Raw genomic sequence first — 114,639 nt, 5'->3', positions numbered from 1 at the left:
AATTACTTTATTATGAAATAGTAAGTAAACAGAAAAATGAAAAATTATAAAATACTTTATTCAGTGCTCGGGCGGGAAGGAAGTCGGAAGATGATGTCCTACTGTGATAGGTCCAGGCTGGAGTCTGGACCAATCACAGCCCAGGCATCATAAAAGGGGAGGGTGTTCCCCTGAGGAGCGCCAATCAGCGCCCCTGCTGGCCGAGGGTGGGGTCAACCTGCCCCCATACCCAGGACACAGTCCAATTTGACATTAAAAAAAAAAATCTATCGAATTTTTCTATTTTCCCCACGGCACACCAGGCAACATCTCGTGGCACACGAGTGTGCCGTGGAACAGTGGTTGAAAAATACTGGTGTAGTGGTTAAGAGTGGTGGACTTGTAATCTGGTGAACCGGGTTCGCGTCTCCGCTCCTCCACCTGCAGCTGCTGGGTGACCTTGGGCCAGTCACACTTCTTTGAAGTCTCTCAGCCTCACTCACCTCACAGAGTGTTTGTTGTGGGAGAGGAAGGGAAAAGGAGAATGTTAGCCGCTTTGAGACTCCTTAGGGTAGTGATAAGGTGGGATATCAAATCCAAACTCTTCTTCCCGTCTACAAGTGCTTTGTTGAATGGAGGCTAGAGGCTATTAACTTTCCATTTGCTAAGTTTTTCCATCTCTTAACTCCTCCTCTGTATCGCTCATTTACAGCGAGAACAAAACACAGAGGAAACAACTTATAAAATGACTTTCCCGTTGTCCTGTCACCCACTGTTAATTTGGTCTTGCATGAACTTAGTAAATCGATATTGCCTGCCCCTGTGACCCTGTGCAATCAGGTTCTGCACTCACCAAAGGTTTAAAGAAATGCCAAAGCATTTGCAAGAAGCAGGAGGAAGAAATGAAGTCGCGTTCACAGGTGAGAAAAACTTTTTGAGAACTGGGGGAAGGGGGCAGATATTGGCATAGCATAGGAAGAAGAGCTTCAGGGAACTGGGTATAGTCTTCCTCTCTCAGCCTGAGCAGTTGTTGCTGAGAAAATCAGGAAAATTGGGTGCCATAGCCCCTTACACCTGCTCCTGTATTTACTGCAAAATGGCTCAGTGAGATTAAGCAATGAAAGCTTCGATTGAGACTGGGCAGAGGGGTGGAGAGCATTGATTGTAATAGCCTTCTAATAGACTTCTGAATTATCGTTGCATGATCATCTCTTTACCTGCACTCAGCTACATTAATCAGCCAAATCTCTCTTATGTTAAGTGATAAAAGCAAACTAACTGAGGACGCAAGTATGTTTTGGAGGTGTTGGCTATTACAGAAATGGGATTAAAAAGCAGCTACAGTGGTACCTCGGGTTAAGAACTTAATTCGTTCTGGAGGTCCGTTCTTAACCTGAATCTGTTCTTAACCTGAAGCACCACTTTAGCTAATGGGGCCTCCTGCTGCCGCCGCGCCGCCGGAGCACGATTTCTGTTCTCATCCTGAAGCAAAGTTCTTAACCCGAGGTACTACGTCCTGGTTAGCGGAGTCTGTAACTTGAAGCGTCTGTAACCTGAAGCGTCTGTAACCAGAGGTACCACTGTACTAACATTTCCTTATTATAATGAGCACTGCCACTGTTTACTAAATTCGGAATCCCCTTAACTTTTTCTTCCACACAAGATGCTACGCTGAGACTTTAGAGGTGTGAACATAGGAGCCAACTACTAGGGGCTGAGGGGTCCTTGGCCTCCCCAGTAAAATATTTGGGCATTCCCATTCAAATGGTGTGTGCGCACTGCGCCATGTGGTTGATTATGCAGGGCGGGGCTTATCTGCCCTGCCCCCCACATTTTATTTAAGTTGCCAGCCCTTATGCAATGTTAAGAGAGCTGATTCATCCACTATGCTCTGCAGCGTTGCTGGGGAACCTCCCAGATGTGGCCTCCCAGATGTCGTTGGACTTGCCCTCCCATCTTCCCTAGCCTGTGGCCACGGTGGCTGAATTTGATGGGAGTTGGAGTCTAGCAAGGCCATAGATTTTAAGTGACTTCCTCCACGGAAATCAGTTGTCGAGACTGGCTTTAATTTTCTTGCTGCTGAGCAAAATTGCTGTATTTTTCCGTTTCGTCTTAATAGTATTCCTGCTTAATTATTTTCAAGTAACAAAATTAGTGCAGCGGGTAATTTAACATTTGAAGCAAAAGGATCTAATTTTGTACGTCTTGGTTTTATTTATTTATTTTTTTTAAAAAAATATATTTTCCCCACGTTACACAATGCATTTGCCAACCAGAACAGTTTCAAGTTCATCCAACCTGCAATTAGTGTGTTTAATCATGACATAGTGAATTTGTGTGCAATTACATTATTTGTACAATTACAATGTTTCAGCATGTAGTAATAACATTTTTGCATAGGATAGTGGCCAACCTGCAGGTGTAAATAAATAGAGTGGATACTTTCCAGGCACTTGATAACTTGCCTGGATTTGCTGACAAAATTAAGGAATAAGATTATTTCAGATCCACAGCGATAAGTAAGAAGGGAAAAGAATTTGGCCAGCTGGAGCAGTTGCAACGACACATTGTGTGCTAATTCAGAAATAAAAATTGAATGGAGCATAAGCTTATTATCCTAGTTGCCAATGAGAGACCAAAGCAGTTTGGTTTCTCAGTCATTCTAATGTTTTTTTTAACTCCTGCTCATGACAGAATCCTCTACAGGTGGCGTTGTGGTCTAAACCACTGAGCCTCTTGGGCTTGCTGCTCAGAAGGTTGGTGGTTCAAATCCCCGTGGCGGGGTGAGCTCCCAATCCTCGGTCCCAGCTCCTGCCAACCTAGCAGTTCGAAAGCACGCCAGTGCAAGTAGATAAATAGGTACCACTGCAGTGGGAAGGTAAATGGTGTTTCTGTGTGCTCTGGTTTCCGTCACGGTGTTCCGTTTTGCCCGAAGTGGTTTAGTCATGCTAGCCACATGACCCGGAAAGCTGTCTGTGAACAAACGCCGGCTCCCTCGGCCTGAAAGCGAGATGAGCATAGCAACCCCATTGTCACCTTTGACTGGAAGTAACCGTCCAGTGGTCCTTTACCTTTTAAGCTACACATCATTTCCTTGCTCATAGGACTACATGTTGGTGGGTTAAAGTCTGGCAACAGAAAGGGCAGCAAAAGCAGGCATAGCAATTCCTTGGAAGCACGCAAGATCTGAACTGTGGGTATAGAGCATCCATGCTTTTCCGTAAGGACTGTTCCAGACATTTAAATGGAGGTACAACCAAGGGGTGAAGAATGCACTCTCTCCCCTGCAGTGAATGACGGAAAGCCAGCTGACAAAGGGACTGAGCAGAATTTGTTGATATATTTCCATCCCACCTTTCCTGTGAGGAGCTCAAGGTGGAAAACATGGTCTTCCAGCTCCCCGTTTTATCATCACAACAACTCATTGAGCTTCCTGTCTGAGTGGGGACTACAAAACAAGACAACAAAATAGCTTCTGAGTAGGTAAGTGAGAACAGCAGGCTCACCACCAGCACCCCAGGGCAGTATATATAAATTGATTTAATAATTAAATGGTAAGAAGGGGTCCATCAGAAGGAAACTTCCCCCGGGGCTTACTCAGGCCTAAAACTATTTCTGGGAAGCTGAGAGATACGTGAGGTCCCTCTTTAACAAGTATTCAAACTCCATTTTTATTTTTTTTAAAAAGAAGAAATAGTCTGGATTGGTTTTTAAGAGTTATCAATGCCTTTTTATTCAAAGATTCAACTAAGAAACACACATATTTTGCACATAATGTGCTGCTACAAAAAGCACTTCTAGGCAATTTGTTACGCACTATACGTATCATCACATAGATCTCACAGAAGAAGGTAAAATACAGATCTCTAATAAATTAATCATTACACCATGCCTGCAAATATAGCAAAACTTCTACATACAGCAGTGGAAGAACAAGACCATGAATTACAAAGCAATTGGTTAAAACACACTGTAATAAACAAATTAAATAGAATGGATTAAACCTAGTATGGGTCTTTTCAGCTTCACAAAAAGTATTTTACTGTAAAACTATGTCTCTAAATATTATGGACAAATTTCAACTTATTACACACCTATATTATTTTTTTAGTGTAATCCCTCCATTTATACTCTGCTCAAGTGAAATTTGATAGTTTTTACATCTTTAGAAACACACCAGTGGATGAATCAATACAGTAATTCTTACCTTAAACAGCCACACAGCATAAAAAAATACAACTCTAGGAGATATATACACACACGTACACATGTGGAATTTATTTAACTTCAATGGGCCTCTAAAATGCTTAAGAAATACCTTGCTGATGTTTTAGCAGTAGAAATTTAATACAAACTGTCTTAGAAACTGTGTACAATCCCTCTGACCCAAGATAAAAAGAGAAAAGAATGACGTGTAAATTACAATAGGATGGATTCAGACTAAATCACACTTGATGAACTTAGATCCCATTGAAATCACCACCCACTTTCCCCTCCATTTTAATTGGTACCTAAGTAAAATTAACTTAGTCTTGCCCCAACCCAGTAATTTGTATGTAACATTTTGGATGCTTCCAGGAAAAAATGGTGGATGGTAATTAGTGCACAACACTTAATTTCCTAGTTCATAAGAAGAAGAAAAAAACTCTTGCATAAGTAGAGCCCACCAACCCTGAACATCTAATCTTCACAATGCATATAAAGGTACTTTTTTACTTAATACCCACTGATCTAAACCTGGCCCTACTACAGCGATGGCTTAACTCCATTCACTTTAACTAATTTATAACAATATATGTTAGCAGTTAATGGGGGCCCGTTTTTAGCCTTCAGTTATCAGCCAATGACATATCAATGTTAGACACAAAATGTCTAGCTTTGAAAAGCACCGGCTCTTTGTTACAAGCAAGGCTACAAAGAATTGACCACCACTTCTCCAGGCGTTCCTGGCAGTGGCTTCAGCCAGCTGGGCATTTATCTATGGATTACATGGTCTAATACCATTCATGTCGCAAACATTCTTACAGTACAAACCTAGACATGTCTACTCAAAGGTCAGTCCCCTAGAGTTCAAGGAGGCTTACTCCCAGAAAACTGGGTAGGGGGGGTGGCTAACCTTTGGCCTTCCAGATATTGTCGGACCCCATCTCTCACCAGCCCCGGTCAGCGTGGCCGATTGTCATGGGTTATGGGAGTTGTAGTCCAGCAACATTTTGGAAGGCCACAGGTTGGGCGACAATGCCGTAAACTCTGCACAACTAAGGAAAGCCTAGCGCTGTGAAACATCAACTACAAGTCTTTGCCTAGTGAGTCAATCTCGTCGAGCAAGAAGTCCATGTCCTCTCGGCTCACCTGGGGGCTGATAATGACCTGTCGGAAGAAGTTGACTTTGCCACGATGCGGCTGGTAGCCCAACATCATGCTGCCTTTCTTCATCAATCTCTCTTTAATGATGGGTGCAACCTGGAGGAAGGAAGGAAGGGAGTCATATATTAAGAAGAAGAGAAGAGTTTGGATTTGATATCCCACTTTATCACTACCAGAAGGAGTCTCAAAGCGGCTAACATTCTCCTTTCCCTTCCTCCTCCACAACAGTTACAGATAGGTAGCCGTGTTGGTCTGCCATAGTCAAAACAAAAAAAATTCCTTCCAGTAGCACCTTAAAGACCAACTAAGTTATTTCTTGGTATGAGCTTTCGTGTGCATGCACACTTCTTCAGATACCAAGAGAAGAAGTGTGCATGCACACGAAAGCTCATACCAAGAACTAACTTAGTTGGTCTCTAAGGTGCTACTGGAAGGATTTTTTTTTGTTTTTTCCCCCACAACAAACACTCTGTGAGGTGAGTGGGGCTGAGAGATTTCAGAGAAGTGTGACTGGCCCAAGGTCACCCAGCAGCTGCATGTGGAGGAGCGGGGAAGCGAACCCGGTTTCCCAGATTACGAATCCACCGCTCTTAACCACTACACCACACTGGCTCTCCTGCAAAGTAGTACAAAGCAACAGTCTGTAAAGGGGCTCAAGTAGGCAAGAAAGGGTCGAAATCCTTTAAAAGAAATGAAATAAGAAGGGGGAGAATTAATAATAATAATAATAATAATAATAGTAATAGTAATAGTAATAATAGAATTGATATACTGCCCTATACCCAGAGGTCTCAGGGTGGTTCACAGGGAAGAATCCACATGTATGTATCAAACCTTACATATGCTTGGTTTGATAAGAACCTGCAAGTTTGTACTGGCCTCCTTAAAATCTTAGGCTCTGCTTGTTTGCTCAACCAAATCTCCCCCTTCCACATTGCTTCTACATATGGAATTCTGTCCCACAAACACATCCTGGCTGGCTGGTGAACCCAGAAACGGACCTCCCTCCCACACACAGGGAGATGTGTGCACAACATCACATTGGCAGGATCATGCCTCATATCAGTTAGCAGAATTAAAAACTATGGTTTAGATAAAGGGAGAGGGGGGAAAATGCAACAAAGCAGCTAAAATTAACATTATATAACAAGCGCAATAAAATATACATGGTGCCCCTTTATGGGTGGTAGCATATATGTTCAAAAGCAAGAGGCGCTCACTGTTTAATACCCGAGCCATTACGTTACAAAACTCAAAATAGTTCACTGTGGATCTGCATTGTCACTGGCAGAAAATGACAATTTTGCAACGAGCAGCTAGAACCTTATTGGCACAAAGGTGGAGAACAAGTACAGTGCCCACCAAGGAAGGATGGCGGTGTAAAATGTTCCAATATACTGAACTGGCTGGTCTGATGAACAGGATAAGAGAAAACGAAGATAAGGAATATAAGGTGGAATGGATAAGGAGGAATGGATAATGTTTATTGAATATTTTAAGAACCAGTATAGACAAATACATGGCTTAGCAGGTCTCGAGTAAATCCACCAGAGTTGAAATAGATGGAGTATTTAAAAGATAACAAACTGGGTGATTTAAAAGATGTGGATTATGCGGAGTAGCAGAAAAGCAAAGGAATCGGGGAAAGTGTGGAAGGGAAGACATATGGTATATGTATACATGCTGTATTTGGTATGAAGTTGTAAGTGGGATAGGGGTAGGGTAGGGGGGTTAAATATGCTCTGTTCCCATTTTTGAAAATGCAAATAAAATTAGAATAAAAAAATTTCTGGCGCACCTCTTATTTTGTTATTACCTTTGTTTTTTTCAGTAAAAAGAATACACACAAGTTACTCAATTAATTAATGTATCGAGAAAGAAATGTTGGATTAAAAGGTATCACTTGAAAATGAGAACTACAAGGGTTAGATTCTGCTCCCAGATACAATCTCACTTCAAAACAAGCAATGCTGCTTTAGATTTATGTGCGCGTGTGTCAATGAAAAAGAACAAGTGGCCTTACAAGAAGTGTAGTTTTGGGAGTGGGGTGTCGTATCCAATGGAATGGGACATTCCATAGTGGAGTCACCAATTTGGGCGAGTCCCGTCTCTGCAATACGCTGACTATAATGCCTGCTGGAGCACTGTGCAGCCAAAGGCTGCCTTAGCTGAGGACAGCTGGTCCAATTTGTAACGTCTGGTAAAGGTGGAAGATGACGACCAGGTGGCTGCCCTACAAATGTCCAACATGCGCCAGAACGTGAGATGGACGGGGTAATTTAAGGGAATTGTAAAGCCATGAAAATATAGGCCTTAATCCACCTCACTAAGGTTGCTTTGGAAACTTTAACCCCTAAGGTAGACGGGTGAAAGGATACAAATAAATTGTCCGTTTTCCTCCATGGCGGCCATTAAAACGGCAAAGAGGCACGCACATAAACACACAGGCTCTGATTTTCACCAAATAAACACTCAACTCCTTTTGTCACACCGTGGACCGGGAGGAGGATTATAGAAATTCAGACCCAAAAGTCTCCATTTGCCACTCCGTGGACCAGGAGAATAAGGGGGCAAAAGCCTCGTGCCAAACCACTCAACTCCATTTGCCACACCGTGGACCAAGAGTGGGGGAAAAACAGAAGCTAGACACACACTCCCCGTCACAGCTACCGACCAGGAGGATAAGGACAAGGGCAGGCAGTCCATCACCGCCAAAGCGAACCGGGAGGCACTTAGGGCTCAATTTCAAAGGCAAATAGAAGCAGGCAGGTAGGGACGTAATAGGAGGAGGAGTTTGGACTTGATATCCCACTTTATCACCACCTGAAGGAGTCTCAAAGCGGCTTCCATTCTCCTTTCTCTTCCTTCCCCACAATAAATACTCTGTGAGGTGAGTGAGGCTGATAGACCTCAGAGAAGTGTGACTGGCCCAAGGTCACCCAGCAGCTGCATGTGGAGGAGCGGAGATGCGAACCCGGTTCCCCAGATTACGGGACTACCGCTCTTAACCACTACACCACCCTGGCTCCCAGTGGGTAACGCTCACTCCGTTGCCCGTGTTAAAACAGCAAACCGGGAGGAGGTGGCTGTTAAATCAGAGCAAGAGAATGCAAACGCCACACCAGCAGTCACACAAGTAGCACACACACCAAAAGGAAAGAAAGACAGTTGTGACCCCAGAAAAATGGGGGCAGCTGCTGAGGGAAAGAAAAAGAGCGCGCCAACAGAGGGCGCTCCTGAAGGCGGGAACGGCCGTTGGTGCTGTGGCAAGGGCACCGGTTCTGGAGAATTTATCAATGGAAGTAAACAACTAAGGAATAAAAGAAGGGTGGCAAATAAGCAGAACGACCAAACGTAGAGAGCAAATGAAGGGATTTGTTTGTTTGTGGGGGGAAACACAAAGAACTGTAAAACTAAAACGGGAAATCTAAAGAAAAAAAGGAGGGTTCAGAAACTAGTAAAAAACTTAGGTGAGTCGGGAGAGCTGGGAGGAATGGACTGTCTGCATCTAGATAGGAGGAAAAACTGAGGGTTTAGCCTATTTCCCACAAGTCTTTGTTCCTGTCTAGTGTCTTGCGAGATGGTGAACACCCATTCCACTGGATGCGACGCCCCACAAACTAAAACTAGTATATAACTCAATCTCTCCCTTGTTCTTCACCAGGTTTACACACACAACCCAATTCACTTTACGAAGGCAGCAAGCTGGTGGTAAATTCTTCTGATACACTCAAACCTTTCTCTCTTCGTGGCACAACTTTCAGATACAGTATAAATATTTCTGATAAGGAGGAAGGATTTCATGAGAGGACACAGCCTCTTCCATTTTGCAAATTAAGTCCAAAATGACACGTAGCGCCATCTTACACATGTTCAGGTTTACTCGGAGGATACTGAGTTTGTTGGGAACACTTCCAAGTGAGTGTGCTTTTAGGATTGCAGCTTCAGCATGTGATCTCAGGCATGTTGTGGATAACATAGGTGTTCTACGAATAATCATAGCACAGAATTTCACCCAAGAGTAGCCACATCTAGGTCTTCCCAGACTATGCTGGAAATCGTGGCCTGACAAGTACTTATTTAGAAAATAAATACATGCCATATAACCCTAAAAAATACAGCCTCCATTCAACCTGCTCTGGGCTCCTTCCTATGAGCAAATATACTGTGTTCTGATTTTGAAACTCATTTGCTCAACCTCAAAAAGGCAGTGTCAGAATCTGCCGATCGATCGATACGATAAATATGATGATGCCTACCTTTACTTAATAGCATTATTTCTCCTGCAACAAAGAAACACTTCACTTGATAAAGCCCAGGTAATTAATTTTAATATAAATGTCAGAAAATTACTCAATATATTTCCCAACCTATCATATTGTACACACATCCCTCGCTATTTTAATATCTAATGTGCAAGTGAATGTTGGCTTGAAATCAATGTTAGATTCAAAAGATGGCATGTTTTCACCTGAACCTGCCTCTGCTCATTTCGATTTGCTTTTGCGGTAAGTCCTGCTTTTTTATTATAGGCCAACCCACTCTCTGGATATTAATTACACATCACAACATGACACAAGCACAAATCAATGAACACAAAATACAGAATGTGATACACGGCCCGAATATTCATTTCAATTTCAAAAGTAAGGAAAAATACGAGAGAGAGAGAGAAAGCAGATATTGTTAATAAGACGTGTGTTGCAAAAGAACTAGGGATAAATTTGGAAAATATATGGACAAGTGAAAATGATAATTAGAATTGTTGATACCTAATGGAATTCCTTTTGCCCCCTTAACCAGCCTTGTAGAAAAATTCACTAGACTGGAAAAAGAATTTTCCTACCATTTTTCTGTGCAGCCAGATGTGTCACTGGGCTGTTTGAACTGGTAAGCTACATCTCTAAAAGGAATAAGAATAGCTATAACATTCTCTCTTCAGATGATGAATGTAACCTAAACCTTGTTTTTGTGTTTTATCCCAGACAAGTTCATAATGTTGCTGCTCAGTTCATAATCTCATCAATAGCTTGCTTTCTTCGTAAAAGATGTTCCTATACAGAAGAATGGGGATTTGCATAAAGCAGTGTTGTTGCACAACCTAAATATTGCAGTACTTTAAATAAAACCCATGTAAAAATTGAAGTGGCTTAGCTAAGTTTCTTTCCCGTGTCCTTGTTTTGAAATTTATAGGAACTTGGCATAGTGACCTACTTGACCTAGGTCCAGGAACAGTAATTTATTCTTGACCTATTTTGGAGCAGAAGCTTATATTAATTTGAATTTGGGGACATTTCGCTGGCCTACATGCCAATATTCAGTCTAGTGCTTGAGGACAACCCTGTGGCTTAGTGAGATTCTCAGGAGATAAATGCTCATCTTGTAGGATGTGCTCGGGAACTTTGCAAAGTGAAAAGATGGAAATGTTTGGGAGATTGCCAGTATTTATTTATGTTTTTCACATAAGAGCAATGAAAAAGTATTACTTGGCTTTCCTCAGTCTTATGCTTTGTCCCTCCCCAATGTCATTTGTATATCACAAAAATAGCAAAATAAATGTGGAAAAATATCTACAACATATGTTTCATTATTAGTGGACAGTGTATGAGTTCTTGGTTTATGAATTGGTTGAAACAATTAGGAAGAAGGAAAAGGGGGGGAAAGGGAGAGGGGGAGTTGCGGGGGGTCAGGTGGTTATGCTTCTACTATTCTACTTAGTGTGTGTCAGTGTTACGTGTATGGGTACTCTTACTATTCACTTGTATGCACTGGGTTTTCTCTCTCAATATATATATCACTAATGTGATTCAAAAATTGTTCACTCTGTAACATGATTTTTAAACATTGTGTTTGAGAGCTTACAAGTTCTGGAGGCTGTCACTTCAATACCCAAGTCTCTGACCCAGGCTTCCTCCACCTCGGCCCTCCAGATGTTTTTGGCCTACAACTCCCATGATCCCTAGCTAGCAGGACCAGGAGTCAGGGATGATGGGCATTGTAGTCTCAAAAACATCTGGAGGGCAAAGGTTGAGGAAGCCTGCTCTTACCTCACATGGAGGAAAGAGCAAGCTTGTTTTCTCCTGCTCTGGAAGGCAGGACTTGAACCAATGGCTTCAAGCTCCAAGAAAGGAGATACTGACTAAACATCAGGTAAAACGTTCTGACGGTAAGAGCTGTTTGACAGTGGAACGGTCTCCCTCAGGAGGTGGTGGACTCTCCTTCCTTGGAGGTTTTTAAGCAGAGGTTGGATGGCCATCTGTCATGGATGCTTTAGCTGAGATTCCTGCCTTGCAAGGTGTCAGATAATCCTTGGGGTCTCTTCCAACTCTACAATTCTATGATTCTATGATCTCATAGCAGACCTTGCAGTTGTGAAACAGACTGTGGATAGATGCCAATCATAAGGACATTCCCAAGTCCAAGACAAAAACACCGAAACAAATCCTGTAGTAAATGGGTCAATGAAATCCGCAAATGATTTCTTGCATTTACTGAGCTTTCATTGACCTCTGAGGGTCTGTAAAAAAAGAGAAAAGGGCATCCTCTTTAGATTTCTGGGCTTTGCCTTGCTCAGGATGTCTTCATGAAAGTGATATTACACATATATTACACAGCACAATTCAAAGTGTTGGTGGTGACCTTTAAAGCCCTAAACGGCCTTGGTCCTGTATACCTGAAGGAGCGTCTCCACCCTCATTGTTCAGCCCAAACACTGAGATCCAGCACCAAGGACCTTCTGGCGGTTCCCTCACTGTGAGAAATGAGGTTACAGAGAACCAGACAGAGGGCCTTCTCAGTAGTGGCACTTACCCTGTGGAATGCCCTCCCAACAGATGTCAAGGAAATAAGCAGCTATCCTATTTTTAAAAGACATCTGAAGGCAGCCCTGTTTAGGGAAGTTTTTAATATTTAATGCTGTATTGTTTTTAACACTCGACTGGGAGCTGCCCTCAGTGGCTGGGGAAACTCAGCCAGATAAACAACAACAACAACAACATATTTGTGCTTTGCTTGCATTGTGTCTTTCAGTGTGTGAGGATGTAATTTAAATGTGGCGATTGACACTGCTAAACCATGGCAACCTCATGCCCTCTAGCTGGCAGGAGGCATGATGGGAGTTGTAGTTCAAAACATCTGCACATTGGGATTGGGGAAGGTGCATGACTGTGCAGACAATGGCTTTCTAGAAGTAATGACTTTTTCCATGATTAGCATTGCCATTCTGTGGACAATTCTGACTTTGTACAGTATGCTTTGTGGATAGTGTGGCTGGGCTCTGGTCACCCTCAGCCAGCATGGCCAAGTGCCAAGGACGATGGGACCTGGGGGTCTAGCCACATCTGGAGGGCCACAGGTTCCCCAGCCCTGCTGCACGTTCTGCAAATCGATCATATGTGGGAATTCCTGCCATAGGCTTTTCTATGCTGAAATGCAACCCATAATACCACTACCATCATGTGTCAGCAAAATTCAGCTACCCACTCCCTTTCACGAGTCATCATTCTCACATGGCTGAAAGGAAAGCAGATTCCGTTAATAACTTCTGAATACTTTTTTTTAAAGAGAGATAAATTTAACTGAAATAAAGGGCAGCAAGGTTTCAGAAAGAGCTGCAGCCCCCAGAGCACATTAGAGAATCAGGTGCAAAATACCAAATATTGGGTCTTGATTTCAGTCCTAGGAACTCATCACAAACCCAAAACAGGCCATTGTTTCACGGTGCTAAAACTGCACCCTTCATTTACTGGCGTTAAAAAAAATAAAAATCAGTGAAATGCCACAAATACTTTGCTTGTTTATTGCTTTGTATTGTGAAATTGGTTGCAGATGAATGCAAAGGCTTCCCCCCCCCCCATCTCCAGCGGTAATTAAAACCAAACCCAGGTCATTTGTCAGCTGTCACCCCGACTGGGATAAACGAAATACCAAATGTTGGCACTCCCAATTGCAGCTTTGGTCCTTTTGCCAAAGCAGTCTGTAAAAACCCAAACATGTTTTTCTTTTGTCTAGAATTTGTTCTGGGCCCACATCCCTAAACCACTAATAAATTATTGCTGCGCATGAGTGCACCAGAGTTTCCCTTGCGCTGCATCGTACAACAAAATGGAGAGATAAAGGCATTTGTCAAAATAATTGTAGCCGCTTCCACATTCCTCAGAGCTACTGGATATTATGAAGAGGAAGAAACAGATGCCTCCGTATTTGCCCTACCCGTTTCATTTAGGGGGGGGGGGCGTTTCTGGCTTAGACATGTTTAGTCATAATTCCAAAGATGGCAGGTTCACCTCATTGACTTCACCACCAGGCACATAAGCCAGATGACCAGTCAAGTGTCATTGGTCTCTGTCAGCTACGATATGGGGAATTGCGGCCATGAAACACTGCGACCCGAAAGCAGACTTGAGAAATACTGCAATTAGATAAACAAAAACTATGTAGGAAATCCAGGTTGTGAAACGCTAGGGCTGAATAGGAGCGCCCATCCTGCTGTATTCTCCTGTGGGGCCCAAAAGCAGCTGCCAAAAGTCAGGAGTAGGGCTTGGGAAAGGAAAGGAAATTAGCAAAGCCCCATTCAGTGCACCGATGAGTTTCAATGTGTTCTGTATATATGGAATAAGATCAAGCAGCCCAGTGCTTTCTGGGAGCAGAAGACCTCCTTAGCTTGACTATTACAGATAAAGGTAAGGGTAAAGGGACCCCTGACCATTAGGTCCAGTCTACTCATGTAAAAACAAGCTGATTCCCGGACGTTCTGCAGGCCGGATTTAGAAGGCGATTGGGCCAGATCCAGCCCCCGGGCCTTAGTTTGCTTACCCATGGTGTAGATATTAGCTACTGGCCAACATCTCCTTCTGCGTGAATGAGGATCTTGAATACAAGCTCTAACCTCTATCTACTTCTTCCACACACTGGTTTTCATGCCACAATCACTCTTCCTATAATACGAGTAGCATTTAGCAGTTATCAGGATTTATATACCACTTAGTCACTCATAACGTCTAAGCGGTTTACATAAAAATAAACATTAAAAACACTGATAAAAATCTCATGTCAAAAGCAAGTTAACACTGATCAAAAGCCAAGTAAAACCAGGTTTTTCTTTTTAAATGTACCGAATAAAATAAAATTGCTTGTTAAAAATGTATTAGCCTAATGGGGCAAAATTAAACAAGAAGAAAATTGCCTGCCTAATATCAATCCTTGCAAATACAAAGTATGAAGGTCACCAAGAGCACGGAAAATTAAAACTAAAGGTGGTCTATTAATTAGCAGAAGTTATCCTTATCATTGTAGTGAGTCCTGGTTGGTCATATCAAAAGTACAAGAGCTACGGTGCTAACATCTATATCAATATCTATCTATAGTTATTTGTTTACACACAACCAGGTCATTTACTTAATACTCATCTATAAAGCATGTCATTAAAATTTTGTTCAGAGAACAGCCTCCAACCTCCTGCAAAGTGATTCCCCCGCCCCCCAGAGTAAAGAAATTGCAGCAAGTCATCTCAAAAGAATATTTTGAAGATCTTTTCATAGTTTGTGTGCACTGGGGTGAGTTTTGTTTTTTGTTGCTCTCTTCCTCTAGGGGAACAAAAAAAAATCACAGTACAAATGTACGTTCAGCGGGAAAGGTTGCATTATTTGATGACTAGCTATTAAAAGGAGAGAGAGAGAGAGAGTTGTACAGTACTGTAGAAAAATAAATGTCTCATGAGAGATTTGGAACGGCTTCCTATTATTCACACTGAATATTACCGTCATCTGAGCTAGCATGTGTAGCAACCTCCAGATTTGCATTGCAGTAGGGATTAAAGAGTTATAATGATAGTTGTGCCTCTGTTTTAGGTAGATCAAAAGGGAAGCATTAACATTTAAGAAAGCCCAAACTCTTGTATATGGTTTAGCACAAAATCATTGCAAATGACCTTCAGATCAACTCCAAGGAAAGTAAAAGAATCAGCAAAATATACAGTGATGCCTGGCCATACAACCTCATTAAAAAGAATTAGGGGAAACCTCTATTTCAAAAATCTATTATCCATGTTCTTTATTTCTATTCCTTTCTCGGGGTTGTTTAAAATCGGTCTTTCCCATCTCTGCATATTGAGCCAAGCAGATATTATTGCAAGTAACTTGCGTGTAGCAGTCATGTATGGACCAAGGCTGTGCTGAAAATTTCTCTTGCATATATTTCCCCCCCTTACCATTCTCTATCAATTTATGAGAAAGGAACATCTGAAATATCATGAAAGACAGGATAACATTTTGCAGAAAGTTCATGGGCAAGGTATATTGCTTATTTCACTTTCAAGGTGGCAGGGGATGTTTCGGAATGTCCTTCCTTTCATTCTCCAAAGCATCTTTCCAAAGGTCTACATTATGCAGCCTCCCTAGGTGCCCACATTTCTGGAAAACCTCATTGCATCCTCACTTGGGCTTTCCTGTAAGCATGAGAAGGTGGGGAGGCTGCCTAATGTTTTCTAAACAGTGGTAAACTGTGAGTGTTTTCTTTAATGACTTTTTTATTTAAAAAAATATTATTTATTATATTTGTAAACTGCTAGCACATTTGCAAAGCAAAGCTGGGTCTGGTATGGTTTCGAATTGGATGGGGCACCACATGTTGAGATTTATGCACTGAAGGGGGTTAGACTATGATCACAGCATAAAAATACAAAATGAGAACACAAAGTACATAATAAAAACAAGAACAAACCAGTAACTCCCACTTCCACAGACACATTTAACATGACACAGAATGTTAATCAGCTCAAGGCCTGGTTAAAGAGAAATGTCTTTGCCTGATGCCTAAAGATATGTAATGAAGGCACCAGGCTAGCCTCCCCAGGAAGAGCATTCCACAAATGGGTAGCCACCACAAAAGAGACCCCGTTTTTGTGTTGCCCCATACCTCTCATGGAGGATGCACACAATGATGATCACAGGGTCTGGGTCGGTTCATATGGGGAGAGGTTGGGCGGTGGCAGTCCATGAGGCATTGTGTTCCTGAGCCATTTAAGGCTTTATAGGTCAGAAACAGCACTTTGGGTTGGGCCTGGAAACCAACGGGCAGCCAGCATAGTTGGACCAGGATCAGTGCAACATGCTCAAACTGTCTTGCCCCGGCAGTGGCGTAGCGTGGGTTGTCAGCACCCGGAGCAAGGCAAGTAATTTGTGCCCCCTAACCCGTGGATTTGCGCCCCCTAACCCTAACCCCCAGATATTGCGCCCGATGCGGCCGCCCCCCCGCCCCCCCACGCTACGCCACTGTGCCCCGGTAAGCAATCTGACACGCTGTAAATCAGGTTTTCTAAACCTAGTTTTTCCACCAAAAAAACTAGGCTACAAGTGCATTTATATTTTTTTTTAGGCATTTATAAAATCTTTTGAGTGCTGGTGTATCCCCCCCCCTTTGAAATCCTCATCATTTTATTGAGCTCTGTGTAAACTTTCAAAGAGATCTGATCATTGGTTATGGAGGGAAAAAATTAAAATGTGCACAAGCATATATTGTGCCGAGGGTCTCAAGAGGGACAGACAACGCAGATTTAACGAAACTTTGAAGTGCTATAAAAGTAAAACCGTGTGAGATAGAGGGGGGAAATTTAAGGGGGTTTCTTTCAACCATAAGGGAAGGGTGTACACCAAATTTCATCAATATCCGAGACAGAGGGTGACATGACCTCTTTGAAGTGACGTGGAATGACCCGCTTTTAAACAGAGATTGGTTAGCCATCTCTCAGGGTTTATTTAGCTGTGATTTCTACATTGCAGGGGAGACGGTGACTAGATGACACTTTCAACTAGATGATTCCTTTCCAACTCTGCAATTCTACGATTCTATGGTTTGTTGGCAGCTTAAGATCCAAAATAGTTCTTAACACAGGCATTTCTCACAATATGCCTTTTTTAAGTGATCCCAGGAGCATTCACATTTTTTAAAATGAGAGGTTATCTATGCATATTTTCCTGGGATAGCCTCATGTCAGTTTCATAATTCTAGCTGCCATGTGTTTTTAGGATTAGCCCTGCAAAAGCTGTGTAGGTCATCGCAGTGTAATTTCCCCCACTTTTCCCCAATAAAATCTTCCTGGGAATATCAAACATTACATTAGAATAAGTTCTAAATTAAGAGAAAATAACCATATCCGATGTCCACAGAATATTTCTGCTATTTCTTTCTTTCTTTCTTTCTTTCTTTCTTTCTTTCTTTCTTTCTTTCTTTCTTTCTTTCTTTCTTTGCTAAAAGGAAAAAGCTGTTCACCAGTTGGAATTCTAATTCTCTTTATAGCTATATTGCCAATAAACAATTTTATTAAATGCCGTTATATGGTTCTCATTAAATATTTTACAACTGCTCCAATAAAAACTTTAAAATTAATGCTTGCCCTAAAACGTAAAAGAGTAGTAACCTTTGTTATGTGAGAACATCCCAATCCAAATATTATAATTAAAAATTAATAGCAATAAGCCTTCACCATTGACTACTGATTAATATTTTAAGCAGAGTTAAGAGTTCACCTTACAGCACATTAATTCAGAAATTTTAAATCTAGAGTCTCTTCACTTTTTCCAGAAAGCCCAAGGGAATTAACAGTGGAAACAGTTTGCAGGGGCTTTTGGTATCTGCTAATGTAAAAGGACATCTTTATTATTATTATTGCATTTTACAAATGACTTTCAAAACAAATGAGGGGGAGGACACACAGTGATGACAATATGGATCCTGAATTTTTTGTTTGGAATACGGTTATTAGGGACTCCGGTGGTGCTGTGGTCTAAACCACAGAGTCCAGGGCTTGCCGATCAGAAGGTCAGCGGTTCGAATCCCCACGACGGGGTGAGCTCCCGTTGCTCAGTCCCAGCTCCTGCCCACCTAGCAGTTCGAAAGCATGTCAAAGTGCAAGCAGATAAATAGGTACCGCTCTGGCGGGAAGGTAAATGGCATTTCCGTGTGCTGCTCTGGTTCGCCAGAAGTGGCTTAGTCATGCTGGCCACATGACCTGGAAGCTGTACGCCGGCTCCCTCGGCCAATAAAGTGAGATGAGCGCCACAACCCTAGAATCAGTCATGACTGGACCTGACGGTCAGGTGTCCCTTTACCTTTACCTATGGTTATTATTTATGGTCCATAATTATTATTTTTTAAGTTTTAACCACTGCGTACCCTTCTTCAGACAGGAATGTTTTGTTGGCGTAGTCACAATCAGAAACAAATTATGCTGTAATAATTGGTGGTGGTGGATGCACCATGAAGAATTTTTGGCCTTTCAGCCTTATCGTAACCACAACCAATGCTTAAAAAAGCACAGGGGCACAATCTGCCACATTACGTCCTCCCTCTGTATAGATGCTGCTCTTTATAGCAAAATTAATAAAATGCTGTGAGCTTTATTCAGAGCCAATTTTCAAACAGTGTTTTCCAGCTGTGTGTTTAGTGGTTTCCACATGTCATACTTTAATACGCTGCTTAATACAAAAGTCTCAAAACCGGTGGAGAGCCAGCTTAGAGGGTAGGAGGAGTCGAGAAACTCAGAAAAATTACAACTGAGCTGAAGTGTCTCGCAAACTATTTCCACTATGACAGTGGAAGGTCCCCCAAAACATGGTGATTTAGGGGCATGCAGAGCACAGCTAGTCCAGAAACCCATGCCAGTCTGTTTGCTGGAGAGGAGTGCAAGCTGTCTACAGTGAATTAAAGAACAAATTAGTAACCATAATAATATCGGGTGCTGGTATCACATGAAATCAAGGTTTAGAATCATAGTCATGAGCCTCAGGCTCCCCTTGCACGCAGAGAACATAAGTTCTGGTCCAGGGTTAAGTCTTCTTGATGGGAAACATTGGTGAAATATACTCGGAGTCGAGCGTGGATTTCATGCTCTTTATTCAGCTCATAGTAGTGAGGAATAGAAGTTCCCCCAAAATGTCTGCCTTATATAAATTATTTACACAATGGCCCCCATGTGATTGGCTAATTCTGGAATTCTCCTGTAGGCCAATCAGACTGTGGATTCACTTCCACCTGGAGTTGGATTGGATGGCTCCTGCGGACCAATCAGATTGCTGCATTTTGGATCCTATTCAACTCAGTACATAACAATCGGTTTGCAGGCAAATTATTGCACACATAAGTTTGGATGAAACAGCAAACTATGGTTTGCTCCTCAACTAGGATTGGGAACTCTTTAATCACCACATATGAGGTGGTGGAAGGAAGGGAAATGGAGATGAAGACCATGGCTTAGTGTCACATCTGAGTAGGGTCATTTTTAATAACGTTTCTTTATGCTGATTCCCCCCTGTCAATTTAGTAATCTCGCTTGAAAAATCTGATTTTTGAAGGAAAGGGCTAGGGTGCTTCTGTTTTGTAATCAGTAAGGAGACTCCTAATCTTCTCACTGATTTTTCAAACAGGGAGAAGTAAAGGAGGTGGGGAGCTGAACTTCACAAACACTTACAGAGTCCTCTATATGGATTCAGGGGCCAGTTTAAGAGAAGGTCAGACATAAGATTTATTGACCTCATATTCTAGAGGCCAATATTTATTCAAAGAGCTATAAATCTCGCTGTTTTGGCTCTCTAACAGATGTTAATCCTCCTATTATTCAATCCGTTCTATTAGTGTTAATTAAATTCAGTACACTTGTGAGTCATGTGTCAATATTCATTACCACAACGCAAGTTGCAATTACCGTAGTCCTGATTATTAAATCTAATAATATTCAATATATCAAAATGTTAAATAGTTGTTGCTGTTTTTTTTAAATGCCATCACTTGTATTTCTGAAACTAACTGTATTTATACTTTGTGGGTTTAGTTTTTCCTTATATCCGCCCCGGCCTGAGAAGAATATAGCATTAACAAGACAGATGTGGAAAGTTAAGAACGCAGGCATCTACAAGCACACGTTGAGAATTAGAATGGTGTTAAAAATAAAATCATGAGAAATCACTTCAGTCTCTGGACCTGAAACCAAATGATTCCTTTCTTTGAGATACTGTGGTTACAATACGGTCTCCTGCTGCCATGACTCCAGGATACATACCAAACAGTTGTCACAAGCACAATTTCTTACATCTTATTATACTGTATACACATTCAGTTTTACATTGCTGCATTATTACTTTTATGGAAATACCTGGGAATCAGAACCGTTATTCTTCTACACCATCAGATGCATACCAAACTGAATTAGGAAGATGGCATATTAATCTTCTCTACTGCTTAGTAGTCTGGGTGCATTCCCTGACGGCAGCAAATATCGCTAATGTACAAGTAGCAGCTAGCTTCGCCCTAAATTATTTTAGTTTACTTTCACACCTAGAATGAACGTTAGGCTCATTCTCTCCCCCCCCCCCCGCTTTTTTTAAGCTAGCTGTTCATAACGTTCTGACAGTTTTGTGTAATTCTGATGCAGAAAGCCATGCCTTAATATAGCAGCTATACTATCACTAGGGTTTTGATAGGGGTGAAATGAATGACATGGCAGAGAGAGGTAACAGCAAAGAAAGGTGTTTAATTCTGCTTGTTCTTCCATGTTTCAGAAACTCAGAAACCTAAAAGGTATTGGGCTTAATGGCTTACAAAAGCCTTTCCACGGCCATTACGTTGGACACCTTTCACCATCTATAATAATGCAGCTCAAGACTCTGCCAAGTAAATGGGAATTTGATATGTAGAATAAGTTTGTCAAAGCTTCAGATGAGGAATTGAAATTCCTTGCCTGGCTCTGGGGTTTGGAGTTGCCCTGGCCATTCATTATGGCTTCCATTTCAGTGGCCTCTCATGCCACAATGTGCCACAGTCTTCTTGTGACTTTCTCGTGCGTCTTTTAGCAAACCGGTGGTTGTATTTAGCATGCCCGGTTCCATTACGGGTGCCACAGCTGTACATACATACAGGTGCAGAATCGTGTCCTCAGTGGCCCACAGTATTTCGAGACAAAAGTACTGTGACCTCCCTTGCTATTTTGGACAATACAAGTGGTTCAGTGGTAGAGTGAAATTGCTTTGGCGTTCCTGGACACCGATGATAGGGGAGAACAGTATGAGCCAAGTTCTCTTATGACAAGGGATAGCTGCTCTTTGCTCAAAGGCGAACAGTGCTGGAGTGACGTATTCTCCTTCTGAAGACAATATGGGAGTAAAATACTGCCCGGACACTGAGGTCCAGCTCCAAGGGCTTTCTGGCGGTTCCCTCACTGCGAGATGTGAGGTTACAGGGAACCAGGCAGAGGGCCTTCTTGGTAGTGGCGCCCACCCTGTGGAACGCCCTCCCATCAGATGTCAAGGAAATAAACAACTATCTGACTTTTAGAAGACATCTGAAGGCAGCCCTGTTTAGGGAAGCTTTTAATATTTGATGTTTTAATGTATTTTTAATATTTTGCTGGAAACCCAGCCAGATGGGTGGGTATAAATAAATTATTATTATTATTATTATTATTATTATTATTATTATTATTATTATTATTATTATTATTAAAATACTGCTGTTTGCAAAGGCGGGTGTGAACGCATCCGGAATCAAGGGGCGAAATGCTCCTCCAATAGCACAGTGATGCTCTGCTGCACAGAATGCATCAGTCAATGATGTTTTGAGATCTCCATTGTCAAGATTATTGCATAAAATTATTCCATTACTCCTGTTGCGGTTGTGCCCTGCCACAGTATTAATTATCGGTTAAAAGTTGGTTGCATTATCGACAACTATATGAAACACATAAAGGAAAGGATTCAGTTACACACGATCTAGCTTTTAAATGGAAGTGATCGAAGGGAAAGTGAAATTACTGAAGGCCGCATACAGCATATTATTAGAATGGGAGACAAAAGATGACGAGGTAAAATCAGTTATGATTAAATGGGCACAAGATGTAGGTCACAACATTATGATGGAAGATTATGGAAAACTGATTTAAAATTTACAGATTGTTCCCTACTGAAGGAGAATTACATGAAGATGATGTACATATGGTACACAACACCAGTGCAGTTAGGGAAAATGTACAAAACTAGTTCAAATATATGTTGGAAGTGCAAGGAAAAGGAAGGGACATTTTATCATATGTGGTGGGATTGTAATGTAATTAAAAAAAAGGGGGAAATGATATACAATGAATTGAAGAAAATGTTCCATTTAACATTTGTTTAAAAACCTGAAGCATTTTTGTTAGGGATTGTAGGGAAAGACCTGCCAAAAAAGCTGAAAAACATCTTCATGTATGCGACAATGGCCGCGAGAGTTCTAATAGCGCAAGGATGGAAGACTGAAGAAACCCCAACTAAAGAATCATGGCAAGAAAAATTGATGGACTATGCAGAACTGGCAAAATTGACATATAAGCTACGGGACAAGGATAACTGTGACTTTAAAGATTAATGGGAACCCTTTGCAAAGTATTTGAAGATGCAACAAAGCAAACCGGACTCCTTGGCTGGCTTTGAATAAACATTCACAAACTTTTTTTATTGATGATAATCAGCTAAATAGTTTGAGGATCTATACAACTGTGTAACATGCAGAAAACAGCATTCTTAGAGAAATCAAAGAGTGGAACTGAGGGAAGCTGGGGTGGGGGTGGGTGGGATTTGTGTGGAGGGTGGGGGGAGGGAGGAAAAAATGGGGGTGGGAATAAGGATGATATATTTCTGGGTAATATGTTTTGTTTTAATTTTGAATTAAAAAAAAAGTTTTAAAAAAAAATGTTGCCCTGCCCTACTCAGCTCCATGTTACATGTGCTGTGAAGACATGCTAGGCTGGTGTTTCCAAGTATATAAAAACTTGTTGTTTTTTTATGACCTACAGTCAATACGAAATAAATAGCTACATTGTAAAACTGCTCCATTTCATTTTCTCATCTTTTCCAGCAGGAAATATATATATATATATATATATATATATATATATATATATATATATATATGCTTTCGTAGATTTTCACGGGTACAGGAATGCAGGTTTTGGTGTCCTCGGGTGTCTTCCCGTGTAAAAGTTGGGGTGTCTAGGCGACGTTTCGACGAGGTCTCACTCGTCATCTTCAGGCTGGTGCTTTCGGCTTCTTGTTACTGGAATAGAGCAGGATCTCAGTGTTTGAGTTCCTATAAATACTGTTGAGGGGGTGTGGTGTATAGCCTCCAATGTTCTGGGCAGAGAGGAAGTTCCCAGGCTAGTGTGCCTTTTCTTCTTTTGTTCCTTAATTACTTGAGGGATATCTTGAGTGATTTCTTGAGTGATATCCTGAGTACCACTTAGGTGGGTCATTAGGTGTGGATTAGTTGCTAAAGTCTTTGTGTCTTGACCTCTTGAACTTTGTGAAGAGTTTTTCTGAGAAGATGGCTGTACTGCACTTAGTTGTGCTCTGGCTTGGCTTCGTGTATAGGGGCGAAGCCAAGCCAGAGCACAACTAAAACCACAGCTCGCCCCTATACACGAAGCCAAGCCAGAGCACAACTAAGTGCAGTACAGCCATCTTCTCAGAAAAACTCTTCACAAAGTTCAAGAGGTCAAGACACAAAGACTTTAGCAACTAATCCACACCTAATGACCCACCTAAGTGGTACTCAGGATATCACTCAAGAAATCACTCAAGATATCCCTCAAGTAATTAAGGAACAAAAGAAGAAAAGGCACACTAGCCTGGGAACTTCCTCTCTGCCCAGAACATTGGAGGCTATACACCACACCCCCTCAACAGTATTTATAGGAACTCAAACACTGAGATCCTGCTCTATTCCAGTAACAAGAAGCCGAAAGCACCAGCCTGAAGATGACGAGTGAGACCTCGTCGAAACGTCGCCTAGACACCCCAACTTTTACACGGGAAGACACCCGAGGACACCAAAACCTGCATATATATATATATATATATAATTTTCTGTAACAGTTCCAGTGACTGATACTACTACTACTACTACTACTACTACTTAAACATTTGTTTAGCTCTGACAGCTTTCAAAGTGCTGGAACCAACACTCTGGAACTGTGAAGAGTTCCTGTGAAATATTACCATATAAAGTTTATGAGTCAGCCAGACAGATTTTTATTGTTTGTGCGCAATGGCCAGTACAATGTGACTCACAAAAAAAAAACCCCACAACAACAAACAAGATAACCCAAATGTATTAAGTTAAAATGCAATGCAAAGTTCCCAGAATCGTTTTGATTCAAAAATGCATCTTGGCAAATCAGCACTGTTTGTGGCCAAAAAGGGTAGCCCATAATTGTTTTACTGCTAATGTATATTATTACCCAATTGGTAACAAGTACAAACCCCAGCCAACGACCATCTAATTTTGAAGTCACATGACTGATGAAATGAGCAGAGAAATCTATTGCTAGGTGAGTTGCATAAAGGACCACTTTTGGTTATCCGTTTTAACACAGACTGAGGGAAGGCCATAGCTCAGTAGTGGACATCTGCTTTGCATGCAGAAGGTGTTCGGTTCAACCCTTGAACCCAGGGAAGGATGCCTGCCAAAAAGCAGGGGTTGGACTAGATGACCCTAGTGGTTCCTTCCAACTCCACAATTATATGAAAAAGCAGCTCTTCCTATGTTTTCTACAACAGTTCCTTCCCAGCAAGCCTGCAACTAAGCAAGGAAGGTTAGCCAAAGATAGGGCAAATCCCTTTTCACATATGTAGTTATAATTCAGGAATTCTGAAAGCTAAGGAGGCATTTACATAATAAATATCTTCATGTATAAGGGACGCGGGTGGCGCTGTGGGTTAAACCACAGAGCCTAGGACTTGTCGATCAGAAGGTTGGCAGTTCAAATCCCCACAACGGGGTGAGCTCCCATTGCTCGGTCCCTGCTCCTGCCAACCTAGCAGTTCGAAAGCACATCAAAGTGCAAGTAGATAAATAGGTACCACTCTGGCGGGAAGGTAAACAGCGTTTCCTTGCGCTGCTCTGGTTCACCAGAAGCGGCTTAGTCATGCTGGCCACATGACCCAGAAGCTGTACGCCAGCTCCCTTGGCCAATAAAGCAAGATGAGCACCGCAACCCCAGAGTCGGTCACGACTGGACCTAACGGTCAGGGGTCCCTTTACCTTTATCTTCATGTATCTGAGAATCATGCTACCCCAAGACTGTCCATCTCCCCATAGCCCAGGCTGCTACTGCAACAACTATAAAACTTTTCTGCCCCGGTTTTGCTGCTTCCATATCCTTGGTTCCAGGTTCTGACAAGAGAAAGAGAGAGAACCTTGTAAATGGAGATAAGCCAACCAAGAGTCACTCTCTTAACTGCCTTGGGAACGACACATAGCTTCCAAAATACAGTTTGGCCTTGCTGCTATAGATTAATTCCTCTGTTACAAGAATAACAATCTAATTTTATCCCGCAGTTATAGGTCGCTTTATTATGGTCAGCTGATAACGATAGGGAGAGAAATGGCTTCCTTTGTGCTGTAAAATAAACAGCACGATAATTGCTGTAACAATAGCATGTAACGATTTAACAGTTCACCATCCCTCCAAACCTTCCCTTCCTAGCTTAATCGCCAAAAGGATTGTGGGGGGGAAAGATTAATCTTTCTGGAAGTGGAAAGAAAAAGTTTAAATGCTTGGCAAAGGATGTAGTCGATACGTTTTCATTTTCTGCTGGGTGACTGAGGGAAAGAAGGAGGGGGATATCATTTATGTTGCTTTTGATCTCCATCTAGCGAGCGAATTAAGGAACTGCGCACATGGCGGAGATAATTTCACAATGGACTGTCATCTCTACAACAGGATTGGGATCATTTTTCAGCACGTCCAGTGGGCTCCCTTGAAAGGCTGGATGTTTTAAATGGGAAAGCCAGTATCTTCAAGTATCAGATGTCCAAGATATTTTGGGTAACAGAAGACAAAATCACAGGGACACAATTTAGCAAAAGTAAAAGCAATTATTGATAGAGACATATATAAGGCAGCAGAAGAATACAATGGACTTCAAACAATACAAGCCAAGGCCATTAAATGAACACAAGCCATTATGTAAATAACATTATAGTTCTTCAGATATACAGGACTTGCACCTCTTTCCCTACTTTTTCAAATACCAGTTGTAGACTATTCATGGGTGACAGCTATTAACCCCTTAGTCAATCAATTATATATTCTCACTCTTTCTTCCTTTCAGGAAAATATCACTCCTGTAAATCTTGCTAAGATTTTGTGGCATGTTCCTGGACATTTCAGTGCAACCAAAGGGCTTGCTGCTCCAAACACTGTGGTCCAAAAATGAGTGAGCTTTCATTCATAGAAGAGAGGTGAAAATATATATTTTTTAAAAAAGCTGAGTATGTCATCTCTTGTGTGTTATAACATTCTTTTTCATGCAAAAACGAAAAAACCCTGCTGCAAAATTTTGCAGTTGAGGGGGTAGCTGGTCAGGTGAGATGGCGAGATCAATAGGCAAACTATGTGGCAGTATGGGGGAGGAGAAGGCAACTAGCTCTCTAGGGCAGGAGTCAGCAAACCTTCAGCAGGGGGCCGGTCCACTGTCCCTCAGATCTTGTGGGGGGCAGGACTATATATTTTTTTTGGGGGGGGAATGAATGAATTCCTATGCCCCACAAATAACCCAGAGATGCATTTTAAATAAAAGGACACATTCGACTCATGTAAAAACACACTGATTCCCGAACCGTCCGCAGGCCGGATTGAGAAGGCGATTGGGCCAGATGCAGCTCCCGGGCCTTAGGCTGCCTACCCATGCTCTAGGGCTTAACTTGCCCCCCCCCCCCGACTCAGGCAGTAAAAAGGCTATGCTGGCTAATGTTATTTCCACCATTTGAAAAATGATGGATTTGTAAAGAAATGCCTAGTTAGAAATGGGTAAGCTGCATCCCAGTACATCCTCAAAGTCTGCCTATATTATCCTTTTAATGGGAAAACTTAGGTTCTTCAGGATCTCTCTTCAGGATCTGCCCTTGCTTAAGTACATGAAGTCATCCTACCAGGAGCAGGGATCGAGCAATGGGAGCGCACCCCATCACGGGGATTCGAACCGCTGACCTTCTGATCGGCAAGTCCTAGGCTCTGTGGTTTAACCCACAGCGCCACCCGCGTCCCTCAAAAATACTATACTTTCCAACAAATAGTACTTGTACTCAGATATAGTCAGATCAAATTTACTAATGTCCTGGGCAATCTTTCCTACAAAAGGAGAAGTTTATGATACACTTACTGAATTTATACCTGCTAACAACCAATATTTGTAGGCGGTTTTCTCAGCTTCAATAAATAGACCTTTCTTATTTTACCAAAGATATCCATAAAAAAACTATTCTTACATAGGGATTTGTGTCCCATCACTTGACTCCTAAGCACCCTTACTATGAAGCAAATTCAACTGAACACAGTCTCTCTCTCTCTCTTTTTTAAAAAAGATATGAATTAAAGACTCAGAATGCTCCAAAAAATATAACCCAGTACCTAAAGCCTCATATAAGAAAGAAGAAGAGATTTTTTGCCTGATGGAATGCGGAAGACAATACTAACAAGCTGTGAGTTATTCCCTGGTAGTAGCTTAGCTCCCCAGAAAAACATATCATCCTATAAAGGCATCAGAGGGGAAATATGCTGATGTTTAAAAATATATATTAAAAACTGGAGCAGACTTTTCTTTTAGATTAAGATTTGCATGATTGCACCAAGAAGAGATTAGCAACATGCACACTAATTAGATGTTTAAATACATTTCTGTTGCACTGGTGCCCCCTGATGGCCTATTCTTTCACTACTGGTCAAGACTGGTTTGATAAATGAAGTGGTTTTTTGTGTGTGTGTGTTTGTCTTTTTTTGTTAAAAGATGGGGTAATTTGAATAAAAATAAAATTAATTTTTTTTGCATATTTCCTGTAACAGTTCACCCTCATTTAAAGCTGATGGAATTAAGATGATAATTATGTGATGAGGAAAGTAGAAGGAAGAAGGGGGGGACGGACAGAGACAGGCTTTCTTCCTTCAAAGACATGCTGGGATATATACAGTGGTACCTTGGTTCTCAAACTGAATCCGTTCCAGAATTCCGTTCAAGAACCAAAGCATTTCAAAACCAAGGCGCACTTTCCCATAGAAAGTAATACAAAATGGATTAATCCGTTCTGGATTAATCCATTCTAACAACCCCTAAAACAACAATTTAACATGCATTTTACTATATAACGAGACCACTGATCCATAAAATGTAAGCAATTAACAACGTACTGCAGTCACACAATCAATGAATGAATGAATGAATGAATGCATCAATCAATCAATCAATCAATCAGTAGCTGAACTGGGTTCCACACCGTCACAAAAACAAAACAGAAAAAGCTACAAAAACGCAAAATAAATAGCAAAAACAGGCAGACCTCAGCGTAACACTCAAAATGGAGCATGTTCAGCTTCTACAAAAAGTTCACAAACCGTAACACTTACTTCCGGGTTTGCAGTGTTTGGGTTCCAAGTTGTTTGAGTACCGAGATGTTTGAGAACCCAGGTACCACTGTATTGCTTTTTTGCCAGCAATGGGTACTATGTGCCTTGCAATTTCTTTTTTAATTTTTGTAAAACCTGAGCTGCAACTGATTTAGGCTCTGGTGAAGTGGAACAATTCTGAAACACATGGACTGGATTACAGTGATTGCTATCTGTTGGTGCGAAAGCCACTTGCCTTTGGTTTTATTTTCCCTGGCATTTTGGTAAAACAGCAGCAGTGGTTCCATGCTTCATATATATGGCTAACTGGCAATGAAGGTTTGTTGTAGCCAACGCTAGTCCTACTCACTGCAGACCCATTGAAATGGATGGACCTAAATTAAATTCAGAGGGTCAACTTTGAGTAGGACTAGCATTGGATGCAAGGTGACCTACAAGAGTCTGGCACCATTTTGGCTTAGAATAAATGTTATGATTAAGGAATGAAGAATTCCCTCCATGATATTGCTACAGCAGAGAATGAGAAGTTTCTTGCAAAAGGTTGAAGCAAAATCCTTCGCATGAAAGGTTTAAGGAGGGTGAAAATACTGTCCTCATATTTTTGTGGAACAGTTTGTTGCAAAGAATGAACTCTGTTAACAAATCACTGGAGTTGAAAGATGGTCATGTACTGATGGTTGCAGAATTGTGGATTGCTCTTAACGCTTTCATCGCTGAAGTAAGAAATCCGTCCCTTGAAAAGGAACCATTTTCTCTAACAGAATATATAGTCAATCCCAATGAAGACTCAAGTGAGAAATGTTTAAGGAAAAGGAAAACGTTCTGATGATGCTGAGGAGAACGAAACAGATTTAGAAGGTAAACAAAAGTTTGTGATGATTTTGTTGTAGAACTGGGCGGGGGGGGGGGACATCCTACAAAATCAGCTTTGGATTTGTTCCAGGTGCTTTTGGTAAAGAACATTGACAAGGCAAAGAAAAACGACAGCATCCAAAAACTACTGAATATGTACTCAGAGGACATTGATTCTGTAGTTTTTAAAGATGAATTGCGACACTTCCTGCATTTTGTCAACAGTATAGACTTTATATCTTCCCATGGCTCTTTACAAGCTCGTTATTGGTGGTTTGAGTGCCAAATTTCCATATGTAGAGACAATTTATATTTTTTTTAACATTACCTAGAACAAATGCAACTGGTGAAAGGTTAAAAAAATTACTTACTTTCTACTGTATCTCAAGAGCATTTAACAAGTTAAACAAATTTAACAATCAGAAGTTTTGTACTGCATGATTTAAATTATGACAAGCTAATCACTGGTTTTGTGCAAATGTCAATGATAACATGTAAACGTTTTAGGGATACATAGGAATATTTGACCCAAATCTTTAATTTTCATTCGTTTTGGTCCTTTATATAAATTTTCAGATGAAGTGTTTTCTTTTTACCTCTCTATAGGAGTGGGTCATTAATTAGAAACCCCCAAAAAGCTATTTAATATATTATACTAGTGAAAAAAAGGCAACCCATGTTACTAACTAATTCTTAGCTCGGTCAAAGGTTTGGACATAGTCATGTCTATTTAGATGAGCACAGGGTCCTTAGGACTGTATATCTGCCACTGCAGTTGGTGGTGTAAAAATATTTTCCTTAGGCTTAAAGAAGAAATATCATTGATAACTAAGAGTCCTCATTTCTATGTCAGTATATAGTGCTTATGGTTTGGAAATGGCTGGAATTCATTACAGTGGTACCTTGGTTCTCAAATGCCTTGGTTCTCAAACGCTTTGGTTCTCCAAATCCGAAAACCTGGAAGTAAGTGTTCCGGTTTTCAAATGTTTTTCAGAAGCCGAACATCCGATGCGGCTGTCGGCTATTGTTTCCAGTGCACCTGCACCAATCAGAAGATGTCTTGGTTTTTGAATGCTTTGGTTTTGGAATGGAAAGGATTAAGTTTGAGATCCAAGGTACCACTGTATCAAGCATTAAGGTCAGAATGCAAGATGCTCCGTTTTCATTAAGTAACATTAATGAACTGGTTTCTAACAGTGAACACTTAATTTTACATGTTAATGGCAATGCTGCTATGATAGACTGAGCAAATAATAGCAGCCCCCCCCCAAATACACAACTTTCCCCTTCCCTTCTAACTTTGTCTTCTCCAGCCTGGTCCCCCCCCCCCAATATTCTGGACTATAACTTGTGTATTTGCTGACAATTGGCCATGGTGGCTGGGGCTGATGGGGGCTCTGTCTAGGGAGACATTTTTGACGAGTGACAGCCACCTTTCCTATGCCTGATGTCAAATACATATACCAGGTACAAGAAAGTTCAAGCTGCAACTGCTGCAAAGGAAGAAACAGGAGTGTACATTTGTAGGCAAAATACGGTGCTTTTAAATTTTGTGCCTGTCAACCGGCAGGAAATGGTGAATTTTGCCCACAAAGCATTTGGGGGCATGCGGTTCCTGCAAAGGAATAATCAGGAATATACTTTGAGTGTGCTCCTAGGTCTTCCTTACTAGCCATGACTTGATTTCAATAATAATTATATTACCGTATTTTTTGCACCATAGGGCGCACCGGACCATAGGGCGCACCCATTTTTGGGGGGGGAAATAAAGGGGAAAAAATTATTTTTCCCCCCCAGGCGCGGGGCTGGGGCGGGGGAAGCTCGAGCTTCCCCCGACCCCAGCCCGCAAACAGGCAGCTCTCTGCAAGCCGTGGGAGCACTCCCGCTGCTTGTGGAGAGGTCCGCGAAGCCTGGGCGCGCTGAGCTCAGCGCGCGCAGGCTTCGGCATGCTGGCAACTCTCCGCAAGGAGCCGGAGCGCTCCGGCTCCTTGCGGAGAGGTCCGCGAAGCCTGGAGAGCGTGAGGGGTCTGTGCGCACCGACCCCTCTCACTCTCCAGGCTTCAGCGAAAGCCTGCATTCGCACCATAGGACGCACACACATTTCCCCTTCATTTTTGGAGGGGAAAAAGTGCGTCCTATGGTGCGAAAAATACGGTATATACCCCAGCCACCGGTTGTGTCTGCAGTCAGCATACAAGGGACTCTTTGTGTTGGTGGATGATGGAAGCCAAATTTACCATCCTCACAAAAGTGTCCCAACATAAAGCACTTTATTTTCTAGAACATCAGTGAATGTTTTGCTTTCCTTTCTGATGGGGCAAAGTAGAGAAGTCTCCTTAGGGACGTTATTGGGGAGGAGACAAAAACCGCCCCCTACTCACTGATAATCAAGCTGGTCTCTGTCAGCAGAATCCCAACCTGTTCCTTGGCAAAAGTACGACAGAACACTTGAAAACATCTTGTATCATATACAGATAGAGCAATATAGGAATGAACTCTCACAGCATGTGTGGTCTTTCTGAGGAACCTAGATCTGTACAGTGGTACCTCCGGTTACGAACTTAATTCGTTCTGGAGGTCCATTTGTAACCTGAAGCTGAGGTTAAAATGAGGCGCGCTTTTGCTAATGGCGCCTCCCGCTGCTGCCGCGCCACCGGCGCACAACTTCTGCTCACATCCCGGGGCAAAGTTTGCAACCACGAGCATCTACTTCCGGGTTAGTGGAGCTCGTAACCCGAAGCATTCGTAAGGAGGGCAGCATGTAACACAAAGTTCCACTGTACTGAAATAACTCAACACAGAGTATATTTCACAAAACACTGGTCTTCAGGCCAAAGACAGGAACGGGTCACACACTCTAATCGCAATTTATAAGGGGCTGAGTCACTTCTACAATCCATCTCCACTGTGCAGGATTTGTCTTCGTAAAGTGTATGAAAGCACGTATTTCAAATTGATAGCATTTCACAGATGGAAGAAAGTAACGTTTGAATTTCAGCCCCAGACCCACAAATGCATGACACGGAGCAAAACACCATCTTTATAGCTCTCTATAGGTCACAAACGTCCCTTCCTGTTGTGTTTAATTGTATAATTCTTGTAAGTGAGAAGAAGCAGAAATTCCACCAGGGGGCATTTACAGTACTAGCAAAAGCAGCTCAAGGTTTATCCCACTATCTACAAAGCTACAGAAGTTTCAATTCAACAGTAGTTTTCATCATAAGGTTAGCAAAAATTACGTACTGTCCTGTCTATAAACTCCTAGCTGTTTGTAACATTGGGTTTCCATTTGCCAGGTTATATTTTTGCACAGACAGAAATGCTTTCCTTGTTTCTTACACCTGTATAATCACGCTTATTCAATGAGCCCTGTTTAGCAAAGGGATTCACGATCACAGTCATCTAATTGCTCACAGCTAATTACAAGTGACATAAGCTCTTAAGGGCAAATACTGATTACATCTAGGCTTTATCATAGTCACCATATTTATTTCATAAGGTAAACCAACATATATAATAGACGCGCTGAGCTCAAGTGTATGAATCAGTGCTTTAAGCACTTAACATCTTTTAAGGGAACCGAACCATCTACTGGGATTAGACATTCATAAAATTATTGGTTCCTTTTGAATCAACCTGAGACAGCCAGTTTAAGTTAAATGTGAAGCTGCAAATTGTACAGATTTGCTCTGTATCATATCAAGAGGGAGACAGGGAATAGGCTCATCCATCTTGGCCTCAGGGTAGCCAAAAAACAGGCAGTCAAATCCAGTTGGTTCTCCCCACTTTGACAAAGAAGCTAGGACTTTAATTGAGGAGTGCAGATAAAATCCACAAGCAGCAACAGAGATCACTTCTTCCCATGTGAAAAGAACAATGATAAGCAATGCATTCCATCATTTTAAGAAAACTTTATAACAGGTAGTAGATTAAGTCTGAAGTCCTAGTCCCATTTACCTAGGTGAATGTCTCACTGAATTCAATAGGATTTGCTTCTGAGTAGACATGGCTAGGATTGGAGTATTAGTGTATAAAGGTTGCCTTTAAACAACACTTCAGAAACAAGAACAGCAGAGAAGCACCCATACACATCAATATGTAAATACAGTGGTGCCCCGCAAGACGAATGCCTCGCAAGACGAAAAGCCCGCAAGACGAAAGGGTTTTTCGGTTTTTGCGACGCTTCGCTAGACGATTTTCCCTATGGGCTTGCATCGCAAGACGAAAGCCCATAGGGAAATCTCGGGGACCTTTTTTTAAATGCTGGCGGTGGGGAGCAAAGCCTTTCCCCCCCCTCCAGGAAGGCCGGCGGGGGCGAAAGGCTTTGCTCCCCACCGCCAGCATTTTAAAAGCGGTCCGGGATAGCAGGGAAGCGCTTCCCGCTATCCCGGACGGCTTTTGAAGGCAGGCAGGGGGGGCAAAGACTTTTGCCCCCCCTGCCTGCCTAACCGGGGGCTTTTAAATCGCCCCGGGACTGTCCGGGGCGATTTAAAAGCCCCCGGACGGCTTTTGAAGCCTCCCCCCGCCGCCCGGCTTCGGGGCATCATCCCGATGCCGGGCGGCGGGGCAGGAACGCCTCCCCCAGCCGCCCGGCTTCGGGGCATCGTTCCGATGCCGGGCGGCAGGGCAGGAACGCCTCCCCCCCCCCGCCCGGCATCGGAACGATGTCCCGAAGCCCGGCGGCGGGGCAGGAAAGCCTCCCCCCGCCGCCCGGCATCGGAACGATGTCCCGAAGCCGGGCGGCCGGGCGGGAAAGCCTCCCCCCGCCGCCCGGCTTCGGGGCAGGAACGCCTCCCCCAGCCGCCCGGCTTCGGGGCATCGTCCCGATGCCGGGCGGTGGGGCAGGAACGCCTCCCCCAGCCGCCCGGCTTCGGGGCAGGAACGCCTCCCCCCGCCGCCCGGCATCGGAACGATGTCCCGAAGCCGGGCGGCCGGACGGGAAAGCCTCCCCCCGCCGCCCGGCTTCGGGGCATCGTCCCGATGCCGGGCGGTGGGGCAGGAACGCCTCCCCCAGCCGCCCGGCTTCGGGGCATCGTCCCGATGCCGGGCGGTGGGGCAGGAACGCCTCCCCCAGCCGCCCGGCTTCGGGGCATCGTCCCGATGCCGGGCGGTGGGGCAGGAACGCCTCCCCCAGCCGCCCGGCTTCGGGGCATTGTCCCGATGCCGGGCGGTGGGGCAGGAACGCCTCCCCCAGCCGCCCGGCTTCGGGGCATCGTCCCGATGCCGGGCGGTGGGGCAGGAACGCCTCCCCCAGCCGCCCGGCTTCGGGGCATCGTCCCGATGCCGGGCGGTGGGGCAGGAACGCCTCCCCCCGCCGCCCGGCATCGGAACGATGTCCCGAAGCCGGGCGGCCGGGCGGGAAAGCCTCCCCCCGCCGCCCGGCTTCGGGGCATCGTCCCGATGCCGGGCGGTGGGGCAGGAACGCCTCCCCCAGCCGCCCGGCTTCGGGGCATCGTCCCGATGCCGGGCGGTGGGGCAGGAACGCCTCCCCCAGCCGCCCGGCTTCGGGGCATCGTCCCGATGCCGGGCGGTGGGGCAGGAACGCCTCCCCCAGCCGCCCGGCTTCGGGGCATCGTCCCGATGCCGGGCGGTGGGGCAGGAACGCCTCCCCCAGCCGCCCGGCTTCGGGGCATCGTCCCGATGCCGGGCGGTGGGGCAGGAACGCCTCCCCCAGCCGCCCGGCTTCGGGGCATCGTCCCGATGCCGGGCGGTGGGGCAGGAACGCCTCCCCCCGCCGCCCGGCATCGGAACGATGTCCCGAAGCCGGGCGGCCGGGCGGGAAAGCCTCCCCCCGCCGCCCGGCTTCAGAACGATGTCCCGAAGCCCGGCGGCGGGGCGGGAAAGCCTTTGTCCCCCCTACCTGCCTTCCCAGGGGCTTTTAAATCGCCCCGGACAGCGGAGAAGTCCTCCGCTGTCCCGGGCGATTTTAAAATGCCGCCCGCCAGAAGAGGTCGGGGGAAGGCGGTTTCCATAGGAACGCATTAATTGATTTTCAATGCATTCCTATGGAAAACCGTGCATCGCAAGACGAAAAACTCGCAAGACGAAGAGACTTGCGGAACGAATTAATTTCGTCTTGCGAGGCACCACTGTAATGCATATTGCAAAGCCATTTATGTATCAATTTACACATAATGCATTCATGATAAAAAGTAACCTTAATTGTACAGACCTACATTCAAAAGCTTTCCATGCTGCAACAGGGGGTGAACGGGCAGCCTGAAGGAAATTCACTTGCTAATCCATTCTCAATGGATTCCTTTTGCATCTCTAGTCCTTCAAGATGTTGTTGTGATATCCACTCCCACCTGTCCTAGCCAGCATGACCAACGGTCAGGGATAATGAGAGATTAATCCAGCCGCAGCAGAATCTAATATCCAGTAATATAGGACCAGAATTAACTACACATGTGCTCTGCTGTTGAATTTCAGCTGCGTTGTTCTTCTTCCACTCCTATATTCCAAGTGTTTATACAGCAAATATTAAAGATGGCAGGAAGATGGGGGTGGCTGGAACAAGGCAGTACAAACTATTCCGTATCCTGCTTATTGCAGATGTTTTTCTTCAATTAACTTGACGTTCAACACCTTTTATAAAAAAAAAACCAGTTATTAAATGTCCCCTCCCCTTTTCCCTCAAGCTCAGGCATTTTCCATCATTTATAAAGGTTACCCAAAAAACCCCTTTGCTATGAATTCTACCCCGTTCTGATTTCTAATTCCATTTACAGGCTGTACCACTTAACCATGCTTACTAATAAGTCCTATTGGCGCTTACTCACAGGTAAGTGGGGTTGGGATTTCAGACTTAAGATTCCCCCGCCACTCCCTCATATTATCGTATTGATAATGCAGAGCAAGTTCCAAGGACAATGTTAAATGTCTAAAACAGGTAATGAATGCTCTTGTCTAGACAATGGATGCAGGCACAGTTGTTCATCTTCGCTCAGGTCTGCCATCTGTTAGCAGCTTTGATAGCAAGCGGAAGGCTTGTATAATGTCTGCATCTATTATATTAAGGGGGAAACTTAATTAGCCTTGTCTAAACTGAGATCGCGGCAAACTTTAGAATCCTGCAGATACCTATCTAGGTTCAAAATAACGCTCTGAAGGTGAACCAGGCTTGTGAGCACGTGGCAAAAGCAGGTTTCACTTTTATTCCAATGTGTATCAGGAGCAACCAGTGTACAGAACTGTGATTGCCAACCTCTTCCCTCCTGATAGGGCTCCTATGCCTTTAAGAGCTAGAGGACAAGCAGAAATCCAACAGATAAAGTTATTATCCACACACCGCATACTGGGAAAAGCACCACCTGCTGAGTGGTTAAGAGCGAGAGACTCGTAATCTGGTGAACCGGGTTCGCTTCCCCGCTCCTCCACATCACATGCAGCTGCTGGGTGACCTTGGGCCAGTCACACTTCTCTGAAGTCTCTCAGCCCCACTCACCTCACAGAGTGTTTGTTGTGGGGGAGGAAGGGAAAGGAGAATGTTAGCCGCTTTGAGACTCCTTGGGGTAGTGATAAAGCAGGATATCAAATCCAAACTCTTCTTTCAGCTGGAACTCGCCGGAATTCAGTTCCGGCACCTCTCAGGTGGGCGCCATTGCCATTATAAGAGAATAAGGGAGGTGTTCATGGAGAGTTCCAGTATCTCTTTCTCTAGAAAACTAGTGCTGCACGCAACTGTTTAAAGCACAATATTCAAGTCAGAAATCCCATGAACAAAATACGGTACTCACGTGATTGAGCTTCTCCCAGAACTCCTGCCCCCTTTCCATGTTTCTCAGACTAGGTGGAATATACCAGAAGCAAATATTTGCATACTCCGGCTAAAGGAGAGAAACAGTTTAAAGTTTTCAAGTTGCATACGAAGAAAGTTGGCAAATCCACTCATTTTGTACATATAGGAGAGTCAATATAGGAAGAGGGCAAATTCCACCTCACTCATGATCTTAATAATCAGCCTGGCCTGCCAATCTCATTAAATGTCATTAATTGCCAACCTCATTTAATATTTCTTTATAGCAACACAAAGGTTGACCTTTTACTTATTCCAGGTCTTTCATTCACCTGTAATTGCAGCGTGGGATTCCATTCTTTCAAGTAATGTGTGTGTATACGTCCATGTACTAAAAAACCCCAAACCCACCCACCCACACAAGAATTAAAGAATGAAATTCCCCTCTCTGGCTGGATCTAGACACATCAAAGAAGCGTTTCAGTTTAAAGCGTTGTAAATTTAAACGGGGAAAACAAGTAGAGAAAAACGGGACTTTGCATCGCCACCTGCTGGCACAACGTTATATCGCACACACAATGCATATAAACAGCTTTTTCTTCACCAGTCTAGCTGAGTCCTCTATCAACATTTTGGCTGGAAATATTTTGTAAAGGAACAATGGCAGCTGCAGCACATTTCCTCCCACACATAGTCAGTTCTTTCTGAACACTTCCGATTAATAAAAGTTGGCGGGGGCGGGGAGGGGGAGAGAGACCATAATGGGCGAGGGAGGGCAGTATCTACAGCGCATTGTCATTTCCCCCCAGTGTGAACACTACCTCAATTACAGTTCTAATCTTCCTCCCAAGTGGGTAGAAACTACCAGCTGTGCTAAATTCTTTCATGAAAGGGCACTGGTTCTTTTCATAATATCATTTTCTGCCTTCCTTCAAAGAATGTATTAAATACGGTTTAATCATCAAGGAGAATACAGTTGTCAGCAGGAAGAGATCAGCAAGCTTGCCACCTGCTGCTATGAAATGAGATGAAGTTAAGCTTTTCCTCTAGCACGAACTGGGCCCAGGTATGCTATGCATAGACTTGCGCTTGCTGAATACTGAATTTAGTTTTCAGGGAGAAGAAGGGAGAGCCCTATCGCCTGACTATTTTGCTAGCCACAGATAAGCCACTGGGTCATTTAGACTCAGACTTCCCGCCATACTAAGTAAAGCTTGTTCCTTATGGAACAAGAAACCTGGGCCTATTCATTCAAGAAGAATTCACACTGTCAGTTTATGCTGTTAAAGTTTTATTTATTTTTTTTAGTTCTCGGGCAGCAGCTCAGTTAGCTGTATAATTTACATTCTAAAGGTCTGCTCTCTTGGAAGCAATCAGGATGATGATATGAAATATGAATTCAATAAATAACAAAAACAACAACAATAATAATAATAATAATAAATACTGCCTGCATCAACTACCTTTGCACCACCAGTTTCAAAATGATTGGACATACACAATATTTGTATAGCACTTGGCACAAACCTCCAACAGCAGCTGGAATCCTTCTCTCTTCTTGATTTCATCCACTAGGTATCTGCAATTAAACATAAAGATATACATGAATACACTAACTTTTGAGTTTTAAGATCCTGTCAACTGCCTACATTTCTGAATATGAGATGCATTGTTAAACACGTGGTTGGCATAAATTACTAAGCCTGATCCTTAGCTACAAAATTTACCATGCCTTGCTCAATGTATACACTCATATCTAAAGAATATACACTTGCTTTGGACTGAAAGACACGGAACTAATTCTCCAATTCTACTCACCATACCAACACAAAACTGGTCCAAGATGTAGAGAGAATTTATTTGCCTAAAATGACTACTGTATGCTTGGTGGGGTTTGCAAATGGAATATCGGTGGGCCCTTCTTATTGATCCTTCGCGATGGAACTCAAAATGATGCAATGGTGACTGAACCTTTCTGCAGAATAACTTAATATTAATTCCCAAGGTACCCAAAATCTACAGTCATGAGAAGGTGTATTTTATTTAAGGAGAAAGAAGAGAAAGGGTGCAGGGAGTATTCTATCATATTCTTCTGGCATTCAGTGTTGCAACAATTGACTGCAAAGGCGCTCCAGTGATGAGCAAGCACCTGGAGATTTCCCTTTTAGTATTAACAAGATGTTTATTGGGTTAACATGTAATAAATGAAAACAATCAATTTATTCACAAGACCTATATTTCATTTTCTGCTGCTTTGTGTCTCACCCCACCCCAAAATTGCTCATCCCAAACTGCTAACTTTTACCTGCACATACCCCAACTGATCTCAACCTGGGGAGAAGAGCTAAAAGAATATATATGTGTGTGAGTGTGTTTTATAATTATTTTATCATAATTTATTGTTTTGGGTAACCCAAGAAGCAAAGTATGTTAAAAATGGACGGCCCCGTTATGTGGTCTGTTCTTCACATCATGGCAGAAACTGTATTTTTTGTTTTAAATCAAAATACAGCCCCACATTAGCCAAAGAACAAGAGTCACAAAGCAAAAACTGAAATTCCTATGATGGCTACATTCAGAGCATTTCCAGGGAGATGCATTTCCACCAAAGGTGGAGAAAGAACCATCTCTTCTAACAAGAATTAATCGTATCAGCCAACTGTTCCTGAACGGTTGTGTTTGTATTCTAGCTAAGGCTTAATAGCAGGAATATTGCTTGGTAACAAGTCTAACAGAGTAACTCTTAACACCTAAGTAGATTTACTGTCTATAGGACCAAGAATAGCCTGGCTGGGTATTCCATCCCACTCTGACCAGTTCTGTATCTCCCTCCTGCGCTAGGCGATATCGCCTTGATTCCTCTCTCCAAACTTACACTACCCTTCTTTTCACCTTCCCCAATTCCCACACCGCTTAACCACCTTTTGCTGTGCCAGCAGCAACCCACAATGAGGCCTAAGTTTGCCACGGAAAGACGGGTGGCTTACGAAATATAATTTTTAAACAATCATAATTGGCCACGATAAATTTGATGAATAATCGGAGGGGAAGCAAGCAGTGAGGCACAGTCAATATTAAGCCCATGCAAAACTCTATAACCACTGGTATTTTTTTAATAGGGAGAGGACTGGCACCATTTCTGTTCCATTGTACTTTTGCAGTATGATTTTTATATATATATAAAAATTCATTATAGTATTCCTGTTCTCTGACTAGTGTTAAACTAAGATTGTGCAGAAACATAGTATGGAAAAGGAGCCACTGCAGTTTCCCCTGGAGGACTTCTTCCTGCCATCAGAATGAATGGTAGAAATACTTAGCGGTGATTCAGTTGCTGATTCAGTCATTTGTCTTGCCCTTTCCCCATGCTGCAAGCAAGGAGTCTGGTTTGTGTGTGTGTTTTAAACTACTGCATGCACATTATTTGACTAAATGTGCATTTTGAACTACCGTATTTTCTGCTCTATAAGACACACTTCTCCCCTCCTAAAAAATAAGGGGAAATGTGTGTGCGTCTTACGGAGCGAATGCAGGTGGGAGGCTCTGCTCAGCGCTCCCTTTAAAGAGCCGCGTGGAGCGTGTGTGCGGCCCTTGGAGGCTTTTCCCCGAGGAGGGAGAAGGGCTGCCGTTCTCCCACCTCGGGGAAAAGCCCCCAAGAGCCGCACACATGCTCCGCGTGCTCTTTAAAGGGAGCGTGGCTCTTGGGGGAGCCTTCATCCCGCTGCCCTGAAGAGGCTTCGCGCAGCTATCCCAGAAGCCAGAACAGCAAAAGGTTATCCCAGAAGCCAGATCCCGCTTGCTGTTCTGGCTTCTGGGAGTCAGAGTATTTTTTTTCTTGTTTTCCTCCTCCAAAAACTAGGTGCGTCTTATGGCCTGGTGCGTCTTATGGAGCAAAAAATATGGCACTTTCAATTTGTGGAAGGCAGAAGAAATAATCAGTGGAATAATGTACATGTTGTTGCTTTTGTGATGTTCCACAGTGTACAACCCTGTGTGGTACGCATGGAGGTCCTGGGTTGCCCAGTTGACAAGACCCTCCCTCTCAGCCTCGCTGATGTGGTCCAAAGGAAAGCAGAGCAATATGTTTGTATGTGTAGCGCTTCAAATATTTAAAGAAACAAGTAGCCTGCCTTTCCTGCAGGGAGGTGGGTTTATAACATCACACGTCCCAGCCTATCAGCACTGAGCACAGCCGTTTTCCGCAGTAAACATACAGAAACCATTTCCCCCGAGCTTGATCAAAGGCTGCACAGAACCAGGTGAGCCGACTTCCACAATAGCCTTTCCTTTTACTGTCCTTTGGTGGCCTGGCTTTCACAGCAAACCCTCAAGCACAAGGAGCAAAGGATGAGGTCTGAGGCGAATAAGTAAAATGAAATACAACCTAGTTTTAAATGGTTCTGCACTTTCAGAACAATCCATGCATACAGCAGCAAAGAGATTTTTATCAAGACTGCCCAGGGAGTCAATGAAAGGAACACTCTACAGAGTGTTTATGTCGGAGCATGGGGAGTTGACAAGATGTTTATTGTTAACAAGACTTGCGCATGTGACTTCTTTCTCTTCAACGCATATCCATGCAACCAAGATTGCCATGGTGAACTGTTGCCACTAGCACCAACACTGTATAAATGAATGCACTGCAACAAAAACGATAATTTCAACTCACGCTTATCATTTCATTAGTATCATTATAACCTTCAATTGCCTGGAATGTTCTTTTTCATTCCTTCTCAAAACACGCTGCACAGAAGGTTGCTATTATTCACATTGTGTAGACCAAAAAAAGAAGACAACCAAGGAGTGCGCAGCGGCGATGCTGTGCCACAAGCAGCAAGGCAAACATATCTTTGGAACATATTGCTCTGAGCTCAAATTAACAAGAAGGTTTCTGCAGCACTGCTACAAAGCTCACAAAATGTCTCTTTAGGGATCGGCTGAGCCCTCTGTCGCACTTATCTCAAATGCTAAGGTCTTGTAAGGAAAATGGCTCAACACAAGTCTCAGATCTTCTGTCTAATAAGAAGCTATGGAGCCCAATACTGCCCAGAAAGCAGGGGGAAATGTTAATAAAAGGTGAAGGTGCACCAATGGTGCAAGACACAAACCACACTGCAGCACGGGTTTAAAAAAACAACAACAAAAACCTTTCCAGTTCAGTCTGGCAATGGAAAAAATTCTTGACCTCAAAATATAAGGTCAGTAGGCTAGCTCCAGAATGAAGACAAGTCTATATTCAGGGACCTTGAAATATTATCTCTGCAGCATCAGAGTGAAGCTTACTGTAACATATCCGGAAACATGCAGTACAGTTGGTCATGTAGCTAACCAACCTGGCTTATTGCCCAGAGAAACTGATGTTTCAGCTGTAAAGTCTTGGTGCCTAATGCTCCAGAGCTAGCTCCCTTGCTGAATATCACTGCTGGTCATTATCAGATGAAGGCAATTTTCTTCTTTGGAAAACAATGCCACTTTTGCTTAGATACACCACTGGCTAAATGCTAACCATCAAAGGGAAGTATTGATCTCAACAGGATCATTAATCTGTATATTCTTAGCAAAGTGAACTTGGGGAGAGTGACCCTGATGAGCAATTCTTTTGCTGGTAGGGGGAATCAACCAACAGACTCTGAATATACACAGGATAATAGGATGTGCCTCAAATGGTTTGTTCAGCAGGCTTCAAGGACATCTATCCAGCAAAACCACAACGGCTTTGTTTTTCAGAGTATTTGCCTCTACAGAACTTCATTTCTGGCTGAGTTCATGGTAACATTCTATGTAGTGGAGTCATTTCTGCAGCTGTAATCCTAGAGGGGGAAAACCAGGGTATTCCCAGATGAAATCAGAAACCACAGGATTGCTTCTGTAATTCTGTGAATGTTCCGGGGAAATACATTTTGGGGCCTTGAGGCAAACCACAAATTGACACACACACACCCCAGGACCAGTTTAGTGCGATGGAGGGGATAGTACAAATCCGGACTTCTAAACTCAACTCTGATACTCACCACCCTGTAACCCCACACACAGTGAAGCACTAAAAAAAATCTAGGCATAGTGTAATGTTTATAAGGGGTTGCTCGTGCGTAAGTTGCCGCCACTCCTGGCTAGGTTGCCTGATTACACCTTTTCCTGGCTGGACAGTCCTTCACTTCGTGGCTGTTTCAGTCGCTAGCAGAATCCGTCAGTGGGCGTTTCTTGAACTTCTTCCAGCAAAGAAGTTCTTTGACGCCAAGTCTACGCCTGCTTTCCCTGCGCGGAAGTCTTCTGCGCAGGGTGGGTGTGGGTAGCGGAAGACCTGTGCTCTCCCCGCTGGTCTCCGGCGAGGAGTCCTGGAGCCCCCTCGCCGATTCCCCCATCTGCCCCCCTTTATCCCTGGTGTTACGCTGATTTCCTTCCCCAGCCGATGAGCTCCCTCTCTCCCTGCTGGGCCCTTCTCCAGCATCACTTGGGAGCCTTGCCTCCACTTCTGGCTCCGATGTCAGTTCCCTGACAGCAGGCTTGCCATATGTCAAAAAGGAAAACACCAAAATTGTTGACGCCGAAAAATCCACAACTGACCCCTGCAAGAAGGCAGAGGAGGTGAGGCAGCACCCACTGCCCACCCCACCATCACAGTTAACCCTTTCCATGTAATAATGCAGCTGCCGTAACTGGTCCCCTCGTTTCCCCAAAGCCCAATACCTACCCTGGACCCTCTGCCTTCCTGCTTTCCTTGGCAGCCAACTCTGGCCATTGCCGCCCTGCTCTCTCTGCAGCTCCCCTTCAAATACGCTCTCATTTCCCACGATGCCTGCAAGGACCTACCCAGCCTCCTGCAACCATAGAGTTGCCTCAGGCTGAGAGGGGAGGGTGGGGGAGAGCCTATTCCGCTAAGGCTAGAGGCCACCCAACCTCCCTGGATCACAGAGCTGACCAATGCTCTCGCTTCCAGTTTCTGGAATAACACACACACAGACTCACACACACTTGCACACGCTGCCTCCCATTTACCTGCAGGAGACGGTGGGAACTGTCGGGCAGGAGCGCTCGCACCTTGTTGGCTGGGTGGGCAGGCTCAGAGATGTAAACGGTGGGTTCAGGGCCCAGGGAAAGGCCTGCCAGGTGATGGCGCTGTAAGAGGCCTCTGCGCTCAGGACACAGTGCTGCTGCCTCATGCTAAAGTGGTTCCCCGACAGGGCAGCCGTGCACGTCCAAGCGAGGGAGGCAGCAGCCAGCGCCAACAGCAGTGGCGCCATGGGTGGATGGAGCCCTCACAGTGCACTCCATGAAAAGCCCCCGGAAAAATATTCCCCGCGGATGCCATTTTAGGCGTCCAATTTCCATACATGTCCAGAATTTTCCGGCAAGCCTACGTTAGGGCACTTAGTAAAAATACATGTTAAGCTTAATAGATGGATCTTATCGCAACAACTCATCATTCCTTAACATGACATAGTTTTATACAGATGGTGTCAAAACCTTCAGAATTGAAAGGCTAACGCCTGGACGCGGGTGGCGCTGTGGGTTATACCACACAGCCTAGGACTTGCCGGTCAGAAGGTCGGCGGTTTGAATCCCCGCAACGGGTGAGCTCCCGTTGCTCGGTCCCTGCTCCTGCCAACTTAGCAGTTCGAAAGCACACCAGTGCAAGTAGATAAATAGGTGCTGCTCTGGCAGGAAGGTAAACAGCGTTTCTGTGCACTGCTCTGGTTCGCCAGAAGCGGCTTAGTCATGCTGGCCACATGACCTGGAAGCTGTACGCTGACAAACGCTGGCTCCCTCGGCCAATAAAGCGAGATGAGCGCCGCAACCCCAGAGTCGGCCACAAGTGGACCTAATGGTCAGGGGTCCCTTTACCTTTACCTGGCTAATGCAAGAGCTCTGTTTACTCTCTCCTCCAGGCCAGTTGTGCCCAGGGCCTTCCAGGTCATCCAGAACTTGAAGGCATCTGCTCTTCTGCTACACTGGATCGATTTGTCACCTGTGTCGTAGCTGACGTCATAGAACTTGTCTTGCTGGAACAGGTAGGACGCGTTGGCAGAGTAGCATCGCTTAAGCAAGTCCTGTTATAGGAGGCAACATGAGATGAAACAGCATGAGTCTTACCTTTACAGTATTCACGACAGGTAATTAAAAATGCTGGAATGCAATAATGCAGCTGATGCTGCCTTTTTTTGTGTGCAGCACGGACCCTTTAAGTTCTGGCTTTGCTGTGGGAGCTACAGTTTCAAAATAGGAGCAATGTTTACCAAGATACCAGCAAAATGATGAGCTCAGCAATTCCAAACTTCTTTGGAAAAAGGAGGAAGATTGAAGGGGAATGAATTCGGGTAGCTGGTGGCTAACTTATCTCCATCTGTATTAGGAACTGAATTTCATTCCATAAATTAGTAGGGCATTGGTTTTATTCACAAAACAGATTTGCCATAATTTAAATTTAATGCAAGGCGATGGGTGTAATTACTCGGCACATTCAGTCCCTACAAACCTTGTGCTTGAACTGCACTATTCAATTCTGCATCTGTCCTATAGCTGGGAATAACTGCTGTAAACTCTTTCCAGAAACTGACTCAACAATAGCCAAGGAGCTCCAGGAATTTGTATTTAAAACACAGACACACAACATCTCCAAGTTACAGGGAACCAGGCAAAGGGCCTTCTCGGCAGTGGCACCCACCCTGTAGAACGCCCCCCCCCCATCGAATGTCAAAGAGAAAAACAACTACCAGACTTTTAGAAGACATCTGAAGGCAGCCCTGTTTAGGGAAGCTTTTAATGTTTAAATAATAATAATTAATAATAATAATAATAATAATAATAATAATAATAATAATAATACAGTGGTGCATCGCTAGACGAAATTAATTCATTCCGCAAGTCTTTTCGTCTTGCGAGTTTTTCGTCTTGCGAAGCACGGTTTCCCATAGGAATGCATTAAAAATCAATTAATGCGTTCCTATGGAAACCGAACCGCCTTCAGACCAGGTCTGCGGACAGTCTGTCCCCCGACCTCTTTTGAAGGCTGGCGGGGGCGAAAGTCTTTGCTTCCCCCCCCCCGCCTGCCTTCCCGGGACAGCGGAGACTCGGCGCCTCAGTGTCCGGGCAGAACGATGGAGACTACAATAGACTATTGTATTTTAATATTCTGTTGGAAGCCGCCCAGAGTGGCTGGGGAAACCCAGCCAGATGGGCAGGGTATAAATAATAAATTATTATTATTACTTCTACTATCTCTGGCCAGGATCTTTTTATGTTTGTCCCCCCCCCTCCCTCGTAATCCTATCCTCACTTACTTGAGAGCAGGCCCCATTGAACTCAGTAGGCCTTATTTCTGAGTAGACATGTATAGGATTGCACTGTTAGGTAAAACGCTGCTGAATCTTGTTCAAGGCTACATTATGTTTCTTTCACAATCCTCAGTGGTTTATGGGCTTCAGAGACAAATGACAGCCACATGCTCGAAGGTTTTCCACATTAGCACCTGCACCGCTGGGCAGTGAAATGTTTCATTATTACCATGCGCAGCCTCTAAATGTTATCATATAACTCTCTCACTCCGCACCATAAAGATACACTCAAGAAGAGCATCAACTCTGATCTCTCTCTAAAATTCTATAGTGCTTCACATTTAAAACCAGGCAGCAGGGAGACCATTTTATTACATGATGATTCCAGCTTTAAAATGAAATTATTTCACTCAGTGATTCATTGGCTTTTTACTCTCCAAATTAATTCCATAGAAAATGCCATTGCAAAACATCTAGAGCACTGGAATCTTAAACTGCAATGAATGTGCCTTGAAAATGAATTTCAGGAACAACACCTGCAAACAGAATGCAGAAGGAATGGGAAACACAGGACTAAAAGTAAGAAATTGAAATGTAAATGTGAGGTGTCTCAATAAACAGTCAATATAAAGCCTGTGGATAGCAGATACTTGCCATGCAATTTTTATTGGTTTCAGAAGGCCTGTGTGGTGGGGAGGGAAAGGAAAGGTAAGAGGTGGACAAAATATTAAGTATCCTGAGGCACTTTCAGGCGAATAGCGATTCCAGAGACTCGCACACAGGGTTTTGTGGCCTTGTGGTGCACGATATGAACCACTTTTGAGGGGAACCTGGGTCCCTCACTCCAGGTTGTGCAGCTTGGAAAGGCCATGGATGGGGAACATCTGCCTTTAAGGGAAAGAGTCGGGTTTAAGACCAGCTAGACACTATGTGGGGTGGGCTAGCCCATGGCCAGTAGGCTTAGGAGCTTAAGAAGCTTTCGGCATTTTCCTACACATGGTCTACCGTATTTTTCGCTCTGTAAGACGCACTTTTTCCCTCCTAAAAAGGATAAATGTGTGTGCGACTTATGGAGCGAATGCAGGCTGTGCAGCTATCCCAGAAGCCAGAACAGCAAGAGGGATCGCTGCACAGTGAAAGCAGCGATCCCTCTTGCTGTTCTGGCTTCTGGGATTCAGAATATTTTTTTTTCTTGTTTTCTTCCTCCAAAAACTAGGTCGTCTTATGGTCTGGTGCGTCTTATAGAGCGAAAGATACGGTGATTCCCCGGATGCAGTTCAGAAAGTTTAATAAGTTCTTAAGTACTAAAGTTATAAAAGGGCTGTCACATGGAAGATGGAGCAAGCTTGTTTTCTCCTGCTCCAGAGGCTAGGCCCCAAACCAATGGATTCAAGTTACAAGAAAGAAGATTCTGACTAAACATCAGAAAGGACTTTCTGACAGTAAGATCTGTTTGACCAGGCTTCCTCAAACTCGGTCCTCCAGATGTTTTGAGACTACAATTCCCATCATCCCTGACCACTGATCCTGCTAGCTTGGGATCATGGGAGTTGTAGGCCAAAAACATCTGGAGGGCCGAGGTTGAGGAAGCCTGTGTTTGACAGTAGTATGGACTCCCTTGGGAGGTGGTGGACTCTCCTTCCTTGAAGGTTTCTAAGAAGAAGTTGGGATGAGCATCTGTCAGGGATGCTTTAGTTGAGATTCCTGCATCGCCAGGGTCTCTTGCAACTCTACAATTGTGTGAAAGTGGCTCTAGTTTATCCCACAACCTGTGTCTTTGCCTCTTTATTTCTCACCTCCTAACGCAAAACATCTGAGTAGAGATGAGCACTGGAATAGTAAACCACAAGGAATGTGTCTTGAAAATGAATTTCAAGGACAGCAAAATCAACCAATATAGGTATGTAAAGAGCAAGCTGAAGGAATGAGAAACACAGGGCTAAAAATAAGCCGCTCAGATTAAAAGGTGAGATGTCTCAATTGCTATGCAATTTTTATTGGTTTCAGAAGCTTTCTTAGGATTCTGACAGTCTAACCTTTGGTATTTTCTCGCATGGTTGTACAGAAGACTGTTGGAAAAAGAAAAAGAAAGGCCCCCCCCCCCATCCCCAGCCTCAAACTATAACATTTTATTAACCTAGGATTTCTAAGACTACGTCTTGAACTTAACAATTAGGTTTAGGGATCCACAGATAACATTCTAATAAATGTTGTGGGCTGGTACAGAAACCTTTTCAGCAGAGAACCTCAACTGAGATGTCAGCAGAGGAATATTTAATGCTACTATCATTTTTGTGCACAGAAAATGTACCCCCCCCAAAAAAAAATCAAATTGGTGAGACCTCTGGGTATAGGGCGGTATATAAATTCAATAAATAATAATAATTACAGGTAGCTTCTGACAGATGTGAACTATGGGCCAGATTCAAATCTCACATCTTAGCCACCAAACTACACCAGCTCTGAATATCTGATCCCTAGCATAGAATCTGCCTTTTTCACAGCAGTCCGACACGTGAGTTTACATCTTCACCGAACTATCCTTGAAAAAATAAATTAAAAAAAAATGTTTATTGATACTTATTGAAAGATATACAAAAATACATGCCCATTACAAAGTATCTTTTTTATAACACACTAAGATAAAACAGCTACTTCGTCTAAAAGAGAACAAAGCCAGAAGGGAGAAAAAGACAAAGAAAGGAGAAACCAAAAGAAAGAGAAAGCGAGATACTGTAAAAGGAAAATAAAGAAAAAACCGATGTGGAAGGACATGTGAATCCAGAATTGGCCTCCACAGTCACTTACGGACTCATTGTTAAAACAGTGTTTATGGAAGACAATTTTACTTGGCTACGAGTGATTGCCAAAGAAGAAGATCACTCAGGGAGCTACTGGTAGACACCCCATGTTCCCCAAGATGCTATGTTCTGACCACTGAGTCACAAAATTGTGAAAAATTGTGAAAAATGATACAGAGAAGGGCTTGAAAGAGTAATAGGATGAGGAGAAGCAAAGTCTTTGCATCAATCAGGTACCAATTCTGCACCAAGGAACACCAAATGTTTTGACTACGAAATCCTGCACACATATGGAAGTATGGAAATATTTGGAAATGCATTAGAGGCACACAGGTCAGAATGGAAAGTTGTGGGAGAAGGATACAGATTGATAACTGGGCAAGAGGCGCTGAGCAAAAAAAGTCACTGGAATCATGTAGTCAGAAGGCGCTGGGGAGAAACAGAAGATCTAGAAAAGAGAATTAAAGCCAGTAATGGGGCGATTTCAATTCTGATTCAGCTCTGTCCAATAAGTTGCTTTTGGAAATATAATTGGCCTGCAAGCCAGTGTTCAGGTTAAAGATATCCTGCCCAATTTCCCAGCAGAGCGTGAAGGCTATAGAACCGCACACCGATTCATAATGATATTGCCGAATATCATCTCACAACGGAGCACACAATCCACTTTAAAATTGAATATAGAAGATGTCCACTGTGAACAGACAGAAAATAAGTTTAGTATTTGACGGCACTTCTCTGCAGCTCTTCTTGCCTGTCTGCTGCAGGAAAGGGTTTACAAGGTCTCTGACATTATGCCTAATGAAAGTGTCTGTATTTCTGTAACTGAATGTACAGCCTTTAATCTGCATTACAATATAGCACAGATAGCTCTGTCAAGCTTATAATAAAACAGAGGGGGAATATGTCAAGGCAAAACCTAAAACATATGCATACCAGACACAAGCTATTCAGCATCATGTACAAAACACAAGTCCTGGATTGAAAAGGAGCCAATTTTCTCATCTATGGGCACTGACAGGTTGGAACAGGCTTCCTCTCTGTGTATCTATCTTTTCAATATTCATCTACTAAAACATTTATACCCCGCATTTCCTCAACAAGGAAGCAGAGTGAATTAAAACAATAACTTAAGCATTTCTAAAACCATTCACAATAATAATAATAATTACCTAAAGCAGCTATAAAGCACTAAAACAGCACACAATAGTAAAAGTACAAACAGCTTAAAAAAATTTTTTAGCCAGACACCTTCTGACAATTAAAGCTACTTAAGGAAGAGAGGGGGATGTGGGTAGCGCTGTGGTCTAAACCACAGACCCTAGGACTTGCCTATCAGAAGGTCGGCGGTTCGAATCCCCGCAATGGGGTGAGCTCCAGTTGCTAGGTCCCTGCTCCTGCCAACCTAGCAGTTCGAAAGCACGTCAAAATGCAAGTAGGTAAATAGGTACCGCTCCGGCAGGAAGGTAGATGGTGTTTCCGTGCATTGCTCTGGTTCGCCAGAAGTGGCTTAGTCATGCTGGCCACATGACCTGGAAGCTGTACGCCGGCTCCCTCGGCCAATAAAACGAGATGAGTGCCGCAACCCGAGTCGGCCACGACTGAACCTAATGGTCAGGGGTCCCTTTACCTTTACTTTAAGGAAGAGAGGAGCCATTTATAGTCCTAAAAGGGAAAGTTTTAACAATCCTTTAGGGAGGCCATTGGAGAGAGAAGACTGGATGTCAATCGGTCTTCTTCTAAATTTAGCATCACTAAGGGAAAAGGTTTAAAAGATGCAAAACACCCCTACGCAATGTAACAAAAGAGCCTGCCCACCCCCTATTCTAAATCAGCATCCCGATTCTACTGTGGCCGACCAGTTGCCTTTGTTGACCCAAACGCAGCACATGATAGCAATATCCCTCTCTGACAGTTCCGCAGAAAGCGGCGTTCAGAGGCATCCTTCCCATCCTGGAGGCAGAATGTAGCCATTGTGACCAGCAGCCATGGATAACCTTAACTTCCACGGGTTTGTCTTCTTAAAATCCATCTATCCACCTATCACTACATCACATGGAAGCAAATTCCACCAGTTTAACTATGTGCTTGAATGTCAGGGACTGGACTGAAGGGGACGAGATGGAGCAGGAATGGTGGAGATTGCGGCCCCACTTCTCCTGAAGCTTCCAGAGGAAGGCAGTGTTGAATTACAGCAGTGGTTGGAGGAAGGTCACAGCTCAGAGACAGATGGACAGAAGAGTTGGAAGAAAGGAGGGGAAAGACAGAGCCAGGGGAGGCAGAGCAGCCAGCCGACACGTTCTCACTGGAGAGTATTTCTGAACCCCTTTTTCCCAGAACTCGGCGTTCGTTGAGAGTGCAAGAGCAAAAGACTCAGAGAAAATTAGCCCCTGGCAGCCACTGTAAGGGGAAGTGCTGTTGCTAGGAAGGGAGGGGGAGGAACTCAGTTGGAGAGACGCCATTAATGGGAGACGGACTGCCTTCCTTCGTCTCTCGCTGTGATGATTGAATAAACTCATTAAGTAAGAACTCTTCTTTGTTTTTCTATGCTTTTCGCTGTGATTGGGGGAGGGATAGAATTCCCCGAAGCCTGACATTGAACAATAGAGATAGATCAATGGAAGTCTCTAGGAGAATATTTATATATCTATTGATTTAAAAATAATATTTATATACCACTGTACAGTGGTACCTCAGGTTAAGTACTTAATTCATTCTGGAGGTCTGTTCTTAACCTGAAATTGTTCTTAACCTCAAGCACCACTTTAGCTAATGGGGCCTCCTGCTGCCACTGCGCTGCCGCTGCACAATTTCTATTCTCATCCTGAAGCAAAGTTCTTAACCCGAGGTAATATTTCTGGGTTAGTAGAGTCTGTAACCTGAAGCGTATGCAACCTGAAACATATGTAACCTGAGGTACCACTGTATCGGGGGGGGGGAATCACAGCCGTTTACAGCAGTATGAAAACATAAAAACCGGACGATAAAATCATAAAAAGTTAACAGCAGAAAGAAATTAAAAAGAAACACCAACTGACCATTGTGAGGGTGTACTCTTAATTGCCTAGCAGAACAGGAAAGTTTTCAGCAGACACTTAATATCCATGTGCAGTTTGACATCTCACAAATGGGTGGCTTGCGGAGACTCCACCGGCACCACAATTCTAAGCAATTTGTGACAACCTCCCTGATCCTGTGATTTTAACCAGGGTTGTCATAAGATGGAAGAAATCTCTGCTGATTAAGCAAGGATTTTAGACCTTGATGCATATAAGTTTGTGTTACAGTGGTATCTCAGGTTACATACACTTCAGGTTACATACGCTTCAGGTTACAGACTACGCTAACCCAGAAATACTGCTTCAGGTTAAGAACTTTGCTTCAGGATGAGAACAGAAATCGGGCTCCAGTGGTGCGGCAACAGCAGGAGGCCCCATTAGCTAAAGTGGTGCTTCAGGTTAAGAACAGTTTCAGGTGAAGTACGGACCTCCGGAACGAATTAAGTACTTAACCTGAGGTACCGCTGTATTTGAAAAATAGTTCTAAAGAAAAAACAAGACACATTCTCTGTTTTCAGATGATGTATCACAGCAGGTAGCATCTTGGAAGAAGAACTTCTCTCTTCTCTCTCACCCGGGAAGCAATGCCTCTCTTTATCTACACTTTTTAGAGCTGACAGGTGGTCCTTTTCATCTACAGGGTTTTTTTTAATAGTATTATTATAGTAGTATTACGAGATTTGCTGCCGGGTTAACTGAGGACTTTTTTTTTTCAGTCAATCAAATTGTTTTCAAACAATTCACCTAACCAATTAACTGACTAAACATTGCAGCCCATCCCATCAAACTGACAAATAATTATGCATGGAAATTAAGAATGAGCAACACTTTGCCAGCAAGAAGCGACTAATCTTCCTCATGAAGACGGATGGCTACAGTAGAGTGATTAACAATGCAATCCTAGACATGTCACCTGGAAGTTAAGGCTTCATGTATTCAATGTGTCTGGCTCCCTATTATGTTTGTGGGATGCAGTATCGGGAAATGAGCTTGGAGCCACCAAGTCCTCTGGCTGAAATCTCACTTCAGCAGTGAGCTCATGGCGGCCTGAGGCAAGTCCCAACCCCTTAGCCTTAACCCAAGAGGAAATAAACGAAGAAATCGAAACATTGACTCAGGAAATGGAGCCTGCAGGTTGAATGGCAAAAAGAAGGAAAAGATCGGCGAATATATCATTATGATCAGGCATGTCCATAGTCCATTTCAGGGGCCTAATCCGGCCTGCCGGTTGGTTTAATCCAGCCCCTGTGGCAGTTTACTTCCTGGGGTAAAACCCTAAAAAAAGCTCAACAACTTCAATCCTAAAAACAGGTCAATAACTGGTTGGCCCTTTGGTCGCCCCTCACGGCCCTTCATTTCATCAAATCTGGCCCTCTTTGAAAAAAATTTGGACATCACTTGTTGAATGGTTTATTTAAATATTAAGGTTCATTGTATAGCAGATGCTGTTAAATTGTGTTAATTAAGCTGTGTCAGCAATTGGGTATACTATATAAAGAGCAGCGTATGCCTCTCTAAATACCCTGGTGAATGGGTCGATGGATGGGTCATACTCATAGATTTAATGTAAGAGGAGTTTTTGTAATTAAAGCCAAGCAAAAGATATTTTTGAGTTTCTTCCTTGTTTCCTGAACGTGTGGTCTCCCCAGCACGCTTTCTGCAGCGCAATTAATCTGGTAAATACGCAACGCCGCTGACTTAGATAATTATCTCAAAACTGCAGGAATTCAACATGTGTGTACTTTCAACCAGTTCCAAGTATGGAAACAGGTATCTTCTCAAAGTTCTTCCCATCCTTCCTTTGCAAGTGTCTTGGTTGTAAGCAGCTTTGGATGAAGAATGAAGAATTGGGGGTATACGTATGAACCCAGCCTTACAGTGGACATGGATGTATCTTCTTGTTTTGATTCCATGGCTATTGCTGCCCACCTGCCACCACTCCCTTCATCTTTTTCCTCCCTCTACGACCTCAACACTGCAGAAAACTAAATTAGCAGTTCTCTGAGAAACTGTGTCTCGGAATACTAATTATGCAACATGGGAATTGGAAAGGTTTCTCGGTTTGCAAACATTATTCTCCAGTGTGGAACGCGGCCTTTCAAAGTCGTGGGGCAGACTTCCTGATGTGATTTCTGTCACCCTTGTCAGCTAAGCTTGAGCCACATTGTGCTTTGATACATAACCATACAGTGGCGCCCCGCAAGACGAACGCCTTGCAAGACGGAAAACCCACTAGACGAAAGGGTTTTCCGTTTTGGAGGCGCTTCGCAAAACGAATTTCGCTATGGGCTTGCTTCACAAGAAGAAAATGTCTTGCAAGTTCCTGCGGGTTTTTCCCTCCTTTCCCCCCCCTTTTTCTAAGCAGCTAAGCCGCTTATCAGCTGATCCGCTAAGCTGATAAGCCGCTAAAAGCCGCTACACCGCGAATAGCTAAGCTGTCAATGGGCTTGCTTCGCAAGACAAAAAAACCGCTATACGAAGAGCCTCACGGAACGGATTAATTTCGTCTTGCGAGGCACCACTGTATTTTCTTTTTCCATGTAATGCTTTTTGTTCTTTTATATCTGCCCACCAATGCACGAGTATCTCACATCTGCCTAGCCACTGGTATATGGCTATACAGACGTAGAGTTAGGATGCGAATGAAAACTCAGCGATTCTAACGTGCTACCCAAAGCCTGGTCAAACAGGGGCTCTCAACGTTCATTACGATGCTGATGAACAATTCGTGTACATTATGAACTATGCGCATGAAACATCTTTCCCTGCCACAGTGAACAGGGAACTCATGCAGTATTTCTATATGTACATTCTGCTCTATGCCAGCACAGATCTACTGGATCCAAAATAATTACCAAATCGTATGAAAAAATAACCTGGTCGCTGAATTTACAGAAATCTGGAACCTTTATATATTTGATGAACCAGGGTGGATAAAAATCAATGATTATTATTTTTTAAAATCAGATTTTTTAAAATTTAAATTGATATTTTTGTTATTTAAATCAGATTTTTTTTTATTTAATTCAGATTTTTAAAATAAAATGCTTTTGGAGGAAAAATCTTTCTAAAGATAGCTTTCTATTTAAGTTACGTTATAGTCCAAAAGCTATTCATCAGGAAATGATTTAAGTTTTTCAAGTGTGCTAAAACTCAGTAAGGTTTTTTTAAATAATTGTTTAACCACATCAGTTAACAAACATGGATACATATGCTATACTGTTATTGCTTTAGTTAAATAAATTGTTTAAATTGTTATTAAAGAAATGATTGTTTTTCTCCTTCCATTAAAGTACAGCAGAAAAGTTGTCCAAATATAAACAGTTAACATACTAAACCTCACAATAATTTCATAATTTTCTGTCAATGTATTTCTAATAGTATAACCAAATCAGTATTTTTGACATAACTGTAAAAACTACTTTGAAAATTTATCATTCCAAAAATGAAACCTTCATATGGTTGTAAATATTAAGATTATACCAGCAAGAATGAGTCATTCTGTAAAAAAAGAGAGATTTAAATCAAGTCTTACTGACTAGTGATTTAAATCGATTTGATTTAAGTCAAATCCACCCTATGATGAACAATGTTATGATTTGGAGAGGCAGTCAAGCATCGACTTTTGGTATAAATTTTTAAATGACAATACATCTATATCATGTTTTTTCAGTACAGTGAACATTTTATTTTCTAAAGGATCTCAAACATTTAAAGGCTGAATGCCAGCCTACTTGGTTATGATTCTCCTAGCTAAAAGGGTAGACACTTAAATGCAGGCTTGTGGTGACAAGGTTCGTTTAGGGAAAGGTTTATTTTAACAGGACATCCTGGGAGACATTGTGATCTTCCCCAGCGCTTCCTGTCAACGTAAGAGGACACCAGGCAATTGCTTTGATTGATCTGTGCTTTTACAATGGATTTACTAATCTCTGCATTTCACTGCCTCTGCATCCCAAGCGCTTTCCCATTTCAATCAATTTAAAAACCCTTTCACCTTTTTTGTTAATTCAATGACATTCCAACATGCCTTCCCAGATTTTCCTAAGTCCTATTCATTTAAGTCATTATTTTGCCCACTAATGCATTTAACTTCTAAACACTTCCTAATCACGTTGATTCGGAAAAGAATGAAGATATATATATATATCAAATAGAATGATAAAACGTTAACTGTATCTATATTTGTAGACTCCAATATAAATTTCTTAAATTTGATCCAAATTCAAACCTATTTAAAGTCATGCAATCTATTGCTAAGGGATGCAGGTGGCCAACCTAGCAGCTCAAAAGCACGTCAAAGTGCAAGTAGATAAATAGGCACCTCTCCGGCGGGCAGGTAAACGCCGTTTCGGTGCGCTGCTCTGGTTCGCCAGAAGCGGCTTAGTCATGCTGGCCACATGACCCGGAAGCTGTACGCCGACTCCCTCGGCCAGTAAAGCGAGATGAGCGCCCCAACCCCAGAGTCGGCCACGACTGGACCTAATGTTCAGGGGTCCCTTTACCTTTACCTTAAACTATTGCTACTTGAAATGGGCATACACACAGTCCTAAATTAGCTAATCAGAGCTGTTAATTTTAAAATACAGTGGTACCTCGGGTTACATACGCTTCAGGTTACATACGCTTCAGGCTATGCACTCTGCTAACCCAGAAATATTACCTCAGGTTAAGAACTTTGCTTCAGGATGAGAACAGAAATCGCGCTCCAGCGGCGCGGCAGCAGCAGGAGGCCCCATTAGCTAAAGTGGTGCTTCAGGTTAAGTACTGACCTCCGGAACAAATTAAGTACTTAACCTGAGGTACCACTGCACTGGCAAATAAGTAGAAGTTTGGGTGTCATTCACATGCAGAAATCAGGTATTTCCCGTCACCCCTTATCAGCCCTTCATGCACTCTTTGCACTGTCTGCAATGTTATGCTTTTGTACTGGAAAACCTAAGTTAATTTATCTGTTTTCTCAATGCAGCAGAAACACACTTCAGTTGCATTTGGGAAATTAAAAAAAGAAGACTTACGGAACTGTCTTTCACCAGAAGGGCGCAACACTGGATCCCTGCCATTAGCATCTTATGAGGATTCCATGCCACTGAATTGGCTCTATGAAAGCGATAAATGGACAAAAGCAGAAAATTACTTTGCAATTGCAGTGCGATTGCATATGATATAGCAGACTTTTTCTTCAGGTTTCCAATCAACATCCTCATAGTGACCATGACACAATCTATCCAAAATGAAACGTGAGTGTCTGTGGTTTCAATGAGGAAATGATGGTCTCCCTGAAGTCAATGAGACTTCAAAAATGCTTGCATTTGACTTTAATTATCCCCTTTCCAATTTAAACGTCATCTACCTGTGGATGCCTTGCAGAAGTTTGCGGTGCTTCCTTGACAGCAAAGCTGAGCCTCCCCACGATGCCTGTGGATATATTTATTAAAAGTTATAATTGTATAATTTTATTATTACTCTCATTATAGGGTTTTAAAAGTTTAGACGGCAGGGACGGTATGGACTGCATTCTCTTGTTTATGCCACTCACTTCAAACAATCCAAAAGAAGATATATATACTGGCTTGAATAAGGCCTTGCTTACACAAGCACAGTATGTCGACGTAAGTACCTTCTCTGGGCTATATACGTACGTACATGGCATGGATCAATCAGTCGAAAGTTTGTTCGAAATTCTTCAGAAATATTATACTATTGTTCTGCCAGCAGAATAAGTTACAGAACACTGAACAGCTGAATAAAACCAAAGGTGTTTGTTTACATGAGTAATCATGGAAACTAACCATAACTAGTGAGAATCCTCAAAATGAATTCTGGAAGAGTTATATTCCCATCTCTTTATCTGTTGCATACATTCAAGCAGAGTGAATTATTATCCAGCAATTATTCTATCTAACTTGATATTACATATCCTCCAACATTCTTTCAATGAAAATGGGCGGCTGCCAACTCATGTAAAAACATAACGAAACATTAAACATTTAAAAACATCCCTAAGCAGGGAGGTTAGATAGATAGTTAGTTAGTTAGTTATCTCTTTGGCTCAGGGGTTGCATAACCCTATACCCTCCAACATGAAAATAGCGACGTCCTAAGGAAAAGGGGCGCGAGTGGCACTGTGGGTTAAACCACAGAGCTTAGGACTCGCCCATCAGAAGGTTGGCGGTTCGAATCCCCACAATGGGGTGAGCTCCCGTTGCTCGGTCCCTGCTCCTGCCAACCTCGCAGTTCAAAAGCACGTCAAAGTGCAAATAGATAAATAGGAACCGCTCCGGCGGGAAGGTAAACGGCATTTCTGTGCGCTTCTCTCGTTTGCCAGAAGCGGCTTAGCCATGCTGGCCACATGACCAGAAGCAGTATGTCAGGGAGAGGCAAACGGGAAAAGATGAAAGGACAGAAACCAGCAGTTATAGAGAGCCTAAAGAGATTATCAGCAGCTTGTCGTCTGACAGTCAGTCAGACGTAGAGGGGGAGGAGGATGAGCCTGGGACAAGTCATGCTGTACACAGAGGAAGTAAGGGGAGGAGTTTTCGCCGACTTGCATGCTGGGTGCGGAAAAGGAGGAAGTAAGATTAGAGGGAGCAACTGCGCACAAGGGGAAGGAGGCTAATGGAAACGCTGGAGATGTACGTTTGAACTTTGTCAAATAAATCAATTGTTTGGAACTGGCTGGGAGCCTGGAGTCTTATCTATGGCCAGCTGGACAGCACTAAGCCTCTGACACAGTACGCTGGCTCCCTCGGCCAATAAGGCCAGATGAGCTCCACAAACCCAGAGTCGGTCACGGCTGGACCTAATGGTCAGGGGTACCTTTACCTTACACTAAGGAAAAGTGGGACATTCTGGGATCAAATCAGAAACTGGGACGGCTTCTTTATATCCAGGACTGTCCCTGGAAAATAGGGACACTTGGAGGTTCTTGAATTATTGTCAGTTTCAGGAATAATTGTGACGCGGGACTGCTTTAGGAGGAAGGGAAGAATTAAAATTTAGTAAATAAATTTAATAAATGATAAAATAACCAGACAACACACACAGCCACTACTGAAGCTGCTATGCCATCATGGAATATGCTCTGAAGTTGTGGAATACTCATAAGCATTCTAGTTGCACAAGGAAAATTCAGAACATGTGGAAGGTGAAAGGCCGTTTCAGCAGAAAAGGTTGTTTCATGGGATTTAGGAACAAGAGAGCAGACACATATAGGATCACGCTGTATATAGCCTTGGGTCATAAATAACAGCCTATATTTGGTGATCTGAATCTGCTCCCAAGCCACTGCAAATTTAGCACATTTTATATATAGCTTTTTCTCAGGAGGCCTGGACAGAAGAGAGCGATAATTTACAGCAGACATGCCCTTGATAGACTCTGCATGCATCCCTCTGGGATCAGCTCATACCTGGAAGACATTTTTCCACATCCTTAAACACACAAAGAGACCACTTGGGCCAACTCTGTAGAGAAATCTTCCGACCACAATTATGAATGGGGCCTCTTCTTCCCAAGGGAATCAAATAACATCCCTACGACAGCTACATCAGCCAATGGCATGAAACGTAATACTAGGGAAGCAATTTATTTTTAGCTTCTCCAAATGATTTACTCTGAAGAAATAAAGAGCCTTATCAAAGGCATTATTGCCAAGCAATCAACAGCTCACTGATTCCAAAAGAAGCCACTTTTAACAACAAAAGGATTTGCATATTTCCAATAACCCATCTGCAAGAAGATCAGGAAAATAGCAAAAACTCTCAAATACAGGTTTTTTTTGGGGGGGGGGGGGAAGCTTACCAAACTTTCATGTCATATTAATCTTCCTTAGCTGTGTTTGCAAAAACTGCTTTACTGAAAGCCTACAGTAATACCACTTAGGTAATTTGAAAATTATTTAGTCATTCCCCATGAATGAATATTTCTGCAAGTCAGACAGTTTTGGAATGTTTAGGTGTTAAGCAAACAGAACTGTGCTGGAATTCCCATAGCGAAACCTACTGGAAGAAATCATGATAACAAACTTTTTTTATATATAAAAGGATGGAAATAGTTTGTTGGATATTTACAGATAAATTGTAAACGGATAAAAACACTGGCAGGATTATTGTAATAACCTGCAGCTATATAAGGGTGTGTGTGTGTGTGTGTGTGTGTGTGTGTGTGTGTGTGTATAAAGAGAAGATAAATAAATGAGTAAGTTAATTTGGATATGCAGAAGATATTAAAAATAAATTTGAGGAACCTCAGAAAGAGGGGGAAGGAAGTCAAGTTTTAAAATTAAAATCAGTGAAAAGTATATATCTGAAAAGTATAAAGGTAAAGGTAAAGGTACCCCTGCCCGTACGGGCCAGTCTTGACAGACTCTAGGGATGTGCGCTCATCTCACTCTATAGGCCGGGAGCCAGCGCTGTCCGCAGACACTTCCGGGTCACGTGGCCAGCGTGATGAAGCTGCTCTGGCGAACTGGCACCAGAGCAGCACACGGAAACGCCGTTTACCTTCCCGCTAGAAAGCAGTATCTATTTATCTACTTGCACTTAGGGGTGCTTTCGAACTGCTAGGTGGGCAGGAGCTGGGACCGAACGACGGGAGCTCACCCCGCCGCGGGGATTCGAACCGCCGACCATGCAATCGGCAAGTCCTAGGCACTGAAGTTTTACCCACAGCGCCACCCGCGTCCCTCTTTTTTTTAAAAGGAATTCCCACAGAGAAACAATGTATTGTTAAAGGATAGTGCCACTGGCAAAGAAATGGAAATCTAGGAGTCATTCTAGATATTTAGGATAAATAACTCAACATTCACAAAACAATAGGATAATAACCTCCTAAACACCATCGTCCTGGACTCAGGAGACCAATGGTTCAGCCAACCAGACTAATATTTTCTGACTATTTTTTTCAGGAGTTCGAACAGATATGGGGAATTGCTCTCACTGGGAGATTGCAAGCAGTCTTCAGGCTTCAGAGCTTTCCCCTAATCCTCTCATAGTGGAAGGGGAACACAGTGCCTGGAAGAAGTCCCTCTCAAACTCCCCTTCTCCCACTAAAGAGCCTATGAAAGAACCACGAGCACCTTGGAGGAATAATAAAACAAAAGGTTATGTTATGTCATACACAACCTTTGAGGAAAAGTCCAAGTCTACAAAAATCAACACCCTGAAGATTCCGGGCCCCACAGAGATTAGACTGGCCTCAACCAGAGACAGGGCCTTTTTGGCCGTGGCCCCGGCCTGGTGGAACGCTCTCTCACAAGAGACCAGGGCCCTGCGAGATTTGACATCCTTCCTCAGGGCTTGCAAGACAGAGCTGTTCCACCAGCCTTTGGTCAGGGTTCAGTCTGACACATTTCTCTTTGTATAAGAACAAGCACGAAGGAGGGTTCCCAGCCCTCTCACAGGTCCTTATAATATCAGTGGAAACAGTTGGTCCTGGCGAGTATTAACCGCTTTCAGTTTTAAGCTGAGGATTGTCATTTGTCCAGTTTTAAGTTTAATTTATTTGAATTAATTTTGGGATGCATTTTAGTCGATTGATTGCTTGTTTTTATTGCATTATTTATATGATGTTAGCCGCTCTGAGCCCGGCTCTAGCAGGGGTACAAATAAATTATTATTGTTATTGTTATTGTTATTCTAACTATGCAAGCAAGCTCTTAATATTACACAATGAAATGTAATGTGGTACAGGGCTTAGATAGTAAAAGTTACTAAATATGTCTGAGCAAAACAACCTCTCAAGCTAAGCTACATCAAAATAAAGATACTCTGAACTCTTCAGAGAGAGACAGTCCACAGATTTAGGCATTAAACAAAATGTTATTCGGTTTTCAGAACACCATTAGTTGGGTTTGCAAAATCAGCTACACTCCGCCTCCCCAGCATGTGTGAGAACGGCTCCGCGGTTAAAAAGAAGGATTAATAAAGTGAAACAAAGAACAAATGTTAATAAAACTAACTTACATCAACATGCAGCCAAAGGTCATGTTTCTCGCAGATGTCGGCAATTTCATCCAGAGGATCAAACGCTCCCAGAACTGTGGTGCCAGCTGTAGCGCTGACAAAAAATGGTGCTGAACCCTGTGGAATGATCCAAAACAAAAGATTGTTTGCACTGTTCAAATTCTCCAGTGAGGGTGACACGATTAATACAATAAGGTCTGGGAATCTAGGACAAGACTAACAATGTCTACATTTTACATTCTCAGCAGCAAACTGGTCTTTTAAAAGTATTCTATCCAAAACATTGGAAAAACCTGGGTTACTTAAGTGCCAGAATGTCAAACATCGACTGTCAATGATCAATGCTCTCTCGCGGTCTGGTCCCAAAATCTTTACACATATGTCACTGGAAGCAAACTGATTATCTCTCTTTCTCTAAATTCAGGTTGGAAAGATTTCTGTTATGGCAGGGCTAGCTTAAGACATTTGCAGTACCTGAAGGGGAAAATCCAAACTGCAGCCTAAGCAATGGTTCACCCTCCCAAGCAGTGGAAAATATAACCAATTAACCACTGACAATTCCCTGCCTTTTAGATGGTACCAAAGAACACCCGCCCCCCAGAAAATAACCTGATGGTGCTGGCATGTTCTGCTTCGCGGCAAGGCCAGCCCAGCCCTGCACAAGACTACTGCGATATTTAAGATATTTCAACTGATTGGTTGGGTCAACTTTAAAGGAGAAGTGGGTTCTTCTGTAAGGGACAAGTTGTGCCTGGCATTTATGCCTTTCTGAATTTAATGTGAATCAAAACCAGCAACTGAGGCATGTGGGGTGAGTATCCAAACCTTTCCTCCAATGCTATGGTCCTAAAAACCTGCCCCCCATCCCATATTGCAATTTGCTTCGGGGGGGGGGGAAGAGTGATATTCAGCAAGCTCACAGCATGGGAGACAAGGGTCAATTGCTTTTAAATGTAAAAATAATAAACCATCCCCTTCCTGTGTGCCACGATCCTGATCTGGATCAGAAATCCGAGGGGCTATTTCAGATTCCCCCCCCCTTAAAGGTCACATTGCATGCAGTAACTAGGGGGTGCATGTCCCAAAAGAGCCTTGATTCTTTGTGAGCACTCCAAACACAAAAGCACTAGCCATTCTAAGCAAGTGAGCACAAAAAGGGATTTGTCCACTATAAGGGGAGAGTGCCCTCCAGCTCCTCAAGGGAATATCACATTCCCACCAAGGAGGGAGATTCAGTATGGGTCCCAGTGCTGGTTGATAGACCAAGAGTGCACACTAATGGTTCCTCGTCATCCTGTGGAAAAAGTGACAAGTGGGGTGCCGCAGGGTTCTGTCCTGGACCCGTTGTTGTTCAACGTCTTTATAAAGTCAGGCATAGGCAAACTCGGCCCTCCAGATGTTTTGGGACTAAAACATCATCCCTGACCACTGGACCTGTTAGCTAGGGATGATGGGAGTTGTAGTCCCAAAACATCTAAAGGACCGAGTTTGCCTATGCCTGATAATGCACTTGAATAAAGGTATTAAAGGTAAAGGGACCCCTGTCCATTAGGTCCAGTCGTGACCGACTCTGGGCTCATCTCGCTTTATTGGCTGAGGGAGTCGGCATTTGTCTGCAGACAGCTTCCGGGGTCATGTGGCCAGCATGACTAAGCCGCTTCTGGCAAACCAGAGAAGCGCACAGAAATGTCATTTACCTTCCCGCTGGAGCGATACCTATTTATCCACTTGCACTTTTGACGTGCTTTCGAACTGATAGGCTGGCAGGAGCAGGGACCGAACAACAGGAGCTCACCCCGTTGCGGGGATTCAAACCGCCGACCTTCTGATCGGCAAGTCCTAGGCTCAGTGGTTTAACCCACAGCGCCACCCGCGTCCTGAATAAAGGTATTGGGGGGGTGCTAATAAAATTTGCAGATGATATCAAACTGGGAGTGGTAGCTAATGCCATAGATAACAAAATTGGGATTGAAGAGGACCTTAACAGATTGCAGAACTGGGCCCAAACTAACAAAATGAATTTCAACAGAGAGAAATGTCAGGTTCTATACTTAGACAGGAAGAACCAGCTGCATAAATATAAGGTGGGGGACACCTGGCTTGCCAGTAGTACAGATGAAAAGGATCTAGGGGTCTTAGTAGATCACAAGCTTAACACGAGTCAGCAGTCTGATGCAGAAGCAAAAAAAAGCCAATGATATTCTGGGCTGTGGGGACAGAAGTACAGTGTCCTGATCAAGGGAAGTCACAGTAAAGCTCCAGTCTGCCTTGGTCAGACTATGCCTGGAGTGCTGTGTCCAGTTTGGGGTACTACAATTTAAGAAGAATATCAACAAGCTGAACATGTGCAGAGGAGGGCGACCAAGATGACCAAGGGTCTGGAAACCAAGCCTTATGAGGAACAGTTGAGGGTGTTGGGTATGTTGAGCCTGGAAAAGAGGAGACTGGTGGAGGGGAGAGATATGATAGCAATCTTCAAATATCTAAAGGGATGTCACACGGAAGATGGAACACGTTTGTTTCCTCCTGCTCTGGAGGCTAGGACCTGAACCAATGGATTTGAGTTAGAAGAAAGGAGATTCCGACTCAACTTCAGGAAGAACTTTCTGACAGTAAGAGCCATTTGACAGTGGAACGGTCTTCCTCGGGTGGTGGCAGACTCTCCTTGGAAATTTTTGAGAAAAGGTTGGGTGGCCATCTGTTACGTATGCTTTAGTTGAGATTCCTGCATTGCTGGGTGTTGGCACTTAGGTGACCCTTCCAACTATGATTGTATGAAGGGTAATTCCTGAGCACAAATGGACCTGGTGCACAAATGGTGCACTGGGGAATGTAGTCTTTGTGCCCTGTTTTGCAGAAACATATGGTTTTCCCAGTAGTGATGTATGGAAGTGAGAGTTGGACCATAAAGAAGGCTGATCGCCGAAGAATTGATGCTTTTGACTTATGGTGCTGGAGGAGACTCTTGAGAGTCCCATGGACTGCAAGAAGATCAAACCTCTCCATTCTGAAGGAAATCAGCCCTGAGTGCTCACTGGAAGGACAGATCCTGAAGCTGAGGCTCCAATACTTTGGCCACCTCATGAGAAGAGAAGACTCCCTGGAAAAGACCCTGATGTTGGGAAAGATGGAGGGCACAAGGAGAAGGGGACTACAGAAGATGAGATGGTTGGACAGTGTTCTCAAAGCTACTAACATAAGTTTGACCAAACTGCGGGAGGCAGTGGAAGACAGGAGTGCCTGGCGTGCTCTGGTCCATGGGGTCACGAAGAGTCGGACACGACTAAACAACAACAAAGCTCCATTACCCCTGCTGCTCTCCCATTCCTCCTCTTTCTCCATGTAAATTTAGAAGCTCGATGGGAGCAGCAAAGGAAGGAGTGGTATAGGTTCAAGATGTATAGAGACCTTTTCTCAAATAATGAACCAGAGGCACTCACTGTTTTAAGTGCATTTTGACTATTAACACATTTAAAGAAGTGCACAGTGTAGCCTCGAATTTCACTGTTGTCAGAGACCATAACGTGAGCAGATGACAGTGTAACTAGGTAGGGTGCTGCTACTACCACCTCGCCATAGCCACGCCTTTCTATAGCATACTTATCTTTCTCGCTTCCCTGTTACTTTCTTCTGAACTAAGAGTAAGAAGAGTCCCTGGTATTAAATGCTAATAACAACATTCAGTTGATGATAGTACTAATTAGCTCAGCTAGGAGGCTACTCATGCAAGGAAGATCTTGCATTACATAATTAGTGCTTATTTTTCCTGCCATCAACAATCTGAACCTGCCGCCAAATGTGGATAGGTCTACAATAGGACAGGATGTATGTGCGGCAATTTCCCATGCAGTAGCAGGAGACCATGTGCATGAGAAGTGGACAAGACAGGCCCAGAGAGGCAGGGCGCACCAAAAGCACATATCCCACCAGGCACCAGGTGTGGAACTACCATAGACTGAAGTTATTGGGATGACTGCAGGGATTGGATGTGTGGCAACTTCACATGCAAACCCCTTCAGAACTACAGTTATGAATGAGCCCTGATCCAATGACATATTAATCACAATGGGTGGGATCTTGAGGGAGGGAAAGCCCTGCTACTAGGTAGGATTTATAGACAGATAGCTGCATCCTATCACCTCCTGGCAAATAGAAGGGGAGGAAATGGAGGCAGTGAGAGATTTTACTTTCTTGGGCTCCATGATCACTGCAGATGGTGACAGCAGTCGCGAAATTAAAAGACGCCTGCTTCTTGGGAGAAAAGCAATGACAAACCTAGACGGCATCCTAAAAAGCAGAGACATCACCTTGCCAACAAAGGTCCATATAGTTAAAGCTATGGTTTTCCCAGTAGTGATGTATGGAAGCGAGAGCTGGACCATAAAGAAGGCTGATTGCCAAAGAATTGATGCTTTTGAATTATGGTGCTGGAGGAGACTCTTGAGAGTCCCATGGACTGCAAGAAGATCAAACCGATCCATTCTTAAGGAAATCAGCCCTGAGTGCTCACTGGAAGGACAGATCCTGAAGCTGAGACTCCAATAGTTTGGCCACCTCATGAGAAGAGAAGACTCCCTGGAAATGAGGCTGATGCTAGGAAAGATGGAGCGCACAAGGAGAAGGGGACGACAGAGGACGAGGTGGTTGGACAGTGTTCTGGAAGCTACCAACATGAGTTTGACCAAATTGCGGGAGGCAGTGGAAGACAGGAGTGCCTGGCATGCTCTGGTCCATGGGGTCACGAAGAGTTGGACACGACTAAACGACTAAACAACAACAAGCTGCATCCTATGGTCCAAATGGTCACACAAGAAATACGTAGCAGGGCTATGAAGTAGCCCCTTTTGACCATTGTGTGCCATAACCCAACTCTCTCCAAACTTCAGGAGCAGCAGCAGACAAAACATTAGGGGCTGCAGTTGGAAAGCAAAAATCAGATAATACTGATGTGCATAAACTCGTTGAGTCTCCATCTCAACATGGGCATCATTATCACACAAGTCTTCATCAATCTGCTGGAAAAGACTTTCCACCCAAAGTATTAAACTTACAACAGGAAGTAGGGTTTCTGTTATTTGTTTCCAAAGGCATGAGTCTCAATTGCCGTATAGCACTAAAACTAAAATCTCAAAGTGCACACTATGGCCTGGTTTGCACAACACAGTAAGCCAAACTATGGTTTACAGGGATCATGCAAACCACAGTTTAGTGTGCCACCTGAACACAGTCTCGTATTTAAGCTCTCTCCTCACTAATTATGAGCTGTAGCAAAGTTTCTTCAGGTGACAATACTATGCCAGGCATGGGGAACCTTTTGCTCAACTCTAAATCTCATCTTCCCTGGCTATTGGCCATGCTTGCTAGAGATATAGTTAAACAACATCTGGAAAGTCAAAGATTCCCCACACTTGCAGTAAGCCACATTTTTGGCTTACCTCCGCGTTGTGCAGGAGCAAGAAGGTAGGGGGAGAAACAAAGAAGCTGCAAACTCTTATCTGGGAGCCTGCATCTTTCTGCGGTCCCAGAAAGTCAAAGTTTCATTTACTGTACTGTGCAAGCTAGGTCATTATATGCAGCTGTTTGTGAACAGAAGTGGGTGGAGCCTTATATTGCGTTTATACATATGCTGAAGCTATGGAGCTAACAACCTAACCATCTGCAGTACTTAGTACCTTTCTTTTAAATTCTTCTCACTGCAATAATATCTTAAGAAACACTATCTCCTGAAAAGCCAAACACAAAAACCCCCGGTAAGTAACATTTTCCTCCCAAAGCAACAGCTGTAAGTTTTCATTACGCTGAACTATTGATTAAAGTGACTTTCAGGTTACGAACTTAAAACGCTGAACAAAAAAAACCCCAAAATAATTTCTCCTGCAGCCAATGGAACAGCCTCATAAATCCCACTAAACTGGATTCTTTTGGCTTTGATGAGACTTTAAATAGGTTTTTAGCTTAACATTGGGGGGGAAAGGAGGAGTACTTCTCAGAAATTGTCTTTTCACTTTGCCATGAGACTCTGGAGCTAGCTGAAATGATTGCCAAACACATTTTCAGTGGGAAATATTTTTTTAATGCTTCAATGATATTGACATGCATTCGGGCAGAAGGAACGGAAGGGGAGACCTCCTGTGCATTAAACAGGCTTCCCCACCCCTCTTCCTTCTTTCTCTCCACACTTCATTCTGGATAATTTAAATGTGAATTTAAAACCATAATCTTCCATGAATGTCAGGCTAAAATAAAATCATACTTGCTGCAGTCCAGTCATTTCTTCTGGAGAAAGGTAGCTTCACCGGCAGCTTTATTCAAACAGACAGAAGGATTCGTAGAGAGAATGACACATTGCCTTTGAAAAGCACCTAGAGATTTCAACTGGTGCAGAGTATAACGGCCCAGTTATTAACAGGGGCTGATCACCACAGCCAGCGTCTAGTTTTCACAGATTGAAAAGTTTGCTTCTGGACCCAAACCAAAGTGCTCATGCCATACCCTCCAACATTTCTCTGAAGAAAATAGGGACGTTCCGTTCCATAATGATAATTTTATTATTTATACCTCCCCACCACATTTTCCTGGGTTGCCCCATCCACTCTGGGCAGCTTCCAACATATATAAAAACATTATGAAACTTTAAACATTAACAAAACCCTTCCCCATGAAGTGGAAACTTGGCTTAAGAACAGATTATTTTATGAACAACTTGGATAAAGAACGCTGCAAACCCGGAAGTAGGTGTTTTGGTTTGTGAACTTTGCCTTGGAATAAGAACATGTTTCACTTCCTGTTGAGTGTGTTCCATTTGTAAATTGAGTCCCCCGCTGCTATGGGAAAGCACGCCTTGGTTTAAGAATGCTTTGGTTTAAGAACGCACTTCCGGAACGGATTAAGTTCATAAACCAAGGTACCACTGACAGGATTGCCTTCAGACAGCTCGGAAGTTGGATAACTCCATACCTTCCAACATTTCTCCAGTGAAAATAGGGACATCCTAAAGAAAAGCAGGGCGTTCTCCAAATCAGGGACGTCCCTGGAAAATAGGGACACTTGGAAGATATGTCATGCTTACCACTAAAGCTAAGTGGCTGACCAGGATCTGGATATCAAAAAATCAAACTTCTTCCAGAGGAATCATTCTACCAATTCAGATCCTCTTCAGAAATCCTCCCTTGGATGTCCCTGTCTTCAAAAGTTGGAGGTAACTCAAGAAGGCCTTTTCAGCGGTGGCACCCAAATTCACTTGGCACCACCACTGTTGTCCTTTAGGTGCCTGTCAAAGTCTATGCTATTCTCAGACGCTTTTAATGGTGCTGGAGTCTCAGCTGTTTCTATTTTCTCAGCTCGCTTCACTGGCTCCTGCAAATTGCTTCTTACCTGTTCTATTTATTGTGGCTTATTATAATTTGTTTTTTTTACTGCAAGCTGCCTTGAGGCTCTTTTGGGAAAGGAGGGGGGTAAACATACCTTAAAGAAAAGAAAAGAAAATGCTGTTCCTCCATTGAAGTGAATGAGAAAGCAGGGAGCTCTGTGTGCGCATTGCAACAAATGAAGAACTCTGGAACCGTGTTAGCCATCCTAACCCATCACAACACGGACAGAATATCCCATCATGAAGATACACACAACATAAGTTCTTTTCTACCCAATCCCACAACCAAAAATGGTAATGACACTACAACCTTTTTGGGGCGGGGGTGGGGTTAGATAGATATTACAACCATCAAGCCCAATCAATATGAAAACGATAGGATCAAAATAAAAACTATTTCAGTTTGCTTCTTTTACTATTTTAAAGCCTCTATTTCTGCCAGACCAAGATTGTGTGTATCATACTCATTTTGTCTCTTACCGTTTCGCAACTTTAAAAAATATTATTTGGTATATAAAAGCACCTGGGGGGGAAAAAAAACCCTCACAAAATTTGCATTTATAGGAAAACCGGTTGAACAAATTATACACCATAACGAATTTTGTTTTCATGCGGCAAGGTCTCCATAACTGGACCGTGTATCCATCTTGTATTTTCTCTAATGTTTGAAGAGGAAGTTACATTCAGGAACCTGCCCTTGAGACTACAGTGGTGCCTCGCAAGACGTTCCGTGAGTCTCTTCGTCTTGCGGTTTTTTCGTCTTGCGAAGCACGGCTATTAGCGGCTATTAGCGGCTTAGTGGCTTTAAGAAAAAGGAAAAAAACTCGCAAGAACTCGCAAGACGTTTCGTCTTGCGAAGCAAGCCCATAGGGAAAATCGTCTAGCGAAGCGACGCAAAAACCGAAAAACCCTTTCGTCTTGCGCGTTTTTCGTTTTGCGAGGCATTCGTCTTGCGGGGCACCACTGTATCATAAGGTGAGGAACTGAAAATATGTTTCCCATGTCTTTGCATCTATGGATCTCCTTTCAAACATTAGAATCTGTTCTGTGAATACCCTATGAAAACACAGGCACCAATCTTTTTCTGCAATCTGTGAAGCAATGCACAGCAAAGCAGAAAAGATAGGACACCTCCCACACCGAACACTGTTATTGAATGGAACTCAGCAGAGACACTTGCAAACATGAAATGAGATAAGAGAACATTTCAAATGCTTCTAGTCTTCACTTCAAGGAAATGAAACCATATTAAGCACAGATAGACGCATCCGCAAGGATAGTTTTTAAAAGAAGAGTGCAGGACGAGAAGCTATAGCCAAGGACTGTTTTCACAGCAAAACACTTTAAAATCAAAGGAGATTTTATCATCAATAATCCATTTAAACAATGAAGGGAAGGCTGTTTGCTTGTCAATAGTTGTTTTGCCCAGAAAATAGCAGCTGATCTTTTATTCATGAACAGATTTATTTTAATTCTATTCCACATTTCTCCTATCTGCCCAAACTGAATGAAATGTCTGATAAAATGCCATAGTCATTAAGCATATACTATATCCTGAAGATACTATTGGCCTGCTAAAGCTGGGGTGTTCCTTAATTTTGAGCACAATTATAGATATAATCTCAGTGAGAAGCATAATGAGAATGGCTCAGGTTTGCAGTGCAAGAGTTATTCTTTCACGCCATTTTGTGAGTTCTAGCGTTATTATTTTTTAAGCGATGAACTAAAATACCTGGGGATCACATTGCCCGTTCACGACTTACCGTGCAATCTGTGGCAAAGCAGAGTGGACCTGAAACATTTGCAACACAAGAAACTACCCTGTTTTAACTTTCATTCACGTTCATTCACCCTTCTTCCATTCTAACAACGCCACCCAAAATTGAATTTATGATTTTTGTTGTTGCTGAGACCATCACGGCCTTTCAACCACCACTAAAAAAGAAATATATGCATACTATACAAAATATACACCATTACAATGTAGTATCACCCTAATTGTACATATATATATGTAGTGTGTGTGTGTGTGTGTGTATATATATATATATATGATTTTGTGTGTGTGTGTGTGTGTATGCATGCATGTGTGTGTATAAGCTTCCAAAATTCATTTCTGCTCAGATCTTTACAGCCCATCATATTATCCTTAATGCACCTTCTTCTCAATTTTTGAGCAGCAGCTGCAGCTGCAAATCTCGCAACGTTGTGTTGCAAGATTCACGTGCATGATCCGACGAAAGAGGCTGAGGAGGAGAGCCGGGACAGGCCACAATTTATCCCCCTGGGAGTGGGCCAGGGTGGCACTCATTGGCCGGCTGGGCCCACCCCCATCCCCCAGGAAGCACCTGCCCAAAAACCAGGCAGCATTGGTCAATCGCCAGCTGGCAGCCATCCAGCCCAGCCATTCGCCAGATCACTTCCGTGGCCCGTGGTCCGGGCGCAACACTGCCCCCCATTGGAGCAGATTGCCATACACAAACGCACATAAGGTATGCCTTTCACAGGGCACACAGACTCTCTCTTGCTCTCTCACTCTCTCTCCCCCTCTCACCTCTTTCCTTGCCTGCTGGACTTGTTTCTCCAGTTCCTCAGGTATCATCTTACCTCTATGGGACACAGATTTAAAACTTTTCAGTTATGTAATAGGTTACTCGCTTTCAGCACTACTTCAGCATTTTAAAAGGATCATCAGACGGCCTCGACGGCTTCGGTAGCCTTACCTTTCGTCACTTTTGACGAAGTAAACGTTTTGTGTGCCGATCCCCAAGAACGATGCTGCCTTCTTCACGGAATAATGACACTGAGTAAGGGTAAAAATCAAACAATTAATGGCAGACATATCGCCAAATAATTTTCCTGAGGCACACATGTTGCAGATTTTAGGCAAAAATCAAGGCTTCACAAAACCAACGACAGCCACAGAATTGCAAAATAGGTGAGGGTTATCCTCCCTTCTCAAAGTAGGGGAGGGGGGAATTCTGAGCTTTTTGAACCTTAAATTTAGTTAAGCACTGGACATAAACCTCTGGTTTCATGGCTCAAAGTAATTGTTCTACTGACTGAGCTATCTAGAGAAATTTAGGGCGGCTTATTTGTTTTAGTAGAATAATAATAATAAAATAGGGAGGAACAAGAAACTGGAGCAAATTGTTAAGTTATTTAAGGGTTAAATTAATATATTTGCCAACCACCCTGAAAACGCCTTAAATTGTTCCTTCGCATACAGCAGGTGAAACCAGGTGGTTAATTAATTCAGCTTTCTTCAAGAGAGTTCACACAAATGCAGTTAAGGAGGAACATAATTATGAAAAATACTGCACTTTAATGTGTGGGTATGAATATATTAAAGGTATTCAATCCTGTCACACTTTTTCTGATGAGATGGATCGCCCCACCTTTTTGACAGGACTTTTTTCCCCACTCCCCGCCCCCCCAATTTTTAACTAAATGCACAGAAGATATCATCAGCTACCACCAGCCAACCTTTTCTAACATGGCACATTCACAAAGGCTTTAGAATCCATTCACTCAGAGTGTTGTGTGAATAATAACATACATAGGTAGATAATTAATCTTCTGTTACATTGAATTACATCAATAATGAAATACGTGTGCAAAGCTACAATGTGGCACTCACTAGAGATTTGGACTCTTAAGCAGCAAGGTTTCATTCGAATTGCGAGTGATTCTCACAAAACAGCTCCTTATTAGTAAGCTATGAGTCACCTATTAAGCTCAATCAAAGGGAGTGTGACATTGAATTACTAGAAAATGTCAAACCACTCCGGGCTCAGAAAATAATAGATCAGCAAAATCTCCAAAGTGGGCAGGGGAATGGGGAACAAAGGCAGCACAATGAATCACAGCTCTTGTTATGAACAGTATAGAAGTATGAGAAGATCACAATTAAGGGCCCACGATAATTTGGTCCCGACTTTGTTCTAATTTCAGTTAGCTAAAACAAACAATGGAGTTCTTAAGAGTACAGAAATAATGGAGAACTGTGGTTGGTCCAAAAGTGGAAGCTTTCAAGAGAGGAAGAGCATGCAACCTTTGGGACCTACGGGACCACCTCTCCCAGTATGCCCCACGGAGAGCCTCAAAGTCCATAAATGGCAACCCCCTAGTGGTCCCGGGCCCTAAGGAAGTTAGATTAGCTTCAACCAGAGCCAGGGCCTTTTCAACACTGGCTCCGGCCTGGTGGAACGCTTTGCCTCATGAGACCAGGGCCCTGCAGGATCTGATTTCTTTCCGCAGGGCCTGTAAGGCAGAGTTGTTCCGCCTGGCCTTTGGCTTGAAGCCAATTAGATTCCCTCCCCCTCTTTCTTTTTCCTTTTTCTTTTCTCCTCCTGTGATGAGGCTGCATTTTAATATTTCAATATTTTAATTGTTGTATTTTAATCTTGTTTTTAAGTTATATTCATTCAACTTGTTTTTATTATTGCTTGTTAGCTGCCCTGAGCCCAGCCTTGGCTGGGGAGGGCGGGGTATTAATAATAATAATAATAATTAATATTATTATTGTGTAGCCACATTCCCACAACAACCAACCATGGCTTGTCATTACATCCATACCTGGTCAAAGTCCCCCCAAATTTACTCCCATGATTTACTAAGCGGACCAAAGTAGGCAGTTAATAGAAGTGTTTCAACGAAGTATTCAGTCCGACATTTTTCTTACGTTTTGATCTGATGAAACTACCTGTACATATGAGGTGGGAAAAGGTTGTTCTCTCATTGAACAGAAATCAGTTGGGTAGCTGACAGCAGCCCATATCTGTTCCCTGGACAAAATGTCACTGAGAATGAGGCAATGCCATAGTGTTTGCCAAGGGCATCCTTGAGGGCAAAAAGTGGCTGCCCCCATAATACAGCATTGTTCTTCCCAGTAACAAAACAAACCCTTGACCACCTCTTACTTGAAAGGTAAAGGATTCAACCTCCTTCCCACCCACAAATTCTTAGAGTGCACCTTCCCTGCAAAAAGACATTGAATATCCCAAACACGCTTCTACAGAGGATAAATGGTCTCACAAAAGGTGGGGGAAATGTTTCGTCCAATTTTTAAATTGTTTTGCCATGGGGGGGGGGATGCAGATTACTGCAAATTGCTGTTAAAATACAATCACTGAAGAACACTCCATTTACATCAGCTTGAAATAATAAATTCCAAACAATGCATTTCAATTTGTTCCTGGACTAGATTGTTCCCTCTTGACAAACCATTAAGAACAGGGTTTTTTTTGTCACTTTTAGGGAGATGTGATTTGTCATTATCAGCTGAGTAGCGTGTAATAATCAAGAAAGCCCCTTGAAGTACAAAACAGATGTTTTTGTTGTGCCGTTGTTATTTTTTATTTTAACTGAGAAATGAGCGTGGAACTGTTCTGCTTTAATTTAAAACAGTATCTCTCTACTCCCAACATTGGAGCGGTGGGTGGAAATAAATGAATGTTTCGTCACTTAACTCACTGTAGGAAAGCTATCTCCCAGGGAGAGGAATACAGCAAGGAACAGAAAGACTGCAGGTAAGCAGACAGGTGCGTGTCCCCCTCCCACAATGTAAATAAAGTCTATCAATAGGCTTCTCACTGTGGGCAAAACATGTAGGGAGCAAGAGAGCAGAGCAAGTGAAGTGGTGCTGAAACAGCATATTGTCTACTACATGAGCTTAGAAAAGAGCAGAAGAGAAACAGTCCTGGAAGGATTTCCAATGAGACTTCTTACAATTATATTTTATTTTTTTGCTAACTGGGCTATGCACACACTTCCATTTACTCTGCATCCAGTGTGATCCCACCCAGTGCCAGATTTTATGTATAAGCTAAACAAGCTATAGCTTAGGGCCCCACTCTCTTGGGGCCCCCCACAAAAAATTAAAGGGAAATAAACCTGGGTGTACATTTCCAAAATATAAAGTAAAGAAACAAATAAAATAAAACCTACATACAGCAACCGTGTTTTGTGTTGTGTAGGCTCCTATAGTTAAAGCTATGGTTTTCCCAGTAGTGATTTATGGAAGTAAGAGCTGGACCATAAAGAAGGGTGATCACCAAAGAATTGGTGCTTTTGAATTATGGTGCTGGAGGAGACCTTTGAGAGTCCCATGGACTTTAAGAAGATCAAACCGATCCATTCTTAAGGAAATCAGCCCTGAGTGCTCACTGGAAGGACTGATCCTGAAGCTGAGGCTCCAATACTTTGGCTACCTCATGAGAAGAGAAGACTCCCTGGAAAAGACCCTGATGCTGGGAAAAATTGAGGGCACAAGGAGAAGGAGAATACAGAGGATGAGATGGTTGGACAGTGTTCTCGAAGCTACCAACATGAGTTTGACCAAACTGGGGGAGGCAGTGGAAGACAGGAGTGCCTGGCATGCTCTGGTCCATGGGGTCACAAAGAGTCGGACACGACTAAACGACTAAACAACAACAACAGGCTCCTATGATGTAAGTCATGGGTCCCGCCTGCTATATAAAGGGCCCCATTACCTTCAGTAGTTTAGGGCCTCATGAAACCTAAATCTGGCCCTGATCCCACCGACGCAATCCATTTCAATCCTGCCGTTGCTTATGAAATGCTGTGTTTCCACGCATTTCCCCCTCAACTAACTTTTGATCCAAATTGAGAAAAAGAAGAACCGAGCTGTGTTTTAACTGGATAATGTGTACACAGCCTCATAGATTCAGGAGCGGACAGAACCAGTTCAAGCCTGGATCCTAGACCAGCACTATGCTAGTGGTAAGCCTTTTAAGCCTGCTATAACAAATACGTTTTTTCGAACAGGGCCGGATTTAGGTTTGATGAGGCCCTAAGCTCCTGAAGGTAATGGGGCCCTTTATATGTCTAGCTGACCTTTGTCAACAACAAATTGTCGCTGTTTTTTGTGTTGAATATATGCTATATGGTCATTTACGGACCTAATAGGTATCTGAAGCCATTTGCACATGTTGCCATGCAACTAGTCCATGCAGAATGTAGGCACACTATATATAGAAATGAGCAAACCAGTGATATTTTAGGGAGTAGGCTAGCAGGCAGGGCCTGTTACTTACATCACAGGAGCCTACACAGCACAAAAATCTGTTGCTGTATGTAGGTTTTATTTTATTTGTTTTTATCTTATATTTTGGAAATGTACATCCAGGTTTTTTTTCCTTTAATCTTTTTTGGGGGCCCCAAGAGAGTGGGGCCCTAAGCTATAGCTTGTTTAGCTTATACAGTGGTACCTCAGGTTACATACGCTTCAGGTTACATACCCTACAGGTTACAGACTCTGCTAACCCAGAAATAGTACCTTGGATTAAGAACTTTGCTTCATAATGAGAACAGAAATCGTGCTCTGGCAGCGCGGCAGCAGCAGGAGACCCCATTAGCTAAAGTGGTGCTTCAGGTTAAGAACAGTTTCATGTTAAGAACAGACCTCCGGAACGAAGTAAGTACTTAACCCGAGGTACCACTGTACGTATATCCGGCACTGAATCTGCCCTCCAGCATAATGTACTTTCTGAATAATTACAAAGGAGGAAGGTTGGTTACCTCTTCTGACGTAAATACCACCAGCCGAGGCATCCCTGAAAGGCCCCTTTCCTTTATGTAAGGGCAGTATCTGTATCTTGCTAAGTTCATCGCGTACATATTAGAAACAGAGCCACCTTTAAAAAAGGGAAAGGAAAATATTCATGCAACACTCATACTCATTAATACTTTGCATTTCCAATTTCTAAGCATTGAGGTGCCCAATGTTCAGGCATGGACATCTGCCATGTCAGCGAAGGGTTACCAGCAAAAATTAGCCACATCAAGGTACAACTTTCTGAATGTTTAACAGGATTTATATACCACATAACGATTAAAACAATCTCTAAGCTGCTCACACGAAACCATATGAAATATGCATTTAAATTATCCATAAAATCAGGTGTTGAAACAAGTTGACCTAATTTTTGTAAGGTAAATAAAATCTGAAGTTTTAAAAATATATACACAGTAATACATTTAAAAGACAAAAGCTTTTAACAGTGCGTGGGAAAAAACGTTTTAAAACATTTTAAAATTAAAATAAATATATCTGGGCTTTTGGTTACCATGAGGTTCCAATAGTAACCTTGTCAGAAATGCTTTCAAGGATAGGGGTGAATAATAATAATAATAATAATAATAATAATAATAATAATAATAATAATAATTTATTATTTGTACCCCACCCATCTGACTGGGTTGTCCCAGCCACTCTGGGCAGGTTCCAGTATATACTAAAACTTCCCTATACAGGGCTGCTTTCAAATGTCTTCTAAAGTTTGTATAGTTGCTTATCTCCTTGTCATGTGATGGGAGGGAATTCCACAGGGTGGGCGCCACTACCGAGAAGGCCCTGTAACCTCACTTGCCTGGTTCCCTGTAACCTCACTTCTCGCAGTGAGGATCATATTTGGAAGATCATTTGAACACTGGTAGCACATTTGAACCTCAGAGTACGCAAAAATGGTATGGATCTGGCCTCATATTTCACTGCTGTTCACACAGCAGGAGGAAGCACCATGAACTATGTAACATAAATTGCTTCTATCCCTCTGTAAAAACCAGGTTGCACAAGCAGGGGAATGTACTTGCCTAAAGCAAGGCAACTCCTGTATGGACATTGCCTAAGAACCACTCATGGTTACTCCAATACACAGCACTGGCAAAAGCAGTAAAATATAACTTTAAATTAAATTAAATTGCATGCAAGAAGAAAAGGGGGGGGGAATACTTTCTTACCTGGATTAAATATACCGTCACCTTCTTCCCACCCAATGAATTCAATCATTTTCTTTAGGACTGCTTCTTCCACTAACAAAAACACTGGGGACACTTCATAGGTATATCTGAATAAATATAAACGTGACATAAAAGGCAACTGTCCGAACAATGCTTTGACAAAATGTGTTGAAGAAAATTGAATGAAAAGGTAGAGATCATGAATAGCTGAACAAAGAAGAATACGAGCTAAATGATGGATCCCTTCCTTGAGTGTAGTCAGTATTCCAGGGTACCAGGGATAACAGCAGTCAAGCCCATGTGAGGTTTTATAGTGGACGCGGGTGGCGCTGTGGATTAAACCACAGAGCCTAGGGCTAGCCGATCAGAAGGTCGGCGGTTCGAATCCCTGCGACGGGGTGAGCTCCCATTGCTTGGTCCCTGCTCCTGCCAACCTAGCAGTTCAAAAGCACGTCAAAGTGCAAGTAGATAAATAGGTACTGCTCTGGCGGGAAGGTATACACAGCGTTTCTATGCGCTGCTCTGGTTCTGTACCAAAAGCGTTTTGTTCATGCTGGCCACATGACCCGGAAAGTTGTCTGTGGACAAACGCTGGCTCCCTTGGTCTGAAAGTGAGATGAGCGCTGCACCCCATAGTCACCTTTGACAGGACTTAACTTTCCAGGGGTCCTTACTCTTTCCCTTTCCCATCCATAGCCATAATAATAATAATAATAATAATAATAATAATAATTTATTATTTATACCCTGCCCATCTGGCTGAGTTTCCCCAGCCACTCTGGGCGGCTTCCAATAGAGGGTTAAAAACAATACAGCATTAAATATTAAAAACTTCCCTAAACAGGGCTGCCATCGGAGGCAGCATAATACCAATTGTTTGGGAACATGAAAAAGACACTGATATTCCTTGTGAGCGTAAGGTTGGATCCTATGCAAACAGAGCGTTGGACTAGTGTTTGGTCTGATCTAACATGGGTCCTCTAACATTCTTAAGCCAAGAGTTTCCTCTATATCTTTACTTGAGTGTTTATACTGAACTTACAATATGCCAAAATAAGCTTTAACTCATCCGACATCTGAAAAACCACACCCCTATCATCAATGCCGTTAACGCACATGGAAATCTGCAGGAAATCATAATTTGTTACACTGAAACAGCATGGCAGATCCAGCAGATCAATTAAAAATAAAAGGCACTTACACACTCGGGTTTAATGCTTCAGTAATGAAACGCGCTGCTAAAGAGTAATAATCAATACCAGCGTACAACTGATTAAAAAATCTTGGGTGATCTGTAAATTAAAAAGACATAAATCTGGTTAGCATAAGTGGGGCAGGAAAACCAATGCACAATCTCTCTTCTCAGTTTCAGCTAGAGATGATGCTCAGCCCTTCCTGATAAATATCAGAGGGCAGAGGACGTTCGTATCACTTGCTTGAAAAGGGAGGATTTTTAAGTCCCACAAGTACCTGCAGGAAGAGATACACTGTGTATCACTTGCAGCCTCTTCTGAACAGACAGAAGCTCTGTGCTGCCTGTTAATCCTTTCCCCCCTGCTCCAGCTTTTTCCTTTGCCTGAGAGATGGACCGTCAGGGAGGGACAAAGGTAGCGCATAGGACCACTGCGAAGCTGAATTTGAGCCGGCCCTCTTCAAGGCACACCTGCTTATTGATACACCTGTGTCCCCTTAGAATTGGGTCTGATCTATTTGATGAGGTGGAACGCCTCCCCAAATTAAAGAATAACCCCAACTCTACTTCTAACTACAGAAGTAGAGAGATCTCTAAATTGAAACTGGGTGGCGTAAAGACAAAAATATAGTTTCTTGTTTTGGTATTTTTTAGGGGGTGGGGGGTTGTCTCCGTTCCGTCGCTAAGAAGGTAAACCTCTCCACACCTAATTGCAGGGGTCTTTGAAAAAAACTGAGCATTTGAAATATCTGCCCTCACTTTCTATATACAATGAGGACAAGTTTACCCAATAGGAATAGTGGATATATATAGAGCACATAGGGTTTAAAAAATCTGCATGGAAAATTATGGCGACTTAGTGAAGATCTTCTCCTTTTAACAAACCTCTGAAGGAGTGGTCTTCCCTAGTTTCCATGTGTTTTTATATCAGTGACGAATTGTTTCATCACTTGAGAGGAAGGGTGGGATATAAATTTCAATATTATATTGTTGTTGTTGCAGTTTTATCACTGATGTTTATGCTCTTCACAGCCAGCGTATTTTTTTCTTAATGTAGGCAGTATATAATTTTTTGCAAATAAATATATTATTACACTGCCCATAATTTAGAGGGGGGGGGGGGAGGAATTCTCCAAAAGTTTCAGAAAGGTATTTTCCCCCTTTATCTATACTTTTTAACTTATGCTGTCCCTTTTAAGAGACACACAAGAGGCTCTGTTAAAAGACGAATAATTAAAAGCTTATCAGAGTTTGTTATCTTACATGGGAATAGTTCAAGCTGCATAAGCAATAGTTAAACAGCAACAATAATGAAAAAGAGCATATTAAAGCTATCTAGCATTCTGTGATAAAAAGAGTTAGAATTAGATCCATCATATGGGATGTTAGAACATTAATGCACACTTGGGAATTTTACCTTTGAAGCTTTCGTAAGTATTGATTAGCTACAACCAGTGCTATTCTTCTTCTTCTAGAAAAATAGGTGCTAGTATTCACCATGAAGGTGTTATAGTAAGTGCCACACTTTTTAACAACAACAAAAAGAGGTGCCGGTTCTGCGTATCCTTAAGTATGCCCTGTAATAAAGAACTGGCTGGAAGTCCTAGAAGACCTGTTCCCTGAATTGCCGGTCTTTTTCCACCTGGCATGGGAAGGCGGGGCCTGGATTGACTCCAGCTACAAAATCAATCAGTACTTGATTCTCTTGCTAACTATGCTGTTTTAAATGTGCATTTTATATTCCTTTAGTGATGTTTTCTTTTGAAATGCTTAAAAAAAATTTGTTATCTTTGCTGCTCTATATATGCATTCTGTAGTTGACCTCCTTTGTAATGTTTTATTTTGAAATCTTTAATATCTTAGTTTCCATTTAGTTATGTTGCTTTGAATGTATACTTTATATTTGGCTCTCTTCAGTAATGTTTAATTCTGGATAGTTTTATTTGATGTTTTAATGTAGGTTGTAAACCACCTTGAGATTCCCCCCCTTAAAAAATATAAAGCGATATAGAAATGAAATTAATAATAATAGCAATAGATTAACATTTATTGTGGGCTCTGTCTGCACATTTATTTTCCTCTCACACCCCTACATAATAAAAGCTTTAGATGAAGCCGTAATATTCATTTCTTCATAAAGTTAGGTTTAAACTTAATTATACCATGATTTGCATTTGCATTTTACAGGAATGTTTTCCAATATATTCCTTACCGATAAATCTTGACATCTTGAGGGAAAAAATATCCTCAGTCTGTGATGATATTATATAATGTGAACCAGGGCCATCATGTACTGATTTTTTCTGCCATAACAGCTGACCGCCAATTGCATATTGGCAGGGAAACTCGTTTCATGATGTTCCCAATTCATACAGTGAGTGCAGCATCACATTAAGGCAAGACATAGAAAACTCACCCACAGATGTCAGTTTTCAGGAACTGCCCCAGAGCAACAGTAAAATAAACTCTTACAGACTTAGGTTCCTGGCTTCATAAACCATAGTTTATGGAGTCAAGAACAAATACTTGAGTCATGCCCTTCTTCCTGAACATTAAAATTCTGGTTTAATGTTGGTTAACCAACCAGAATATTACGCCGCAGGAGTGAGCATCAGGAGGTGATGGACAAGCGCACAGCCCTGATGCTCAATCACAGCTTCATAAACCATGGCTTATGAAGCTGGTGTTGTACATCCAAAATGGGCCTTATGGGTCTTTCTGACTTGACATAGCAGAAAATGAAGAATCTGTCAAACTGTCACCTTGTTTGTCAGGCAGCAAAAGCAAGAACAGCCTGACGTTCTGAAAACCTATTTCAAAGAGCATCATAGTATTTAATGGAATAAAAACAGTAGATAATAGACATAGGATCCGTACTGGTTTTGACACTGAAACGTATAATATCCTGGCAAAACTGCAGGAGTCTCTGATGGGTCTCTCCGGTGTCTTTCAATTCCAAATCAAGCATCGTTTTCAGCTTTTCAGGAGGGTGCCACTCACACACCTAATTTGGGGAAAATATCGGGTTAGTGGAAAGAAACTTGCCAAGGACACAGCATTCATATATTATCTCCGACTACCGACCCCTCAGTTAAATACACAAATGTAAATAACTGAAAATAAGTCTTTAAAGAATAACTGTGCCAATTTTTAATCACATACAGTCATACCTTGGAAGTCCAATGGAATCCGTTACAGAAGTCCTTTCGATTTCCAAAACTTTCGGAAACCAAAGCACGGCTTCTGATTGGCTGCAGGAAGCTCCTGCAGCCAATCAGAAGCCACGGAAGCCCCATCGGACGTTCGGCTTCCAAAAATAGTTCCCTAACCGGAGCAGTCACTTCCAGGTTTGCGGTATTCGAGAGTCAAACCATTCGAGAACTAAGCTGTTCGAAAACCAAGGTATGGCCGTACTAGGAAAAAAATGGCTTCTCGTTTAGGATAATGGCATGTGAGGGACGAGGAAAGTGACAGTTTATTGTGAATTATGTACTGAAAAGTATTACATTTGAGATCACTACCTTTTCTGTTACATCCGCAGCTTTCTTTACCACTTCCTCCATTATGATCTTGCTGGCCTCTTCCACAAATTTCTCTCCTGCCTTTGCATCTGCCACTGGGCCGTTTAAAATTACACCATCCACTAAGATTGCGTTCTTCTTTCTCTGCGGTGCTTCCCGCTGGTTATTCATTTTAGCTGTAAATTAGTAAGATAAAAATGGGGGGGGGGGAAACAGTGACAATTGCATCATGCACTGAATTAAACTATATATAAGACTGTCACAACTATAATTGCAAAATGGCAGGCAAAGCTCTGTGAGAAAGATGACAGTATTTGCTGATCCTTTTTTATATATCGTATTTTTCAGCGTATTGGATGCCCTCATGTATACGACGCCCATTTTTGAGGACTCCAAAATGTGGGGAAATTGCCCTGACTTGTTGAAATTGGGGGGGGGGGCGGAGGATTGCCCAGAGGCTAACAGCCCCACGTGTCTAACAGGCTGCCTATCAGCTGTTCCCTTGCTGGCAATCGCTGAGCTGGGGGGGGGGGCAGAGTTGAGCTTTTTTTGGGTGAGAGAGTGAAGCTTTTTTAAAATTACGTTTAGCACACTATTGGGGTGTGTGGAGCGTTGTGATCAATAAAATGTGTGTGTTACTCATGTGAACGTCCAAATATGCAAAACATCTGGGTTTTTCTCATCCTCTTCGGCAGCAGAGCATGAAAAAGGATGAGTGTGCATGTGACCTTGTGCATGTGCATGCATATATACAAAAATAGTGCATACATGGAGAGGCAGAGAGAGAGAGAGAGAGAGAGAGAGAGTGAAAGAGACTGATTGTGCACTGTAAAATAAAAAATTAAGAAAGTGTACCGTCTGGTGTTTCACAATAAAAATAGAGCAATAACTCACAAAAAGGGGATGGGCGCTTGGTGCTAAACAAACTGTCCCTCCATACAGAAGACCAAATTTCACTCGCTTAGTCAGATGGGTACATGAATTGCAAACTGATGCAAGAGAGGCTCAGCAAAAAGGAACAGATCAGTCATTTGATCAGCACACCCTGGCCTCTGCCATCAGCCAGGGGACCAATAGTCACCGGGCAGCTGTACTCCCTGCCTCCCAGTGAGAGCATCATGGCAAGCGGGAGACCAACCTGGTCCCATCCATCAGCCAAAAAGTTGGCTCCTCCCTGCCTGAAAGGACACTAGCTTCCAGGGTTCCCTGCGGCTGGCAGAAGCAAGGGGAAATGGCTCTCTGCTGAAGAGACAATGGCACCAGTTGACAGACTACCAATCAAGGAAAATCAGGCTGGCTCAAACTGGGCATAAGTGCTTTTAGCTCAACACTTTGTTCTGGCTTTAAAGAGCTGGTTTCGCACCGCTACCTGTTACTCCCCTTTCCTTGTGCGTCTTGTCATTTTTTTTTGTAAGCCTGGTGGCAGAATTCTCTCTTTGTCTCTCTCTCTATTGATATGAGCTGCTTTGAGAAACAGCAATTGTCTGCAAAGAGGGGTAAAAATATAGTAAGTAAATAATTGAATGCAGTGGTATTAGAACAATGCATATTTAGAGCATCTACATCTCTTAAAATATCACTATCCTTCATTACTTATTCATGGTAACTGCCAAGAGAAACAGACAGCGCTTCAGAATAGATCTCCTGTTGTACCAATTAAATTTTAAAGACGAACCACAATGATTTTAAGCTGAATGCCCTACAAGGAATATTGGTTTGTTGCCATCGTACCGTGCATTGTGTTCAAAAGCTTATATCATTATTTATGAATGGCAGGGAATTCACTTCTCATGCTGATTTCGTATAGTCGCCACTCTGTGAATTCACACTATTAAAATAATGGTCAGTCTCAAGATGAAACAAATACATTTCTCCATAGTAAATCTATTTTGTGTATTTGTCAAGCTACAAAAAAGAAAGTTTTGTCGACGGCAGTGTAGCTCCCAGCATGCAGCGCTCTGAAGTTTTCTAACGTGGTCAGAAATTTGCAATGCAGAAAAGTTAAGATTCCATTTGCACAGAAATAGCAGATGAAATACTTCTTTTTCCAGACTACATTGTTTTACTGGTGAGAAATTATGTGTCTGAATTGTTGTTGGCATCTGTCTGTCTCAAGAGACAATGGGGTATGCCTCCAGGGGTAAAGTCAAACTACTGTGCTAGCAGCACTGAAGGGACCTCCCTGGGGCAGGGCAGGGTCCTTGCCCAGATGTCAAGACCCAGCCTTGCTGATGTGGTCCAAACGTAAGCAGAGCAAGACGTTTGGCACCAGCTGGCTGCAGGAGTTACCAGAAGGAGGTGTACAGGGCGCCATCCAACCATTTTAGACTTGGATCCATGTTACATCCATGTTAGGATATAGTTCCGTTCCACCTTAAAACGAACAGGCATGACTGTTGTGTGTCACATGCCTGTTTACTTCCAGCACAGTCTGCTGGGAACTTCCGTTTGTATATTGCTTTTGCTATACTGCTGTTTGCTGGACACGAAGGGAAGCAGACATGTTTTTCCTTTGTTCCTGAACTATGCTGAATAAACGCCTGTAAATAATGCTTACACATGTCTCTGTCTGCCACTTCCGTTGTGAGAAGTTACTCACTCTGCTGACTAGAGCGTGCCAAGTCTCTAAAGGTATCTGAGGCTTGTGCCGCTGTCTGAGGACTGGAGATCGCCCGGCTGCCGGCCAGTGGCTGGAGCCAGCCAGGAGCCTGCCAAATACCCCTCTCTCCATGGCAGTATCCCAACACTTCACCCAAAGATATCCCCGCAAAGCCGCAGAGGCTTAGGATCAGAGTTTTTCTTCTCCCAGATAGACCACCTTCCCAGGTTGACATGCCCCATCTAAATGTGTCTGAATGCCAGGGGTGTAGTGTCTGGGGTGGCAGGGAGGGCCAGGGCTCCAGGCACACAATTTTGGTGGGGGCGTGAACCAGGCACCTCCACATAGGCGACCCCAGCCTGGCCCAGCCCAGTGCTCCTCTCCAGCTGCCAAGGGCCACGTCAGCCAGGTGGGCTCCCTCCTACATGGGTAGGCAGGCGGCTTAGTGCAGCCCCACTTTGCTCTGGTGGGAGTGGGGCCACTCCAGCGCATCACGGTCCCAGGAAACCATGGCTAGGTTTATCCTGGTATGCATATTCAGGTACAAACCCAACTTAGTCCACATTACCAGTATAGGGTTATAGGGTAGTGGTAGTGGTTGCAAATCAGATTAAAATGGGATAATCTGGGAAGGTATTTTGGTTAAGAGTGTTATGTGGCTGCTGCGCAAAACTAAAACGTGCACCATCAGCAGCAATACCACAACAAACTGCAGCGCACAAGTGCACACATTTAAAAAACAAGAATGTATAAAATTACAAGCAACAGTAGAGGTTGTTTCGCCTCTTACATAACACGTCATAAAAGTCCTAAGAATAAATACTAGGTAATCCTCATACATCCACTGTATAATGGAATTTCAATAAAACTGCAAGCTCTTGATGCTAGAGAACTCACAAATTATGATACAAGAGTAGCTAAAAAAAAGTTTAAACCCATTGCTTTGTTTAGCTGTTGCAACAGGATTTTAGAGACTTCCAAAACATGCAACACAATACTAAACGTTTTTACCCAGAAGTAACCAACTAAAATTTCAGAGAGTACCTACCTCCCCACATGAAAGTATACATGGAACTGCCATGTTTTAGCACAATTCTATACATGTTTACTCTGAAGGAAGTCCAACTGTGTTCAATGGGGTATACTCCCCAGTAAATGTTAGATCCCATTCAGATGTGTGCAAATCATCTTGTTTTATTTATTTAAAATATTTATATAGCGCATTTCCACTGCAGAGCTTACAAGCCTACACAATTCAGATAACACACATGTCAAAACAAGTCAATTGTAACAAACAGCAGCAGCTACAAATGTAAACTCTTGGTTACCTTTCAAATAAATCCATTTTAACTTCATTAACATCATAAGCAGCCATAATATAGTAAGAAGCCATAATGCTGTGTTCCAAGAATCTGCATTTATCAATCCCTGTGGCATGTTTCCCCGACCTCAATCTACAAACTTCAGACTTATGTGACATCATTGCTTGCCCAAGCAGATTATGCAACAGGTCAATGCTTGAACAAGCACACAGTGCAACATGAAAAAATATGCACAAGTGAAAAAATAAATTTTGGTATCACTGCTTTGGATACCTGAGCTTCTGGAGCTCTGGAAATTTCTCAGGAGTTCTTCAATAAGAAATTAAATACAGTGGTACCTTGGTTCTCAAACGCCTTGGTACTCAAACAACTTTGAACCCAAACACTGCAAACCCGGAAGTAAGTATTCCGGTTTGCAAACTTTTTTCAGAAGCCGACCGTGTTCCGTTTTGAGTGCCACACTTCCGTTTTGAGTGTTTCGCTGAGGTCTGTCTGTTTTTGCTATTTATTTTGCATTTTTGTTTTTGTGGCTCTTCTTTGTGACTCTGTGGAACCCAGGTCAGCTACTGACTGATTGTGTGACTGCAGTACATTGTTCATTGCTTTCATTTTATGGATCAACGGTCTCATTAAAAAGCAAAATTCATGTTAAATTGCTGTTTTAGGAGTTGTTATTAAAAGTCTGGAATGGATTAATCCGTTTTGCATTACTTCCTATGGGAAAGCACGCCTTGGTTTTGGAACGCTTTGGTTTTGGAACAGACTTCCAGAACGGATTAAGTTTGAGAACCGAGGTACCACTATAATGACAGTGCTTCTCCCTCAAGGCAGCCTGCCACCCCTGATCTTGCCCTGCAGTGTTTAGAGTTAGAGAGAGGTTTTGCTGTATTCAATGCATTCTGAGTTCACACTGGGCTGCAACGTGGCCTAAGAATCCTGGCCAGCGACCCTCCCGAACAGAATAATCTCGCCCAAAGTCACGATGGTTGTGTGCATCTTGCAATTTCTGGGTTACTCAGGCATGCAACCTAAAACATTCCCCAGGACTTTGTAACGGGCAAGAATTTTGTGGCAGATGCACTGAGACTCTTTGGCAGACAAATCAATATGGGAAGAGTTCCCTGAAAGCAGAAAAGTGTGGGACATAATACAAGGGAAACTGCCAGAGGCAAGAAGAAATCGTAAGCAAAACAGGAAATGAACTACTCTGGTTGTTTTAATATTCTCAGTTATTTAAGATATAATTTGAAAAATTAAAAACTGAACCGTGACTTCTTCTGACATTTTAATGGCCAAATATATCACAGGAAGTTGCCTTATACCAGGCCCATATCTCTTTCCCAGCAAGAGCCAGGGTGCTGTTATCTGGCTGCCACCCACAGGATAATTAATCATTCAGGCATAAAGCTTTTCTTCAGGAGAGGCCTGGAAGCCATTTGCTGCTGATCCCTGTTTTGGATTACTTTTAAATGAACTGCTGTAGTTTTCCATACTTTAGTGCTTGGTGTTCCACACATACCACTGACTTTTACCAAGGCACAAATCCTACACAGAGACACACAAAGGGGAGGGGAAATTAGCTTGAATTACTTAAAGCAGGAGAGAGAGAAAAATCTGGCACATAAAATACAGCTTGTCTAATAAGCATGAAAAATTGAGTTAATGTGCAACAACTATCCCAATGCATTAATGTGATAGCAATTTCGGAAGCTTAATTGACAAGATAGTTTAATGAAGTATAGGATGTTAATTTGTCATTCGTCGTAAGTTTTCCTTAATACCATCTCACTAAACTTGACTAGAAAAATGTGAAATGGAGGATTTCCCCCCATTATACACATTCTTGATCCCCCCCACACACATACATTTCTTTGTCCACTGTTCAGCTGGTACAGTCATACCTTGGAAGTCGAACAGAAACCGTTACGGAAGTCCTTTCGACTTCCAAAACGTTCGGAAACCAAAGCGCAGCTTCTGATTGGCTGCGGGAAGCTCCCGCAGCCAATCAGAAGCTGCGGAAGCTACGTTGGACATTTTAGTTCCAAAGAATGTTCGCAAACCAGAACAGCGGCATTTGGGAGCCAAAATGTCCAAGTACCAAGGCGTTTGGGATCCAAGGTATGACAGATGGACACCATTAGCTAGACTTCCTAGGTATAAGAAGTATGCCTAAGTATACCTTAGGTAAGACCCATGTATAGCGAAGCCATGACAAACTCACACTTGTAGACAATGAAGCTCTGCTCAGAAAAGACCCACCCAAATTAACGAATGCAAGTTAGTCCATTCATTTCAATGGGCCTAACTCTTGCATATGGCTAGCACTGGACACAACAACCCTGTTCTGTGGTCTTGACGTGCATTAAAAAAGCAAGAGATTTAGCAAGGTTCAGTTCGGCAGATCACAGTTCTGTAGCCCTGTGGCTAGAACCATGACTCCCTGTGCACAACTCTTGATTCTGGAAATGCCACCTAATATCCTTGACTCTGGGTTTTCTAGTTCTCTGTAACAAAGACACACAAACCTATCGTAAAGTTCGCGGCTCAAACTGGTTGCAGCACTCAAGGCTTTGTTCATGGTAGCAACTATTTGATGGAGGGAAGCCGTTCACTCTTGCCATGGGTGAACCTCACAGCCAAGCGGGGCCTGTTTTAAGACTTCCTGGAAATTGCAGCTAGTTAAGGATGCTGGTGCGGCCTGCTAACTAGAAAATAAACATTGAGGCTTATAAAGCTACGTTCCTTGTTTCAGGACACAATGAGTCGGTGCTGCTTTTTAAAGCTTTGCCCTATATGCCTTGGGACCAGTTATGCTGAACGATAATTTCCCTTCATGTCAGCCTGCCTGTCTGTTACTATCTTTTTTGAGGTCCACCTCCAGGTGCCCCCCAACATCTGAAGCGAGGCAGCAGATCATACCAGTGGTGGCCCACTTGTAAAATGATCTCCTTTGGCACATACTTCACCATATTTATTTTCCCAGGCCATCAAATACTTCTACTCATTCTGGTACTGGTGTTGTGCTGCTTCCATTCATTATATAAAGTTCTTTTGTGTGTGTGTTTTAAAGTGTTCTGTTTTATTTACTATGCTGTAAGCAGCTCACCTCTCCATCATTACTCGACGGAAGGGATTACGTGGCAAATTTTATACACCTGTACAGCTGATCTAGTCCGAAGATAAACCCACAGTAAAATCCAGTAAGTTCCTTCAATGACTTATCCCTCACTGCGAGAAGTGAAGCTACAAGGAACCAGGCAGAGGGCCTTCTCGGTGGTGGCACCTGCCCTGTGTAACACCCTCCTATCAGATGTCAAAGAGATAAACAATTACACAACCTTTTGAAGACATCTAAAGGCAACCCTGTATCGGCAAGTTTTTTATGTTTGATGTCTAGTTGTGTTTTTATACTACGCTGGAACTCACCCATAATGGCTAGGGCAATGCAGTCAGATGGGTGGGATATAAATAAAATAATAACTATTATTATTATTGTTATTGTTAGGGATCAGAACAACATTTACGGGATGGGTATTTCTTTTTTAAAGCTCTTTGAAGCTCTCTGGAGGGTTATGCCCATTGATTTGCCCTTTTAGGAACAATAAATCTCTTTCCAAGTTACACTTGCCTCCCTCCAAGAAGACACAGGCTATGTCCCTGTTATGTCTGCACCTATATTTAGCTTATATAGAAAAGGTCACTTTTACAGACTGACCCATACTTGGAGCTCACACTTCAGGGCAAGCGTGAGCTTTCTGTGACAAAAGGCTCCTTGTCAGAGTCAGTGCGCATTCAAGCATTTGTACTGAAATTAGATATAAGCACTGCTTGAGTAAGTATAGGGCCTGGTTATGTTGCAGCACTGAGTTTCCAAAAGCAGTAACTTTCTGAACAGAAGCTGTTACATGATGCAACTTAAGTTGACCCAAAGAAAAATGCTTTGCCCTGTTGGAAACTCTGCAAAGAGAAAAAGCGATGTTACAAGTGTCTTATTCATTTAATTGGGGGCTGGCACAGGATAGGGCAAGGCTGGCATACCAAAGGGTCAAATGCAACTGGCCCCAATGATTCCCCCCAGCTGACCTTTTTTTTGCACCCACCTCAAAAGCGTTTGCTTGGCTGGACTGAGTCTCTGTGATAAATTGATCTTGCTCGCTGATGGGACAATGGAGAGATGCGTGGGCAAGGATAGAAACCGCTGGCTCTGATGCATAGTGTACTATACAAAGGTAAGAATCACATCCATTGTTTACTGGGATGTGAACCCTCCTCCACCCGCCAAGAGTTTCCCATTCCCGTGGTAAATGGCACTTCTTACATTTTTATCTCACTCGTCTGGAGCAGGGTTGATAGTTTCCCTCTACTTATCCTCCCAACAGCCCTGAGAGGTAGGCTAGACTGAAAGAGAGGCTAGCCAAAAGCCAATGAGAATCTTCATGATGGAGCAGGGCTCTGAGAAGTCTCTCCTTGGTACAATACTAGTAATCACAATGCTAAAAGTAAAGGGACGACTGACCATTAGGTCCAGTCATGGACGACTCTGGGGTTGCGGTGCTCATCTCGCTTTATTGGCTGAGGGAGCCGGCGTACAGCTTCCGGGTCATGTGGCCAGCATGACTAAGCCGCTACTGGCGAACCAGAGCAGTGCATGGAAACGCTGTATACCTTCCCGCCGGAGCGGTACCTATTTATCTACTTGCACTTTGATGTGCTTTCGAACTGCTAGGTTAGCAGGAGTAGGGACCGAGCAACGGGAGCTCATCCCGTCACGGGGATTTGACCCGCCGACCTTCTGATCGGCAAGTCCTAGGCTCACAATGCACACTAGCACAATGCTAGTAGTGTTAAAATTTCCATTTGCCCTACGCAGCATGTTTCTTAACACCTCCAAGAAATGGAGGGTAGTCTTTGCTATCCCATCACAATTGCAGGAAAGCAAGGAGAACCTTCAACCGAACCACACTATAAAGACTTGATTTAATTGCTAAAGTATGGAAAGGAGATTCTACTCCCTCAAAATTAAGACTGGCAGAATAAAATGTTAGAATATGCAGAGAGAGCAAGATTGACAGCAAGGTTTTGAGACCGCACTGATCAAATACTTAACAGAGAGTGGAATATTTACAGAGAATGCTTAAAAGAACATTGTAATAATCTAAATTCTTCGGTAGGCCTGGATTGATTTCTGCATGAAATAAGAGAACTTTACAAAATTAACACAACCAAATAACCTAGGAGAGATAAAGTAAAGTGTGCAGTTGTAATGCAAATTAGGAATCACAAAGGGGGAGGGAGGAGGGGAGGTTGGAATTCGTGACATGTGAATTCAATCTTTTCTTTTCTTTTTAATGAGTGTTGATCATGGATTGCATATTGTTGATCATTGCGTATTGTTTTGTTTGGTATTTGTTTTTAAAACCAATAAAGCATTTTAATAAAATATACATATTTCAATTGAACCCAACCCAACATTCAACATTTTCCATTACAAACTATATAGCCTAACTCTTCTGGCAGTGCACACTTTGCCTGTGTTCAACACACAGCATCCACATCTTCCAGTACATAGTTTAGACTGCAAACCTATCCAAATAAACTTATTGGGGAGTGAGCCCCATCGAATGTAAGTTAAGTTTGCTTCCAAATAACCCTGCATAGAATTCCTCAGCCTGACAACCTTTTATGAAGTTTAAATGCTTTCTTAGGTATCACAGAAGCACAGTTATTTTCTACCTTTTCAGTTTGATGTGCCGAATAAATCAGCCATCAATGTCATTGTGTCCATAGCTATTTGAGTCATATAGGATCATCGTGGTTAGATTATTTAAATAGTCCTACTACTAAAACATGGGACACGGGTGGCGTTGTGGGTTAAACCAGACATCCTAGGTCGATCAGAAGTTCGGCGATTCGAATCCCCGCGACAAGGTGAGCTCCTGTTGCTCGGTCCCTGCTCCTGCCAACCTAGCAGTTCGAAAGCACGTCGAAGTGCAAGTAGATAAATAGGTACCGCTCCAGTGGGAAGGTAAACGGTGTTTCCGTGCGCTGCTCTGGTTTGCCAGAAGCAGCTTAGTCATGCTGGCCACATGACCCAGAAGCTATACGCTGGCTCCCTCGGCAAGTAAAGCGAGATGAGCGCCGCAACCCCAGAGTTGGTCACGACTGGACCTAATGGTCAGGGGTCCATTTACTTTTACCACTAAAACAGCTGGGAAGAATGCTCCAGCAAAGGAAAGAGATTTAATATACATTGTAAGAAAATAGATACAATATATGGATTACAAGCAGCCCATGGGGGTCGTTTAACCGGCCCCCGAACCGAGCTGCCTGCTCGGCGAGTCCCCGCACACTGAGCTAAACAGTGCGGGGACTCGCTTCCACGGGGCCGAAAATTTCATCTGTGCAGAGGCAGGCCAGAAATCGTCTCTGTGCAGACGCCGGAAATCGTGGGCGCGCAATCTAGCCCACAGAGGGTTCTCCGCTGGAATGAACCGGCCCAGGCAAGTAAAACCTTGCTTACCCCTGGATTACAGGGTACAAAAGTTTCATTGTTCATTTAGATTGAATCACTGCTTAGATCTAAGGTATGGAATAACTCACTAACTCCTTGTTTGGGGGGGGGGGTAACACTTCAATTGGTGCCAAGGGATCATTCCAAACTGTGTGTGTCTGCCTGAGGGATGGTCATCAATATGTCTAGTTTTTGTACAGAAAGAAGAAAAGAAAAAAGCCATGTTGGCTATAAATTATTTTAAGCAGCTCAGTCCTGTGTGCCTGTCTCAGATAGCACTCTTAAAATCATGAACATTTCCCCATAGTTTTAAACCAAACCTTCTCCACTTGTAAATCTTCAGGATACAAATCAACGAATTTAAGTTACAGTACTGTACAATCGGGTGGCACTGTGGCTTAAACCAGAGAGCCTAGGACTTGCTGATCAGAAGGTCGGCGGTTCAAATCCCCGCGACGGGGTGAGCTCCCGTTGCTTGGTCCCTGCTCCTGCCAACCTAGCAGTTCAAAAGCACGTCAAAGTGCAAGTAGATAAATAGGTACCACTCCAGCGGGAAGGTAAACGACGTTTCCATGCGCTCCTCTGGTTCGCCAAAAGCAGCTTAGTCATGCTGTCCACATGACCCGGAAACTGTACACCGGCTCCCTCGGCCAATAAAGTGAGATGAGCGCAGCAACCCCAGAGTCGGCCACAACTGGACATAATGGTCAGGGGTCCCTTTACCTTTACTGTACAATCTAATGAGGAGCCAGGGTGGAGCTACCTTTGTGTTTGCTTCCAATTCTCTTTTTGCTGCACCAGCTTGAAGTTAGCGCAGTGGAGGGAGCCAGATTGGGCTTTTTCACCTAGAAATTGGCAAGTTTTTAAGCCAATGAATCAATAACTGGCCCTGCTCCTCCACAAGACGTTTAACACTCCCTTTTGGGAACCTTCTGTTAGTTACTGCAACCACCCACATTTTCATCAGGTGTAGCAGAGTTCACTATCAGCAGAGAAACCCACCTCTCGGGTCCCTGACTCCTTCCAGGAGCAGTTAGGACTGCATGATTAACTTAAGTCCATTGATTTTATTGGCCTGTCCATAGTAAGACTTAATTGGATTCAACTCAGTATTTTCAAGCAGTGGGACCCCACACACTGTTTTATTGAGCATTCGTCTCAGTTTGTTTGAAGGGGGTTTAAATGATGCTGAATCTAAAAAGAGGCTCACAAGTTTTATCTCACCCTTCCCAAGGCATTTCCACATCACACTCCTTATCAGAAAAAGTCTGATCTTTTGGGGGAAAGGTGTTTTCTTTTTCTTTTCTTTTTTCCAAGTCTCCCCAGTGACTTGTGCAATCTTAATGTGCCAGAAAGTGATTGAATCCCATACATCAGAAAAGTGATAAGTTTCCTCACATATGGCTTTTTATCTGGGCGAAATCAAGTCAGTTGAAAGAAGCAGAATAAGTACCTTGGACACCAGCATGGACTAAACGGAACTTAATTTTATAGGATTGCTACTTTGCATTCATATTTTTCCATCGAAGAAAGCTGACATCAGCAGGAACATTAAACACATCTATCTAGGCCAATTCATTCTTCACTGGCACACAGAACTGTAATATATTAAAGGGGCATGCTGTGCCAGGCAGTAAGATCATTTAATTTACTTGTTATATGTCTAACAAACATTAAAAGCAAAGCTAAACTGTTATTTTAACTACATTTGTGTTCAAACAAGACTCCTGAGTCTACAGTAAGAGACGCCAAGATAGTAACTTTTCCAGCTGTACATAAAAGAGATTATGTTTTTGTCCATGGACAAAAAAATCCAAAACCACCAAAATGGGTTATTAATTTGGAAAACACAAACGATGGCACCTTGGCAACAACAGGGGGCACTTGTGCAAGGGATTTGCAATGAAACTGGACATGCAATATTCAAGGAAGGGGCCACAGCTCAACAGTACAGTAGTACCTTGGTTCTTGAACGCTGTGGTACTCTTACATTTTGGCTCCCGAATGCCGAAAACCTGGAAGTATTCCAGTTTTCTAACGTTTTTCGGAAGCCAAATGTCTGGCACGGCTTCCGCTTGAGTACAGGAAACTCCTGCAGCCAATCGGAAGCCACGCCTTGTTTTTTGAATGTTTCGGAAGTCAACCAGACTTCCAGAACGGATTACGTTCAAGAACCAAGGTACAATTGTATTGACGAGGCTAGGGTTGCTATATGTTCGGAATTTCCTGGACATAGCAAGAATACAGCTATGAAAAATAGTGTCCGGGCAAAAATCGCCAAAATGACTGGGAAAATCCGGAGGCTTGGCAACCCATGAAGTGTAGATTATGGCGAAAACTTCATTTTTAAAAGATTTTTTTTGGGGGGGGGAAATCCAACCAACTCAACCTACAACTTTGCCAAACAAAACTGGATCTTCCATTTCTGAAATATGGCACCCCTAAACAGGGCACATGCTTTGAGTTCAATCCCTGGAAACACCATAAAGGTAAAGGTAAAGAGACCCCTGACCATTAGGTCCAGTTGTGGCCAACTCTGGGGTTGCGGTGCTCATCTCGCTTTATTGGCCGAGGGAGCCGGCGTACAGCTTCCGGGTCATGTGGCCAGCATGACTAAGCCCTAAGCCGCTTCTGGCGAACCAGAGCAGCGTACAGAAACACTGTTTACCTTCCTGCCAGAGCGGTACCTATTTATCTACTTGCACTAGCATGCTTTCAGACTGCTAGGTTGGCAGGAGCAGGGACCGAGCAACCCCGTTGCAGGGATTCAAACCGCCGACCTTCTGATCAGCAAGTCCTAGGCTCTGTGGTTTAACCCACAGCGCCACCTGCGTGCCTGGAAACACCATGCAGGGTAGGAAAGATTGTCATCTGAAACCCTGGAGTGCTACTGCCATAGTGGCCTGGTTTGCACAACCACATTGAGCCACAACATGGCTCAGAACAAACTTACAGGCTCCTGAAGAGGAGGAACACACCTGCCCCATAGATGTAAATCATCTTGTCTTCCCACAAAGAATCCTGGGAACTGAGGGTGCTAAGAATTGCACTTCTGTGAGGGGGTCCCAGAAATCTTTGGGGTACACCATGACTGTTACAGTGGTGCAATAATGCTTTAAATGCATGACCAAGATCACAGCTGCTTTTACTCCTCCCTGGTCATTCTGCTGCACCATGCTGAGCTAAGCCATTGAAGGACAATGGGTTGTCTGAACTGGATTCAAAGTTCAGCGCTCCCAAACAAACCATGCACCTCAAACCATAGGGTAAACTTTGGCCTATGGTTTGCATATGAAATACCTGGGTGTGAATTTTTACGAAACTCGCTGGATGACCTGTGCTTTATCATTATGTCTCAGAGCAAGTTACTGAATTGGGAAGACGGGTGCATGGAGAAAGAGGAGAATCACGGAATAAGTTCCTTAAAGGAAGGACAGGGAAATAAAGCACGTGGCTACATTATGCTGCTAAACTAGCAATAAGGGCTTTCATTAGCAACGTCTTTGAAAAGCTGTTTACCAAAATTAAAGTTAGTAAAGGAAAACGTTCACACTGCTGAAAGAAAGCTCCACACACTCTGGGAAATACCTGGAAAACTCATTTGTATTTCTCAGTTTTTCACTATCTCTAACCTTTTGAAAGCTTAATCTTCATAAGTGTGCAGTATGAGCAATACAATGGTATATTGAATTAGGTGCTCCAAGTCCATGGAAACGGGTGGCTTGGGCACACCCAACTCTACGTAAGACTGCAGCCTATACCTGCAAGTGTGTTCACCCCTTATAATACATTTCCTCAAACAGGTTTCAACCTCACAGTACAAGTCAACTTTTGGGCCAATCCTACCCACAGCCAAGCAAAGCTGCTAAAAACTAGATGGAGCTCTCCATTTCCCCAGTGGACCAAAGACCTGATTACACTTGCTACCTGTAAGCAGGTTGCTTATAGATGGACAAATATGCTTATTGCATGGACAAGTATAATGGAATCTGGAACGCGTTTTTGCAAAATACAATAGGTTAAAAATGTGATCAATTGTTATAGCAATATACTATACCCTATATCCCCTTTTCCCTCCCCCCTCTTTTAAAAACTTTTAAAATGTATTTAAATAATAATAAAAAAGAACTGGATGGAGCTACCTGGCAGCTAAACTCAAGCAAGCCCCACGAAATTTTAAAGAGGCGTACACTTGATTGTGACTAGGATCGCTGCACAACTCTTGAGGATGCCAGTGTGGTTAAATGCAAGAACTATTTACATGGCCTTAAAACATTGGCAGTCCATATAGATTCTGTGTAAAATGACGCCATAAACTCTATGCTGCGGTCTTCTCTTTGCTGCGACTGTATTGTAGAAACTAATAAAAATTAAAATATCCGAATGAGTGTGCATGCACACAAAAGCTTATATCAGAACAAACTTAGTTGGTCTATAAGGGGCTACTGGACAATTTTGCATTTTATTTATTTTATTTTTATTTCGACTGCGTCAGACCAACACAGATACCTACCTCAATCTAAAAAAAAAATAATGCAAGATCTTTGGATCTGCCAGGCTTCCATACCAGTTGCATTCTGATAAAAGCACTGGACTTTTTTTTTTTTTAACCATCTCCTCTGGGGCGTTTCACTAAGAACTTCGTTTTTGTGCCCATAGCAACGTGAATACGTTTTCTTGCACTATTATCATCATCATCATCATTGCTGCTGCTCATTATTTAAAAAGGACACGCCCACTTGCTAAAAACTGGGTGGATTGTGGGCAAAGTTTTGGGTTGCTGGGTTCTCTCCCCACCCCCCACTCCCCCCCCCCCGCCTCTGAGGGTGTGCGTTTGTTTATACTAAGTGGGTGGCGGCGTGTTTGGGCTTCCCCTCCCAGGCGCCCTTGCAAAGCCAGAAGTTAATGGTGGCGACTGATAAGCGCAGGAGCACCATTAGTCACTTGCTGCTCGGGAGAGATGCCTGCTTCTCCCCCCCCCCACCCGCCCCACGCATGCCTGACTCCCACACACGCACACTCCCCCCCCCCGCCCGCCTGGAGGAGTTCTTGGGGAAAGTCTGCCCCGTTTCACCTCAAGCTCTCCATTTACTTTGCTCGCGCGCCACGGAGGATGCTGCTGCCCAAGGAGGCGCAGCCGGGAGAGTCAGGTTGGCGGGGAGAAGGAACACCAAAAGCGCCTCACATACACACCAAAAGCACCACACACACACACACAACCACACAAATACTCAATAAAGCACCCAGAACAAAGAAGCGTCCCTGGGCCGGTGCAGTTCTGCCTGCCGCCAAAAGGCACCGTCCGCCTCAGGAGCGCACAAACGCGACTCCAAGCGCGCACGACTTCGCTCCTGCTGTATCCCTCAAAAAGGAGGTTTTTGAACCTCCCCATTACGAGAAATAAAGCCTCGGGGCCAGTTTGCTTCTTTACCCTCCTCCTCCTCCATCATCATCCCGCCTTCGTTGCCGTTCATTGGGCGCCGCCACTCCTTTTTGGTCAGAGAAAGAGGCGGTGGTGGTGGCGGCGGCCGCTGTCGCCGGGGCTCCGCGCTGTCGCCTAGCCGCCGAAGCCGCGACGCAAATGGCTGCAGGTGGAATTATAGCCGGGCTCCTCGGCGCGCCGTGCCCGCCCCGGAGCTGCGCTCGGCTCCGCCCTCAGGCGCTCGGCTGGACTCCTGGTGCCGCCGCCGGATTGCCGAGCGAGGCCGGCTATAAATACCTCACACGAAGGCGCGGAGACCCTCCTGCCTGCTGCCTGGCGGGGGGGGCGGGTTGAGCTGAGGGGACGTTGAGGGCAGAATTCAGGGGGCGCCACGAGAGAGAGAGAGATTTCCATTATTTTCTTCGGAAATTTGACCTGTCCCCAGAGGCAGGAGCTAGCCCCCTCAATAAATACATTTTTAACCCCTCTTCCGTGTCTCACGTGAAAATACACAGAAAGGAAAGTTGCATGGAGAGGGTCAGCTGTCCCCCCCAAAAACATTTTTCCCCAAAAAAGCATTTTTTTGCAAGAAAAATACGAGGGGATGGGGGGCAAACCTCTGAAGTGGTTGACATTTGGAGACATAATGAAAGTGCATTATGCAGGTGACACTATCCTAAGGACTATGTTGCAGGTCTTCTGTATGAAGTCTGCCATGTGCCCAGGGTGGATTCTAACAGGGTTTTGTTAAGAAATGCTTTTCATCTATTTATCTTGGCTATATATTAGGTTAACAGGCCTATAATTTATTGACGCCCCCTAGCTCCCTTTCGAAAAGTATGTGCTAACACCAGCTGCCTCTGGAAAGTAACATTTTGCTGGCTTTTTTTGTTTGAAAACCAGCGGTTTCACTTGGTGCCTGCTGCAATACTACTACCTGTTTATTCCCCCTCCTTGGGGGGGGGGCTACCTTACATTTGTAGGTGTAAGTCTATATTTGTGTGTGCATTTATTTATTTATATCTTAGGGCAGTTCACAACACAAAATTGCAATATAAAAAAACTACAAAACGGAGAGTACAAATAAGAAAAAACAACCAATAACCCCCCCAACACATTTAAAAGGGCATCAGATGTCAATCTGCCAAAGGCCTAAATGTGTATAATGAAGGCATTAATTGAACCTCCCCAGGGAGAGCATTCCACAAATGGGGGGCCACTGCAGAAAAGGCCTGGTCTCGTGTTGCCACCCTCTGGATCTCTCGTAGAGGAGGAGGCACCCGAAGAAGGGCCTGAGAGGATGATCTTAGAGACCGTCTAGGTTCATATGGAGAGAGGCAGTCCTTGCAGTCCCAAGCCATTTAAGGCTTTATAGGTCAAAACCAGCAATTTGAATTGGGCCAGGAAACTAATTGGTAGCCAGTGCAGTCAGACCAGGATTGGTCTAATATGCTCAAACCATCTTGCCCGGTGAGCAACCTGGCTGCTGAATTCTGCATTAGCTGAAGTTTCCAAATCATCTTCAGAAGCAACCCTACTGTATAACGCATTGCAGTAATCTAACCTAGAGGTTACCAGAGCATAGAATGCCACTTCTGAAATGAAGCATTTCTTGCCTGCTACAGCTTCAGCATTTTACTATCTGTATTTTAATAGATTTGTTTTATAACCATAGGATTTCACTGGTTGTTGTTGTTGTTTGCAGCATGACCCCTGTGACTAGAAATGAAGGTTGTGTGCTCATTATCATTTACTCCAGTTCCAGTGCACTCCCACTCCTAGTGTTGGAAGCCATGCACACATGATGTTAGCCACAATCCATATCTACCTGTTGGAAACATACACCGGAAACCACCTTCCATTCAATTTGAAGATGTAAGCCACATTCACTTTGCAGTTAAGGTGGGGTGTATACATTTCAGACAGCTGCTGCGCATGCGCAAATGACAACCGGGGCCAGCCCCCCACATGAGGCAAGGTGAGGAGACCACCTCAGGCAGCAGGATCCACAAGGGCAGCAGATCCTGATGTAGATCTTTACCACACACACACCCTTGTTACTGATGTAAATCTTCACTCATCCCTTCTTTCCTGGCAGGGAGGGAATGCCATTTTGTGGTTCGCCTCAGGTGCCAAAATGTATTGGGCCGGCCTTGATGACAACACATGTTTAGATGGTAATTTCACAAATAAGGAGAGCGAGGGTTGCAGGTGCAGGGAAACCAACTGGTAAGATGCTTTGCATGAATACACCACTGCCCTTGTCTGGTGTGTACAGCAATGTGCAAATGCAAATTGAAACAGAGCTGGGGAGTATGGAACAACCTGATTGCTTCTGAAGCTGCAAGTTCTGCCGTGCAGCTCAGTTGGTGGGATGGGGTGAACTTGAATCCTAAAAGATGAATTGCTCCCATTTATATTTTGGAGGCATGGGCCTAAAATGCTGAAATAGTAACTCGCTCAAAGTCATTGAATCCCTCTGTTGCAGAACTGCAAAGATGCCATGTGGGTAAGAATGATTACTATCTTAACACTCAAGGAAATGTGATGGGGAGATGTACCCCACTTGTCTATTTTGAGTGGATAAGGAAATCGAGACTAAATAAGTGTGACTGATCCGCCAACCAGTATTTTTCCCCTCAAGGCTGGGTGCACACATGCAGATAAATTAGGTGGAAGAATGCTGAGGTGGTGAAATGGACTATAACTCTTCAGGCAGAAGACGTAGGATAACCCCTAATGCTCCCCCATGTTTGTTTGCTTTCAATCCCTGCAAAGAGAAAAAATTAACGTCCGAGAGAAAGGTTGCAAGCCAGCACTTCACTGGATCTGACCTGGTGGAATGCTCTGTCCCATGAGACTAGGGCCCTTCAGGATTTAACCTACTTCTGTTGGTCCTGTAAGACAGAGCTATTCCGCCTGGCCTTTAATTTGAATTCAGCCTGATCTTTTATTTCCCTTCTCTTCCCTCCCCCTCCACTTTTACGAAGATTACCCGCTCTGAGACCCCACAGCTAATTCTCCCCTGGCCTCCTCGCTGGCCCAAGTAGGACTAATTCAGCCAGCTAGCCCTGGTGACTATCTAATGCTTATTAGATTGATGTTTCCCAAATTGATTTCTGCACTTTGAATTTTATTGTTATTCATGTTTTTATACTGTATTTTATGCTGCTTCTACAATTAAGTGTTTTAAATTTGTTCTTAGCTGCCCTGAGCCCGGTTTTCTGAACCGGGAAGGGCGGGATATAAATAAGAATTTATTATTATTATTTTTTATTATTACTACTACTGTGCTGGCTGTTTGTTGTGATGGAGTTAATGCAGGGCTAAACTGCAACTCCCACCACCCCTGCAAATTTGACCCTAGTGGCATGGACTGATGGGAAATGGAGTCCAATCACATGTGGCGGACTACAGGTTTCTCACCCCTGACACAGGGGCGGGCATTAATGTGATCTTTCATTTGCAGACTATAGTGGTTCAGAGCATCTTAGCACAGCATGCTACTCCTTTAACGTTCCGCAGGTGTGTAAACTTTTGCCGCTGCAAGCAAAAAAATATTGCAAGTCCAGATCTTATAATAACAATGGCTCAATCAAATATAAAGTAAGGTTTAAGTCACTAATCTCATTTTCTGGCTCGGAAACTGAGATTGAACTGGAATGACTTGCTCAAGATGCCTGCCCGATACTATTTTCCTTCCGTAGTAAACAATGGCAGAGCTGCAGTCTCCTACACATGAGCAAGTCCCACTGAATTCAGTATGTCTGAGTAGACATACATGAGATTTCAGTGTCGGGCACTCTGTGACCAAACAGCAATTGTTCACAGACACTTGCGCCCCCCCCCTCCCGCCCACTGATCCACCATGAGCTCTTCAAACAAATATTCTGGAGGGGGCAGTTTGCATTCCACCCTTTTGTGAGTGGGCATTGAAGAAACAAGTGCAGCATTCTTTCCGAGGATGTTTGTAGAATTTGCAGCTAAATTAGTAGGTAACAACAGTCTCAAAGCAACTTAAATGAGGGCCTGTGGAAATGAAAGAAGAAGGGGGGTGGGAACCAAGAGTGTGATTGCAGCTGAGTGATTGAAAACACACACAAAGCAAAAGTCCTTCATCACCGGGGAAGAAAGCTTGCCTTTAAATTAATCCCAGATGAGACATTCTACCTCCCTCTGAGCTAGCTGGTAACAGCCTCAGGAAAATGCAGCAGCACCATCCTTCAGCATAATTGATGCTGTTTTCCCTCTTAAACCAGCTTAAAAAACCACATTGCAGATTATAGATATTGCTCTTTTCTTATCAGAGAAAGGGGTTGAGGATTTTACGGCTTTGGGAGGCAAGCACACTGATCTAGGCTAGAAAGTTCTTTGTCAACAGTTTCTTACCCCAAAGTACTTAGTTCTTCCCTGCTGATTGATTCACCAAATATTTCAGAAAATGCCTTCTTCCTTAATTTTACTGACTCCCCCTCAGTCAACTCATTTCACTAATATGTAACAAAAGAACTCTGAGTTGCTTTTATGTGTATACTAAATGCTTGCTTGCCACATTTTTAACACTCTGGCCTTTTGGACATAACAATAAACCATGGATTGTGTTACATATACAAGTCATGGCAAGCCTTTGAAACATGTTCTCTCCCCACCTCCTTTTCGTTTGAGGCCAGGAAATTAGAAGATTCTCTGTTGTTGTTTTGCAAACAAATAGGGGAGAAGCTATTGACAAATTAAGGTAAAGGTAAAGGGACCCCTGACCATTAGGTCCACTCATAGCCGACTCTGGGGTTGCGGCGCTCATCTCGCTTTATTGGCCGAGGGAGCCGGTGTACAGCTTCCGGGTCATGTGGCCAGCATGGCTAAGCCGCTTCTGGCAAACCAGAGCAGCACACGGAAACGCTGTTTTCCTTCCCGTCAGAGCGGTACCTATTTATCTACTTGCACTTTGACGTGCTTTTGAACTGCTAGGTTGGCAGGAGCAGGGACTGAGCAACGGGAGCTCACCCCGTCGTGGGGATTTGAACTGCCAACCTTCTGATCAGCAAGTCCTAAGCTCTGTGGTTTAACCCACAGCGCCACCCGCTTGACAAACTAAACTGCACCTTGTTACAAACTGCAAATGAAAACAGTCAATATACAGCGGTACCTCGGAAGTCAAACGGAATCCATTCCAGAAGTCCATTTGACTTCCAAAATGTTCAGAAACCAAGGTGTGGCTTCTGATTGGCAATCGGAAGCTGCGGAAGCCACACCGGATGTGCTTTTATATACTGAAGACCTCCTCAGTCGTGGCACTGCTGGGGTGTTCAATACAGCACTGGCCAGCCCAAAGACCTCAGCTTCATAAGACCCCATACCTTAGTCATGGCACCCCTACATGCAGAACAAGGGGCACATGAACCCAAGGCTTGCTACAGTTCATCCACACATAACAACATACCAGGCTGAACCAGGTTTATATGTTTATGTTTGTTTATTTATTTTAAAAAAACTATGATTAGTTCCGCCAGTCCAAAGTTTAATTAAAATAAGGCAATGACACTATGTTCCCTGTATCAGAGCCAAGGGGGTCAACTTGAATAAAATATTGACAGGGAGGCTGGTGAGCGCCACCCCACATAACTGACCACAAGATGCAGAGCACACACACCATTTAAATGGCAATGCCCACCAACTTTTAGGGCTCCTCAGGTCCCTCAATTATGTTAGGGGGCGCACGTGAAGACACCTCAGCCTCTAAGAGTTGGCTCCTATTTCAGAGACAAATGTTCTTGGGCAGCCATCTTTGGCCAAACCAGTGCTCCTTTTCTAGGAAAAGAGATGCTGGAGCTCATCACGAACTTCTCCCTTGTTCTCTTAGGATGACAATGGCGCCCACTTGAGAGGTGCCAGAGCTGAGCTCCTGCGGGCACCGGCTGGGAGAAAGCCCTGGGCTGAACATTTAGTGGACTGTTTAATGTCACAAAGGAAATTGGGTTCTCTTGCTCACTCTTCTAATCCTTTCTCATCAACAGAATACAGCCTTCGAATCTACACAAGTTTCTTTCGTCCCTTCCCTATTCAAACAACTCAATCTCCCCACCCACCTAGCCTATGAAGGATACATTCCATTCTTTCCTTAGGCATTGGGGGAGATATTTCCCCATCCGTCGTCTGCCTCCTCAGTTCCCTAGCGCTCAGCCTCCTTCACTGATCATATATTGCCTCCTGTCCCTATTCTGTGTTGAAATTTATCTTCATTGTCTCTTCCACTCCCTACTCCCTACTCCCCAAGATCTCTCCCCAGATCATGGCCCGCAGGCCTAGCACTCCTGCAGTATATCACCCCGATTGCACTTCGATCCTGTGTGAGAGGCATAGCTGTCAACTTACAGATTTGAAAATAAGGGACCAGCAGCCTCAAAAATAAGGGATCAGCAGCCAAAATAAGGGATTTTCCAAGCACAGGTATGTTCAACTTCTGAGCCCCTCTGAGCCAAAGGCAAAAAGCCCAGCCAGCAGCCAAACGAAGCCACAAGCCTCAAGGAAAACCACCGTCACCTCTCCGCTGGGAAGCGCTGAGCAAAGGCGAGTCCCCAGGCAAAGCAGCCGATTTGATCAGCACAAGGCATGCAAGCTCCACCCCCCCAGTCGTTCTTAGACTTCTTATTGGGTGAGCAAAGCAGCCAAGCAACACAGTCGGAGCCTCCCTCCTCCCTGACCGGCAAGGGGGGAGGGAGAGGAGCTGCTTCCTTTGAAACTCGGGAAATTTAAGGGACATCATCAATAAGGGACAGCAGCGGGACATGGCGTTGGGATAAGGGACTGTCCCGCCAAATAAGGGATGCTTGACAGCTAGGGTGAGAGGTTTTCTCCCAGCAAAGCCGACAATGCACTTCCCTCATAAAGGTTGCCAACAACATTTCCGTATCCCCTTCAGCAGTAAGAGTGTTCCGAACTCTATAGCTGTTATTGCTAGGGGGTGGGGGGAGGGCAGTGCAGAACAAGGGGGACAGAGAGAAGGAATAATGGCTAGCAGCTGGGTCCTAAACAAACGATGGTAATGCTAGTGAAGACCTGTTGGTAAAATGTTAGGGAATTACAGTGCCAAAGCATTCGGAGATTACTGTATTTTGCTCGCAGGGGATGAAGATAACCGGACGTGGGTGTTGATGGTGTTTTGAAGGCAGAAGATACTTTATGAAAACATTCTTTTATAACGGTAGCTTGGCAGTGGAATCAAAGAAATGGAATTTAAAATAAAGAGTGGGTTTAGTGTGAACAGCGCTATTGTATTATTTTATAGCAGAGTGAGATAAATACGGATACGCTTTAGCAAAATGTCTACAGACAAGAGAGAAGGGAAAGTTGCCATACTGGCCTGTAAACAGGAGAAAGGGCTATTTAGGATAGATTGGTTACAGGATGAGTGTCTCTGGCCCATAGCTGTCAACTTTTCCCTTTTCTTGCGAGTAATCCTATTCGGAATAAGTGAATTTCCCTTAAAAAAGGGGAAACATTGACAGCTATGTTCTGGCCTCTGTAGTTCTTTCTAAGCAATTAGCCACCCCCCCCCCATTTTATTTTCTCACATGCTAGTATTGAGTCTGTAGCATTTACTCCCATGCAGTTGCTACCTTTCTGGAGCAATCAAAAACAGACAGCCTCCACCATGTGAAAGGATAGTAAGGAAAAAAACAACCAAATCAATCTGGCTACCTGATCAATCTTCTGCTATTCAGGTTGTACATAATTCTTGTGTGCGACGCCTTTTATAATGGTATTATATTCCATCAGCAGGGGTTCTTACTTTTTATCGTTTTAAATTAATATTGCTAAACATTTCCAACTGCTTTACAAAATAAGTTGAGCATGAAAGAACTTATGTACTGAGCTGAATAGGATCCAAAATGCAGCAGTCTGATTGGTCCTAGAACAATAGGATTCAGAATGCAGCAGTCTGATTGGTCCTAGAACAATAGGATCTAGAATGCAGCTGTCTTATTGGTCCACAGGAGCCACCCAATCCAGCTCCAGGTGGAAGTGAATCCGCAACCTGATTGGCCTGCAGGAGTATCCTGGAATAAGCCAATCACGTGGGGCCCATTGTGTAAATAATGTATATAAAGCAGACATTCTGGGGGAACTTCCATTCCTCCTCACCACTATGAGCTGAATAAAGAGCATGAAATCCACTCTCAACTACGAGTATATTTCAGAACTAATAATCATATTCAAGGCTAAGCGACCCTGAGGGCAAATGGGACATTTCCTTCTGGGGTGGCCTGTCCTATTTTCGCTGCCTGAGGTGAAATGGGAAGGGGACGCCCTCGCTGAAGACTCACTTACCAGGGTTGTGCGGTGATGGCTTCCAGCTAAATCATGCGAAAGTTCTCTAGTTGGTATCTTATCACTTTTCCACTTTTGGGCTACAAGTATCCTGGCCGCCATTGTAGCATACATGAAATTTTTCTTCTCCTCTTTCAGGAGATCTTGACCCGTAATGGCAAGACAAATTGATGGACTACGCCGAAATAGCCAAATTGACTGAGAGACTAAGTGATAAAAACAACAGGGACTTTGAAAAAGAATGGGAACCATTTATGATGTATTTACAGAAATATTGTAAAGAAATGAACTCACTAGCAGGATTTGACACTTACAATTACAAAACAGAAAAGAGAAAGGACTCAGTTTAGAGAATACGGTATTAAGGTATAATTAAAAAGCAGGGAAATCACTATACAACAAACCAGAGGAGGAAGTTGAGGTAAGTCGTGGGGGGGGGGGTAATTGGGTCTGTGTGTATATTTGAGATGATAAGATTGTGATGAATATAAAAATGTAAAAATCCATTTTTAAAGAAAACCATGCAAAAGTTCCACAAGATCTCCTGGGCAGCCACACAACCCCAGAAGTGGAAGGGGTGGCAGGTGGCATGGAGCCCCTACCCTAAGGAATTCTACCACCCAAGGTAGCTGCACACTATTAACTCTATCCGTGCCTTCCACTTCCCAGTGGCACCCAGGAATAATAGCTACATGCTGCTGCTGCTGCTGTCATTGCCGAGGCTAAATTTTGTACATTATGAACATTAGTTTTATATCTGTAAAATGGAAATAATAATAATTATCTCACCATTTTGATCCATGAAAGACTGGAAGGCTGTAGACCTCCGGGTTGGCGCCATCACGAATGGCGGACTCCCTCCGAGCTCCGGAGGGAGCCTGCTCGGCAGGGGTTGGGGTCCCACCGTGCCGGCGACATGGGGACCCTCAGAAACCATGGGCGCTGAAACCCATGGACTTGGTGACTCGGCGGGCACTGTTTGCGCCCCCGACCCGCGAAGGAGCCTTTTTAAAGGCTCCGGAGCGGGGGACGGGGGGTGGTGTGGTACTATGAGTCCTCCGCTTCCCCTGCCGAGCGAAGCCGCATGCCATTTGACGGAGAGCGCTGACTTCTTCTATTGAAAATTTGGACTAAAAAGAATAACCCGTGAGTAATTGGGAAATCGGATTTAAAAGAAAAAAAAATTAATTTGGAACGAGCGGGGGAGGTGCAAAAAGGAAGTCCGTCTCCCCCTGTTGTAGAGAATTTAAAGCAAGGATTTGACAACTAAGATCGAGAGAAGGGTCTACTTTTTATTGATAACGTTATTAATTTCACGAAGGAAAATTACAAGACTGCGCTGGAGGAGAAAAGTGGAATGTGTGAGCTAAAATGTAACACCCCCCCCCCGGGAACCGGGAGTGATCCGTGAGAGCGCCTGGTGAGGAGATATAGAGGCTTTGACAGCTGTCAAAGTAGCTGTCAAAGTTGGAGAATAAAAAGAGAACTTTGTTACGATGACCTTGCCGGTTATATTTGTTACAATTTGGATATAAATTGTTGAAAACAAGGGATAACAAGTTACTTTGACTCTTGGGTGTGATCTGGAAGGAAACTGAGTTACCATAATCCCTCTAGAGGGGGCTTTGGGACACTACAAGTATTGCTGTAAGTGGAAAAATACGCATGGAATTGAACAGGACTTTTTATCTCCTGGGAAAACTGCAGAAATGAAACATTATTTTGTCTACAGAGGTCTCTACACTAAAGGAGACAATAGATCTATCTATTGAAGAATGGAAGGGACTTGACACAAGTTTTTGTTCCTGAACAAATAAAGCCTCTGTAGAGGAACTAGAAGCTTTTGGAATTAGAACGTTTTTGCAGTGGAACAGGAAAAGAAACCAGAGGAAAGTGAGGAAAGAGAACAACAAGAATTGGACAAAGCTGGAAGTGGGAACATTTGGGACATCCAGATTTAAAAGGTCTAAGAAATAAAATTTGAGTTTTACTCTTAAATATAGAGATCTGGATGGAAAAAAATGGACCTTCTTGAGATACAGTCCTTCCAAGATTGGGTGTTCGAAACTAAAGACTACCAAAAAGATGGCAAAGACTATTAAAAAGACGGCAAAGTGGAGCTGAGAGAGATTTGGATATAGATGTGGGGTCTCCAGGCCGACAGCAGACATTGATGGACATTGGGGATCATAACCGGGAAAGGGGGGAGGGAAATTTGGAATCCAAAGGGTGTAAAATTATACTTTGTTCTTTATTTTTTACTTCATTCTGTTCTGCATATTAAAGAGGGGAACTCGTGGAAGGGAACAGGGGTCGATTTTAGGGGGGAAAATATTTTTAACATTGGGTCAATGATAATAAGCTCAAAATTTGGGGTAAGAACTTGCTGAACTAATTTAATGGAATTGGAATATAAGAGGGGGTGAGGTGGGGAAGTCCTGGAAAGATGTTAATGAAAATAAGGCCTAAAAGTAAATGTTCTTTTTTTTTTCTGTTATATTTGGAAATTTCAATAAATATTATTTTTAAAAAAAAAAGACTGGAAGGCTGTAAATACCTTACATTTTATTTATTTAGAAAATGTACAGACTGTTCCTTCGTCCAAAAATGGATTTCAGGGGCAGTATGCTTAAGAATTTAAAATCTACAAAGTAATTTTGAAGCAATACAAAAGATTATGCAAGCATACGGTAAAAATGAGAGGAATAAAGCTAGTTAATTAGTTAAAAATACAATAAATACATTTAAAATGCCTGGAGGTGTTGTTTTTTTTTAAAAAGTTTTAACCTGGTGCCTGAAAAAGCATCTCCACCCCCATCATTCAGCCCAGACACTGAGGCCCAGCTCTGAGGACGTTCTGGTGGTTCCCTTACCGTAGAAGTGAGGTTACAGGAAACCAGGCAGAGGGCCTTCTCGGTAGTGGCTCCCACCCTGTGGAACACCCTCCCATTAGATGTCAAGGAAATAAACAACTATCTGACTTTTAGAAGACATCTGAAGGAGCCCTGTTTAGGGAAGTTTTTAATGTTTGATGTTTTATCGTATTTTTAATATTCTGTTGGGAGCTGCCCAGAGTGGCTGGGGAAACCAGATGGGCGGGGTATTAATAATAATGATGATTAATAATAATAATAATAATACACAACATTAGTGTAATGCGTAACTTCCTTGGAAGGGCGTTCCACAGATCAGGTTCCAGCCCAGAGAAGAGCCTATTTTGTGCACGTACAATGCAATTTTCCAATAGATAAAGCATAGAGAAAGGACTCCCTTCATCATACTATACGGGAAGATTGATGTGGAGCGGCACAGTCTTTCATATATGTGGCGCCCAAACCATTTATGTCTTTAAAGCACCTTGAACTGGGCTTGACAGTGTATAGGCAGTCAACGTTGTTCCTTCGGAACTGACGTAACAGGCTCCATCTAGAGTCAGAATCCTTGCAGCCAGATGCTGCACTTTAAAGATACGATAGCAATTGTTAAGAAACTCGAATTCTTTTCTGAAAAGGCGTTTAGAATAAATCTTCACTGTGAGCACATATTAAAACAGGGTTAAAGCACTAGAATTAAGGGCCAATTAAGAACATTAAGGAATAAATGGAGTGTTGTTGCGGACTTTTAAAATTACTATTACGAAACCCGAGTCAAGACAATCGCGTAGTTTTGTCTCATTATGCTAAGCTGGCTGGATTTCACTTTGGCTGGAAGAGCTTAAGGAGGAGCTGTAGGAGGTGGTTGGTAGCACAAAGCAGAATTAAAGAGATGCAGCCCAAACCTTCACAAGCGCTGCTAGACAGAAGCTGATAGTTAATTCTATAATGCAATATTACACTAGTAAATAAGCACCTATTTAAAATATTTATGTGCAGCTTGCTTAACTTGTGCATTAATGGATTGAGTTACTGCTGCTGCTTTAGCTGTGATCCTGCATAATGAGATCAGCTATGCAACAGAGACTTAACAGGGGTTGACTCTGAGAAGTAATACCTTACTGCTGGGAAACAAACGGCGCTGCCCAGCTGAATTATGTTGCTGCTATGTAAAATAACGCTGGCAAAATAATAAACACTCCGGCTGCTCTTGGCAATTTATTTCCAAGGCGGTAGCTGCGCTGATCTGTTGCACTAAAAGCAACAAGGAGTCCTGTAGTACTTTTAAAAGCAGGCATTGGCCACCTTGGGGGGGGGGGCTGGTGGGATTCGGGGGAAATGCCATGGGTAAAGGTAAAGGGACCCCTGACCATTAGGTCCAGTCGTGACCGACTCTGGGATTGCGGCACTCATCTCGTTTTATTGGCTGAGGGAGCCGGCGTACAGCTTCCGGGTCATGTGGCCAGCATGACTAAGCCGCTTCTGGCGAACCAGAGCAGCACACGGAAACGCCGCTTACCTTCCCGCCAGAGTGGTACCTATTTATCTACTTGCACTTTGACGTGCTTTCGAACTGCTAGGTTGGCAGGAGCAGGGACCGAGCAACGGGAGCTCACCCCGTTGCAGGGATTTGAACCGCCGACCTTCTGATCGGCAAGTCCTAGGCTCTGTGGTTTAACCCACAGCGCCACCCGTGTCCCATAATGCCATGGGTACCAGTTGTTAAATGACTGCCATGCAGGGGTGGCATGACACAAAGTAGCTGGTTTACCTAAAATGTCAGAAAATAAGACATGGGCCCACCCAGCGCTGTTTTTCCAGAAAAAGAGGTGCTTGAACTCACCACGAACACCTCCCTCGTTCTCTTATAAGGACAATGGCACCTACCTGAGAGGTGCCGGAACTGAGTTTCGGCAATTTCTGGCTGAAAAAGAAGCCCTGGGCCCACCATCAATTGGGGAAAGGTTGTCGGCACCAGCCGCTGCTGCACTACCAAGTGGTATGAGATATGGTCAGTGCTATTTTTCCAGAAAAAAGAGGTGCCAGAACTCACCATGAATGCCTCCTTTGTTCTCTTATAATGGCAATGGTGCCTACCTGAGAGGTGCCAGTGAGTTCCGGCTGAAAAAAAGCCCTAGAAATGGTGTTATTAGAAAAATTAACAAATAAGATGAGGCTTGGACAATAATATTTGTTTTGACAGCCATTATATATTTTTTCTTTTTATGTCTTTTAAATTTTGATAAAGATTAATTTAAAAGAAGAAAGGAAGGAAGGAAGGAAGGAAGGAAGGAAGGAAGGAAGGAAGGAAGGAAGGAAGGAAGGAAGGAATTGCAGTGGTACCTTGGGTTAAGAACTTAATTTGTTCTGGAGGTCCATTCTTAACCTGAAACTGTTCTTAACCTGAGGTACCACTTTAGCTAATAGGGCCTCCCGTTGCCGCCATGCCGCTGGCACACGATTTCTGTTCTCACCCTGAAGCAAAGTTCTTAACCCGAGGTACTATTTCTGGGTTAGCGGAGTCTGTAACCTGAAGGGTCTGTAACCCGAAGCGTCTGTAAGCCAAGGTACCACTGTATTTGTACATCTCCTGAAACATATGTGAGGGTGTTTAACACACTCAGTGAAATGTGGGCATGTTTAAGGAAGCCTGTTCAATGGGGGAGAGTGAAGCAGTACAAAGAGGAGGTGAAGGAGGAAGAGCAAACAATGTCTCATGCATTGTGGATATTTGAGAATACATTTACTTTCCAAGGTACCACAGGAGGTCCCAGCAGAAACATTGGTATCCACAGATGTTGCATGGGCAACCCCTGTTTACAGAGGAGCAAATTTATTATGGCACAAGCTTGCTTTAAGGTGCCACAAGACCCTTTATTGTTTTCACAAATGATGTGTAATAAGATTGTTCGTCCTTTTTGTGGAGATTATCTGAGCAGACAGGGAAAGTGTCATGTGTGAAACAATTCTAGGATTCCTACAGTAAAGGCACCTTGTAACAATCACTTTTCATATATCTGGACATAATACCTTATTTTGTCACGTCTCAGATATTTGCTCAGCATAATTTTCTCCAGCAAATCATCCTGTATGAAGTTCACAGACGAAAGCAAGTAACAGAAAGAGGACAAGCCAGAGAGAGCCAAGGATAGGAGTATCTTCTTGTGCCAAAAGAAGCTGTGTTGTTATGACAATGAAGGTCAACTAAAGGTGAAGGTAGCTCACGGTGCACCGTAAACCGAATAAATGGCTATCAAGTTCCTTTGGCACCTTTGGTTCCTCTTACTTACTTCTGCTGTTGAATCTGAAAGAGCGCATCTCTGTCGGAAAAGTACCAGGAAGCTGTCGGAAAAGTACCAGGAAGCTTATGCCTCAAGAACAGCGGAGATCACATATACTGATCTGAATGCCACGAGTTAACTTGATGAGCACTGTGTTCCCAATTGCCTATTAGAGCATGGGATGTGGGTATCTGGTTGCTCCAGGTACACTTATCATGGTGTGAGCATAAACACTTGGCCAGCTGGTCACGTGTCACAAGCGATGAGAACTTCACCATATCTGATTCCCTCGACTTCTGTTGGTCATAGATGTCTGGTTTAAAAAATTCCATTAGCAGACGAGTGGAACAATGGCAATAGCCAACTTACCAGTTTATGGTATGCTGGTACATGGCTGTATTTTCCCAGTTAATGCATGCAACTTAAGCAGATGCACAGTCAATGCAAAACTCAGTGCATTTCAAAGCAGCAATCTGGGTTTGCAAATTGGGAGTGCTCTGTGGACGGGCTTACTCCTGAGGGCACATTTTAAAATTATTCAGATTCATCTTGCGCACCTATATAGGACCCAATCCTAAATACCCGTTGTGGTGATCACACAGGGTCCCTGGACGTTTGACGGTATATTGATCCCTGTGCCACCACTGTGATTGCTTCTCCACTGCCACCAACCCGTTTCTCTCAGGTACACACAGAGTCCAGACAGTTGTTAACATTAACCCAAATAAACAAGTTTATTTTATAAGCATTAACAAGTTTATGGTTTCAGATAATTTTTCTTGTCAGTTTCTTAATCTTAATTTCTTTAGTAGCCTATACCTTCCTAATAACTTCTAACTGATTATCCCAACTGTCTATCTGACTCCTCTTAACAGATTCTCTCACTCTCTCACATCAAACTAGCCCAACCCACAGACTTATCCTCCCTCTCTCTTCTCTAACACCCAACTGACTCCTCAACAACTCGAACTCTGACTTGGGTTCCCACTGGCCTTGGGTTCCCACT

The 114,639-nt window shown here is 43.4% G+C and overlaps 1 protein-coding gene and 1 long non-coding RNA gene across 4 annotated transcripts; one reads left to right on the top strand and one right to left on the bottom strand.

Moving 5' to 3' along the window:
* Positions 1 to 3,682: 3,682 nt before the first annotated feature.
* Positions 3,683 to 99,357, bottom strand: GADL1 (glutamate decarboxylase like 1). Of its 3 annotated transcripts, none has more exons than XM_081883295.1 (15): positions 99,161 to 99,357; positions 83,298 to 83,473; positions 82,654 to 82,780; positions 79,786 to 79,876; positions 78,585 to 78,691; positions 77,364 to 77,479; positions 72,545 to 72,624; positions 72,376 to 72,430; positions 62,453 to 62,569; positions 57,841 to 57,905; positions 57,506 to 57,587; positions 45,207 to 45,406; positions 38,886 to 38,937; positions 37,360 to 37,449; positions 3,683 to 5,442 (listed from the first exon to the last, which is right to left on the bottom strand). In XM_081883295.1, exons 1-15 carry the CDS (start codon positions 99,201 to 99,203, stop codon positions 5,269 to 5,271), a joined length of 1,575 nt encoding a protein of 524 aa, XP_081739421.1. In that variant the 5' UTR covers positions 99,204 to 99,357; the 3' UTR covers positions 3,683 to 5,268. The 3 variants fall into 3 exon arrangements, with proteins under 3 accessions (XP_081739421.1, XP_081739420.1, XP_081739422.1); XM_081883294.1 differs by lacking the exon at positions 99,161 to 99,357 and adding an exon at positions 87,225 to 87,267; XM_081883296.1 differs by lacking the exon at positions 99,161 to 99,357 and adding an exon at positions 84,667 to 84,780.
* Positions 51,151 to 62,065, top strand: LOC309353863. The gene is made up of 3 exons (XR_014162089.1): positions 51,151 to 51,950; positions 57,674 to 57,727; positions 61,396 to 62,065. It is a non-coding gene; the product is annotated as an uncharacterized lncRNA (long non-coding RNA).
* Positions 99,358 to 114,639: the final 15,282 nt, after the last annotated feature.

The sequence above is a fragment of the Podarcis melisellensis genome (assembly GCF_964234715.1).
Source record: "Podarcis melisellensis genome assembly, chromosome: 12".
Taxonomy (NCBI): Eukaryota; Metazoa; Chordata; class Lepidosauria; order Squamata; family Lacertidae; genus Podarcis; species Podarcis melisellensis.
The sequence above is the reverse complement of the archived record's forward strand: the minus strand, read 5'-3'. Positions and strand labels throughout refer to the sequence as shown.

Bases quoted from the DNA above. Each gene is read 5' to 3' on its own strand.
- GADL1 (XM_081883295.1), bottom strand. From the start codon at position 99,203: ATGAACGGCAACGAAGGCGGGATGATGATGGAGGAGGAGGAGG. The intron at 77,480-78,584 runs GTAAGAAAGTAT...CCTTTTTTAAAG, and splicing joins TGACGGTATATTTAATCCAG to GTGGCTCTGTTTCTAATATG. The intron at 5,443-37,359 runs GTGAGTACCGTA...TCCTTCCTCCAG, and splicing joins TCTGGGAGAAGCTCAATCAC to GTTGCACCCATCATTAAAGA.